Source organism: Vigna unguiculata, chromosome 1 (genome assembly GCF_004118075.2).
Source record: "Vigna unguiculata cultivar IT97K-499-35 chromosome 1, ASM411807v1, whole genome shotgun sequence".
NCBI classification, from domain to species: Eukaryota; Viridiplantae; Streptophyta; class Magnoliopsida; order Fabales; family Fabaceae; genus Vigna; species Vigna unguiculata.
The window spans coordinates 28,011,127-28,154,499 of NC_040279.1; the positions used below are offsets into that span (position 1 = coordinate 28,011,127).

Genomic DNA, 143,373 nt, shown 5'->3' on the forward strand with positions numbered 1-143,373 from the left:
ACCATCACCCCCACCACCACCACGCCGCCCTCGATCTCGAGGACCAGAAAATCCGGCGAATGAGGCGCGCCCTGGACTCCTCCGATGTCGAACTCGTAAAGCTAATGGTAATGGGGGAGGGTCTCAACCTCGACGAGGCACTGGCCTTACCCTACGCGGTGGAGAACTGCAGCAGAGAGGTGGTGAAGGCATTGCTTGAACTCGGTGCAGCGGACGTCAACTACCCCTCCGGCCCCGCCGGGAAAACGCCGCTCCACATTGCGGCAGAGATGGTGTCGCCGGACATGGTGGCGGTGCTGCTGGACCACCACGCGGACCCGAATGTGAGAACCGTTGATGGGGTGACACCTCTGGACATCCTCAGAACCCTAACCTCGGATTTCCTCTTTAAGGGTGCTGTCCCAGGATTGACCCACATCGAACCCAACAAACTGAGGCTGTGTTTGGAGCTTGTTCAATCCGCAGCTCTTGTGATGTCACGAGAAGAAGGCAATGGCAACAACAACAACGGTCCTTCCAATACCGCAGCACCCATTTACCCTCCCCCCATGAACGAGGACCATAACAGCAGCAGTAGCAGCGGCAACAACAACAATAACATTGGAAATCTCAATCTGGATTCAAGGTTGGTGTATCTGAACCTGGGTGCCACCGCTTCGATGAGTTCCCGGTTGGACGGCGGTGAGGAGGAGAGAGAAGCCATGAATACAACCATGTACCACCATCACCACTCTCATGACTATTAGTGGCTGAGAATTTGGACGCAGTGATAGATGATGGAGAATGGAGAATTTAAAGAGGATGATGAGAGGGGGAGAATTGTTGATGAATATGGAGGGACCCTATTGAAGGGATGGAGCACAAAAGAGTCTTCTTCTTTTGTGAGTTGAAATAGACTGGTATTCACTGCCCTTCTGATTTATCTGTGTTGGCTCTCTGCTATTTTGTTGGGTTTTTTTTTTCTTTTTTTTCCTTTTTAGCTTTTGGGGTTTAGACCTTTCAAATGGTCACCATTTGAAGTGCGGTTTCATGGGAGATTGGGATAAGAGACAGGAAGAATCTAATGGGTTCAATTTATTTTTTGTTTTTATTTTTCTGTGAAACGAAAGGGTGCATGGAGGAGACGCAGGTCAATCTTTTCAAATCCTCCTTCACCTGTCAACTCCTTAATTTGTATTTACTGATCCGTAGCTAATATCACGGCCTATTTATTGTGATCGCTTTACAATTTCAGATTATCTTGTCCCACCCGCACTTTCTCATAACCCACCCCTCAATTATTTCTTCACATTATGTTTTGCTTCTTCTTCCTCTTTTTCTTTATCATTTTTTTTCTCTTTTCTCAAACTTTTTCATTCACATACTTATATATTTTCTACTCAGTTAAGAGATCATATAGTATATAGTATACAATAGGGCTGTCCCTTCCCTTCTGCTCCCACCTAATATATTATGTTCTTTTCCTTCTACCATTTTCTAGTCCTTTGGAACCATCCATTGGTTAGTGTTTTGGGCTTAATTATTCTAATAAAAATCATGTGGCTCTGGACAAATTGATTTGTTGTCTTGCATGAATGCAACAATGAGTGTGACCACACATGTCAAGTTAAAAAATTGGCACTATCACCTTCCATGTAATCCTCTTCTTGTCCCCCCTTACCTTTTTTAGCTCTCTTTAGACAAAACAAAAATATAAAACTTACACCTAAAACCCTATTATATTACTAATCATTTCTTTAATTATTACTATATCTTCTGTCTAAATTCACCGGATGTTGCTTACGGAAGATTCTTCCAGATTAGGAGTATTCTATATCATTTTCTGCTTCAACGTATGCTGCTTATCCAGCCTCTTTACTGCATGCATTCTCTCAAATCAAGCTTATTCATCTTCACAAACGAATCACCACCACCTCTAATATCAATACATTTAAAATTATGTATAATTATCTAACAGATTATGCATTTGTGTATGTATATGTATGATGCATTCACATCATGTCCAAACCTTCTTCTGTGTACACATAATTTTTTCTAATGGTTAATTTTACAACCTAATAACGGTTAGATTTGACAAATTTATGTAATTCAAAATTTATCCAAATTTTGTCAGATTTCTTGATCACGATTTCTTATATATTATTTTGAATATTTGTGATGTTTTCTGGCAAATGGGTATATTTAGATAAACAGCGGAAGGTCTTGAAATCATTAAATTTCAGAAATTGGTAGCTTATTTTTTTAGAAGTTCCTGTTGAAAGTTGTTGAAAACAAGTGACTTTTTTTTTTTTCAAATAATGAATCCAAACAATGTTCGGTTTATTTTTGACTTAGAGATTGTTTGGTTAAGCAACTTAAAGTTTATTGAATGAGTAGTATTATATAAATGTTATTATTGTAAGTTGTTTTAACAATTAAAGAAGAAACATGGTTAATTTGTTTGCTTATAGGATATAAATTTCATTAGTTATGGTGGGAACAGCATTATTGAAACGTGTTATACAATTCCGTGAGATATAATATAAAATGTTTCTGTCAGCGAATCTAAATGTTTATGTATTTATTTGATAAAATATGTTAACATAAATTGTAAAATATGTTAAATAATAATGAGTACACATTAATGTTTGGCCTATATATTCAATAAAACAAAAGTCAAAATGAGTTCGAGCTTAATTTCCAGAGAGAAAAAAACTTACCAAAAAATAAAACAAGTTTATAATTTAAGCCTCACCAAAATTGTTCCAACTAAGTCCTATGTTTACAATTCTCTAAATTTTGTAAAAATCAATGTAAATAATCAGTAGGTGTATCATATTATTTAAGGTTATTGGAAATAAAAAAGCTTAGCAGTTAACATAAGATGGTGGGAATAATTCTAAAATATATGCAGCTTGTTGGGTATTCAATGTATCTACAAACACACATCTTAAATTAAAGTATGAAAATCTATTTAAGGACTAATATGTTCCAACATTTAAAATACCCATCTAATAAAATAAGTGTTGGAATAATATGAAACTATAAAGAAATCCATTAATTGTGCCGAAATTGGACTTTTTCTTGTTCTTTTCAAATTCATTCAATGATATGTTTTCTTTGTCTGATTTGAAAGAAAAAGAAGCTCCCTGAATCCTCATGTTCTTCGAAGGAAAGATAGTTGGTAAGAGTTTGTCCTCCATGTTTCTATTCTACTTATATTGAAACAAATGCCAACAAAAATGAAAAATTATTTTCTTTAATGAGAAATCAATATTAACTATGGAATTTGAAATGAGAAAGGAATTAGATTGATATTCCTGTGCAAATATAACACGTCAAACTTCAGTATTTTGTTTTGTTTATACTGTAGTGATTTGTATTTTTTATGAAACAGTATTATTGTCTAACACTCTTTCGTGATTGCACATGATGCTTTATATATGCACACTGGCTTGTCCATGGTTTGGTAACAGGAAAAAGAATCACTTTTATTGTCTAACGTCCTTTTCTCTTGATCTTATTTCTTGACTAAAGCATTTCATCTTGCTTATTAAATATAAATAACATCAAATAAATTTTATTGTTTCATATACATACGTACAAATAAATAATTTTGAGATGTACATATATATGATAAAGAAATAAAACTTAAATATGTAGAATGTGAAATACCATATACATTTATACCTTTAAATATTAAAACTTTGTACTCATTTTGCATATGAAAAGTAAGGAAGTGACAACTCGTTATTATACTGTGCTGTGTCTGAGTTTTTGCTAGTGGTGATTCAGGTGCAGAAGCCCAAATATTTTGCTAGCTGATATCCAAAAGGTAAAGAAATTAACTCCTTTGTCTAGTTCCCTTGAGTGAGGATAATTTGGAGAACTAGCCTTTGCTGATGAAGATGATGGAACTTATCAATGCTACAAAGGGATTCTACTATGCTTCCTCCTTCCAAAATGCATGTCTTTTTCACACTCTTTTTTATTTATTATTATTATGCATTATTTTCCATCCATTTCTTCTTCCACACAATATATATATATACTTGATTGGAAATTTGACCTTATTCCATGAGAGAGACTTCGTCTTATTTACAATTTCAATGAAGTTATGATTATTTCATATCCACATTACAAAGAGTACATTTTTATTTGATGATTCAGGATATACTTATTACAGATTACCAGAGATTAAGTTAATATAATTAGTATTTTGAAGTTCATTCTTTCTGCTAACCCATTATTACTACCATGACTTACTAACAGTAGCTTTCTTTTACTATTTATATGTGCTTTTCCATACGAGAGAATCTACAACAATCAGAATACTTACAATTGTACGTTGCTGTTAAGTTCTCTTCCTTTTCTTTCCTTCTATTTGAAATTCTTCCGTTACTTACTTGTTAAAAAGTATTTAACAAGATAAATATGCATAACATATTCTTTCTAACACTTATTTTTTTTGTCAGACTGAGCAACATCCACAAACCTCATAAGATACACGAAACTTTGTGATTCTTAAAAAATTTCAATCAACAACAACAATCTCCTCGTTAACATTTTCAGTTATCAGATTTTGCTGGTTAAGTAGTGAAGAAGACGATAACAATAATGACCTAAAATAAACATGGTTATGATGACTACACATATATAGAGATTTGTAGGTGTATGCTTAAGTAACATGTTGTCGTGGATGGTCACCGAAAGTTGTAACACAATTGGAAAGCATATAATCAAAATATATATATATATATATATGTTCTGTTTATATACCCAAATTTTCTAGGTTATTCTCCCTTCTTCTCCGGGGTGCCCTTTTATTCCCTGCAAAGCAAAAGATGTGGTTTTCCCACTTCCACACATCTCTTTCAATAATTCTCCACACAAAAATGTGTAACAATTTTAATTGGGTTTCATCAATGCTGATCTGTAAATGCATCATATGTCCTTGCTTCATAATTATCGTCGGTAATCTATATTATCATTTTCGTGTTAGTTTGTCTTAAATCAGTGGTGTCCACTACTTTTCTTTTCCTCCAACAACAAATCTTCAAAATTATTTATTTAATAGGTTTGTCTGCCAGACATCAAAATATGATGTATTTGTTAGTCACTAACTATATTTGACATAAAGAGGTTACTATGTTTTTATTATAATTCGATCTTGCTATACTTTTTTTAACATATCTTTAAACTTTGATTCGAAAAAGTAAAAAAAAAAAAAAAACTAACTTTTCTTGTATATAAGAAGGATAGGTTAACTTTTTGTTTTTTCTTCTTAATTAAGTCAAAGAAATTTTATATCATGAAAAACAAAAATGTCTATGTCCATATAAAGGATGTAACCAGGTTAGGAATAGTTATAATGTTTGAGCAACATATGTAACTCTGTGTAGTATATACAACAGCTTTCTGTTTCCACAGTTTTCTGATAAACACTTATCTCAGAAATGCATAAAACAATATTCTGAATCATATATTTCTTTTGCCAAACTTTTTCATTACTCCAACCCCCAGTTTCACAGTTGCAGTAAAAAAAAAAAATGTAATTAATAGTTATTTTTCAAAAACATCATGCTTTCCTTCCATTTTGTTGAAGTCTTTCTCTTCATCTTACTAGCAAGTTATTTGACCATCCTTCTCCAAGGAGATTGATGTTTTCTAAGTTTCTGAAGTTTCTGCACATTGAGATACCTTTACACACATTCTTCATCCTAATCAGATACATTTTTTGAAGCAGTAGTTGACAAATAGGTTTGAAGTGCTAATTTCACTATTTGGTTTCAGATGAAATTGAAATAGAATCAATTGTCTAGACCAGGATACTTGGAAATAGTTTGAAAATAAAACTTTTACACCACAAGAAATTGTAAAATAACCTTATAAAATAATAAAATAGGCAGTGTAAAGATGAAAATTCGAAGAAGATAAATGAAGATGTTGGAGAGAACTAAATAATTAAGATATAAAGTATAGGAACTTTTACATTTATTATTATTATTTTTATTTAGAAACCAAAAACTCATATGTATAAATTACAACAATTTTTAAAAAGCTTTAGGATCTACAAAATATATATATATATATATATATATATATATATATATATATATATATATATATTATTTATTTCTTTATTGTAGATAATATTTTTAAAAATTATTAGTATATATATGATATAATATAATATGTGTGTACATGCATGTGCAGAAACAATTCTATATATATAAGTTTTAATTTATTAATAATACATCTATAGAATATAAAGATAAATTTTATATTTATGGTAGTACATACACTAGTTCTATTGGAATCTAATATGAAAGTATAAATTATAATAATTAATTAGTTTTTTTTGTTGGGAGTTGAAATTAAAGTAAATTTAAAATAAAATAGAGTGAATTTTTATAATGTTTTTATATCTTTCCTTTCATACAAACAAGTTTTAAATTTCTTCTCATTCTTATAGTAATTTTGTCGCCTAAAAACTATTTAGCATGAGAACAGTATCACGTTGGATTTGTGGTCTTGGATAAGTTTTTCTCTTATCTTAAAGTACCCCATGCATATGGTAGGGTTTGGGATGTAGAAATATTTGATCTTCTAACTTAACCGTGAAATGTTTGTTGACTAGACTTTGAACCTTGAGATGATCAAAGAGTTTTGTTTTTCAAATATTTTCTTCTAAATCTCTCAAGAAAATTCAAGATATGAGAAACTAGTTTTTTTCAAAATTTTCAAATTAGAAAATAATTTGCAATTGGATATAATGACGAAAATATATCCGTACATGCAAACATATATAAATGGAAAAAGCTAGTACTTTTTTTAGTATTTTTTTAATTTTTAATTTTAGTTTGAGATTGTGAATGGTTTACTTAAATTAATTTATATTTTAAATCTCAGAATGAATTTTGGTTATGGTGACTTTGTGAATGATTGAATTGTTTTTATAGGAATAAATTTGGTCTAATAATTTGATTGAAATAATTTATCTTCCAAAAATTTAATTTGGTTGATTGGTATTATTATGTTAATTTATAAATAAATGAAATATAAATATAATTTGAGAGTTGGTGTAAGGTTTTTAAAATTGTTAACTAAAATAAAAAATAATAATTTGGATTAGGAGTTCTATTATTGTTGATATATGTTATTGTCAACACCCAATTTCGTCCGGGTAAATAAATTTATTTTCAAAAAAAAATTAAAAAAATGTGAAACATTATTTTCTTCAAAGATTTTCAAACTTTAATTCTAGAAAAAAAAAAGATGAAAAAAAAAGAATAAAGAGGGAAAAACCCAATTTGTTATTAATTATCGTACTCCTTCTCATGAGCCCAACAACTCAACCTGCTTTCTACCCTTGTTTCTGGGAAAGAGATTAGTCATATGATTCTAATAATTAGAAAAAATATTTCTTCAAATGGTTATAATCAATATTACTAATTGTGATTGACTGATTTGTTAATGGTTAGAATCAATCTTACTAATTTGGGATTGATGTTGTGCTCTAAATTAGTATGATTTGATTCCCATGATGTGTTGCTATCATAACCAATTCCTTCCTTATATTGTTTATTACAATTAAGGCTGAGATTGCATTGATATTGCAAGGTGCGCACTCTATCATAACCGGAAAAAAAATATTCTCTACACTTTTCTAATTCTTTTGATTTAGTTTTTCTGAATTTTGATTCTTTTTTTTAATCATAAAAAATATGTTTTCCCCTTTCTTTAGTGTCTGTTCGGCTGCTCGCGTCGCATGACATCCAATTTAACTTTCTTTATACAATTTAACTTTCATAAAAAAATATATATAGATGATCTAAGAATAAAATATAACTTTCTTTATTTACTCTTTTATATCTATTTGGTTGCTCACGTCCCAATGATATCCACAACTACTCTAAAATAAATTTAAAAAAATATTAAAAATTTATAAATGATTAAAAAAATAAAAAAATAAAAGATTAGAAAAAAAAATTATTTGAAGTGTCTATCCAGCCGCTCGCGTCGCGTCACACTAATTTTAAAATAATACTAAAATTTAAATAAAAAGATTTTCAAAATTATAAAACAAATTAAATCATTTTCAAATAATTTTCCAAATAGATTTTTCAAGAAGAACTACGTAACCCCGATTACCTATTCACATGGAGATATGTAGGAGCGAGGATTAATCTTCTCGGGCCCAACAAATCAAAAAAATAGTTTTGTTATTTTTTGTACATTCTTTTATTAATATTTTTGGGGAAAATGAAATATTTTGAAAAAATCACACGTAACCGACGTTGTAGGGTTCTAATACCTTCCCCACACGTAACCGACTCCCGAATCCAAAATCTGGTTTTTCGCAGACCTTGTTCTTTTTTATGGTTTTCCATAGTTTCCTATAATAACTATGGTAACGACTTTTTTACAAATTTTATTTTTTGGTTCCTCGTCCCGTCGCGATTTCGATTGCGACAGTTATAAAAAGAAGTTTTTTTTTTTTTTATTTCAAATTATAAATCTTTATATCCATAACTCTCATTCAAGCGAGTTAAAATTGTTCATGCATGAAAGTATTTCTACAAAGGAAAATTTTTCATTCAAACAATACCTCTTATTTCAAGTGATATGACACTTGACAAATAAAAAATATGACTAGCAGTGTGATCACATTAAACTGATATTTTCCTATTTTCTATGACATGTTTATGTTAATTATAAAGATTTAAAAATATGTTATGTTAATTACTTGTTTAGTTTGATCTCATTATTACTTGAAGGATATGATTTAATATGTGTACCTGTTATTTAAGATCGGTGTATATAATCTGTGATATCTTAGGCTTTACCACTAATGGGTGTGTGAAGGAAGGTGAAGAAAATGAACAAGAGCATGAAATTCCAAAAAGAAAAAACCATTACAAAGAAAAAAATGGTCTTACTTTTGAAAATAGTTTTTTTTTTTCGGCTTGTATTTCAAGCCCAAATAGAAAAGGATATGTGACCCAGATAAAGAGGGGTGCATTTGGAGTTTCACAGGCGCAAATAGAAGGCAAGGAAAATATGACTACAAGTAACAAAGAAAAGAGTACTTCATCCTGGACCTCCCTAATCTTTTCTTCCTGCACCTCCGTAAATATGAAAATTCCAACTTTATTCTTATGGATTACAAAATTCGAAAGTAAACATATTTTCTGAAAAGACACAGAAATTATATAATTCGGAAGTTAAAAGAAAATTCCAGAATTTATATTCCAAAGGCATGTAACGGCATGTCAATAAATGAAAAAAAAAATTGACATGACTCTAAAAATAAATTCGATAGATTATAATAAATAAACTTTAAAGAAAATTTGTCAACTAAAAAAAATCGATATATGATAACAAATAAACTTTAAAGAAAATTTGTCAAATAGTGCACTTTTTAATTAATACGTGTGGCTTTACTTATATAGATATTCGTATTTTTCTATTTGTAACACAATTCCTCCTCTCTCACGCTCATTTACTTCTTAATTTGTCACACAATTTTCTTCTTCTTCGCTTTTTCAGTGCTGTCTTCTCTTCCTCTCTAAACAAACACACCTAATAATACTTCTTCCAACTTTATATATCTACCTCTTCAACTTTTTCCACTGATTTGAGGGTTTAATTCAGTTGGATTGATTTGAGATTACTATGTTTTTATATATAATTCGATCTTACTATTTTACATATCTGTAAACTTTGATTTGAAAAATTAAAAAAAGTAAAAAACTAACTTTTCTTGTATATAAGAAGAAGGATAGATAAATTTTTTGTTTTTTCTTCATAATTAAGTCAAAAAAATTTTATATCTTGAAAAACAAAAATATCTAGGTCCATATAAAGGATGTAACCAGGTTAGGAATAGTTGTAATGTTCGAGCAACATGTAACTTTGTAGTATATACAACAGCCTTCTGTTTCTACAGTGTTCTGATAGACACTTATCTCAGAAATGCATAAAACAATATTCTGAATCATATATTTTTTTATCAAACTTTTCATACTACAATACCCCAGTTTCATAGTTTGCAGTAAAAAATATTGTAAATAATTTCATAAACATTAATGCTTTCGTTCCACTTTGTTGAAGTCTTTCTCTTCATTTTCCTAACAAGCTATTTAATTATCCTTCCCACTAGATTGATATTTTGTCAGTTTCTGAAATTTCTGCTCCACTGAGATACCTTTACACACATCATTCATCCAAATCAAATCAGATACATATGTTGAAGCAGTAGTTGACAGCTAAATAGGTTTGAAATGTTAATTAAAGTATTGCACTATTTGGTTTCAGATGAAATTGAGAAAGAATTGTCTAGACCAGGGTACTCTGAAATAACTTGGAAACAAAAGCAAAGATTAATAAACTTACACCACAAGAAATTATGAAATAACTTTATAAAATAAAATGAACAGTGTAAAGATGAAAATTCGAAAAAGATAAATGAAGATGTTGGAAAGAACCAAATAATTAAGAACTAAAATGTAGGAATTTAAACATTTATTATTATTTTTATTTAGAAACCAAAAACTCACATGTATATATTTGAACAATTTACAAACAGCTATAGATTTACAATATATATATATATATATATATATATATATATATATATATATAAATATATATAATATGTACATGCATGTGCAGATTGTGTATATAAGTTTTAATTTATTAATAATACATCTATAAAATATAAAGATTAATTTTATATTTGTTTAGTATTGGAATCTAATATGGAAATATAAATTGTAATAATCAACTAGGCTTTTAGTTGGGATTTGAAATTAAACTAAATTTAAAATAAAATAGACTGAATTTTAATATGTTGACATATTCTGTCTGCAGAAAATTTATCATGATGAAAACAAAGTAAAAGAATTCATCCCCATAGTTGTTGTAAAGAATATATTCTTCATAGAAATTTATTGCCATCTAAGTGGCTTTGATAAGCAAATAAGTATAAAATGTTTGACAAAGAAAGCATATAAAGTAGGCTTTTATGTGCCTTTATTCTTCTGTAATGTGCTCTGTAATGTTCTTTTTTTTTTCTTTGGGCTAAGTAAAGGATCAGATTCAGAATCAGAAAAGAAAAAAAAAAAAGAATAAAAGGATTATTTTGTTTCCTAATATAAATCTCATTTGTCTTTCAATCTAGACTCAGGAAGAGAAAGATGCAGTGAAAACTGGGAAGTTCGGAATTATTAATATTGAAAGTGGCATTTCAAAACATTCACTCCCAAAGGTCAAGTTCACAAAAGACCGTGTGAACGATCAGACAAAACCCACCCACATAAAGGTTCTTGAATCTACATTATAAATACAATAAATACATATAAACTGAAGTAAAGATTTAATTTAAAACAAATTTAGTGATTTTTTATAATAATTATATTAAAATTCATGAAAAAAAAGTTCTAGTCAGAACACTCAAATATGAAGATTTAGAGAATTAATGTCCATATTCGAGGTACAGACAGTTTCACTTGCAGCTATTTGACTAGTTTCCCGACATTGGAAGATATTAAAAGATTATCCATCAAATTAAAAAGGTTGATGGAAGAAAAAATTGAATTCAAATACATATCAGGAGATAAAAGTTCTTATCAAAATTCTTGCACATTTTTAATCAACCTTCCTTTTCCTCAATACTGTTGGACACTTCAAAAAACTAAATAATAAGTGATATGATACTGTCTTTTCACACAGAATTCTCTCTTCCCTATTATATATATATATATATAAACAATGTCAGTAGTGGAAGTATATAAGCATATTGAGGAGTGTAAAGATGAGCATTATACAGTTGCACTCAATATTGACACAGACAGACATTGATTCTAGTATAATCAAGTGCTTACTGAAGGTTGTTTACAAATCATCTTTTAATTCTCCAAAATGCAGAAGCCAGAGACTCAGGGAAGCCAACCTCCCCTAGGTTCCTCTACTTAATTCCTCTCTACCAAATATGCACAAACACAACCTACTTAATTTGAAGATGTTACATAACTCACTTCTCATTTTCCTGTGATTTCAGGATACCCATCTGAGAATCCCCCAGCCAAAAGAAAGTTCTTCTCTGCTTTCAAGAAGAAAGGTGAGAGGGGCTTCATCGAAGGATGGTAAGTATCTAGAGAATACAATCACCTATGCTATCCTGCATGAAAAACATGATATATAACCATATGTATTGTAATCTATAGCTGTTTAACCAAGAAATGAGTCAATAGTTATGTGCTGAAGTTTCCATAAACACCACAAACTTTCACTAGAATACTAGACTATGACTTGGAGTTGGATCAGATCAGCATAATCTATCAGAAAACTTATGAACATATTTATTTGACCGCTATCTGTTTTTTTTCTTGTTGAAAATTCATTTTTTATTTTTTTTTATTTTTTTTTATGCAGCCTCTTCGCTCTGTGTTGCTGCTGGCTTTGTGAAGAATGCTGTTGAACTACAGTTCAGGCTAGAGAGCTATATTGGCATGTTACTGTTTCTTTCCTTCTTTGTTAGTGTTTTACTGTTATTTGCTTTCATCATATATGTATTTGCTTTACCCTTTAATCAAGTTGGTGTAATATAGTTCATCTATGTATTCTTACTGATAATCTATTCTCTAAATCACAGTCCTTGGCTTTCCTTTCTGTTTAGTATTCTTCGTAACAATGGAGTTAGCATGGTATTAGAAGTATGTCATTTCTTTGTGACGTGTTTGGTGGTTTTAGATTTTATCCAGATCATGCACAACTTAACGTCTTTCGTGGCTTGGTAATCTTCCTCCTACACTCCTATACTCAAATAAGTTTAATGAAATCAATCAGAAAAAAATGGAGGTTGGTTGATTCTGCAAATTAAAAATGGATGAAAGAAAAGAAACTGCAGACAAAAAAGAATTATCAATGAAAGGAATTACACAGAGGTACCCCCAATAAATTAAGATCTTCAAGATTCCCAATATCAGTGAAGTGGTTTATAAAATGTCAAATGAACCAGAGCTCTTCTTAGGGGTGTCAAGATTTTAAGTATTAAACATAAAACATATACTCATTTGTGGTTTGTATGTCATTTGAAATTGTAAAATTTTAATTGTGAAGTTGGAGTTGAAATTGAACATATTCCTAAAAATACATCATTCATATTCCGGTGACAAAAAGAAGACAAAAATAAGACGCATCAGTCGTGTCCTGCCAAACCAGGGCCAATAATACCATATTGGGAGCAATTCATTCAAAAGTATCTCAACACAAGAACAAGGAATTATTCTGTAGATTATTCTATAGAAATACAATTCTTGTGGCATAGAAAAATGTACTTCTATTCGTACACAGCCAGGTTTAGCTCCACTACCAAAAACAAAGAAACTCAAAGATGAGCGTAAGAAATACAAACACCCCAGTCATTATGTACAAAGGTTCAGGTTCATCTCAGGAAACGAGGCAATACACATACTAAGACACATAACCCCTTCCCGCCCATCTCTCCTCGTACTTTCCAAATGAGTAGGTAGATGAAGGTATCCCAGTCAAGTGAAAGGGATCAGGTTCAATACCATAATCTGTGAGTGGTCTATGCTCAAGAATATCATCATGACTTTTCACAAAATCCGGTATTTCAATCTCTCCTTTCTTTATATCATCCCAGAGGTACTGAAGCCGGCTTACATACTTGATCTTCCAATATAATCTATACCAAGATCAAAGAGAACCAAAATAAAAAATAGGATTAGTCTAACAAGTGATAGTGGACCAACCAATGTAAATGACAAAAATCATAGATGTTGCAATACAACTATGACCCTACTTACATAAGCTAAGTAAAATAAGTTAATTTTTTCTTCAAAAGCTCAAGTGCAAAAGTTAATTTTAACTAAAGAAATTTATTCATTTTACTTTTAATTTTGTTCTCCTATAAGTTTATCCAAACGCAACCTAAATTATACTCCTAATAGAATGCCTTTGAATGTTCATTTGTGTTAAGAATCAATAGAAGATGAGTTACCCTCCACTCAAGAAGAGGCGGCCAACAGTAGCAATGACTAGCCGGGATCGAAGGCCAGGGTGGATGAAATACACAATTTGAAGCCTGTCCTTGAAATCAGAAGGAAGCTCTTCATAAATCCACCTTAAGATCGTTATACCAGGGGAATTATCCTCTTTCTGAACGCTGGTGTGCATGTAAACAATACAGAATGGCTCATCCGGCAACTCGCTGCAGATCTTGTGAAACACATATCTCTTCAGTCTCTCTGCATTTACAACAGTTGCTGCACACCATTTAAAAGCACTTCAGTACCAAATCAATGGAATAGAAGTAATACAAATTTCAAAACAGCTTCGCCAAAAGATACAATAGGAATTTACATCGCTAGAGCTTTAATTTATTTATTTTTTCTTGAAAGCAACGTATCTCCAAAGCCAGAAACCATGAAACCAGTCCCAAAGAGAGTAGAGTACACATTAAGGTGCAACTCCTCTCTTCACACGTGCTGCTCTATTCACACAGTTAGGAATCAAACCCCTCTAATATGCTTAAAGGCCTAAGCTACTACCACTTGAGCCACCCTTTGTGAGTCCAAGACCTTTAATTCAATTATTAACTTTCTTTCTCATCTCCATTTTTTTCTCATTGTTTGTGAAAGAGTTGTTTCTTATCCTCGTAGACAGAGCCAGACAACCTCACAGCAGAGCAAACGTCAGAAATACATAAATAGAAGATCAAACGAAAACAATATTGAAATTTACATGTAAAAGAAGAACAAATAAGAAGGTGGAATAACCGGGTTATTGCATAACAGACCGCGAATTCTTGACTCTATAATTCAAGTGTTGAATCCCAGTGTTTTTCGGAAAAATTACAGAAACTAGTTTGACTAGCATCTACACGTAACACGTCGAATCTTACTGGTGAAACAAACTATAACCAAAAGAGACCTAATATCCTAACACAAAACACAGCTTAACCCCCGAATAAACCCTAAAATATAAAACCACGTTAATTAATTAATTAAGTTCAGTTGATTGAGGAAACAGTAAAATACCGGGGAAGTACTTGCCGACGATGCGGAGAATGCGATTGGAATTTTTGTCGGTGCCTTGGAGGAGGAGGAATTGCAACTGATCGAGATCGGAGAAATCTTCATCGGGGAAGAGATATTGAGAACAGTCATGCCAATTCTCTTCTTCTTGTTGCTGTTGATGTTCAAGGAAGGGTCGTGCGTCGATGCCGAGGTCCGACGCCAAAACCACCACCGAGAAATCCTCCGACGATTCACCCATGGCCGCCCCTAATCCGTGAGGATTGGCTATTGGTTGTGTGTTTCTTTACTAATAGAATTTGTCTACTCTTCAATATTTGATTGGAAACAAAATTGAAAAAAATAAATATACAAAGAATTAATGGAATTACTTTTTTCTTCTGTTTGATATACACTGTGTAAACACTGATTTAGGGTTATCAGAAGAAAAATGAAGCACTGATTTACTTAATGGGTAGAGATGGATATCACAGAGTTAAGTTTTACTCAAAGTAAATTGTGTTCAAAATTTTCATGTCAATTTTTTTAAATTCGTGCCGAAAATACATTTTCTTAAACTTTTCTAAGATTACAAATTTATTTTGGTAACTAGTAAAAATACGTTTTAATGTATGTCTGTTTTTTTAAAATAATTAATTTAATTAAAACATTGAATTTAATTAAATAACAATTTAAACTAAACTATAAAATGATAAAAAAGTATTTTAATTTAAAAATAATTAAATTTAAACTAACAATTATTTAAAAAGTAAATAATTGAAAGGGATGCAATTAGGGATGACAATTGGTCGGGTCGAGTACAGATAGTGCTTACTCGCAATCCGACCCGCAAAAAAAATATTTGTTCGTTATCCGTTCCTTTACCCGTCGGGTATCCGCTTAAAAACTACCCGCAAATATTTTTAAAATCTACAGATACCCGTGGATACCCGATACCGGCAAATATTTAAAAAAATATATATATTTTATAAATTTTTTAATATAAAATTATAAAAATAAAATATAAATTAAATTAAATTTTAATTATAATTATAATTAAATTTGATATAAATAAAATATACTGTTAATTTTAATTTTAATTAAATTTAACTTAATAAAATATAAATTAAATTTTAATTTTAATTTTTTGCGGGTAACGGATACCCGCGGGTACGGATAGTAAGATACCCGCACCCGACTCGTTTATAAGCGGGTATTAAAATGCCCCCTACCCGCGGATAATAAATACTCACGGGTACTAACTTTCCGTCGCGGATTTTATCTGCGAATATCCGCAGGCACGGGTATTTTTGTCATCCCTAGATGCAACCTTATTTGAATCCTTGAGTCACTACACACTACTTTATCATCGAAAGGGATTTCTCCATAAAATTCTCACACCAAGTCCACATGTTATCTCATAATAATCATCATCTAATGTTAAACACATCAAATACAGTCCCAAAATACCTCATCATACATGCACAACATTGTACAACATACTCTTGAGAAGAAGTGAAACAACCAATCATGGAAGGAATCAAGCAATTAGTCCCTTGCACTAGTCTCCTTCAAGCTAGAAACCTTCACTTAAGTGACATAAGTTCTCTTGCTTAAGCTAGCCATTTTCGCCTAGGCGAGAGCTCGAACAGTGTGCACGATGAGGCTTTGCGAGTTCCCGCTTAAGTGAGACCTTCTCGCCTAAGCAAAATTGCTCTTTGTTCAAAATTAAAGCTCCTCGCCGCCTAAGCAATCACTCCAACTGAGACAAGGGTGAGTTTCTGTTACTCTCGCAGCGAGAGCTGCTCGCTTGGGTAAGAACAATAGGTTTCTCACCTACTCAAGCATGCAAATACATAACACAAACAACACAACACCTAACACATTTTCATACAACACGAACATCAAACAGACATTAAAAATATGATTCAGAAACCATAAAACATGCAATACTCTTAAAAAGCTTTGAACCCTAGCTTTCCTTACCTCAAAACTGAAAGCAAATTTGCAGAGAAAGAGCCTAAACGAAAGGAGCACCACAACTCCATAAACAAACTAAAGATCTGCAAAGTATGAGCACAGTGACAAGAATGAGGCTCTAAGGAAGAACTCAAGATAGAACCAACCTAACCGAACCAGAAAAGAAGGAAAAGACGAAGGTTTGATGTTCAACTTGGAGGATTGAATTGTTCAGTTTAATATGTGGAGTACGAAGTAGGATTCCAAATTCAGCTTCTATTTCACGAAAGGTTTTCAACAGAGTTAGAAGGAAGAAGAAGAATGGTATTTGAGAGAGAATAGTTGAGAGAAAAGAGAGAGTGGAAAAATGAAGAGGTTTCTGAAAGAAAACAAATGGACTGATTGGACCTCTTTAATTTTAAACTAGTCCAAAATCATAAAATAAAAGTGAGTCTTATATTTAGTAATATATAAATTAGATTTAATGTGTGATTTGAAAAAAATAATTTTTTATTTGAATAAAATTATTATTAAACATATATTGATTAATTACAATTTTATCATATTTTTTTATAAAATTAAATTAAAATTATTATTACAATTTACTGAAATTATGAATTATATTTACGATTCTTATTTTATTCCTTGTTTAAATTATTAATTAGTATTTGAAATTATTATTATTAGTATAATTAATATTTAATAATGGAAAATAGTTTTAATCTAGTTTTATTTGAATTAATATTTAGATATATAAGTTTAATCTATAAAATATTATTAATTTTAATCCAGTTTTATTTAAATAAAATTATTATTAAATACATACTTGTATCGTCCCAACCATCTGATCTAAAGATTGATAAGACGTTCAAAGCCGACATTTTTCAATTTTGTATGAAAACTAGTCCTTCTACCCGTGCAACGCACGGGTTTTTTTTATATGTAATAATTGTGGTCATAGCAATGGGTTTTTGGAGATTTAATAATCTATATGATGATAATCTAATGTTTTAAAAAGATGTTGACGTTTATCAATGGAATAGATCAATTTAGAATGTAATTAAAGTTGTATGTCTCGTTAAGATATGATTTCATTGAATATTGTCGTCAAGCAAATAAAAGGACGACTTAAAAGAGAATACGGTTGGATTATTTAAGTTAATAACGTGAAAAAATAAAAAGAAATATATATCAATAGTACAATTAAATATTTTATGAAATGACGGATGCTTAAAGCAGAAGAAATGTCGTGGAAGGTGGAAGATAAAGAAACATAATGAAGCGTGCATCACAATTTATTCAATTAATTGTGAATATAAAAATGAAAAAAAAGGACGACTTAAAAGAGAATAGGGTTGAAATAATAAAAATAATTTAAAATAAAAAAAATTACAATTACAAATTTAAAATTTGTGAACTGTTATTTTGAATACACAGAGAATACAAAGAGTTTTTAAAAATTATAAGAAGAAGTCGAAATAAATTAAAAATAATAACAAATTACAACATGAAAAAAGCTGACATCTATGTCTGGCGTTCAAAACAAAAATGATGAACATAAGAAACGTTATTTTGCGGTTTAAAAAACATGTTTGTGTTTTAATCTTCATTTCAAGAATTAAAAAAAATGAAACTTAACATGAAGCAATATCGAGATAAGAAGAACAGAAGAATATGATCTGCAGAAAGATCAGAAAAATAGATAAAGAATCGCCATACTCGATTTTTTGGTGGTTAAAAAAGATGTATGTGGTTGTACTCTTCATTTCAACCTTGTATATACCTGGAAAAGAAGATGAACAAAACAAACCATGAGATCTTTGCAAAAAACATAGGGAACCATAACAGTTGGGTTGAGAAACCAAAATAAATAAAAGGTTTCGACAAAAACAAATAAATGTGAAGAGAAGCGAGTCTTGATGTTGAACGTGTTTGTAGTGTTCATGTTGAACACAAAACCATTCAAGGAAGATGATGAAGAGAAGAAGAACAGATGAAATGTAAGAAAGATATAAATAGCCTCGCCAGACTCGAGTTTTTGCTGCTTTAAACAGAAGATTGTGCTTGTACTCTTCATTTGAAGGATTTAAACACTGAAAAATAAGATGAAGCAAAGAACCAATAGATATTTGAAAGAAACATAAAGAAAAATACCATTTAGGTTCAGAAACAAAAAAGTTAAGAGATGAACAACAGAAATGGACAGATGAACGGTAAATCTCAGATGTCTGTGGTTGTACTCTTGATTTCAACCATTTATATAACTGAAAAATAAGATGAACAAAAAAAAACATTAGATCTTTGTAAAAAAATTGAAGAAAAATACCAGTTAGGTTGACAAACAAAAAAAATAAGATATCCACAACAAAAATGGACAGATGAACGGGAAATCTCAGATGCATGTCTTTTTAACCTTGAGTTGAAGCCTGAAAACAAAACAAACATGATGAACAGAAGAAGATGAAACGATGAAATGTAAGAAAAATAGAAAAAACATCTCCATAATCTTATTTTTGGTGGAAAAAAAAGATGTCTGTGGTTGTACTCTTCATTTCAACCATTTATATACCTGAAAAATAAGATAAACAAAAAAAAACCATTAGATCTTTGTAAACAAATTCAAGAAAAATAACAGTTAGGTTGAAAAAACCAAAAAAAAAGATATCCACAACAAAAATGGACAGATGAACGGGAAATCTCAGATGCATGTCTTTTTAACCTTGAGTTGAAGCCTGAAAAAAAAACAAACATGATGAACAGAGAAGATGAAACGATGAAATGTAAGAAAAATAGAAAAAACATCTCCATAATCGGTTTTTGGGTGGTTAAAAAAGATGTCTGTGGTTGTACTCTTGATTTCAACCATTTATATACCTGAAAAATAAGATGAACAAAAGAAACCATCAGATCTTTGCAAAAAAAATCAAGAAAAATACCAGTTAGCTTGACAAACCCAAAAAATTAAACATCAAGAACAAAAATGGATAGATCAACGGGAAATCTGAGATGCATGTCTTTATAAGCGACAGTTGAAGCCTGTAAACAAACCAAACATGATCAACATAAGAAGATGAACAGATGAAATGTAAGAAAAATAAAAAGGAAGCATCTCCAGAATGGTTTTTTTGCTGGGTCGGTCAGAGAGAATGAGAAGATAGAGAAAGAAGAAAGAAGCCGCTGCCAGAGAGAATGAGAAAGATAGAGAAAGAAGAGAGAAGGCGGTCGCAGAGAAAATGAGGAAGAGAGAGAAAGCATTGGTGACATGAGAAGCTGAGAAGACTCGGAAGAGAGAGAAAGAAAATATAAACTTCAGATTTTCAGTGCTTTTAGAATTTTTTTTTAAAAAGTGAAAACGCTGAGAGAGTGACACGTAAGCTATTATACCTTTTGTAGATAAAAATTTGAATTATGAAGAAGAACAGATATATTATTCAATGTAAAAACTTGCCTTTTGTTAGTTCACAATTGTATATAGTATTAGATACATGATGAAGCGTTATGTGTAAAATGGTTGTTATTTTTGTGATTTCTAATCAGTTACATCTATAGATCTATACATTTCAAGAGCTAAATTTATTTTCAAAATGAAGACTTTGAGTCGAGAGAATTTCTCCCACATAGTCCTAATTTAGTTATTTTTTAAGTCTGCCTTAATTTAAAATTTTCTAATTATTTTAAGTATAAATCCACTTTTTTTTTTTCATAGTGTTGTAAATATACAATTTTAGTTTTTATAAAAGTTTAAATACATATTCAGTCCTTTAACTTTCGAACATTAATTTATTTCGGTTCATTATTAATATTTTTCCGAATTTTAATTGAAATTGTTGAGGTGTATATAAGCAATGACATCAGTATTTACCTAAAATATTAAAAGTAATGTTTTACAATAAATTTGTTTGTATTGTTACAGAAAGATTGCCTGATCATGACATGCACTTGGGTCACTTGGATAAGTAAAGTATTGGATTAAACTAATTACGAAATATTAAGAAACATTAATATGATAACTTATACAAATATGAAGAGCATAACTTATATAGTTGATAAAAATAATTAAATTCTCAAACATTAGGAAAAGTATTGGATTATAGTATTGTTTATGAATAATAAAATTGAGTGAAAAAATTCTGTTAAATGTGATTAAAAAGTTTGAAGGGATAGATTATATTGCATTATATAAGCGACAAACGGTACATGTGAGATGCTATTAAAATTAGGATTAGATTAAGCTATTTATTTGATTTGAAAGAACAAACCAGAAAACTAATCACAATACCACTTCCTCCAATTCCCAATTTCGCAGATAAAATCAAGAATGAAAAAAAGAAAAGAAAAGAAAACTAAAAGTAGGGTTTTCAGAAGAGTGCAAACTGTGTAATTACGACGTTGACAAGCGAACCAATTGGTTTTTGGCATGTACGGGAGTAAGGTATGGACCTAATGGTAGGTATTGGATAATCCAACACCACCGATTCCCATTTTTTTATTTTATTTTCCGTAACAAAAGAAAACACCCACTTAAAATTGTCGCAGACGAGGAGTGTCTAGTGGCCACACGAGTTTTACCATTACCAAACCGGCCAAACCATTGTCCCAAGCTGTTCTGTTTCTTCCCTTTCTGCATGTGAATTTCAATGTTTCCTTTTTTTCCATTCCTTTTCTCCAAGGTAAGCATGAATATCAAGTGCTGCTTGTTTTAATTATTACTGAAATTCCATTTTGTGCCTTCACTGTTGGCGTGACTGTGCAAAGTTCTCTTATTTAGTGCGACCCAGATGGTGTTTTGAGTATTGGTTTGGAGATTCGTTAAGTATTTTAGAGATTTATATGATTGCTATGGATACTTTGCTCAAAACACCAAACAAGCTTGAGTTTTTGCACCCACTTCACGGTTATTCAGAGAAATTAAGCGGTTCGGGCTCCTCTAGGGTGCAAAATCAAGATTTTAGGTTTGGTTCTAAGAAACCACTTGTGAGATGGGGTAAATGTGGTGGTTTGCGTGCTAGTAGCAGTGCCCTTTTGGAACTTGTTCCTGAATTCAAGAAGGAGAATCTGGATTTTGAACTTCCTTTGTATGATTCCTCAAAGGGGGCTGTGGTGGACCTTGCTGTTGTGGGAGGGGGACCTGCTGGACTTGCAGTTGCGCAGCAGGTTTCTGAGGCAGGGCTTTCAGTTTGTGCTATTGATCCAAACCCTAGGTTGATTTGGCCCAATAATTATGGGGTTTGGGTGGATGAGTTTGAAGCCATGGATTTGCTCGACTGCCTTGACACCACCTGGTCCGGAGCAGTTGTCTACATCGACGAAAAAACGAAGAAGGATCTCGATAGGCCTTATGGTAGGGTCAATAGGAAGCTGCTGAAGTCGAAGATGCTGCAGAAATGTATCTCAAATGGTGTCAAGTTTCACCAGGCCAAAGTTATCAAGATTATTCACGAGGATACCAAATCTTTGCTGATTTGTAATGATGGTGTCACTGTTCAGGCTACTGTGGTTCTTGATGCAACTGGGTTTTCAAGATGCTTGGTTCAGTATGATAAACCGTATAACCCGGGTTACCAAGTGGCTTATGGGATTCTGGCTGAGGTTGATGAACACCCGTATGATGTAGATAAAATGCTTTTTATGGATTGGAGAGATTCTCATCTGGACAATGACAAGGAGCTGAAGCAGAGAAATGGTAGAATACCTACTTTCCTGTATGCAATGCCCTTTTCATCCACTAAGATATTTCTTGAAGAAACCTCTCTTGTAGCACGGCCTGGATTACGAATGGATGATATACAGGAAAGAATGGTTGCAAGGTTGAGACATTTGGGTATCAGAGTGAAAAGTATTGAAGAAGATGAGCACTGTGTGATTCCCATGGGTGGCCCCCTCCCAGTTCTTCCCCAAAGGGTTGTTGGCATTGGTGGCACCGCTGGGATGGTGCATCCTTCAACTGGGTACATGGTTGCAAGGACCCTGGCTGCAGCTCCTATTGTTGCTAATGCTATTGTTCAGAGCCTGGGCTCTGATAGAGGTCTTTCTGGAGGAGATATATCTGCACAAGTGTGGAAAGATTTATGGCCAATCCAAAGGCGGCGACAAAGGGAGTTCTTCTGTTTTGGTATGGACATCTTACTCAAACTTGATTTACCTGCCACAAGGAGATTTTTTGATGCGTTTTTTGATCTGGAACCGCATTACTGGCATGGATTCTTGTCATCAAGACTGTTTCTTCCTGAGCTCTTATTTTTTGGACTCTCTCTATTTTCTTATGCTTCTAATACATCTAGGATAGAGATTATGGCGAAGGGAACTCTTCCTTTGGTAAACATGATCAACAACTTGGTAAAAGATACAGAATAGGATTACTTCCCTTTTAATCTGTTGTATGCTACCTATGCTTTGTGCTTCCAAATGTAGTTTCCTACTCACATTATAGATTTCCAATAATGAATAATTGTGTATATTTATTCTTTGCTCACTTTAATTCCCTTTTGTGAAAAAAGTTCCCAAACTTTCTCTATTTTAAGCTTATACTGAAACTTGCTCGGGGTAATTCGTGGTCTTTCTATCAAGTTAGTATATTCAGTTTGACTTCCACGTTGCGAAGGAAATAAGCGGTACCCTTTTTCGTTGAAACCATCGTTCTTTGATTCTAGCAGCATATTTTGTTAGTAAACTCACCTAGCAACATGCCAGCAGCGTATCGTACATGTTACAGAGCTTCACCTTATCACAGTGCACTAAACTGTTAAGTTGCACTAGATGAAAGAGAAATTTGAACAAGAACTAGGCACTAGCACTGTAACCAGAAAGCCGTGGATAGTCCAGGTAGATCGGAAATGGGTATTGGTTAGAAGAGGTTAAACATTTTAACTGATACATGATAAATTATATTTAAAGTGAAGTTGGATCTATTATACACTCGTTTGAAGGTAAGTTCACTTCAATATGTATTTGACTAAATTATGTGATTACAGAATGCAAATTTCGTTCTAGAACTTGTTTGAGAAAAAAATGTCATTGAGAAAAAAATGTCATTTTCTTGTTATGGCATACACAAACACATGTTCTTTTAGCTAGATTATCTTAAGATCAACTTGTTCTGCTAAAGTAAAGTTAATACACGAATTTATCCTATTAGCTTATCATACTTTTTCAGACCACTTGAAATTATGTTTGACCTTATAATTATTTTTCCATTTTTACCCTCTATTTTAATAGAAATGTTAATTTATGTTAAATTGTACTTGACACTATTTGAGTAATTTATTTTTAATTTATTATGAAATACTTTAAAATAAGAGTCCAAAATATGCCAAAAATAAAAACTTAACACTGATTATTATATTTTTGTATGTATATATAAACATCTTTTCATGCCCATTTTATATCTACAAGCTTATTTTAACAAACAGCTTTACCAATCACTACTAATTCAAAAAAGAAAAAAAAAACTAACAACTTTCAATTTAATGATTTAACATTTTAACTTCTGGCTAATTTATCAGGCATATTCGCCAAACATATTGTTTCATTATCAGCATTAAATAGAAGAAATTCAGAAAGATTCGAAACAAAATGCATCGAGAAGAATGCAACTCTTATCTTCGAGGCCAAGTGTTTTATTTATACTATTAACATCAAACAGACACACATACGCATACATGATGCTAGCCCGAACGAAATAACTCCTACGGCAAAGTTCAAATAAACTGAAAATTCTGCCAAAATATGATTTTAGCTTAAAAAGGTACAATACTAATCTCTACATTCAAGAAAGCTCACGGCTGCGCTTAGCAGCAGCAACAACAGCATTCATCAGTGTTCCGCGGAACCCACCGTTTTCTAACTCATGAATGCCCGTAATTGTTGTCCCACCGGGAGAAGTAACGTCATCCTTCAGTTGCCCCGGGTGCTTCCCACTCTGCGTCACCATTGATGCTGCTCCCAATACCTGCAAACAACACAAATAGACTAGTCATGCAACAACTTTAGAAACGAGATCTAAAATGTAGGTAATGTAATGTTCAGAGGATACTTGCTTCCATATTCAAACAACAGTAAGAGGATACTGTATTAACTGTATCCTTACTTATTTATCTTTTTTGTCTGGTTTGTAATACGAGCATATATGCCTATGCGCAGGCAATGTGTTGTTTAATCAAAACCAGTAAAAAAAATTGTGTGCAGGTGTAGGTATGGGTCAAGGCAATTTGGATGCACTACTGTGGGAGAAGGCTTTTCCATAAATCCGGTTGATTAATTTGCTCAACCTGTCCAGTAAGCACTTCAATATAGAGGAGGATACTTCGTAGATTGCTTGAATCTAATTTGTAAAGTAAACACTGTACAGTAAACAGCAACATAGAATGCACTTGGTATATTACTTGGATACAATTTGTGATTCTTTGTTGTTGGAGACCTTCATCAAGTATAGAACGAACATACACAGTAAAGCTAACAAAAACACAGAAAGACAACCAATCTTCAACTTGTTTAATAAGAACATGCCATAGAAAATTTAAATATTTTTTAATGATATGAAATGTAAAACTAATAATTGCAACATATTTTATGCGTCCTAAATATTACTTTATTATATTTGGATTTTATGACAAAATAGCAATATAAGACAACGCAAAAAACAAATATCACATAAATTATAAACATTGGGAGAAATGAAATACAAACTTGACTGTTAAATGGTCGAAGGATAGCATTTCAGTTCACTTACAGTTTGAGAAGCTAGACTTAATGAAAGATCACGTGGTAGACCAGCTGCTACTCCTCCATCAGCCAAAGCTTCTATTGCTAAATAAATGTACGCAGGACCACTACCACTGAACAATTTAGGAAAAATAAAACAAGTTTTTGTAAGTACATCAAAATTTAGTATGTCTGTCACAGAACTCGGGAAGCTACACGGAGACAAAATCTGAAAAATAGGAGCAAGGCTCACATATCACTTGAACAGGGGGGGATATGATTTACAATGGTAATAGGGGTTCAAAGTACAAACGTTAAGGAGAAAATGTAAATAGCTTTAATTGCATAGCATACTAACATTTTAACCCGTACTTATCCTCTACCTTGCACTAATATCATCACTTATCTCAAAAGAAACATGTTTATCAAAGACGAAATGAAATTTCTTGTTGATTTCTCGAATAATATCCAAATATCATTCAGTGATTTTAAAAATGAGATCTACATACCTCAGGCCAGTTATTCCATCAAAATATTTCTCTTCAGCTCTCCATATTTTGCCGATTGACCCAAATAATTTAGCTATAACATTTCCATCTTCCTCTGTTGCGGCTGCCCCTAAGCTCATAACTGTCATAGTTTGATTTAGTTATCTATTCATTCAAGTCTGTAATTCTCAACAATGCAAATTAATGCAGAGGAAATGCAATAAGGAATATCCACCGATTTGTAAAATAACATACAAGGTCCAGAATTACCACAATATGTAAGAGAAGGCATTCTTAACCTAGTAATTTATCCATAATTGAGATTATTTACCCATATAATTTATGCATCCAAGAAGAAAAGAAAGACATGCTGAGACTACACGATCAAACTGTGTCAAAGACAATTTTTGGGAACCTTTCAACATCAGCCTTCATAATAGGCAAAAGCCCTCACACTATTAAGATAAATCATGTGCAGCTTCCATCACATGAAAGAGCCTCATAACAAAGATGCATAAAATACAAATATTAAAGGCCAGCCAGTTCTAAATGTAGTTCCATTATAAGCTGTAGACTCCATAAAACAGGGCATTAGCATCACAAAACAAGCCTTTTATTAGACAATTCTAATACCAAAAGAGTGTTCAAAATATCCCCACCCGCTAGCCAAAACAGTCACAGACTAGAAAGAAAAATTATGTAATTTTAGTACTGATAAGTTTAAATACTAGATTATCAATAAACTGAGTTAATTCCACCACCACTTTCAAGTTGCAGACAAAAAATGAATGTTCTATCAAAACTCTTGAGCAGAGAGCAATTAAGCAGTAATTGACAATTTAGAATTCAGAGAGCCAGTTACAGAACTACGAAGTTGTACAGATAATTCATGCATCATACATTTTAAACATTCTGCATATAAAAGTAACAGAGAATCAAAACACCATGCTTTCAAAAATAGAGGGAAAATGGGATAATACCTGATGCTGCCTCGCCAACTGCAGCAGGTGTATTAGGCATCACTCTTATAAATCTGTCGCTCCCTGCCCATTCCTACATTTTATGCACAACCGTTTTCCGTAAAATTATACAACCTGATTATATTTGAGAAAGGCTACTTGCACAAGCCCATGTGTTGTATGTTTGCTTGGTCTCGGAAAGTATATTTAGTTTTCATTTCCTCATTTAACTTTTGAACACAAAAATATCACCTTATTTTTATTTTGTTTCTTATTTTCGGAACTTGTCCAAATAAAAGAGTGAAACCAATCTTTTATTCTATTACGAGTTTAATTGTGATGCAATGTAAAATGTAAAAGTCAGTAAACTTTCAGCGAGTTGATGGATTTGTGATTTGATCAGTGAAAAAAACCTTTACAGTATCAGTGAATTTAAATTAAATCATTTTCTTTTTCTTTTGTTAGTATAATCATAAAATAGAAACATGTTCAGTTCCCACTAAAACCACAGTCTACACAACAAAGTACACAAAAGCAAAAAAGAAAAAAAAAATACACTGCATTCGTAACCTGAAGATCTTTCAACTTGACGCCAGCAGCCACTGAAACCAAAAGCTTGTCCTTCGTGATTATCGGCTTCAATTTCGACACCACGTCTTTCACTGCAACAACACACACACATAAGCAAATGAAATCGCAAGTCGAATACCACCGCGGAGAGAGTGCAACAATACCTAATTGAGGTTTGACCGATAGAACGACGACGTTGCTTTGGCGAACGACCTGCGAGTGTGAAGAAAAAAAGGATGAAAACGGCGTGACGTTTGTTTAAGAGACAAAAGAAAAGGAGAGGGAACGGTAATACTTCGTCGTTCGATGAGAGAACGGTGACGCCGAATGATTCGAACGCTGTGCGGCGCGCGGGATTGGAGTGTACGGCGGTGCGAATGCGAGAAGGCGGCAGGACACCGGAGCGAACGGCACCGCGGGCAATGGACTCGGCCATTTTTCCGGCGCCGATGAAACCGAGGGTGTAGGTGTCGACGGGAATGGGAGCGATTTCCATTTTGGGTTACTTTGCAGAGAAATCAGTTTGGATATGAGACTGAATTAGGGAAACAGAGAAAGAAGAGAAGTGACGCAGTCACACAGATTGGTTTGGCCACTCTTCCACTTCCAGTTGTTTGTTTGTTTGTTGTTACACTTATATATACAATTTGGGAAATTTTTTCTGCTGTGACCCCCATTTTACATCAGGACCCACTAACACTTTATTTATCTAAATAGATTCGATTCTTTTAGTGTTCATGTTATAAAACCGGATTCCACGCAAATGAGATCCTGAGTTGGTTTTTAAGCAGGTTTACTTTTTGAAAGAGAAAAAAAATATAATTTTTATTTAAAAAATACAAAAAAAATAAAATAATAGAAATATAGAAATTTTGTTTAGAAAAAAAATTTATTTAAAAAATATAAAAATAAAAATTCTAAAATATAACAATACCAAATTTTTTAATTAAAATTTATAAATGTTTTAACAGAGAAAAAAAGTAGAAACCTTGAATAAAGAAGTTTAATTTAAAAAGTATATAAAGATAGAAATTTAAAAATGTAGTAAAATATAGAATTTCTTAATTAAGATTTATAAAAATTCTCAAATGAAAAAAGTATAAAAGTTTGTTTGAAAAGTTTTATTTTAGAAGAAATATAAAAATACAACAATATTTTAAATAAATTTGATTTATTTTATTTTATTTAAATTTATAAATATAAATAATTTTTTAAGAATTTAGTGTTAATGTATTTAATTATTTAAAATGTGATTTTTTTTTTCTTGCAAGGCAATGATCTCAATAAAAAATACATCTTTACACAATGTTCCCTTTATTTATCTGGGCAGCATGATTTTAAGAAGTTCGGAATTGGATTTTCGAGAACCCAACTTTTGAACTTGGATTTGGAAAATTGCACCTGAAAACCAAACAAATTTTTTTTTATTGGAGTTATTTAAAAATAGTAGATTGTATAAATAAATTAAAAAAGTAAGGAAATTGGAGATAAAATCTCTACCTTCACTTTATTTTTTTCATAAGATATAATCATGTTATAATTATCGACGACAATTATTGACAATAATGAGAAAATATCCATGATCATGGATGGAGGCCTCTTTATAGGTCCTATATGTCTGTGTGAAAACACTTTTAAAACAAAAAACACTCTTAGAAAATTTTAGTTGTTATTATTTACCAACATAACATTATTCATAAGTATCATTATTGTTATGAGGAATATTATCACAATTTTTACTAATTTTGTATAAAACTTTATCTGATGGATGTCCAAGCCTTTGATGCCCAACATTTTATCCTTGCCTAGTAAAGCTTCCAAGTTACTCACTTGTTTATGAATAATCTTGCTTGGGTCAATATGTTGTTTTATACGATATAGACCTTCCTACAAATCAGCATGACCAATCATCATCCTCAAACTCAATGATCTCTTGTCCTATATCTAAAAAGAAGAACAAGAGAAAACATGTTTCTAAATTGACATGGCTATAAATCTGATATGGGCCAAGGGCAAGAGGAGGAAATTGAAATGGGCTCTAACCCAAATGAGGAATTGGCAGACCAATACAGCCAACATGTGAAGCCCACAAGGAAAGGGGAGCAGCCAAAGTGGATGAAAGATTATGTGGTCAACAATCATTTCGAAGATTCAAGTTCATTGCAAAATTGATCTAGAATTACTCAAGTTGTTAGAGGCACTAAAAAATAACACTGATGATTACTCTAATTATACTTTCACTCAAGGAATTTTATTGTATCGAGGCAAAATTTATGTGCCACCACATTCTGACTCGAAACTGTTGTTGATTGAATAGTTTCACGCAACACCCAATGGGGGACACACTGGTATATTAAAAACATTTGGTAGATTGTTTGAAAATTTTATTGTCGGGAATGAAGAAAGACATGACTGAATTTGTGTGTAAATGTTTGTCTTGCCAACAAACCAAGGTTCCCACTCATTCTCCATATGGCTTGTTACAGCCATTACCGATTCCCATTGGCATATGGGAAGATGTATCCACATATTTCATTGTAGGTCTCCCTTCATTTCAAAATTATATTATCATTTTAGTAGTGGTTGATAGACTATCCAAGGCAACACATTTTGGGATGTTGATATCTTCTTTTAATGCATCTCAAGTGGCCCAATTATTTGTCGAGATGATGTGTAAGTTACACAACATGCCTATGAGCATCTTATTTGATCGTGATCCTATTTTTATAAGTCAATTTTGGAGGGAGTTATTCAAGCTTAGTGGCACTAAATTACATATGACAACTACTTATCACCCACAAGGAGATGAACAAACTGAGGTGGTAAATCACATCTTGCAACAATATCTGCGAGCTTTTGTACACCACCAACCTTCAAGATGGGGAAAGTTTATTCACTGGGCTGAATGACACTACAATTCAGCTTACCAAACTGCTGCAGGGATGAGCCCTTATCAAGTTGTGTATAGGAAGCCACCCCCTTCATTACGACAATGTGTTACTGGATCCAGTAACCTTGAAGCTGTGGAACATGAATTAAGTGAGCGGAAAAATATTATGGACAAACTAAAAGGCAATCTACTCAAGGCTCAATCAACTATGAAGAAAATTGTTGATCTGCGTCAGATTCCTCATCCGTTCAAGTTGGGGGACCAAGTTTTGGTGAGACTAAGATCATATAGGCAAGGGCAGCGAGTGCAGAAGCTATCTTAACGTTTTTATGGCCATTTTCCCTATTAAGAATTGCATTGGAGAAGTAGCTTTTGAGCTTGAACTACCTAAAGAATCCAAGATACATCCAATTTTTCTTGCTTATAAACTTAAACCCTTTCATGGTGATATAGACAACAAGGAATTGGCTTTACCTTATGCTTTTGTTGAAAATCAACCAAAAATTAAGCCATTGGCTATTGTTGCATCTAAGGTTGAAGGTGACCCTCCGCAAGAATTGGTATTAGTTCAATGGGATGGGTTATTTTTGGAAGATTGTTAGGTGAAAAACAACAAGCGCATCGGTCACACGTAGCAAGTAATAATATATCGTTTTCTCCACAGGGACTTGTGCAACACATGACAAATCTCACAATTCATAACTCAAATAGACAACAAAGCTCACAAAAATAGAAAGAAACTCTTTTTGGTATTTTATCAAACAGTTAGTGTGCAACGGAAATTTAACATAGATTATATACAATTGTTAAGACTAGATTTCATTCACTTTATTCTCATGCATTCACAAACATCTCAATTCCAATTTCATGTCAAAATCAACTCACGAGAATACTCAAATCCTATTCCTAGCGACTTTGAGTCTATGATAACTCATCAAGCTCCAATTCCTTGAATCCTCAACAAGTGAAATCATGCATTAAGTTCAAGAGTCTTAAGATTACTAATGAATCATGTTCTATCCCTAGATACAAGCTCCATTAGACATTCAATTTCAGTTCTAGGTCCAAAAGAGATTTTCCAACACCTCAAGAACACAAATCATGCATGGGTGGCCAAACCAAAGCAAGCATTAAGCATGGAAATCAAATACTAACATAGAAATGAAAAAACATATGGATTAACATCACATAATACACAAGAATTCAGTTCATTACATCTAATCTCAACAAATAGGTTTAGCTCTCCATGATGGAGAATCTAGGTTTTACAAATTGAAGAGATAGGAAAGAAATGGAAACCAAAGAGAAGATGCAAGTCCTCTCCCAAGGTTCTTGGCAATTAATCCATACTCCAATTGTGCCTCCCATTCACGTCTCTATCTCCAATTTGCAACTCATCTTCGTCTCTAACCCCAAAAGGGGGAAAACCAAAATGAATGGATGAGAAGACCCAAGGAGGAGTGAAAGAGTTTCCCAACACCCCTAGCAACCTCCAAGAGGCTCTCCAAGCACCCAAAAGTATTTCTCTATCGTGCAAAATGAGGAATGGTCCAAAAACTCACGAGAAACAAGTTTAAAAACCCATTTTTTGACATGTCAGCGACGTCACCGCTCAGTCTTGTCTCAGCAGCGCTCAACGTCAAGTTTTACGAATTGAATGGCGCTCAACCCCACTTTTTGTCGCTTAGCCTTGTGGCGCTCGACCCTAATTTTTCACCGCTCAGTCTTGTGCAATTTGACAACATTATGTATTTAAAGTACTCGAGTGATTCCAGTGGTGTCCTACGTGGGTATTTGCTTCAAAATCAATCTTTTTTTGCCCAATCATGCTCCCTTGAGTTCTTGCTTTTTTTCCTCCACCACAAATGCTTCGTATTAACTTATTTAACACGCTTAGAAGAAGGATTATAGGCAAAACAAACATAAAACAACTAAAGCACAAAACAATACAAAACACACTAAACTTGAGGATATAACAAGATAAAAGCTAGAAAAGATTATATTTATCCATGACAATAAACACATATAAAGTGATAAAAAGGGACACTATCAAAGATTCAACTTGGGAATCACTAGACTAGTTGCTTGCAGATTTTCCTGAATTACACCTTGTGGACAAGGTGTTTTTCCATCGGGATGGGAATGATATGGGCCAAGGGCAAGATGAGGAAATTGAAATGGGCTCTAACCCAAAGGAGGAATTAGCATACCAATATAGTCAGCATGTGAAGCCTAAAAGAAAAAGGGGAGCAGCCAAAGTGGATGAAAGATTATGTGTTCAACAATCCTAAGAGCAATAATAACAAATCCGGAAGAAAATAGATTCTACTAGATTTTGTAGTAACCATATTCAATATTATGCTTTTGTATTTTCTTTTGAGTTGTGCAAGTTAGTTTTCCACAACAGACTTTATATGCCTTGATTTTGATCGAGAAAGACAATGAAAATAATTCCTCCATCATCTTCTCTCTGTTTTTCTCTCTTGACCTTCTCTCTTTTCTAGTTGCTATCAAATTCTTTTTGTAGAGTTGATATTTAGCGTGAACTCAGGGACATATAAAACATTGTAGAGAATGAGCTTATCAATTAATATGACATTTCCAACAAAGTTTGCAGTGACATTATATTTGTTAGGCAAAGAGGCATGCAAGGGTTTAATCTTGTAAAAACTAATATATGAAAATCTTGAGTAGGTTACGTGATCAGTAGCCCTGGTGCCTAGGATCCAATTACCTTCTCCAATTTTGGAGCAAGAAGACTCACTTGAATGAAGTTTGATCTGATTGATCTTACTTTGTGCATTAACATATTGTATAAGTTTGGTAAATTATTCTATCTGATAAGGGAGAAAATGTATGTTGCATCAACTATTGATTTTTTCTACCATTATTTTGAGAAGTATCTTGACCTTGGCATATATCACTTTCTGTTTCGACGTTAGCAGAGAAAGAGTTGGCAAAATGCTTGTTTTTTCCTTCATCTAAGACGGATATCCATGTTTTGGATAACACTCTTCAGTGGTGTGGTTCATCTTGTGGCAACAAGAGCATTTCTTGTCATAGTTTCTTCCTATTCCCTTGTTAGGTTTCCTTTCATCATGCCTTGTTCATTACCACTTTGTTGTCTAACATTGTTGAGAATAACTCTTTCTTCATTTTTTGTCGATGCACTCAGGTTAAATTCTTATTGCAAAACCAAAGAAAATCTGATTGATGTTGGGTAAGGTATCCATCATGAAAATTTGTGTTCTAATAGTTCTAAAGATCTCACCTAATCCTTTCAAGAAACATATTACATTCTCATAATCCATGTACCGTGTGAAGGTGATCATAAGGTCGTAAGTGCATTTAAGTTTGCAATTGCAAGAAGGGATGGGTCTTAGAGAGTCCAATTTGTCCCAGAGAATCTTGAGGTTCATGTAGTATTCGATCACACTTCTTTCTCCTTGATTGATGGAGTGGATATCTTACAAGAGGTTAGAGACATTGAAATGGTTACCTTTGGAAAAACACTCCTTTAGCTTTTCCCAAAGATATCTCTTATTGTCAATATATATAGTGCTTTATGTTATTTAAGGAGAAAACATACGCGTTATCCAAGAGATGACATCATTCCCATGCATCAAAGGTCGCATCGTCCTTCTCAGGTGGCTATATTCTTACGCCAACGAAGTTTAGTTTGTTCTTTGAAAGGAGAGCACGCTTCATCCTTCTACACCAGGAGTGGTAGTTTCCTTTGTCAAGAGGAGGAGGTGTAGGTGCAAGTAGTAAGGACTTGATGGATTTTGTGAAGCATCTTATGAACCCTTGATTTTGTTTGTGGCCATGAAGAACCAAGAAGAAAGGAACACAAAAAGGGAAGAAAGAACAAGAAAAATAGAAAGGAAATAAGAGAAATATAGAGATGACACAGAAGAGAGAGATTGACCCACTTTGATACCATATTAGATTTTATGGTCTTTCATATTTGAAGAAAAAAGTTTAAATCTACATAATAATTTCAAGAAGAAAATGCAAAAGAGATATAGAAAAGACCATAAAACTCATGAAAAGCTCGTTGTGGCACAGGCTCTCATAGATCTTATGATGATCCAGTTTAGAGCCCTCAAATAAGACCTAGACGACAAAGAACCTCCTTGTTGCACAAGCTCTCATAGATAACTTTCACGCCTTAGTATAAGGAACAAAATTATCATGAAATTTTTAACTACTTTTATGCTTTATTATTTAACTAATTAATATCACTAAAAAATATTTAATTTTTATTCAGCCAAACTGAAGTCGTATGAATATGGTACGCCTTCTTCATTATCAATATAATACTAAAGTCTCTCTCATATGGTATGACTTTTTCATTAACGATTTAATATCGAAGTCTTTCCATATTGGCACGATTTTACTTAGAAAGTTAATTAAAGTCGTATCGATTTGACACGACTTCCAAACAACAAAGAAGTATTTCCATGTTGGCACGACTTCAACTCATTTTAATAAAAGTCGTCTTATATTGGCACGACTTCTTTATTTTGAAATCGTGTCATTTTAGCACGACTTACCCTTTGGTGAAATTTTTAAAATTTTTGCACCACTTTGGTAATTACAAAAGTAAATTACACTATTGTGGGGAAAAACATCCTATACCAAATAATTAAAAACACTACAAGACTATAAAATTAAAAGATCATTAAATAAAAATAAAAAAAATTATAACCATAAAATTATGTACTTTTTATATACGTTGTACATGTACCCTTTATTATTTTATTATCTTATATTTGTTTGTTAGGTAGTGATATATGTAGTGATAAAATTAGTACTATAATATATGTTAAATTAAGGTCCTTTTCACAAATGCGCAACAAGAATAACAAATTGATCCATAATTTTGGAATGTAAATTTTGCAATCTTTTTTTACTATTAATGTCTAAATCAAGATAATTAAGTATAATTAATTTATTTTTTTATGACACACACACATATATATATATATATATATATATATATATAATATTTAAATTATGTATTCTGAACTATCTATATTGAATTTAATTGATTAAATATTTTTACGCATATAATTCATAAAAAAAAGTATAGAGTTGTTAGATCATACGCAAACTCAACGTGACACGTACCTATGTGCGTTTGGTTTATGTACATTCCGAAGCACCTTTAAACCAATCAATAAGTGTGATGTCTTTGTATTAAACGTCTGTTTCTTTTGAACAAAAATCCAATTTGACCCAACAAACATATACAAGTGGTGATTCCCAAGTTAGAATTATGCCATTTAATAAAATTGGACTGAAAAAAATTAAATCACACTTGAACTCGTATTTTCATAAAAAGAATCCATCAATCGATTTAACACTAGATAATTTTCTTTTAACATGTACAAGGAACTATTTCTAAGATTGCTTAGAAAATAAACTTTCAAATAGAAATAAGGATTTTTGTGTGTAAGTGAAGAAATAAAATCATTTCTACTAGAACAATTTAAGAAGTCAGGTTTATTTTTTATCATTCGAATATAAATTAATTAATGTTTTTTAATCTTATGTAAAAGAATTCACTAAAACAGATTAAAAAAAATCCAAATTAAGTCCTTGGAGATGCTTTAATGACCGAAAACACAATTTTTTAACTATGGAGTTTCTAGCAAGTTAATTGTACCGGGACAAATTTATGTTCACACTTATGGGCTAGCCGCCTGGCACTACCTATCTTTTCTTTTCTTTTTTTTATAATTTTTTTTACCATCTTAAATATGTATGATAAGTTTATCTCGGATAATTGTATTATTTTGTATGATTCACTTTTTATCGCTATGAAAGAATGATCGGTTATTAATTTGATATAGATAATGATATGATTGATTGACTTTGTTATTATAATTATTTTACTCTATATAATGTTTAAATATTTAAATATTTGTATTAATTGTTCAATTTGTATCTTTTATAAGTTATATTATATATTTATAAATAATTTTTCTTATCAATAATACGATAAGGAAACGTTGATATCTATTATCTCTCATTCGTTTTAATATTAGTTATTATTAGCTCTATTTTATAACAATATTTCAATCTACACCAGAAAAGTTGTTTTGTATTATCTCTTCTTTCTCTTATTCTCTTTATTATTAGTTCTATTTTATAACGATGTTTCAATCAATCAAGTGTTAGTGAGAGTGTTTTCTCTACAAGGATGGTGCTTTGTGTGTCTCATGGCTCTTTCCAATCTTTTATTCATTTATAATTTTATCTTATATTCTTATTTTTTGTGATAAAAATTGTTTGACTTTATCAATTCTAATTATTATTTATATTTTATATGTTAGTTCTAAAAATGTCAAATCTTGTAAAATTTGAAATTGTGACGAGGAAGAATTACGTATCTTGGATATTTGGTGCTAAAATATATTTAGATGCAATGGGTCTTGGTGTTGCCATTAAAGAAATCAATAAAACTTTGAGCAACTAATTTACTCCTGCAATGGATTTTATAAATATTCTGAATTTATTTCATGTCTTGTGTGCTTGAACAAAACAATGAAGTTTTTGATGAAAATTCATCACACCGCCTAATTGATTTTGTTTCATTTTCAATAATGAATGCAACAATATCTCTTATTTTTTTTCATGGTCATAGTTGTGACCTTGGTCATGGTTGTGGTCGTGCTAGTGATCATGATTGTGGACATGGTTATAAAGAAAATTTCAAAGAGACATTTTATCACCAGAAATGGAATAATAATGTAACAATGTGAAAAAAGGGAAAAGCAAAATGTGAAAATAATGGCAAATAACATGAAAATATAAGTTATCATTGCGGTGGCAAATAACATGAAGTCAACATTGACGAGACTTTTGCATATAATATCTATGAATGTTATGAGTGACAATGATGATTAAGAACCAATGACCATTGAAGATTGCCGACAAAGAAATGATTAACCAAAATGAAAATATGTAATATAAGCATAATTAGATTCACTTGCTAAACGAAAGATTTTTAGACCTGTAGCTTGCACACCTGAGGGTGTAAAACCCGTTGGGTACAAATGAATTTTTGTGCAAAAGAAAAATAGTAATTATGAAATTGTTAGATACAAAGCATTGTTATTTGTTCATGGTTTTTCACAAAAACTTGGTATTATTTGTGAAGAGACATATTCACTAGTTTTGGATGCAACAACCTTTCGGTATTTGACTATGCTAGTTGAACAAGAAGGTTTGCATTTACATCTAATGAATGATGTTACAACCTATTTGTATGATTCTCTTGATAATGATATCTATATGAAATTTTTTGAAGGATTTAATTTGCCCAACAAGGCAAATTCTAAAGAGGTTTATTCAATAAAATTGAACAAGTCCTTTTATTAATTAAAGCAGTCAAGACGTATGTGGTATGACCGTCTTAGTGAGTACCTGCTAAAAAAATGGTATAGAAATGATCCTATTTGTCCTTGTATTTATGTGAAAATATTAAAAAATGAATTTGCCATAATTATTATTTATGTAGATGAAACAAATATCATGAGAACTCTTATTGAGTTCACAAAGACAATTGATTGGTTAAAGAAAAAATTTGAGATGAAGGATCTTTGAATGATAAAATTTTGTTTGAGATTAGAAATTGAGTATTTAAACAAAGGTGTTTTTATACATCAAGAGGCTTTTATAATTAAGGTGCTTAAAAGGTTCTTAATGGACAAGTCACATCCGTTATGCACTCCAATGGTTGAGGTTGTTAGATGTTGATAAAGACTCTTCTTAGACCTCAATAAAATGATGAAGATCTTCTTGGTTCAGAAATACCATATATTAGTGTTATAAGAACACTAATGTATCTTGCTAATTATACTTGACCATGATATAGTTCTTCACGTACAAGAAGACATTAGTTTGGAGTAAAACATATACTTCAATACCTTAAAGGTACTACGAATATGAGCTTATTTTATCCAAATAATTCAAAATCATACTTAATAGGTTATGCAAATGCATGCTATTTATCATATCCTCACGATGTCACAATGGTTTATCACAAATAGGACATTTATTCGCATGTGGTAGCACAGTGATTTCATAACGGTATATGAAACAAACCATAACAACAATATCATCAAATCATGCAGAACTTTTAGCATTATATGAGGTAAGTCGTGAATGTGTTTGATTAAGGTCTATAATTCAACATGTGCGACAAACTTGTGGTTTATCCTTGACAAAGATGGAACAAACAATCATATATGAAGACAACAATGTATTATTCAATTGAAAAAATGATATACATATCCAAAAGATCCGTTTATGTGAAAATCTAGCTGATCAATTTATAAACTTTTTGCCAAGGAGAACTTTTTAGACAAATGGTTCACAAGTTTGGACTCCATCGTCTTAATGATGTGAGTTTATATGAAGGAGAGAAATAAAATATGTGATAAATAATGTTATTAAAGAATACAAAATGTTCCTACTTTTATTCTTTTACTAAGTTCTCCTTGAAAATTTTAAAGAGATATATTCTATAAGAAGATTTCAAATATTTTTATTAACTATTTTATTTATATTTTTTATAAATTAAATTTCATCTAATTTTTTTCCCTGTCGGTAGGAGACATGGAAAAGTTGCTCTCCTCCGCTCTCTCTCTTCTTTTCTATTTTTTTTTCTCTTCTTTTCTCTATTATTTTTATTATTAACTTTACTTTATAACAAAAATGTATTTAAGTGTTATTTATATCATGTTTTACCAAATATTTATTTTCCTTTATACTTTTCAGTGTGAAAATTATGATTTTTTTTTTCATTCTATACAAATTTGTATTTCTCTTTAAGAGATTTCTTCCAAGGGATAATGTCTTAAAAAACAAAATATCACGGTATTTATTTTTACTTTTAGTAGTCTTTTCTTTTTTTCATGTGCCACTGCTTTTTAATTTCTTTTTTGTTTTCCATGTTTCATTCTCAGAGGAAATTTTGTTCTAAACTTGAATCACGGTCTCACGACTTTTAAGTTCGATCAAACGAAAGTATGAATAGGTGGTGGTCCCCAATTAAGGGAAACTTCATGGTTCGTGCACATTAATAAAAGAGTGGTGGCAGTTGCTCTAAAAAGAATAAATACATTGATTTTGACAGTCTAGGATAACATATTTTAATTATATTCATATTATTTTTTAATTTTAAATTATAATATATATTATTATATTATTAAAAAAATGTTAATATTTTTTTAGGAGAGTTTCAAACCAACTTATTTCTTAAGAAAATGAGAATAATTTACGATAAGATCTTGAAAGAAACCTGCACTGTCACAGAAATTTCTATCCTCCACGTTCACCGTTCTATGGCCAATCAACATTATGCAGAAGAATCGAAATCGAAATCGAAATTGTTTTTGTTTATTATTCATCAGTCAATGGAATCAGTGACATCATGATCTTATATACTTTATCTTTATATACAACACGCAAACACCATTATTCACAAATAAATTGGAAAGCTAAGGTAAAAGAGAAAATGGCAGATCTATTTGTGAAGCAGGCAAAAGAATATGCAGATGCAAGACCAAGTTACCCTCCACAGCTCTTCCAATTCATTTCTTCAAAGACTCCCTCTCACAACCTTGTTTGGGATGTTGGCACTGGAAGTGGCCAGGCTGCAAAATCTGTATAAATATTCACTTTCTTCTCTAGATCTTTAAATTTCTTCACTTTCTGCATAAATTGTTTCGTCAATTTTCAGAAATCTAGATTTGTTTTTCGTTTTAACCTTAGTTTGTGTTTTTCAGTTAGCTGTGATATACGACAATGTGATAGCCACTGATGCTAGTGCGAAGCAACTTGAATTTGCAGCCAAGGTTTCCAATGTGCGATACCAACACACTCCTTCAATCATGTCAATGGCTGAACTCGAAAATCTGGTGGCATCTGAGGGAACCGTGGACCTTGTGACCATAGCCCAATCCCTGCACTGGTTTGACTTGGCAACCTTCTACCAACAAGTGAAATGGGTCCTGAAGAAGCCTCATGGAGTGATTGCTGCATGGTGCTACTATTTACCTAGAGTTTGTGATGAAGTAGACACTGTTCTTGATGAATTCTATTCCAGTAAAGTAGGCCCTTATTGGGACCCTGCACGTAAATTGGTTGATAAGCTCTATGGAACCATTGATTTTCCATTTGAAGCTGTGGAGGGTGCTGATCACACCGGACCCTTTGAGTTCGTCACAGAGACTTTGATGAATCTGGATGCTTTGTTGACTTACATAAAATCATGGTCAGCGTATCAGACGGCTCAGGAGAAAGGAGTGGAGCTTCTTGCGGAGGATGTAGTTCAAAAATTCAAGCTTGCTTGGGGAGAAGATGGTAAAAAAGTTGCAAGGTTTCCGATTTATTTGAGAATCGGAAAAGTTGGGGATGCCTAGAACTATGCATATGGTTACTTTTACTGGGTTGGGGCGTGTCTTGTTTCGTAAAATAGAATAATTTAATATAATGAATTATCTCCCTTAAATTATTTTATTAGTCTCAAGAGATATAGGAACGTGAATGTATTTAAGTTAATTGAATGAGTTTCTAATTGAGAATGTATTGATGAGTGTGATAGTTGTGTGTTTGGTTATACAAATTGTTTATTAACTTTAATTTTGTTTTAAGCAATTATTTAAAGATTTATATGATTTTTATTATTGAGAATTTCTAAAGATTATGTTAGTCAATTATTTATTATAACTTTAGTCAATATAAAAAATAAATATTCACCCTATCTAATCTAATTCACACAATTAATCCTAAAATTTTATATATACATAAAAGTTATTGAGTAAATTATGGGTTAGATCAATTTACTGACGTATAAGAATAAGTTTGTATATATGTTTTTCTCATCAACAATTGCTTCTGCATCTATATATATGTATATATATTTTGTTTTTTCATATTATCACGTTAAAACATATTTATACTGTGTTAGAGATATTGTTCCAAAAAGACTTTAAGACATTCAAAATGTCTATTTTAAATAAAAAATTAGAATAAATTTTTAAATACATTTTTTTCAAGAATTATTTTTAAATGAGAATATTCTTCTTAAAAAAATTCAACAGAGTATTTTTAGATATTTTTTTTTACAATTTCTTACTGTTGTCTTTACTTTAAAATGTATTTCAATATTTTTAAATATAAAAATTAGGTATAAATACTGATTTGGTACCCAAACTTTTTCGGAATGTTCATTTTGGTATCCGAACTTTCGGAATGTTCAATTTAGTACCCAAACTTTTTAAACGGGTTAATTTTAGTACCTTCCATTAAATACCATTTAACGCCGTTTGGGACCTGTTGAGCTGGCACAGTGGAACAGATACATGGCAGAATCAGTGGGTGTGCACGTGGATTAAGATGTAAAAAAAAGGAATTAAGTAATAATTGTGTAAGTAAAAATTTTTGGTTCGTGTTTACTGAGTGAATTGGGGAAAATATTACGTTGAGAGAGAATTAGGGCACAACACATTAGAGAGAATTAGGGCACAACACATGAAATTGGGTGGAGAAGGAAAAATCAGGGCAGAAAGCGGAAAGCGGAAATTGGGATTGTGGTTCGACGATCGGCGAAGAAGCAGGGAGATTGTGGTTCCGTTCGTTGGAGAGGGCGAAGTTGGGAAGAAGAAGGTTCGGCAGTGGAAGACGACGAAGGAGAATCTTTGGCAGTCGTGGAAGGTGAGTTTTCTTTTGTGCTTTTTGTCTTCGTGCTGATGAATGTGTGTTGATGAATGCGTGGTGTTGTTTTATATTTTCGAAGCTGTACTCGTTTTGGGGTTTGTATTATATTGCATAAATGTTGTGGGGGGGGTGGGTTCTGTTGTGGGGGGTTGTGCTGTGGGGGTCCTTGTGTGTTTGGAATTAGTGATTTATTTGATAAATTGTGTGAGTTTCTGTGAAGTGTAAAGTAAAGTATGCGGTGGGTGGGTGGCTTGTGGTCCCCTTTATGACTTTATACTGTTTTTTTTGTGGTATGGTTGTAATTTGTGGCGTTTTTTTGGGTATTCTTATTTGATAGGGTAAGTGGTTTTACTATATTGGTTGTGATGTCTGATGATTGTTTTGAAGTTGTACTCCACCATGGTGGCCATTTTATACAAACTGGTAGGTTAACTTATAGTGATGGGTTAACAGCTACATGGGTATGTGACCCGGATTGGTGGAGTTTTTTTGAGATTAAAGGGAAACTGAAAGAGATGAGTTATCATGCTGTGAAGGAATTGTGGTATAAAGTTGGAAAAGGGTCAGTGTTACAAAATAAGTTGAAGTTGTTGTGTGATGATAAGGGAGCATTGCACATGGCAGATATTGCTCGAAGAAATGGGAATGTGCACTTGTTTGTAGTACACACAGTTTCTGAGGCTGAAGTAGTTGATAACTTTTTGGAATACTACCCCTTAGGTGATGACAATGTAGAAACTGGTCATGGAAATGTTGAGGTACAGGGGCAGATGGATTGTGATAGTGCTTGTGTAGGTGGCAATAATGGGGAGGCTGAATTGCAGGATGGTGGTAATAATGACAAAGAAGTTCAGTCTGAACAACCCGATGGAGGTGATAAGGTTGTGGATCCTGAATTACAGGATGATGCTAATAATGAGACATGCAAAGATGGGATGGAGGATGATGGTAATAACCCGGATGAAGTTGGCTATGATAAGGTGGATGGAGGTGATAAAGATAGAATGGATGATGATGTGCAGGGTGATATGGAGGGACGTCATGATGAGGGAGTTGATGATGTTGAAGTCCACAGTTGGACTGAATCAGAACCTGATATTGCTGATGCTACAGGGGATCAGGAATTAGAAGGTTTAGTTGATGTCAATGTTGCTTATGATGGAGATGCTACACATGACCATAACTTGTGTGAGGGCAGTGTTGAAGTAGATCTGTATTTCAGTGAGGGAAGTCAGGAAAGTGAAATGGGATTATCTGATAACGAATGGGTGTCAGACCACTTGGACAGTGGTGAAGAAAGTGAGGACACAGTGGGGAAAGAAGAAAACACTAAGTCAAGCTTCATGAACTTTCGGATGCCAATAAACATGGAAGATTATCAGTGGGAAATTGGTACATATTTCATAGATAAGGCCCAATTTGTAGATGCAATTAGGACGTATGGTGTGCATTCTGGTTTGAAATTGAAAATTCAAAGAAATGATAACCGCAGACTTAGAGTTATTTGTTTAGGAGCTAAGGGAAAATGTAAATGGTTTGCATATTGTGGATATGTTCCTGCTAAAAACATTTGGCAACTAAGGAAAGTAGTTGACAAACACACATGTAGTAGATAGTTCAATGTGAATTTAATAAATGCAAAGTGGCTAAGTGGGCAGATGAAAAACACAATTAGAGATAATCCAAGGACTAGGGCTGTGGATATTCGTAAGAAGATATCAAGAAAGTGGAACGTGAATGTGAGTAAGTCAGTGTCACGTAGGGCAAGGGCATTGGCCAATGAGGAAGTTGAAGGTTCTTTTAAAGAACAATTTAAAAGAATATATGATTATGCCCATGAAATTCTGAGATCTAATCCGGGATCAACTGCAAAGGTTAAAGTGGATACAATTGAAGGGAAAACATACTTTATGAGATTTTATATGTGTCTTAAAGCCTGCAAGGATAGTTTTTTTTGTTGTCGACCTATTATTGGTTTGGATGGGTGTTTTCTCAAAGGGAGATATGGAGGTGAATTGTTGACAGCTATTGGGAGGGATGCAAATGATCAAATGCTGCCAATTGCATGGGCTGTGGTGGAAGTAGAAAATAAAGATACATGAAGTTGGTTCTTGGAATTGTTAGTTGATGATCTTGGTGGTCCCAATATATGTTCTTCCATCACTTTCATGTCAGACCAGCAAAAGGTATCAACCATATCGATTAAACACTTATTTGTTTTTCATTTATCAACCATATGGATTAAACACTTATGAAGTGAATTGTTGAACAGGGTTTGTTGCCTGCTATACAAGACATTTTGCCAGGAGCTGATCAGAGATTTTGCATGCGTCACTTATATGCAAACTTTAGGAAAAAATTCCCAGGAAAAAATCTGAAAAATCTGATGTGGCAGGCTGCAGTCAGTACTTATCCACAACAATGGGAAACAACTATGCGGATGATTAAAGAAGTTAACTTGGACGCATTCAAGCATCTAATAGCCATACCCCCTAGGTAACTGAACTTATACAATATTGCTGTCACTTTAACATTGTCGATACATTCTTATACATTGTTCTCATTTTTGTGCATAAATAGGTATTGGTCTAGGTCCAGGTTCAACCCAAGACCTATGTCTGATACATTAGTGAATAATATGAGTGAGGCTTTCAACAGTGTAATTGTAGAGGCGAGGAGCAAGCCTATCATAAGTATGATGGAACAAATTAGAGGTTACTTGATGGATAGATGGGCCACAAACAGATCAAAGGTGACTGCTGCAGAAGGGCCAATCTGCCCGAAAATTAAATCAAGAATGAAACAGGAATCTAAAGAAACCAAAAACTGGTTACCAAGGTATTTGCTATTTGCTATTTGCTATTTGCTATTTGGTATTGTATATATACATTTTAAGTGGTCAACTTTGTATCAACAACTTTGCTTTTATCATGGCAGGTGGTCTGCAGAAAATTTTTTTGAGGTTAGGCACACATTCAATGGGGAAAAATATGTTGTCAACCTAGATACCAGGGACTGCAGCTGTAGGAAATGGAGTATCACAGGGCTCCCTTGCTGTCACTCATTGGCTGCAATGAAATTCCTGAATTTGGATGAAGAAGACTTCATACCTTTATGCTTCAAGATGTCAACATATAAGGAGACTTACCAGCCAATAATATACCCAACCAATGGACAACACCAGTGGGATGTCACAGAATATCCAGATGTTTTACCTCCACCAAAAAGAATCCTACCAGGCAGGCCAAAGAAGAAAAGACGTCTAGAAGCTTGGGAGTTAAAGAAGAAAGATAAAAAGGTTATATCTGTGAATAGATCAGGTGTAAGAAAAAAATGTGGCATATGTATGCAAATTGGCCACTTCAGAAAAACTTGCCCCCTACGGCCTAAAGAATATGGACCTGAACCTGCACCACATTCTGCACCAAAATCTGCTACTGCACCTACACCAGATTCTGCACCAGAATCTGCTACTGCACCTACACCAGCTTCTGTACCTACACCAGCTTCTGTACCAGACTCTGCACCTGCAACTACACCAGAATTTGTAACACACCCTGCATCTGCATCTGAATTACCTGCACCTGCATCTGCAACACAGCCTGCACCTGCAACCGCATCACAGTCTGCAACACAGAATGGACCTCCACCACCTTCTACAACACATGAACAAGCAACACAGATAACTCATGGAACAGAATCATCCCAACCAGTCCACCAAAATCTCATTCCTCAACCAACACGTGGTAGACCTTTTTCAAGGCAAAAACTCCAGCATAGGAGAGGCGTTGTATGGAAACCATGACTTTAGGATTAGTTTTAAGAATTCAGGCCGCACTTTTTGTAATGACTTTAAGTCTGCAACTTCACTTGAAGTATTTCATATGTATTATGTTATTTTGGATTGGTATTGTGTTACCAATACTTTTGTCGGATGTTTGTTATCCATACCTATGAACAATGTCCTTTTGTTATATCATATTTGATATTCAATGAATTTGTGGCAACTTATCCTGCTTTTGTTCAAATTTAAATTTCTTTCTTATTATTTCAGCCCATGTAACATTTCAAATACCAGAAAAATAAATGCAGAACTTTAAAATATGGTTCACATTTTTCATAACTCCGAACTTTAATTCATTTCATTAAATTTCATATTACAAAATAACCTTCCACACACCTAAAGTCAAACAACTTTAAACAGCTAATCTTTCACTACACAATTTTAAACAGCTAATCTTTCACTACAATATCAATCTACATCAACATCATGGATACTAAAATCAGATTCACTACAACCAATAGACACACCAATCCAATTAACAAGTTCACCCACTTTCTCCATCCCTTAACTTCTTTCTCTAGAATATAAATCTTTCGCCTTTGCCTCAGAATAATTGCATCTTTTTCGTCATCACCATCTTCAATGCACCATTTAAAGAAATTGCACCCATAACAACCTTCACTTCCACCCTGTTCTTCAAAAAAAAACACAACAAAGAATTACTTTACTATGCAACTATCTCCAAACACAAACATAAACTTACCCAAAAAAATAACACCATATGACTGACCTTGAAATTAGGGCATCCCCAAAACTGTCTCCCACCATTCTTGATTGTTCTAGCTGTTCTCAGCACAGCTGCCACTCCACAATTGCATGTGGGTGCTTCACCCAAGCCTCTACAGCCACCACTACTACAGCATGAGCTTTGATTTCGCATCACCCGTGAATTGTGAGTGCAAGAAGAAGAGGATTGAACCCTTGACATCTCTTCACCCTTTCAGAAAAACCAGAAGACGAGAAAACTAAAATTAGGTCAATCTCCACAACAAAAGGGGCACTTTAATTTGATCACAAATAAATACAATCCAAGTCATTTTATGTGAACCCTTATTTCTGCCACGTATCTGTTGCACACTGCCAGCTCAACAGGTCCCAAACGACGTCAAAGTGTATTTAACGGAAGGTACTAAAATAATCCTCTTTAAAAAGTTTGGGTACTAAATTGAACATTCAGAAAGTTCGGGTACCAAAATGAACATTCCGAAAAAGTTTGGGTACCAAATCAGTATTTATACCTAAAAATTAATAGTTAACAATAACCTTGTAACGTCCCATTTAATTTAAAACAGCAATTAAAGGAAACGCCACACATAAGATAGTACAACAACGCAATCCTGGGGTTCTTAACACCACCCCTACAAAACTAGGCACACCACAATGCCAACCGAAACAGGATAACGATTTGACTAAAAAGTTACAAATCCAAGAACAGCGAAATACAGGGGCCATAGCCCAAAGAAGAGTCCAAAGGAAGCCATAGTCCAATCCACGTGGACTAGGCAGCGAAATCTCCATTTCCTTGCTGGCCACGAGAATCTCGTCCATCTGCTCCCATCAATCAAATTGATGATCATCGCAAAAGAAAAGCCACACCACAGAACATACAACAAACAACAGAAAGGGTAAGCCAGAGCCAATAACATATTCATCATACAGTCAATTATATTTTCACCATCCCATACTCATACAACAACCAAACATATCATGACCCTTCATTCAATACATTACGACTCGACTCGACTCATCTGGATACATATAACTTAGTCGGATTCAGCGGATGCTTGCAATTGTGGTGGATACCTCTGCTCGACCCTGTGCTGCTCACCCCCGAGCTATGTGTTACAAGTGTTATGATGAATCAAATCTCCCTCACTACAAGGTTAGCCCTTGATGAATTTCAGGCCTCCTGCTACTCTCACCACAGGAGTCAGTCTGCTCTAAGTGAGACTAACTGGCTCCTTAGAGCGTCAGGATGCAACCTTAACTTGAATCCTTACCTAGTTATACAGATAGGGCACCACCATGGATACCCACTAACAGGGCCATGGAATTACGTCCCGACCACTGAAGCGCGACCCCAAAAGTCTCACCTAGAGACCCCAAGGAATTATGCATTGACACATACAAAACATAACCACACAGCCAAAATGATATTCACCATGCATGTATACGTTAATTGTACCAACCTTTAAGCCAACGCCTTTCATGTTCTAGGCCCAACTCATTTCCTCTCATCACAAACCATCCATGTACCAAGGACTTCCGAAATCATATCGTTATCATGCCTCTTTCATACCAACCATTTCATTACAATCTCATGCGAAACTCATGTCAACTCATTAAACATAATTCATGACTTGCATTACTTTATCATACTCATTCATATCAAACCTTTAGCACAATACTCAAAGCCAAGCAAGCATTATCCATACAAAACCAAGAAAACCATCCCACATTGCACTGTCTCGCCCAGTACCTCGCTCAGGTTGGAGGGTCTCGCTCAGGCGAGATGGTCTCGCCCAGGCGAGTCCCCTTCGCCTAGGCGAGGGCTCGAAAAAGACAGCAGGAGCATACACGGGATCTCGCCTAGGCGAGATGCTCGCTCGCTCAAAAAGCCGAGCTGGTTGCCTGGGCGACCTTTCGCGCAAAAGTCCTAGGCGAGCTCCCTGTTCATCTCGCCTAGGCGAGACTGGCTCGCTTGGGCGAGATTAACAGGTCTCGCCACTGTTCTTCACTGTCCTCAACACAGTTCATGCCCAAACAACAACACAAATCATGCCATACACTCACAGTCACATATAAACACGAAAATCACAGGACATCATCAAAACTAACAACATTGCACCAGACAATAGGGTTCTAGCTTACCCTTACTTGGAACGAGCTAGCAAAACAACCCGACACGAGCTTGACCCTAAACAGCGGAACGCAATCCTTAATAGGCGACTCCAAGAGCTGGAAACCATGGCCAACAGCGGAAACATTAGTTGTTTAGGGTAACAGTGGGGGAAAAAACAGACACAAACGGAAGAAGCACTTACGTAGGAAGGGAAACGGGTTCGAACCGGCGTGCTCACGATGGTCCCCAAACCCTAGCAGAGGTAGAAGACGACTGCGGCTCTAATGCAAGGATAACAATTTTCTGAAATGCCAAGAAGTGAAGTGTTTAGGGCAGACCTAAAGACTTTATCTGTTGAGTCGGGCTTAGGCCCACTTATAAGGGCAGTCCACTAACTTTTAGGGCAGAAAAATAAAAAGGGGGCCTTACAAACTTGTATCATAATTGAATTAAAAACAAACTGTAATAATTTTTTATAATTTATAGTTATTTAATCACAAATTCCCAGCCCATGTACATAGTGCTTTAATTAATTTATTTATTTAAGCATACGGTTTTTTTTAGAAAAATATACTTTTCTAATTCAAAGTAAAGTTTAACTCATATATTAAAATTTAATGTAAGATTGATCTAATTGTTAAAATATTTAATTAAAATAACCCAAAAAATTTTAAGACACTATACTTAAAACGTGTCGTTCTTTACAGCATTGAAATTAATTCAAAATTTAAAAATCTTTTATGATCAATTATTTAATATTAATCCTTTTTTGAACCTACTCCAAAAATATAGAAGATTTATTTTTTTCACTTAATCATCATTTAAATCTTAAATCAGACAATCGTATTTAAACTCTATTATTCAATGTGAAAAACGCAATAAATATAAAAATATATTTGTCATTTTGTAAGATTTGTTTGTACTAAAAAGATAGTGCGAAATTCCAAAAAATCCCAAACCTATAAATACCATTGGGTGTTGAGTTACCGTTTGTGCGGTGTGCATGAACGCCAATATGGGAAGCCTATTCGAGTCCATCGGAAATTTTTTCACCGGCGGCGATCAGATCCCGTGGTGCGACGGTGACGTCATTGCTGTAATCTACCTTCATTTTGATTTCCTTTCTTCCACCAATCTCAAATCCAACATTACCTTCTTCTTCTTCTTTTTTTTCAGTTCTTGGTTTCTTCATTTTAAAACCCTAGTTTTGCAACCAGAAATTCGAATGTGTAAGGATTGATGGTTTTTCTAGAATCTTGATAGGGAATCGCAATGCTGTTGGGCTTTGAGACGATAATTGGTTTCATTTTACTGTATGTTAATTCGTGGCTGATTTGTTTTGAATGAATATCTTATTGGATGGGTTGAATAGATGTTTTTTCAGAGACATTTCCTTGAATTGATCTTGGATCTGTTTTTTTTTTTTTTCTTTCTGAAGTGCTTAACCTTTGGTAATTAGATTTTAAAAGGATTTAAATTGTGTAGAAGTGGAGGAAATTTTATTGGTTATTCTCCGGTTAATCAGTTATGGCGGTGGTGATTGCAGTGGGGATTATGAATACATTGTTTGACTTGTTCCTGTTGGTTTGTGGTGAATTGGCTTGAATTTGGTGTAGGAGCGTAGCCTCTGGTGTTATTTGCTTTCCTATTCTCAGTATTGACTATCGTACATGTTTTGAAGGGCTGTGAGAGAGAAGTTGCAGAGGCTGCTCGTGGTGACTCGGAGGACCGGAAGAATGAGAGCATAATGAGGTTGTCATGGGCTCTTGTTCACTCAAGGCAAAAGGAAGATGTTCAGCGCGGGATAGCCATGCTTGAAAGTACTGTAAATTACAGAATTATACCTTGATATGCTTTTAAAATGGTTTTATTTAGTTAATACTTTTTACTTATTCTTTGGCACTAACCATTTATAAACTTATGATAGAAGTTATATTTTCTGCTTTTACGATGCTTTCAAAATCAGTTGCATGTTTTCAGTTTATATTCAGAAGGCTCTGTAAAGTGCAGCAGTTTAAAAGACATCTTATTAATTTCATGTTTTTCACTGGTTGAGCTTAATCATCTTATCTGAGTGCCCCATCTCCTTTATCCCTGGCATTTCATCAGTCATGACATCTCAAAACTGTAGTGCATAATTAATTTAAAAGTCTTGTTTATTTGTTCGGATTCCTCAGCTCATTATGGCAAAATTAATGAAATGTTACTCAGAGCATAAAGCAACCCAATTGTGAGTTATGTGATTATTCTACCAGCCTGATGGATAATTCAAAATAAGCCAAAATATCACATGCAATGCAATTTTTGACTGGTCTCCAGAATCTCTCTGGTGTTGGCACTGGGTCGTTGTGGCGTTGTGGCTTTCTATAGTTATTGTGCAAACTTTAATGTAATATGGTGAACTTCATAAACTATCATTTTAAAGGCAGCTTTATAAACAAGGCCTTTAAGATATCTCAATTTTCCCATAGCTATTTATGTTCACTCCATATAAAATCATTGGAAACATCATTGTGGTTTCTTTATTAAAGGACTATGGATTTGGCCTTTTAAATTGCCATTTCTTTTCAATGAAAATGGATAGCCTTTACCTGCTAATGCTGCTGTGTTCTGGAAATTGCCACCATGGCCACATCCTATTCTACTTTTTCAATTGCTTTTCTAATATATTATTCAGATGTTGATATTGAAGTATTCTGAGCTTGACCTTTATATCCATGGATAAGCTTTTACATCCTTAATTATGATTTGCAGCTTCTTTGGGCAATGATAAAAGCCCTTTGCATCAAAGAGAGAAGTTATATCTTCTCGCTGTTGGTTACTATAGAAGTAATGACTATGGAAGGAGCAGGCAGCTTGTGGAGCAATGTTTGCAGGTTTCTGTTTCTCACTTGTAGTCAGTAGTCAGAAATTGATCATCGTACTTTGCCACTTCTGGATTGCCATTTTATGGATAATGGATAGAACTTGTCATACTTATTTTTTATAATACCTTCTACAAGTGATTGATGTTAATTCTGTTCGTTGCATATAATGGATCATTGTGTTGGTCTGGGGGATCCTAGGAATGTCAATACCCATTGTTATCCTTTATGAGATATCCAGTACCCACTGTTTTGATTCTATGCTGGGAGTTTTTTTTTTTTTTTTTTCATTTCATTTAGCTGATATTTAGGGTGTGTTTGGATTTCAGTTGGAACACTCATATCAACTTTCTGTTTATATTGAAACCGCCAACATATTTGACACTTTCTTTTTCAGATTCTGTTAGCAGCAAAATCCACCTCAAACTCTAGTTGAATTAAAAACTTTGATGGGTTTGTCTTTTCCAGTTTGAGTTGGATTCAACTAAACTTAATGTTATAATTGAAATCCTGACGCACTTAATCTACTTATAACTTTCGTTTTAAAGTTTTCCAACATAGGGAGGCTCTTTTTTTTTCTTGATAATATGTTATTTGCAAATTAATGGGTTATGTTAGAAGTGATATCGGGCTGCTGTTGGAAATACATCGACTAGAGATAAGGTCAATTTACAATATATAAGTGGGTGCAATCCTCACCTTACAAGCCGATTTTGTGGCTTTGAGTTGGGCTTAAAGCTCACTCTCTAACATGGTATCAGAGCTGGTTAGAGTCTATCCTAACGAACTTTCTTGGACATTCTGTTCCACTCGATATCGGGTTGCTAACGGACCACTTACTAATTTCTTGTCCCACGCACGAGATGAATATACCTCGGCGTGAGGGGGTGTGTTGGAAGTTCCACATCGACTAGAGATAAGGCCAATTCACAATAATAAGTAGGTGCAATCCTCACCTTATAAGCCAGTTTTGTGGGGTTGAGTTAGGTTTAAAGCCCACTTCTAATATGGTCTCAGAGCAAGGTTAGAGTCTATCCTAGCGAACTTTCTTGGACATTCTGTTCCACCCGATATCGGGCCGCTACTGGACCACCCACTAATTTCTTTTCCCATGCACGAGATGAATATACTTCGATGTGACAGGGTGTGTTGGAAGTCTCACATCGACTAGAGATAAGGTCAATTCATAATATATAAATGGGTGCAATCCTCACCTTACAAGCCGGTTTTGTGGGGTTGAGTTAGGCTTAAAACTCACTTTCTAACAGGTTATATGTCACACGTTGCATACATTTACATAAAGTTGTCAATTTGGCCAATCTCACGAGGTTGGAGCTAAAAATACTCACTGGGCCAAAAAGTCCACATAAGAAAAAGCATATAAGGCAAAAATTACAATAAGAAGCTCCACGGGCTAGGGCTAGGGCTAGGGCCAACCCATGGGCCGGTTTATGCGAGTTGGTCTTAGGTTAAGATAGATAGGATTGGGTCAGGACCAAGTCAAGTAGTCATTCAGGTTTGGTTTTGGTCATGTTGTGTCTAGGTCAATTAAGGTTGATAGAGTTTGAGCTGAGTCAGATACACTTCATTCTAAGATTAGTCAATTTGAAGCTCAAAACAAGTCGACTCGGGTCGAAGGTTGACCCAAGTCGGCGCGTCAAAGATTGAGTCTAGTTGTCTCGGGTGGAAGAATTCAATTGAGCCAGCCCAAGCCAAAGAATCAAGGTAGCCTAGGCCGAAAGGGTCAAATGTCGAGTCAAGCTAGCTCGAGCCAAATGCTAAGTCAAGCTAGTACCAAATGAATGACGAGTAGGGTCGGCTCGGGTCAATGGTCGAGCAAAGTTTGTCGGGGTCAAAGGTCGAATCGAGCCGGCCAAGGTCAAAGGTCGAGTGTAGTCGGCCTAGGCTGAGTAACCAAAGTTAATGGTTAAGGTCCAGGTGACAAGTCAGCTGGAGTCGAAGGTTGACCAGAGTGTCTTAGGCCAAAGTCCAAGTTGAGTCGATCAGGGCCAAAGAATCGAAAGTCAAGTCAAGTCGGCTCTGACTGAAGGTCAAATTTCAACGTGGGCTGAACGGCCAAGTCAAAGGTTGATCCGAGCTTGTTAGCCCCATGGTTGAGACGAGTCAATTTGTGGTGTAGGTTGTGTCAAGTCAACTTGAGTCGAAGGTTGAGGTGAATCGACTTGGGCGATGGTCATGTCGTGCCAGTTAGAGTCAAAGGTTGAGGCATGTTGGTCCGGGCCAAAGGTTGACTTAAGTCGGCCTATGTTGATGGTTAAGTCTAGTCAGTTGCATCAAAAGTTGAGCCTAGTTGGTCATGCTAAATAATCGAGTTGAGTTAGCTTCGATTGATGTTCGAGCATAGTCATCCGAGGTGAAGTGGCCAAGGTTAAAGGTTGATCTAAACTTGTTAGAGCTAAAGGTTGAGGCTAGTCAACCTGGGCTTGAAGTTGAGCCAAATGAGCATGGATCTCGACCTGGGTCGTCTGACCTAGGGTATGGTCAAGGCGAGCAAATTAGGGTCAAAGGTCAAGGGAGGTTGACCCGAGTAGAAGTTTGAGGTGAGTTCGCATGGACCGAGTCGACCTAAGTTGGCCTAAGTGATGTTCGACAAAAGTTGACTAGTGTCGACGATTGACCTAAGTTGACCTGTGTCGAAGGTTGACCAAATTCAGCCTAGGCCAAAGGTTGTCCAAGTCAACCTACGCAAAGAATCAAGTCAAGTTTGTCCGAGTCGAAGTTCAAGTGGCCCAAGTCGGTCGGGCCAAAGAATCAAGACGAGTTGGCCCAGGTCAAGCGACCTAGACCATAGGTTGATCCTCGTCGTTTAAGACCGAAGGAAGTCAAAGGTTGATTTGAATCGGCCCAGACTAAAGGGTAGAGTTGACTCACGTCGGGTTGAAGGCTTGACCTTTCGGCTCACGTTGACCTGACTCTACCTTCAGCTTGAACAAACTCGATTTGACCTTCGGCATAAATTGACTTAGTTCAGGGCCTGAGTCGAAGGTTTTGTATTAAGGAGTTATAAATTCCTTTAGGTGGGCCAAAACTCACTTTGGCCCTAACCCACTCTAAGAGAAGACTTTAGGTGCTGGGTTTTTTTAGGTCCCTCATTTAGTGGGCCAATGAAATGGGGCTCTTTTAGGGGTAGGTTGGGCAATGGACTATAAGTCAAATGAACACCTCTATTATATATTATTTTAGTATTCATCATTAGATTAAATTTTGATCCATGGTATACTTTTCGTAAAAAATCATAGTCTTTAAAATGATGTGGTAGTACTTTATTGAATATTGAAAGCTGGGAAAGTCTTTATACTTACAATGGTTCAAATTTAAGTTCTATAGTTGGATCCCTAAGGCATATATGAGATTGATGGGTCTTTCGAAAAAGGATCACTGAATATATGTGAGTTCAGCTTACATAAGGGAATTGACATAATCCAATAAAAAACCTTAAGACAATGAGAGTTTATGAATCTTTGTTCTTATACGATACTCAACTTTTCTTTTTTATTTAATGTGAGACTTAAACTCATTTGAATTTTCTAACAAGGATGCAATACATATATCATGGAGATTCTCTTTCAGCTTTTCTTCTTTAATACCTCTTAATTTTATGCTGCACTCATATTCTTGCAGATTGCACCTGATTGGAGGCAGGCACTAGCCCTCAAGAGAATAGTTGAAGATCGAATTGCTAAAGGTAATGGACTGACTTGTTTCTTGAGTTTTTACCCCGTAATTTTATCATTAACTAAAGAATTGCAAATGTTTGTTGTATCGATGCAGATGGTGTAATAGGAATTGGCATCACTGCAACAGCTCTGGGACTTATAGTTGGTGGCATTGCCACCGCATTGGCGCGGAGGGGTTGAGAATTTTGAGGAAATAATCTCAACCGAACATGAAGCTTCTTTTTTTATTTGTTTTTCTTCTGGAAATATGTTAAAAGTCAATGGGAAACAATGGCCCGTTGAGAAGTACTGTTTCAACTTTTTTTGTTTGTCAAAGGGACTTAGTGGGTACCTAATTCCAAATTACTCTGTTCAAATGAATTCTTTTTCTACACTGGCTGGATTACACATGCCGTACGTGGTAATAACTTTAAGCCACTGGATCCGTAATAATTTATTAGTAGATTTACATCTTGTTTGGATTAAATTGTATGATTGAATGATGGAAAATGATGGAGTTCAAAAAGAAGAGAAAGAGGTGAGAAATAAATGAAAATGAAAGTTGATTTAGATTACAACAAATGAAAAAAAAAATGAGAAAAAAATATTTTTTTTATAATGTTATTTGTTTGAGTTTATAATATTTATTTAGGGTTTTTTTTCCGTTATGTGTCTTTCATAGTTGGTTATGTAGTATCATAATCGGTTATAAGGTCTTTTAATGTTGAAAAAAAATAAAAATATTCAAAAATAATTAATTATGCAGTGTATATGATAGATTTATATTTTACTTCTGCGCTTTCCTTGGTGCAGTCTAGATTTGAGGCATGCACTCATGTCCACAAAATTTACAGTAAATAGAAATTTTTCTTTAAAATATTAAACAACCTATATTTCTATTCGTAAGACAATAGTAACTAACATAGATTTAAAGAAAAAAAAAACATCACAATTAGTGAGAACACTTTTGAAGTTTAAATAACCAAATTTGGTAATTCGTATATTGATTTGCCAACAAAGACAAGTTATTTATATATATATATATATATATATATATATATATATATATATATATATATATATATATATATATATATATATATATATATATATATATATGTGTGTGTGTGTAACGTAAAATAGTATCATCGATCCTAGAGCAGGATGATAAAAACGAAAGACATCATTATTGCCGCATATTCATTGTTAACGTGAACATAGTGAACTCTTGTGCTTTTTTATATATTTCGCAAACATACAGGGCTCCTTCTTCCTGCACCTCCTTGTTTTCTTCCTGCACCTCCATAAAATTTTAAATTCCTCTCTTACCCTTAAACTAAAATACCCTAAAACCCAAAATCTTCACCCTCCTGTATCGCCGCACCTCCTCCTTTCCCCATCCTCTTTCCACTTTGCTGGTTTCTCATGTGCACATTTTCTTTAATGGACATGGAGTTGAACAACACAAGCCAATTCCGGATTGGATCTTCCGGGAAAGAATTTTCGGATCCGGACTGGGTGTGGAGATCAAAAAGAGTTTAACAATAGGTATCAGTTTAGTCAGGACGATGGTTACCAACAAGGAGTTAAAAAGAAGAGTAAACTCTTTGGAAAAAATGGTGGCAGAGTTCTAAGAAGCTACTTAAAAATGTTTGCGTGGACGCAACAAGCTGTTAAGGGATTGATTTCTTCAATGGCAGCCATGAATACTACCAAGCAAATTGAACTTCCGCCTATGGTACATCAATAATCTTTTTCTTCTACTTTTGCTGTTCTTGACAGAATCTAGTTACACTCTCCAACCTTTGATGGCCCCAGCTCCAGAGATTGACACTCTCAATGGAAAAGTCTTTGCTTAGCAGAGACGTTATGTTAAAACATTTGATTTCAACATCAATATTGGACAAAAATTCTGCAGGATGTGCGGTTTGACGAAGGTGTTTTTGATGATATAGTGTTTGAATTGGCTTCTTTAAAACAGGATGCTTCTTTAACTAAATATTCCTAAAAGATGAGATCAGAAACATCATTTGCAAACACCATTTCACAAAAATGTAAATAAATAAAATAAACGTTTGTGAATGAAGTTGTTGAAAGGTTGTTCTTCAAGTTAAGAGAGAGAAATGTCACCACCAAATTTACAGAGTACAGATTCAGAGCGTTAGGATTGATCAACTTATGCAATCATAACCTTAAGCATGATACAACAGTTAAATACTAGGAATTAAACCTGCAAAACTACAAGAGAGCACAAGAAACTATCACCACACACATCGATACGTGACATGCATCTGGGTGATTTCACCACTATAGGTAACTTTAACTACTTGGCCCCTCTCAAGTCCATAATATCGTGCAACTGCATCACTCTGTAGCATGCGGGGAAGCTGAAAACACCAAAACTTAATATAAGAGTGCTTGTGTTGGAATATGAAACTTAACATTCATGCAAAAGTTACACTATAATATGTTCTCAACTATTATTATCAAGCACTTTCATCAAAGAAGCTAAGAACAAGAAAACTCAACTTTTATATTCGAATACGAAAATAACTCAGAATTTAAGATTCATAGGATATAATACATTTGTATATGTGAATAGAAGAATGAATACAAATATCAGTATTCCATATGGCTAAGCACATTTAATCATAATAAACATGTTTCCATCATTCCAAGAATAAAACTTATATACTATTTTCTTACCATTGGTTCATTAAATTCATTTTATTTGTTTTTATCATTTATTTTGGCAACGAACTTCTTCAGATCTTTTGACTCTAGATGCAGAGGCCCTTTTCTCTTATCAGACACACCTCAGCTTTCTCTCCTCTCTCTCTAAAAGCTCTCTCTTCCTGGGTTTATATTGTACTAGTTCTGTAGCCTCAGCCCTGTCTAAAATGTTCCGCGGATATCTTGGATAAGTCATTAAGGTTGAGCAGATCTTAGCACAACACCCTTTCTAAATACAATGGAGTTTACAACTCAAGGTCATGCATTGGTTTTCACAGTTACCGTGACAGGAAGTGTCTATGTTTATCTATATTTGTATTTACTACAACATGATTAAGTACAACATTATAGCCAGCCACTACTTGAGAAACCACAGTAAAGTAAGACATATCTAGGCAACAACTGAGTCCATTATCAAAGCGTAAAAGTTTAGTTACATATTTCAATGTGAAACCAATGTGATCTCCAACAGAAATTGGTTTCATTGGGTAATGTCAAAATGAAACTTCGTTTTATCTACACGTGACTCAACCTAAAGTGCACAAGTTCAGTGAAGATGCACCATATTAATGACTTAAAGAGAAGGGTCCATAACCAGGGCATAGACAATTGAGAATGACGAGGTTCGTGTCTGAGATAGGCTTTTCCAAATTGTAAACTGACCTGCTTTTCTTCTATATTGAACTTCTTCAGGAGATTTTTCTTCTGCCTATCAGTCAGCACCTGATGCTTTGGCTTCAACACATGCTTTGTAATATTAACAAGCAAGTCTGTGATCTGAACAGCAAGGAAAAAATATTTACATGGGTTTTGGGCAAGAAACTAAGTTTTTGCCAGCACACATAAGAAAATCAGTCAATAGGTTTCATATTAGAGGAAAATGAAATTAAAGAGACATCTTTCATGATATAGGTATTATTAAAAAAATAACTGAAAATTACAAGTGCTTGGTGGATCATAACTGAAGCAATTATGGGTACAAACTGAAGCAAAAAATTGTATGCCAAAGGTAGACAAACTCCCAGTGTATCCATGACAGAATATCAGATATACTTGAAGATTGACCAAACAGGGACTTCAGTACATATATATATATTCAGGCTCGAGACACATGAGTTAAATGATCATAACAGTTTAAACAGCAGAGTTTTCTATGACACGAAGAAACTTTTAAAAGGAGAAGATTGTCTCGCTACATATGCCATGTAATGATTGGATCTGTCCTACTAATGAACTAAGAAACAGAATCCTAAAGTTTCCAAGCTTCTAATCTGTCTTCAATTAGCCAAGTAATTATAACTTGTTCTCCAACATACTAACCACTTTTAAAACATTTTCTAACTTCAAAGAGTAGAAGGAATTATTTTCACTTTTTTCATCTTTCCCTTTCACAAAGGAACAATTTCCAGCTGAATCCTTATTCTTCACCACTTACATTGTACAGGCCATTTTTAAGTTGCATCTTCATGAAACTATAGACGTGTACTTCAATACAGCATGAACATAGAAATGCAGAAAACAATGAGACAGTGAAAAATTATGACAACATATGAAGTTAGTGAAACAGTATCACGTGAGCAGAATTTTTAATTATGAGATAGAATCAATGATTTAAAATTCATAAAAGAAAAAGAATGTAGTTGAAAGAGTTCAGCTTTCAGTCCGAATTAGATGATAGAAAAGCATAGGTGAGTTATGATATGAGAGAAAGCCATGGTTTCTGGTTAAAGGAAAATCTCTTGCTTTTAATAAATCAACAAGCAGCGAGAAACCTATAGAAATCAAGAAAAAGCAGTGAAAACGGAGAGAGAATCAAAGAAACCTCCTGCTGTGAAACCATTAACTAAATGAACTTACTGAAATGTGATGATTCAGCAACACTTAGTAGTTAAGACTTATTCACAAAACTCAAATTCCAATCAACTTAACGTTTTATGGTTTTATGGGTGTTCACAATGCAATTGCAGCCACAACTGTGCTACGGTGGCTGCAATTTAAAACCTTGTCCAGAGATGTTAGACTGATAGCTGAGCATAACTGAAGTGAATATTAGTATTACTCAAACACCATGAAATATCTGACATACGTTTGTTCAACATGGTAACCACAACTATTATAAGTGCACACAGGTCAATAATGAAAATCCGTCTCAACCAATCCCGTTAGAAATACAAAATGCAATTTTATATTATCCACCAAAAGCTAGAAACAAATAAAAGAAAACCAATCTGTAGAACATTTATGAGAAATGTTTGAGATAGAATCACAAACCTGGAAAATTTCAACCTTGAAGGAAAAAAGAGCAACGGCTTTCAAGGCCTGGCTAGTAACATGATTCTCCACTATCAAAATAAGACCACTCAAAGTGTCTCTATTAACAATCTGCCCCGCAATGTTCCGAATGGCAGTAACTTTCACAGAACCTGGCCCGCAGAAAATGACTAAAATCTGCAATCAACAAGGAACTGATTTTACTACAAATACAAATGTTCAGTCATTTTCAGGTGTTATTGAGTTAGTCCCTAAACTTCGTTTTGACACAGTCATAAAAAGATAACTTTTTCACTCTGTACGTCAAACATAATTTAAGAGTGGTAAAAATCACCAAGACAAACTCAATTTACAAAAAAAAATGGTAAGAAACATGTACTCACTTTCAGACATAAACATCAAAACATAAATAACTTCATTAAATTAATAAGACCAACTTAACAAAATGAATTTCATCCAAAATCAATTTTTCTTCAAAATTCCGGTCAGACAGGGTAAATCAAATGTGTCTTGCAGATGAAAAAAAAGTTATCGAAAAGAAAGAACCCAGGAGAGATGACCATTCAGTAAACATCAGCAGATTCTTTACACCTATAAAGTAGTAAAAAACACATTGCCACTATATAAAAATTGAATTTTTTCCTTAGATTTCAGGGAAAGACATTGAAATTGAGGGAGAAAGACAAGAGGGGACATGTTGGGTGGAAAAGAGATGAAGAAAAGGATACCCTTTTGGAAGGGTTGGTGGCGTGAGTGAGGGAGAGGCGGAGACGGTCAGGGTCGGGGGAATGGCCGTGCATGTTGCGGAATTGGGAGAGAGAAAGGTCGATTTCGGTGGAGGGAATGGAGTAACCTCTGTCTCTGAGCATTTCCAGAGTGGTTCTGCGAGACAAGTAGTATCTGTGAGTTTCAACGGTGCCATCATCGATGAACTTGCTCAAACAACCTTTGACTTCTTCTGCTTCTTCTTGTTCTTCTCCTTCTCCTCCCACTCTCTCCAACTCCAACCCGTTCTCAGCTGCCATCTCTCTCTCACTGTGAATCAGAGCCACTTCTGTTCAAATTTTTCTTTTTAATTCACTGCTGATTGCGAGCATTAAATTAAAACTGACATATTAATTCATTTTCATATTTCAACTTTTTTATGAATGTATTGATTAAATAATGAAAATATGAAAATTATAAGAAAAAAACTTTATACCAGTACCAATATAACTTTTAAATGAGTAAATATATGAAGGTTAAATATCTTTTATTTTCTGAATTAGAATTTATTTTTATTTAAAATTTTAATATATTTTGAACTTTAAATTTAAAAAATAAATAAATATTTTTTTTTAATTTACTTTTTGTTAATTTTTCTTTTTATGTGTTAATATATTAATGTTAGTGTAACATCCCAATTTCAGCAGCTTAAAACTAATAAAAATAGGGAGTTTCATCATAGTTCCAAAACAAATAATCCAGTGTACCCAATATATTAATACAGTCTTACAAAAAGGTATGACTATAAAAATATATCACTTATACACTTAAACTAAACTAATAAACTCTGTACTACCGACCACTGCTAAAGCTCCCCCTGGAAACCTCTTCTTCAACACTAAAACGATGGCTCTTCATCCTCCATAAGTGCCTTTGACACTGCAACCATATATGCTCCCACCGAATAGGTGATCATCGCAAAAGGAAACATGCAACACAAGACAGGAACACAAAAAGCAAGGGTAAGCTAATCTGATTAAGGAATCATGCAGTTCAATTATAAAAAGAAACCATGCAATCTTTCTCATTATCACCAGAATCATATAAACCACCACAACACATATACATGACTCTAAACTCAATATCCGGATTACGTAAGCAACATCGGATCTCTTGGTGGCTTGCACCTGCGACGGTTCCCAAACTCTGCAGAGTTTGGACACAAGGGGTTATCACCCAACCACTCCCAGGGTAAGTCCCATCACCTCTATGGCGGATCGGGTCCATAGACCAGGACCTCCTGCTACTCCCCCCGACGTAATCCATCATACTCTACATGAGTCTTAATGGTTACTAGGAGCGTCAGGATACCGATCAAAACTGAGTCCTTATGTCCTTACATACATTAAAACATTCCTCTTAGAATTTCCCTTGAAATCCTAGTTCAACCACTTCTTCTCATATTCCAACTTCATGCAATTTCACCACACATATTACCAGTCATAACAATTCATGCATATCATAACTAAGTTCATATTTTAACATTTAAACATAGCTTCATCCATTAGAAACAGAGAAATAACACTCAACTGCAGAGGTTCTCGCCCAGGCTGAAAGGTCTCGCCCAGGCAAAAGGGCTCTCTCGCTTAGGCGAGTCATTCTCGCCTGAGTGAGGCTCGAAACGGAGAACAACCCAAACTCTGGGCGAATTCTCGCTCAGGCTAAGCTGTCTCGCTTAGACGAGAGTGACTCTCGCTCAAGCACAATCCCAACATCACATGCAACAGAAATCTAGCACAATCCCAGCATACACTCAATTACACAGTTCAAGCACTCATACAACAATCAATCATGCAATTCAAAGTCATCATAATGATTTCTATACGAAATTCAAGTAAAACAGTTAGCTTCCCTTACCTGTTATCCTGTTTAGACAGCTTTATAAACGTCAACGCCTTAAAAACGTCAACACCTCTAACTCCACAGGATGCTTTATCTACACATAGAAACATCACAAGAACGATCAGGACATACCGTTATGATCACTGATCAGCAGAGACTCATACTGATGATTAAAACGTCGCATGCAAGCGGAAGAAGGCTCGCATGCAACAGAAAACAGAAAAAGACTAAAAAAGAGAGCGGAAACTCAACTTACACGAACGAAGAAACTGATCGGTCCAATTTGAAGAGCTCGCCGAGAGGATCAATCCTACGGTCTCGGTTCTTCAATCAGACGACCAGAGAGACAGAACCTCTAGAGAGAAGTCAGAGAACTCTAGAAAAGTGGTTTCTAGAGAGATGGTGTGTTTTAAAATAATGAAACTCGTTTATAACAATTCTATTTATACTAAAACCTTTTAATATTAAAATAATCGAGTCTCACTATTTTTAAACCACTATCACTTTTAAAACGTCATTTTCTAGGGTCTTACGGCTAGCATTTGAATTATTTATATTTTTGACAATTGTTTACTTTAATATTAATTGAAAAATATTTATTATTAATATTAAAAATTAACCTAATTAGATTAAAATTATTATATTTATTTATTTATTTTTAAGATTTGTAAAAATATATTAAAATTTTGGAAAAAACAAATTTTAAATTTAAATTATTTAAAAACAACTTTGTTAACTGTTCACTTTTATTTCATGTAAGAGAAAATGCAACAATTTCTCTTAAACAAATTGTTCAATAACAACTTTAATATAAAAAATTATTAAATTTATTTGCTATATTGGTGCAAAATTTTAGTATTCATGTATTTTAGAAAGATACATATCATAAATGCAGTGTAATGGTTACAATAATAATAAATATTATTATTATATCTTCTTTTTTAATATATTGTGATTTGATCATAGATAAATTTATACACAAAAATGTGAGAATGTCAATCCACTGAATAATTGATGAGAATAATAGTATAATTAATTAAATAATATTTTTATAAGATTAATATGGAGGTAATACATTAGATACAATAGTGGGATATCAAAAAAGAAAAGATCTTGAAGTTGTGAATACTTTATAGAAAAAAACCCGGAAAAAAGACATAAATTTCTAAGAAGTTATTTATCAATAATATTCTCATAAAGGTATTAATTAATTAATTAATTTAATGATGAATGAGATATTATGTAAGTACGCGAAGCAGTTGAAAGTGGTAATATTAGATATTGGACATGTGATTCCGTAAAAGACTATAAATGGACCATTATAAGATAGTATAGCTTTTAGTAAAACCCAAGATAATGGTATAATTACTTTAGATTATATCTATATACGGAATTCAATATTTGTTATTTTAGGGGACAACAATAATTTTGTACTGATACTCTAAAATGGTCAAAGTGGAAATGATAATAAGAAAGTAAACAATAATATGGTTGATGTCAAACTTTATGATTTATTTTACAAGTTTTTTTCCTATCTTTTTTATAATGATTTTTTTCATTTATTTATTTTCTATTTTGATTTACATTTTCAAATGATTGGAATTGTTCCTTCAATAACTTTTACAAATATTTACATAGAATAATATGCTAAATTGAAAGAAAAGAAATCAGTGATAGAAATTTCTCTATGTTTTAAAGTCACTATGAAAATTAAAAAACAAAATTGAAAGATCGTTAAAAAAGTCATATTTATTGGGATGATCAAGTAAGTTGGATGAGTTTCTAGAATACATTTTAATTGTATCAACCTCAATGATTAATACAGTGAATCTGCCATTAAAGATAAAAAGTATAATTTTATAAATTAAATATTTACATATTATTTCTAATAATTGTAATAAATTTATATTACTTTGTTTTCTCTCTAATATATGACATGTATCATAGAATATTACTTACTATTATCAATTTGTTTTGTTGATTTAATATTTCAAATTGACAGGTATTCTTAGTTAGACATTATTTTAGTTTTAAGTTTATATTAATCATTACTAATACATATTAATCTATTTATTTATTTTCAATTTTAAATTTTTTTAATTTTCTATGTTTATTAATTCGAATTATTTAAATTTTTTTATAATTTACTATTGTTCTTATTAATATATTTTCATATATTTTTTAAACTAATATGAATAATGTATTTAAAAATTTAATAATTTAAATTCAATTATGTTAAATTTATTATTTTAATATCACATTTTGATTTATTATTTCTATAAATTCACATAATATATTAAGTTTAATTCTATTATTTAAATTACTTTTATTTTTTTCATTATTTTAAAAGAAATCAAATATGGTCATATTCTTTGTTATTTATTTTAATTTTATTAATAATTTAAATATTTTTTAATAAGAAATAATAAGTTAGAATTCAATTTTCTGAAATCAATTTTTTCAACATAGTGTACTTCTGTAACTGGTTTAATAATTTATTGATTTCATTGAGAGGAGTATCTCAATTTACTTCTGTATATAAGAACAATAAATGTCCTAACAAAATATATTTTTATACTTTTAATAATTTATTTTAAATACTAAAATCGTATTTTTAAAATTTAAAGCACTAGAGTTATATATTTTATATGTAAAAGCTAAAACTGAATTGATCTCGAATTTTCAGATTAAAAACATAACTAAAGTTAAATTATTTTTTTCTTTTGGTTATTAATTAAATTTAACTCACTATTTATAAATTATAAAAATAAAATTCTTGATATGAAGTCTAGTGATTAAAAAATTTTAAAAAATATTTTTATAAAGAAATCATAAAAAATATATTCTAAGAGATCTATAACATATGAGATTTCTATTTAAGTTGTATTTCACTTTAACTTTAATAATTTCTTTAAATAAAAATATAAAATATATATTAAAGAGACAAATAAAAAATAAAGAAAACTAACTAATTCTTGTTCGTCGAAGTTAACAAAAAACTATGTTTTTATACACAATTAATTCATATATACTAAGAAGGTTTAACTCCATCATTAATTTTTTATTATTATAACATCATTTTAATACAATTATAATAAATAATATATTAATTATCTTATTTTTATATATTAAATAAAAAATAAAAAATATCTAAAAAGAAAATATGGCATAACAATAAAATTTTGAAAATGTGGCACTCGTATTTCCATATTCTTAATTATTTTATTTTACTTTTTTGATAATTTGTAGTACTTCACATATGCTTTTTAATAAAACCCTAAGCCCAAAATATCATTGTCCAACCACATATGCTTCAATGCTTGCACAACTTTGAAAGGTAAGAGTAAGAACTTCTAACCTACAAGATCTTCTAGAGATTAGTAAGTGCAAAAAGTTCTCCAAATTTGAAACTGTTTCACTTCATAACAGAGAGACTATTAGAGTCACCCGGCTGTTACCATTTCTTAATTATAATTGAGAATCACCTGCTCCATTGAACTTTTAATTTAAAGAAAAATACGAGTGAGATTAACAAAATTACCATCAAGTATCTAGTTACCGACAACATATAACATGCGGACAGTAAATAGTTGTCATTCACATCTTGGGTCTCGCAAAGACACGCTGGCTTTGAATTCCTCTGCACCTCATCGGGACCACCACTTCATAATTTCTGGCCCAGTCCATACGTCCAAGCCCAGTAAAAAACACTCATTTTTTTAATTCTAAAAGTAAAACTCCTTTGATTAAAAAAAAGTTAAATATGTTTTTAGTTTCTAAGTTTTAATATAATTTGAAATTAGTCTTTTTTTTTTTAATTTTAACTAATTTAATCATTCATCTTTAAAAATATTAAGTTTATCTGACATTTCAAGCGCATTTTATGATAATATTTGAATTGTTTACATTGTTTGACACATTTTCGATTCATTGTTAACTCAAATATTATCATAAAAACGACTAAATTCACGTATTTCTAAAAATAAAAGACTAAATTAGTATAAAATTTCAAAGAGAAACTAATTCAAAAATTCATTAAAACTTGAGAAAAAAAAACATATTTAATCAAAAAGAAAAACTCTTCAAAGCTTTGGAGTAATAAAAATTTTCACCTTTTATGTTCACTTCTTGATAGGTAATTAGAATTTTCAATGGTTAATTCAATGAACAAACTCTTGTTGTTATCTTCTATCAACATCTTTTTTATTTGCATTCATATTAATTTAATGTAATAATTTGCGTTGTTGGAAAGTTTGTTTTTTTCTTTTAAGAAAAGAGTGAGTAACAAGTTAAGTTTCTTTTACCAATAGGGTGAGAGTAAAGAGTGACAATACAGTAATCAACCAGAGGAATCCAACAAGTGTGACACAGTAGAAGAAAATATATTCAGAAGAGTCCTCAACCTAATTCTAGGTCATGTTATCAAAGTGATCTGGAGGAATATTTCAAAAGATGAATCCAAAATCTTTACTTTTCAATTAACAGTTAAAATTGTATTAAATAAATTATTATAACTTTATATTTTATTTTCTAAAATATTTTGTTTAACTTTCATCAATCCTTGTGATTGTGTCATTATTGTCTTCTCATTTCTTACTCCAATATAAGCTGACAAGAGTGATTTCTACTTCTAATGAAACATTTTTAAAATATTTTTCTTTAATCTTTTTATCTCCGTTTCCAAGTTAAATTTTAATGTTTTAAGAAAGTCATATATATGGTTTAAAATAATTTTGCATCAAAATATGATTTTTTATCACAGTACAAGTTGCATTTGAGAAATATTTATTTATTGCAAAATTTATTATAAATATAATTTATATGCTTAAATTCTTATAAAGTTCAACTTGCCTCCTTCACAAGGAATCTTTTCTTCTGAACACTTTTTACCAATAGCTGGTGTTTCTCTTTTTAGAACGTGACAGATGACAGACTTATACTTATGCCAGTGCATTTTCTTTACTCTAGGAAAAACATACTTACCTTTTGATCATCAAATCATATGTAGGTGAATTTTCACCAACATTCGTTAATCTTAATGTCAGTCTCACAGGTGAACATGATCTTGTAAAAAACGTCATGCACATTCATATGTGAAAAGGTGAATGTTTCATACTATTGAAGATACAAGTAAACATTGATTCAACGTAACACTGTTGTGAAAGGGTGAATGTCACACTATTGAAGTGAAAATGTCTAGTTATAGTTTCAAACAAGATATTTCAACAAGCTAACCTAACATGCAGTAAATTATTTTCTCAGATTTATCAAAGACAGAAGATAGAGTTCCAAGCACAAACAATGCCGTGAACGTGAAGATTGTACTATTGCAGCAAGATGGGTCAGTCTTATGAAATCAACCCTGTGGTAAAATAGCCTATTTTAGCTGAAACTGACAAAGCACAAACACTGAGAGACAACTCCAAAACCAGTAACCCCCACAAATTGCACCTTCTGTTTGTATGTGCTGAAAACCATGGTGCACAATGTGGTTGTTCAAGACCTTGTAGTTTGTTCTGCCATTTTCACTGTTGAGAAACAGTGACCTTCTACTTACTGGCTTCCTTGATAATTGCATATTATGCCATAAAAAAACAAAAACTAGCAACACAGCTTCATAGATCAGACACTTCAAATTAGAAATTAAGCATGTACACATAACCTTGTCAGTTTTATTTTCTTCTGTTCAGAGGGTAATGAACACTAATAAAGCAAAAGTCTGACATAAAACAAATAACAACTGAGAGTACTGACTAAAAACAAAAGACGAAACTGAAAGGTGCATTCTTGGTGGTTGTCAATTCTACCCCAATGAATGAACAAACACAGCACCAACATGATCAACTAGGGTAAGCTTGTGATCAAGAATTGCTCTTCTGTGTAGAACATATGCTGAGAGAGATCAACATCTTAAAATGGATTTTGATACAAAAATAGTCTCGGTGAATCTGGTATACCTGATTCAGAGGACTAATTTCCATGAATCATGTACAGCAACCCGGGCATCTTATCAAGCCATTCTCATTGCAATCAGGGCACCTTCTCAACCCTCCGTCTTGATGTTCAAACACCTTCCTGCTACCACTGCAATTGGGGCATGGCACAAACCTTGCATCACCACAGTTGTCACAGACAAAGCCAGGCTCCTGAGTGGGGAAGCCTTCTAACAGCCTTACTAATTCTCCAGACTCATTCATATGCTTCATCTCTTCAGCATTTCCCACATACTTCCCTCTGATAAAGACCTGTGGCAAGGTCACTGCCTTGCCACCAAGAGCATCCTGCAACTCCTTCCTATAAGATGAATCCATTGAGATGTCCCTCTCATCAACCGCAACTCTGAATCCCCTCAGAATCATCCTAACTGAACAACAATCCTCGTAGGTCTTCCGGATCCCTCTCAAACTAGTACAATAAAGCACTATTCTGTCCTCAGTGCCAGGCAAACGGCACAAATGATTCTTACACAATGAAAAAGAAGGAGAAAATACCAAAGGGCTAGACCCCATTGACCTGATATCCCTAGGTAGAGTGTTCCTACCAAGTTGCCTCGATGATAATGCTCTCCTGTAACTCCAAGCCACACTTGGATCCAACTTAGCAAGCAATGCTTCCTCAGACAAGTGCTGCCAAAGTGGCTTCTTGGTTGATGCTGGAGAGCAAGAGTTTTCCGTTACTGTTTGTGAAGTTTTCAGAGACTCAAAGGAATCAAGCAGTTTCTTCCTTGCAGACCCATCAAAAGCTGTGTACCTGCATGAACTTGGCTTGTCTAAAGTAGAAGTGTAAGGAGGCTTCGCAATTCCTTCCTGTCGCTCTTGTTGTTCTTCTTCTTCATCCAAGCCATCCATGAGTTCCCAAGTGTTGATGACGGAGTCTGGGGAGAGCGAGTGTTCTAGCTCAGTTTGGTTTGAGGTTTTGGTGAGGTGGGGTTGGTCTTTTGGGGTAAAGTTGGGGTCTTTTTGGTCAATGAGAAGAAGGGAGCCATAGGTGGTGGAGGTGAGGGAGACAAGGTGGTGTGTGTCGCCCTTTTTGATGGGAGGGTGATGGACAAGAGGCATTGGGAGAGAAAGGGCTCTTCTTCTAACCGGGGGTGAAGAACTGTTGGAGTTAATGTGTGAAGCAGAAGCAGAAGAAGAAGAGAAAGAAGAAGAAGCAAGAGAAGCAGAAGGAGAGGGATCCTGATCTGGATAACTGTTGGCCACAATGGTGATGGTTCTTGAGGCTGAGCAACCCATGATTTCACAATGAACAAGGAGATGTGCCTTCCTTGCCTTTGCTTAATTGCTTTGCTTCCTCTCTCAAACAAAAAGGACACTTTCTATTTTTTCCTTCCCTCCTCACTCCAAACTTTTTGGCTTTGTAAAAGTCTTCTTTGGAAGACCTTTGTGAAATAATGATTGTCCTACAGTAGAGATAGAGAGAGAGTTAGTTTTGGAGGCTTAGATTAGATGCAAAGGAAGAAGTACACAAGGGAGGTATACTGTGGTGAGAGGTGGTAGAACGGTGCTTTCAAGTGGGTTAGAGGGGGAAGTTGATGAGCATCAATGCTGTGTACAATTGGGAGCATCCAGTAGCAGTTAGGACCATTGTTTTTAAATTACTGATAAAAAAATGGTGAGGGACCATTTGTTTTTAGGGCATAACAAAGTGGTAAAAAAAGGGGACACTGATCATTGGAAGATTCCTGTGTAAATTTGTAGGGTATACATTTTCGTATCAAAGTACTAAAGTTAAACTCTTTTAAGTATTGTAATCTATTTTCACATGTAAAAACAGAGTATTTGACATTCCAGAACATGGTTAAATTGGATCTGCCAACCTCCCTCCTCCCAGCTCCTGTTTTTCAAATGTAACATAAATCTAGCAACATCTTTTTGTTCAGTTTGAAAGTTTTAATAATGTGCATCGTTATTTGCAACTACCCAGCATTTAAATTCCTTTGAATTGTTGCCAGAAAAAAAAAAGGGAAAAGAGAAACCGACAAATGAATGGAACTTGAACCATTGGATTTTAGTAGAGATTTGTTTCGCCTTGTTAATAATTAAAAAAAGAAAAAGCTGGTTGTTGCTAAAGTTGTATGTTTCTTAGGAGGAAATAGACAAAAATAATAAATAACATGTGATGTAGTCTAAAAGAAAGAAAAATTACATTACTGTTAAGTGTAATCATAAATGTCTTGCACCTTTTGATATTGGGTATACTTCGCTTGTTTCAACATATGAATATAGTAAAATCATGCTCAGGTCCCATGTGAAGTGTTAAATTTTTCTTAATTTAATGCATGAACGAGTCAATATCAAGTGAAGGGAATAATAAAATATTCATCGGTGCTTAAATGTAGAAGCTGTGTATCATATTCATCAGCAGTGATTTTCATAGGTTGAGAAGATTGATTTGGTTGGACATATCCAAACTCTGCTGCTGAAAACAAAGAGAAAAACATCAAATTATAGAACTGATGATAGTGGTGGCAGTTAGAAGAAGCTTCACCTTCAAAGCCAATACATGATCACCAAGTCAATACAAGCAATCCAAAGGTTGGCCCATTTGAAAGCTTACGACCAAGGATTTCATAATCAGTCTTTTCCTTTTCAACTTGAAGTTAATTTTTAATGAATTTCAAGTTTTAAAACCAAACCTTTTCAATTTTTAATGTTAAATTTAGATAAAATAAAAAAAAGAGTTTTTAATCTGAACACATTTTTTTTTATCATATGTGATATTAAGATTGACCAAGTATGTCTATATGATAGGAAGGTTGGTGATGTTTGATGACATTGCTAAAGTGGAAGATGGACTAAAATAAACCCATTTAATGAATGAGAAGGGGATCATACATATATGAAAATGCATCACCAAAAAGAGAAGGGAGATGAAACAATGACGTTGATTTCTTCAGTAGGTAGAAGGGGGAGAAAATAGTTGAATGGTGATTGATACAGAATCAGAAGATGCATGTCACTTATTTTCTGATACAAAAAAGGGTGTGAAGGGAATGATGAGAAAAAAAGAAGAAATATTTTCTACTTAGATGTCATAATTAGTCATAACTACCAGTCAAAGTCCTTCTGTTTAAACTTCTCATCCAATTAAATAGTGAATGATATTAACATGCAGGTTCCTTACCATAATCATCAACCATTAACATCATCAAAGCATATTGCTGGTTAAATCACATGCCATGTCAAAGGATTATTGGCTAGTTAATATCTAAATTGATGTTGTTATAAGTATTAACTGATAGAAAATAGTTGCTTAAAAAATATATGTTGCTACCCTTTTAACTTGATACTAGAATACAATGTTTGAAGTAACAGGACATCCTTTGAACAAAGCAAATGCTATTAGGCTAATGACAAAGTTGGTATGTGGCGTGGTAAGAAATGATGGAAGCAAACTGAAAAGAATTTGAAGGAAATTGGCATGATTTCAACCTCAAAATAGATTGAAACAGACATTTCATAATTAAGGACCACATGGTAGCCAACCGGGGCAGGTGACACCGAGACCACAGGCCACAACTCCATTGTTCCCATGCGGCTCTTAGTTGCTAAAGTAGCTGTCTCATCTACTTTGTTGCTTTACTCATAACCCTTTTCAAATTTCGAAAGAAAGGTTCTAAAGTTTCTACCTTCTTTGTATGGTCTAGAAAATGTTCAGCATGTGTTATTTGTCATCTCTAGTATCTTTCAGTAAACTTGAAAAACAGAAGGGGGGACAGAGAAAATGTCTTTAGAATAGTATCTATCTATCTATGTATCCATTGCATTTCATCTCATAGACAATAATACTAACCTTGCTGAAATTGAAGATTGATGTTTATGGTACAGTAGCAGAACTTCTGTAAGCTAAAATAAAGTAGTGTTATTCTGCAAAATAAAATGCTGATACTCATATGAGCTATTTTGGGAAATTTGCAAACCTCAATAGCATTCCTATTCCATAGTGACACAACTAAATCCGTTAGGCATTCAGGATATGTCATGACACTGATGAACCTGAACAGACATGGCAGAGTTCCTTCATAGATTCCAACCAATCTGGTAAAATTATTAACTTTGACAGAGCATGAGGTTTCAATGAGCCCTTAAATTGATGTTTGGACAACTACTAAAGATTGTAAAGGTATTCTGCTAAAAGTTAAATTTGGTACAGTTCTTGACATGCAGTCTTTAAACTGAAAAGGGGTCTTAATTGGTGCTGCTGTCAGATTGAAGGACGAGATTATTACAATACAATACACAATTAGCAAAATATCGAAATGAATTTCCTACTCCTAAATACACATTTTAGAGGAGTTTAGCTTGATAACAAATTTAAGTGGATAATTTACTGACATTTCTAATGCTCCAATCTTCACAAGTAATTTTATCTCGCATTCCATTTGAATATGGAAAAGGGTAGTAATCTTTTGAAATCCTAATACATTGCACCCCTTTTACTTTTTTACCTTTTGTCCTTAGTTTTTTCTGCTTTATTGCAGTTTGCTTTATGATACAGCAAAATTGCTTGTCGTCTTAGAGATTATACTCCCTTTGTACACAATGTCAAAAAACTGACTATTGCGTCCTATATCCTTTCCCCTCTTAACACGTCATAGACATATTAGGAGATTTGGGAGCGGTTAAGGAAACATAATTGCAGCCACTGTAGGAGCAAAAAAACAAAATTCTTTGAAATAATTAGTTACCTTCAACTTTGGTCCTTTTTTGCTGTATTTAATATATTATCTAGGGTATACAAACATGGCCTAATTAATGAGATGTGTATCAAATTACCAACAACAGAGTCAGCAGGATGAACCTCTTCATACATTTTGGTGACAAGCACATCACATGGTAAAGTGGGCTGAACCACACCAAAGAAACAGAAAGAGCAATGAGAAAGGTTCATGCTACGTTTGATCTCATGTGGGCTCATATGCCTGAAAAGTTGAACCTCCTTTTCCTCCCTAATTTTTCAAAATACCTTGACCACATTCATTAGTTTCAATATCAGAAAAATTACGATTGGTTCTTACACGTCTCATCAGAACTCTTGATCAAGGATGTCAAACAAATTTGTATCATCGAGTATCCACGGATAAAACTCGCAAGAATAATTTTTATACCTGTATATTAATGGGACGGGTACGAGTATCTCGTACCTGCTAAACTCTAATGTAAATAAAAGAAAATGAAAAAATATTATTAAAATATTAATATATTAATTTTAAATGAATTATTTTTTATTAATTAGTTTTAAAAAAATATTTTTTTATAAATTGTTATTCAATACTATTTAAATGTGTTATTTGGACTTTATTTGAAATTTATGAATGTTATGTATTATTTTATTTGAATTTACGATTAAAATATATTGTTAAATATATACCCGTGGATATTAAAATTATGTGTATAAAAGATACTTAACGGATATAAGTACAGGTACGACATAAATATTTATCCAGCAAGTAAAATACGGAGAAGCTACTATCTATACCATACTCGTCCCATTGACATCCTACTCTTCTATTTTACGTGACAATGTTTGAATTCTACGAGACAATGTTTGAGGATTTGTTCTGCTTTCTAAAAAAGTACAAAGCCGGAAGAGATTATTATTATTATTATTATTATTATTATTATTATTATTATTATTATTATTATTATTATTATTATTATTGAAGAACATCCGGTCTATAACATTTTTCTTCATTTTCTTCATGCAGTGTAATGTGGAACACTCCACACAAATAACCAATGAAAGCAGTTCGAGCAAATTCAATTTCATGCAACAATGAATGTAATGCAATTTTTTCTGATTTTCTTATCCGAAGAATGAAATCCTACAAACTGCCTCGTTAAGTGGACCACCAGTTAAGCTTTAAAAACGAAAGACAGGAAACAGAAAATACCTTAAAGAGCGCTTATATTAGATGAACTACTTTATTGGATACTTTAAGAACAGCCTTCAATGTATCTATACATTGTGTGACTTAGTTTTGAAATTTCATGAAAAATATCAAATCTACCTCCCTGAATAAATTTCTTTTACTTTACAAGAACTAAATCTTTTGAGCAACATACATTTAGGAAAACTCAAAGAGCAAATGTCATGTTGAATTTTTTTGGATAATATGACAGTTATTACACAAAAATGTATATCAACATATATTGTGCCGAGCCAATGCTCCAACCTAGAGAGCAGATTATTCAGATAAACTTGTAGTCATATCTCTTAAAATCTGAAAGTGTTATATATCTCCTATCTCTTAAGAAGATGCATCAGTCGTGTCCTGCCAAACCAGAGCCACTAATACCATATGGGGAGCAATTCATTCAAAAGTATCGCAACATATGAACAAGGAATTATTCTGTAGATTAATCTACAAAAATACATTTCTTGTGGCATAGAAAACATGTAATTCTATTCGTACATAGCCAGGTTTAATTCCACTACCAAAAACAAAGAAACTCAAAGATGAGTGTAAGAAATACAAATACCCCAGTCATTATGTACAAAGGTTCAGGTTCATCTCATGAAACGAGGCAATACACATACTAAGACACATAATCCCTTCCCGCCCATCTCTCCTCGTACTTTCCAAATGAGTAGGTAGATGAAGGTATCCCAGTCAAGTGAAAGGGATCAGGTTCAATACCATAATCTGTGAGTGGTCTATGCTCAAGAATATCATCATGATTTTTCACAAAAGCCGGTATTTCAATCTCTCCTTTCTTTATATCATCCCAGAGGTACTGAAGCCGGCTTACATACTTGATCTTCCAATATAATCTATACCAAAAACAAAGGGAACCAAAATCAAAAATAGGATTAGTGTAAAAAGTGATAGTGGATCAACCAATGTAACTGACGAAAATCACAGATATTGCAATACAACTATGACCCTACTTGCATAAGCTAAGTAAAATAAGTTAATTTTTTCTTCAAAAGCTCAAGTGCAAAAGTTAATTTTAACTAAAGAAATTTATTCATTTTACTTTTCATTTTGTTCTCCTATAAGTTTATCCAAACACAACCTAAATTATACCCCTATATAGAATGCTTTTGATGTTCATTTGTGTTAAGAATCAAATGAAGATGAGTTACCCTCCACTCAAGAAGAGGCGGCCAACAGTAGCAATGACTAGCCAGGACCAAAGGCCAGGGTGGATGAAATACACAATTTGAAGCCTGTCCTTGAAATTAGAAGGAAGCTCTTCATAAATCCACCTTAAGATCGTTATACCAGGGGAATTATCCTCTTTCTGAACGGTGGTGTGCATGTAAACAATACAGAATGGCTCATCCGGCAACTCGCTGCAGATCTTGTGAAACACATATCTCTTCAGTCTCTCTGCGCTTACAACAGTTGCTGCACACCATTTACAAGCACTTCAGTACCAACTCAATGGAATAGAAGTAATGCAAATTTCAAAACAGCTTCGCCAAAAGATACAATAGGAATTTACATCGCTAGAGCTTTAATTTAATTTTTTTTTCTTGAAAGCAACGTATCTCCATAGCCAGAAACCATGAAACCAGTCCCAAAGAGAGTAGAGTACACATTAAGGTGCAACTCCTCTCTTCACACGTGCTGCTCTATTCACACAGTTAGGAATCAAACCCCTCTAACATGCTTAAAGGCCTAAGCTACTAGCACTTGAGCCACCCTTTGTGAGTCCTAGAGCTTTAATTCAATTATTAACTTACTTTCTCATCTCCATTTTTTCACATTGTTTGAGACAGAGTTGTGTTCTTATCCTCGTAGACAGACCCAGACAACCTCACAGCGAAGCAAACGTCAGAAATACATAAATAGAAGATCAAACGAAAACAATATTGAAATTTACATGTAAAAGAAGAACGCATAAGAAGGTGGAATAACAGGGTTATTGCATAACAGACCACGAATTCGTGACTCTATAATTCAAGTGTTGAATCCCAGTGTTTTTCCGAAAAATTACAGAAACTAGTTTGACTAGCATCTACATGTAACACATCAAATCTCACTAGTGAAACAAACTACTATAACCAAAAGAGACCTGATATTCTAACATAAACACATCTCCTAACCCCCGAAGAAACCCTAAAATATGAAACCACGTTAATTAATTAACTAATTAAGTTGAGTTGACTGAGAAAACAGTAAAATACCCGGGAAGTACTTGCCGACGATGCGGAGAATGCGATTGGAATTTTTGTCGGTGCCTTGGAAGAGGAGGAATTGCAACTGATCGAGATCAGAGAAATCTTCATCAGGGAAGAGATACTGAGAACAGTCATGCCAATTCTCTTCTTCTTGCTGCTGTTGATGTTCAAGGAAGGGTCGCGCGTCGACGCCGAGGTCCGACGCCAAAACCACCACTGAGAAATCCTCCGATGACTCACCCATCGCCGCCCCTTATCCGTGTTGATTGGTTATTGGTTGCGTTTCTTTACTGATAGATTGAAAATATAGTTGGAAAATATAATTTAATTCTAGAAATAACATAGTTTAATATCATAAATAACATAATTTAATAAAATAAACTCCATGAAATATTATAACTACGATCAAATACTATAATAAAATAAGATAAAAGATTAACGTCGATCACAAATATTTTGATAAATTTGATTACTTTTTGTAAATTCTTCGCAGGCCTCACGAAATGTCTCCTTAGTCATATTCCATTGCGATAGTGCTCCCACTAATATCTCGACGATCAACCATCTTATAACATGCCTTCGTACCGACCACTTAATGACTATGTTCTTCTGAGTACCTATTCATCATCTGGGATGTCACGACAACATTAAATACATGTGAACCAATACGACTCCTTATACATGTCGTAAGATCCCTGAATAACAATAGGTACTCTTGTTCTAAAAATTTGTGCTTACAATAAAATGCAACAAGTAAACGACATTCTCCCACTCCTCAGTCTTGCAACAATCTCCATACATAGTGTAATTATGTAATTATCGATATGTATTTTCATTAAATAATAAAATTAATTTTTTTTAATAAAAATAAAATAAGTTAATACAAAACGTCAAAATAACGATCATGAGAAAATACATATCTCTTTATATATGGTTGTATTGTATGGTACTGAATTATTGAATTTTTTGGATATGACAGTTATTACACAAAAATACGAATCAACATATATTGGGCGGAGCCAATGCTCCAACCTAGAGAGCAGAGTATGCAGATAAACGTGTACTCCTATCTCTTAAATTCTGAAAGTGTTATTATATATCTCCGTGGTGATGATGGAGTCATGCATATTCAGAGTCATTCAAAGGCCTGTATCCAATATTTCTTTTTCTGGAAAAGATCGAGATTTGGGATAGATGCTGTTGATGACATGCTTGCATTTTAAAATTTACATGGCAAACTAAAAACAATAGATCAAAGATGACAAATTTGTACTAGGCTCTTTGAATCTTCATAGGACAATACTTTCACTAATCTTTAAAAACTTGAATGACCCCATATCAGTGGAGGCGAGGACAGTAATCACGGAAAATGTTGATTTAGTTTACATGCATATAAGAAGAAACACTTAAAATTTCCACCCTCGAGCATCCAAACACAGGATAACAATGCTCCCAAATCCTCAACATCTTCAGGATGAATATTATAGAAAAAAAATTAAAGAGGCCCTGTTCTTAGTGCATTGTCTAGATCAGAAATGAGATCATTGACATCCTCAATCCCCACAGATATACGTATAAGATCTTCAGTCAACCCCCTGGCCTCACGAACTGCAGAAGGTATGCTTGCATGTGACATAAAGCATGGCATGCTGATAAGGGACTTAACACTCCCTGACAACAACAAAAATAACAAGCATAATCAGCCTCTCTCCATGCACAAGCACACATCAAAATTCCGTATTGCTTTCTCATTTAACATCTTACACTTAATTATCGAACTATATGAACACAAAATTGAACTAAAAGGCCCGTTTAGAGAACTGTTGAACTTCATACAAACTGATTTTTCATTAAAGAACTGGTATCCTGAAGAACCTACCATATATAGTTATGTTATTTTAGTATTACTAAGTGAAAATTCATTTACCAAAGCTGACGGTTATGCTGAAGTATTTGGTGGTTTCAACAATATGCCTTGAAAGTGGCAGTGAACCAGTCAAGAAGCTAAGCACAGATCCTGCACCCTTTGCCTGCAATGAATATATATAATAAATTGTGGCCACATAGGAACACCAATCTTAATTTTAAATTATACCATACCATACCTGAGAATAGTGTAAATCACGACCGGGATGACCAGGTAAGCCAGCATAATTCACTTTCTTAACTCGAGGATGGGAAGCAAGGAACTCAGCAATCTTTTGTGCATTATCCTACACAAGATTTTCATTCAAAATTGACAGCCATAAAAACATGCATATACAATCATCATAAAAGACATTGATAAACCAATTGAATCTGGACCCCAAAAATGAAATATCTCATTCTGCACAAATCAAATTGAGACCATTAAAATTTAACAGCCAGTCTCCAAAAACAAATTAACATTCTGGAGCAGAAGAATTAATTTCCTAAGATCTACAGTTTTAAGGCAGATTAGAAATCCAATTCTGAACTCTAAATCAGAGAAACTATGATAATTTAACAGATAAGTGAGAAAAATATGGGAATCATTAGACTGTTGATCAAAATTATGATTAGTTTCATGCATGTCTCATTATAACTCCATTCAAGCATGTAACTATACTGTAGGATAAAGAAAGTTTGACTGACTATGAAATTGTTAAAGGAGCAGATTGGCTTCAAAATCAGAAGTAAAAGCCAATCAAAGAAATTATAGAAATATATTCAGGAATGAGAATATGTGAATAATGTACAGCAGAACCGCAAATCACCAAGCACGCAAGCAATTTCTGAAAAATCTTTGAACATTCAAGCAAATGACTACTGAGTTGGAAAGAGAGAGATCTATCCCTCCACAAATCTGATTCCAAAAAATAAGGGAATATCAGGATGAGAAATAGACTGCGACAGCAACTTTCATTTTGAGAAAAACAAAAAGGGTAAACTTCCCAACTGATAAAATTCACAAGGATACAACTATTCAATGCCTACAATATCCTTATCCCACTAGGTGAAGTGGACTACATGGATCACACAACACCATTCGCCAGTTAAAAATCAAATTACCAAGGATAGCATTAACCATTAGATCCTTTTCAATAAATTCCTCATTGTCCTTTTTAGTTCCCCTCTATCTCTTTTTTTCATAGGACCCAAAACCATGTGAACTTCTCTCCTCATTTGTGCTTCCAGTGGCCTTCATTGTACATACCTTAACCATTTCTTTATCTTTCTTCTCAATAGGTGTCACACCAATATCTACTTGCATACCATCAAATCAAACTCTGATGAATGATTAAAATAACCCTCATTCTGTGTCACTGTCAATCTGAGATCTTTTTATGTATCATCTTCATTCTTAGCAACTTATCACAAAGATTGAACTGAAGGTACTTGGAAAGATTCATGTGTATTCCGCTCAGAATATATTTCAGCCAGTTGTATTCTTGTTCACTAGACTAATCATTAAAATATATTTAACTATTCTAAAATATAATAGAGACAAACAATACATGCCCTAATATGATTATACAAATAGTAGAAAGTTGCACCTGTTGCTTTTCTACTCTCAGGGCCATTGTCTTGATTCCTCGCATACAAAGCCAACAGTCAAATGGGGCTAAGCCTGAACCCTCCGCATTCTGCAAGAAATACAATTCCTTTCCCAACCTTAAGATTGACAAAAGTAGATAACCAACCATCAGGGAGGAGATGCAAAGTGAGTGCTGAGTACCGATCCAGAGTAATTTAAAAGAATAATTATAAAAATAAAAACTCTATTACAAGAATAATTGCAAGTAGATTATGCAAGAACAAAAGGCTTTGATTCAACTTTCGCTTAATGAAGCTTATAAAAAAAACAAAGGGATCGAAAGAAATAGCTGACAAGAGTACCATTACCAAATTTTGAAGGAGCACTCAGAACTTAACAAAGCAAAGGGATTAACTCCTTCTTCCTTTGGTTTGAAATAATAAAGGAATTTTCTAATAAAGATTCAAAACATAATGTATCCTCTGATTTAAACAAAGCTCGTGGAATTTTTTACTACATATCATACAAAAATAATTTACTCAAGCATTTCAAAATGCATCAAATCAAATCCATCTTGTAGAAAAGCTTGCCAATATTTACCGATCCACTTAAGATATTAACAGACAAAAACATTTACTCAAAATATAAATAAAAAGATGCTATTCAATTAAATTTAAATCACAGCATTAGTGAAAATGAAATATAGACCGACAAGTTTAAATGACAAAAACAATAAATTAATATCTTTAATATCTGAAAATTTGAGATACATTAAAAGAGTAATTACTTTTCACCCTTCACAGCAAGCACACCAGCCATAATGTCACTATGTCCACCAATAAATTTTGTAGCTGAGTGCATGACAATATCTGCAGTGCAAAAGTACCCGTCTGAGTATACTATGGGTATAACTAGCCTTGTTGAGATTATCTTAATAAATTCCTTTATGCACTAAAAAATAAAAGAGTGAAAAATGGAGTTTGTATCACATCATACTCGTCACAAATATTTCTATTTAAAATGACAACGGAGTAAACATTACAGTGAATATATAGTGCTAAGTAACTAATCAAAATGGATATGTAATTTTGTCATTCGTATATTTTGGTATGAAACACAAATGCAGAAAAACCAGTACATTGCATATTTTTCACTCTTGGTCTTTGAGGAATTGGAAATGGTTTTCAATATTCACTCATCACATTCCACCCTCAATTTTCTTCTGTCTGTGTTAGCAAGCATGTTTTAAAGAAGCGAGTGGATCTATTTATACTCATTAGCTTATGTAATTGCTAATACCTGCTCCAAGTTCTAATGGCCACGACAATACAGGTGACATGATACTGTTGTCCACTAACACAAGAGCCCCATGTGAATGAGCCATCTCTGCTATTTTCTGGACATGAATTAAGAAAGGAGAAAGAAAAAGAAATTTCATATTATTGAGAGTAAAACCATTTAATGTTTCAGATCAAAAGTTCATATCATACATACAAGAAGAGGACTTGAATTTTAAAATATGTTTGATATCAGATACTGCAACAAAGTACTGAAGCTAATAGTAATTCAGGGATAAAAAAAGTCCTATAAACAATGAAGAACAAATGTCTAAACTTAACAGAAATTGTAAGTTATTTTTAACATAGAAAACATGATTTACAATTAAAAAGTAAAATATACAGCCATACCATTAGAGTAAGAAAACTACTATTGGCAGGTCTGCAAGTTTCAACATTGCAGTGACCTATTATCTAGGTAGGAAAAAATGATGGAAAATATACTTATTGCTGGCAGTCACAATTAGATATACAGCCAGATAGATATTAAAGTCAGGGTATTATTTATGGATTATTATTATTCATAATTGTAACACTGTAAACATAAAAGAACAAATTATCATGTTTCCTGACGTCACTATATATCCCTTTTTTTTTCATATTTTTGGAAAAGGGAGAGTAAGACGAATCAGAGTGAGATGCCTTACTAAAAAACATCAATTCCACAGCATTTCCTGAATACTAAGAAATAATATTCCTTGGAAGTTGACAGTTCAAATTACAGAAACTTCCTCACAGTTTCTTAGCTTAGGTGTAACACTTAGTGAGGTAACGAAGAGGACACCATCAACCACCATAGAAAAACTTAATCAATACCATTGACAATCTGAAAGTCAGAACTACAAAATATGACACCTTACTCGAATATCAGAAATTTGTAGCCGAGGATTGGTTGGACTCTCAAGCCACACAAGCTTAGTCCTGGGTCCAATGGCAGATGCAACCTCATTCAGATCACTTGTATTTACCCGTCTGCAAAAACAAGAATTAACCTCACATCATTAAAAATTTGTACTCCATGGAACCAACGAAGTTGGCTGATATTTTGTATAATTAATTAGTCAATCTATAGTAAATAACTAAGCATAACCAACAAATCAGACTAACTTCACCACAATTCCAGTCCTTGGAACTACTTGAGACAGCAACCTATCTGAGCCCCCATATACATCATCTCCAGCAACAATTTCCTCACCTATATGTACATTGCCAGGAGTAAATAACAATTAACTATCATGTCTTATTAAAAAACGAAAATCTATGTTTGCAACCCCACAGTTCATGAGGAAGTTTTCTATGTAGTCTGTTCTAGTTTTGTTATGAATCTGACACAGGACCAATCGAGGAAAAAAGAGTGATAAGAAGAAACTGACAGAGGCCCCAAAATAAAAAAGTGTAACACTACATTACATTGTGCACCTCTTTGATATTTTATTACTAAACTTATAATTTAACCACACATATATAATAAAAATAACCTTAGACCCTGTAGCTACTCAGTAATTAAGCCAAGCTAAACTCAAATAACTAACAACGAAGATGGATCAGATTTTATCACACTGAAGAAAGAAAAAGCACCAGTTCCAACGAGATGAACAACAGCAGTCAAAGCGGCCATTCCGCTGGTGAAGCACAAGGCTCTATCTGCTTTATCAAGTTTTGCCAGTAAACTAAGAACATAAAACATGCAAATTAAAAGAGGAAGGACAAAGAAACATAATATGAAACATCCATAGATGCAACCCGAAACAAAACCAATCACATCGTTATCAAACCTTTCTAAAGCATCCCGGGTAGGATTTCCACTTCTAGTATAGTCATAGGGACCGTTTTCTATTGCAGAAGGCTGCATAAAAGTTGGATATGAAATAAGACACGGAATGATATGAAATAAGCTGACGCATGATAGCTAGAGTTAGTTGTGAGAGTTAGCTAATTCTGTTAATAAAAGTTGGATATAAATGGCTAATGGATTGCCATTGGACAGTTAGTTTCTTCATAATCATAATCCAGTCTTGAAATTCTTGATCATTATCCAATATACTTCACGGAACTTTTCTTCTCTTGGGTTCCATGTTTCTGATTTTAGTTCTTCCAGTAAAATAGATTCCTAGAACTAGCAATTATCACATCACAGAGATGTTAAAAGAAAGATATTTAATAGGGCATTTTAACATACTAAATACTCACGCGAGCATCATGCATTGATCCAAGATACCAAAGTTACGTAAAAAAAAAAAAAAAAAAAAAACAGCTATAGGATCTTCTGTCACAAGATAGTATACAAAATCAAAGCTTCACCTGCTTAAAAGTAGCAGTTTGGTAAAGTGGGGTGCTAATTGCTCCAAAAGGATCAAACTTGTTCTCAAAATTCATCACTATTGTAGAGATACTAGGCTCCCCTAAATCCTCTTCTGCAAACAGAAAGAATTAGCATTTATACGCAAACATATAAACCCTATATATGGTGTGAGCTCAGGAAATACAGAACATACCACTTAAGCTCACGACAGCATCGTCCACAAAAGATGATGATGACGACTCCACCTCCATCTCTCTGTTATCAACCAAGCAACTCAGCTTGAACCCTTCAGTAGACAACACTCTCTTGGTACTGAAATTTTCTGACTTGTTAAATCCCAAACACTCCCACCTGGTTGCAGCAGTCGAGCTCTGAAACACACCATGCCAAGGAGAGAATACGAACCATTATACAAAAGAAACTGGATCATCATCGTCATTGAGTGAAAAATATGATTTTGAAACATGCTTTGAGCTCTTGAAAGAAAATGGGTCATCATGGGGGAAGTCCACAATTATCATATCTACCAGACTTCGATTTTTTGTCTTTCATTTTTGCATTTTACCCCAAAAATCAAAATTGTATTTTCTTGCACTCTCTCAAAAAAAAAAAAACTAAAACCGTAAGGGGATTTTTTTATTTTCTTTTACCTGAGCATAACGATCAATGACGAGTGACTGAAGGAAGGGCTTCAAAGAAATTGCAGAGGAAAGCATTATTGAAGTTGATATGTTTGGAGCTGTATGATGTTGTCTGCGCTTGTGTTAGCGTTGGATTGTTCGACTTCGATGTCTATGCATTTGGCCGCCATTTCGGTTTGTGGGGGGACTTTATAACAATTTCATTTCGTGAAAATTTGTTTCATAATTCCCAATTTTGTTTTGTGCAAATACTGTACTAATTTAGAAAATTTTAATTTAAAATTAAAATTAGATAACTAATTTTGGCTGTTTTAATTTTTGCTCTTCTTTTCCCTGCTGAGGAGAGAATAAAATGTGATAGTGGAAGAATGGTTTTTGCCGTTAATGGAGTTATTGAATATTTAAAATAGTAGGGATATGATATGAGATCCAAGATAGACCTATAAGGGAAATACATGTAGAAAGAGTGCTCTCAAAAGTTTTGGTGAGAGGCAAGTTGAAACAGGCAACCGGGCGGGACGGATTTCACTATCCGATACTCATTTTTGTAAAAAAAATTTATCACTATCCTCATATCCAAATACAACCGGTATTAAACTTTTGTCTCGTTCACAATTCCAACGGGTAACGAGTATAATCTCGTACCCATATCTGTACCCGTTTTCTTACTACTTTAATATTAATTTTAATTAATTTTTATAAAATAATAAAAAATTACGATAAAGGAAACATAATATTATCAAATATTCAATATTAGGAAGATAATTTGTTTATTCGATATCAAATACTTTTAAATAAATTATAATTGTTTACATTTTAGATTAGCATACAAAATAAAATCTCATGAGAACCAAATCATTTATTAAATTTGCAAACATTAATGAAACCTAGTTGATAAATTGTAAAAATATTTTTAAAAAAATATAAAAGGAAAAAAATATTCAAATTAAAATATATTTTAAATGTTTGTTTACTTCAATTTTTTAAACTATAATGAATATATTTTTATACACTAATAAAAGTTATAATACATTACTTGATCAAAATGACGCAAAGAACAAATAATAAACATAATAATAAAATTTTAACATAGATCTTGTATCTTTTGAACTCCAATATATGTTGGATGGTGGTAAAAAAATATTCATGGCAATTACATTACATTTTTATATTGTAGTAAATAAAAATTATTTATACATTTATAGTGAAAAAAATTAAAGTATGACTGTAATGAGTTAGAAAATAAAAAATAATTAGATAAAATTTATCGAAATAATATTCTACATGATGAAAATAAAAAAAATAAAAAATAAAAAAATTAACAGATATGTGTCTTATAAACAATTTGGAGACTATTGAAAGAAATCACACAAAGAAAAACAAATATATATTTAAGGGTACGATAAGATGAAAAATATCTAAGAGATCTAAGAAAACTTTTCAAATATCAACATATACACTCAATGGTTGAGGAATAACAAAAATTGTTTTAGCGAAACAAAAGAGTTCTTCAAATGAAACAAAAATTAATAATAATAAGTAAAGAACTTTTTATTTTATTTTATATTACCTAGTAAATGAAAGGTTTATGCTATTAAACACTTAAATTGAGAGTATTAAATATTCTCATGTGAAAGGAAAATATACAATAAATATAAATATTAAAAAATAATATAAATATTCAAATGTTAGACATAAAAGTTTTTTAATTGACATACATAATTTTAATATAATTACATAAGGTTGTGATAAGATAAAAAATATATTAGAGATGCGAATGAGTTTCATAATAAACCAAATAATTAGAAGAAATAAAAAATAGAAAGAAAAAAAAAATATATATATAGGGTTACTTAATTAATTATGAATATTTTAATAATTTAAACGAGTATGGAGATATGGCGGGGACGTGTATTATACATTTTATTCTTTTCACATATTTAATTCAAGTTATCATCTTCGGATGAGCGTCGTAGAGTAGGATGTTAATACTTTCCTTACACATAACCGACTCATAGACCCATAATTTGATTTTGTAGACCATGCTATTATCTTTATGATTTTTTGATAGTTTTCGAGAATAAACTATGGTGGTGAATCTCAAACTTTATTTTTTAAAAAATTAATTTTCATTCGTCGTTCTATTGTGATTTCGGTTGTGACATACCAAAAGCCTATAAATATAGATTCATCCCTTAGGGAGTACCGATTCAATTCTCATACTTTTATACTCATAAGTTTTCTTGTGCTCTTACTAACTTGAGTGTCAAATAATCTTTTGCGGATAGATCTCTCATCAACCTCCTCATTAAGAACTCTACAACAAACCATTGAAGTTATTAACTCGTCTCTTAAGAATCCCACTCTTTTCAACTCCCAAGCACTACGTCCAAATTCGATAAGAACATTTGGACCCCTATGAGACCTAATAAATTTGATCCTACATCTTTTCTCATATGTCAGTTGGTAAGAGAAGAAGTTGAAGTAACTAACAAGGTTTTCTCCAAATTGGGTCAGACCATATTGTATCTATGAAGTTGTTGGAAAGGGAAGATATCAACCTGAAAGGTTAGATGGAGGGAAAATACTAAGGACATAGAATGTTGATAGTTTGTGATTTATTAGAGTTGAACCAAAGTAATATTTTATGATTTATCTTGAACTTTTCACCTTTTATTTTCTTTTAGTTAACAATGTTGTTTTTCTCAAGGCTTTTTAGTTTCAATAAAAATCATATTATGATGTTCCTATTATGATCTTCAGGAAAGGCTTGTCAGCTTGATGCTTATCAATTCGATAAATGAAAGGCTTGTCAACCTAAATCTACAAATAAAAGACTTGTGAGCTTGAGGCTTGTGGGTCCAAGGCTTGTCAGCCCAATATACAAAGGGCTTGTTAGCCTAAATCTACTTAAGGCTTTTTAGGTTGAGGCTTATCAATCTAATATTCAAAAGGCCTTTCAACTTAATACCATGAAAGGTTTGTCAGCTTAACTCCATGAAAGGTTTGTTAACCTAAATATATAAAAGGATTGTCAGTATAAGGCTCATCAACTTAACATACGAAAGGCTGGCTAGTTTGAGGCTTATCAACTTGGTATATGAAAGTCTTGTTAGCCTAAATCTACAAAAAAGTTTGTTAGCCAAAGGGTTTATCATCTCAATAGAGTATGTCTTAAACATGACATACTTTTTTAACTTGAAACATAAACATCAAAAAGGCAATTGAACGACTATAGTGGTAAAAGTCACAAAAGTCTACAAGTTACAAAGGTCTCCACTTAACAAAGGGGAAAAGTACATATTAAAAGTTTAAAATAGAAGATTCATTATTCCTTATAGCACCATTAACAACAACTTTTCAAGGATCAACACTCGAGTAGTCAACAAATGGTGTGATTATGTGCACTTGCTCTAAGACCACTTGGAATCCCGCTTTAAAGTTTTGCACTACCTCAATTTTCAAAGCTAATTCCAAGGTTTTCTTCTCAAAAGTAAAATGTTGCCACTCACCCTAAGGACAATGTTATTCTCCTAAACTGTGCATTCAACTAGCACTTGAGTTTGGGGGCTACTTTTGAGACATTCGGAGATATATTTATACATTATCCAAATAACTTGGATATATACATACATACATACATATATATATATATGTATATATATATATAAGAGATATTGGTTATAATTGAATGATGATATCTTTTCTAGGTACTCGATAACCAACTATATCTCATATTTATTTTTATTAACTTTTCAACCTTTATCAAAAGGCTTAAAAGCTTATAAATGTATATTTATCATATAGAAGTACTTATTCAATTATCATACTCATCTTATACTCATAAGTTTTCTTGGGCTCTTACTGACTTGATCCTTGGAGAATCCTCTACAGATAGATCTCTCACCGACCTCCTCACCAAGAACATGACAACAAACCATTAAAGCCATTAATTCATCTCTTAAGAGCCTCACTCTTTTCACCTCAGAACCATTTCATTCAAACTCAGTAATAATAAAGAGGTTGGTACTTCCAAAACATTTACAATCAAATTAATATAACTCGTTATTTTATCCCAATTAATTAGATAGACCTATATTATCCCATTAATGGTTATAAATCATGAATCTATTAACTGTAACATTGTTTACACAAAAATAAGGATATTTACTTATTTAAAATGTTTATCCATGTTTTTATTCCACATTTAAGTCCAATGCAAATCTCAAACCTCAATATATAAGAGAAGATAACAAAGACAAACGGAAGAAGCTAAAATATATCAATAGGCCCCCTCAAGTTTTGCCATAAATGTCAAGGACATCGAGCTTGGTTATAATATGGTCAAAATCTTTTGGCTTAACATATTTGGTAAAAACATATGCAAGTTGTTGATTTGAGGAAATAGGAAAAATATAAAGCAAATTGGCTTGAAGTTTCTCACAAAATACATGATAGTCAATCTTTAAACGTTTTATGCATTTAAGAAAAGTGGGATTTGGAGCAATATGCCTAGCAGGTTGATTATCACAGTATAGTTCAGCAAGTGCAATAACACGAATACTTAGATCCTTCAACAAATATTAGCCATTGTATTTCATATGTTATTATGGCTAAAGCGCGATACTCTGACTTAAATGAAGAACACGATACGACGCTTTGTTTCTTTGATTTCCATCTTAGGAGAAAAGAACCAAGAAAAATTCAATAACCCATGGTAAATTATTATGTGTTATGACAAGCTGCCAAATCAAAATCGTTGAACCCCTTGAGTTGAAACTTAGGGTTTTTGAAAGAATAAACCTTGCGTAAGAGCACCCTTGATGAATCGCATAACATGTTGGGTGGCATTGTAAATATGTATTGTAGGACCTTTCATAAACTAGCTTAAAGTTTGAATCACATAGCAAATGTCTGGTCTTGTATTTGTTAGATAAAAAAGTCTTTTAATGATCTTTTGATAAGAAATAGAATCGTAAAGTGAAGCATCACTATTAAAAAAAAATTCCATTTTTTTATTATAGTAGTGAATGCAAGTTTGACAATAAGTAAAATAGTACACTAAGAATATTTAGAGCATATTTTCTATGGCATATGTGAATCTATTTTTGAGATCTAACAACTTCAAGACCTAAGAAATATTTCAAATTTCCTTAATCATTGACTTTGAACATTTGATAAAGACTTAAAGTCATTTTCTGAATCTCATTTAAAGAGTTTCCTACAAGAATGATGTCATAAATAAATAAAGTTGTGATGAATGTGTATTGCCTTTTGTAAATAGAGAATGATCAACACATGACTAAACAAAACCAATATTACATAAAGGTTGAAAGTTTGGCAAACCACTTATGGCTAGCCTGCTTCAAACCATAAAGGAATTTCTTAGGTTTACAAACTTGATTGTTTTTGTATGTATTCATTTCAGATGGAATCTTCATATAAACTTTTTATTTCATGTCTCCATTAAGAAAGGAATTGTCAACGTCTAATTGTTTTAAAAACCAATTGTGTGTTGCAACATCAGTAAGGAAGCTCCTAAATATGGTTAATTTGGAAATACGAGAGAAGGTATCAACATAATCAACTCCTTCAAGTTGGTTATAGACTTTTGCTACTAAGTGGTTGCGTACTGTTGAATGCTTCCATCAGCCTTATATTTTATTTTGTATATCCACTTGCATCCAACATTTTTCTTCTTACAAGGTTACCTCCCAAGTATTATTTTTCTGGAGGGCTTCAATTTCCTTCTTCATAGCTTCTTGTCATTTAGAAGTTTCATCATTTTCATTCATTGGCATGAGCCTGTATGTTAGATATCTCACATCAACTGAAAAATGACAAATTATAATAGTATATATAATTGAGATACAAACATCATTTTATAAGATGATTTTATGATATTAAATTAGATATAAATTTACTTCTTAGGATACACATGTAAAATGGATTTTTTTATTTATATTTATATCATTTATTCTTAGGTGAACGAGACAATAAGGATGAACTTTGTTTTGGATCAAGCTTTTAACTCATATATAACACCACAGTATATGCATTGGACAAGAAAATCTTGGGAAAAACCTACTAATATATTTGTACTATAGGTGTGCTTCTTTTCACTCTTTTCTTAATCTTAACGTTTTAATTAATAATTTGTTATGTATAATTTTTAATTAACTATAGTACTTATCTAACATGAAATTGAAAAAAAAAAGCATAAAATAATTAAAAAAGAATAGTCTTAGAAGAAAAGAAAACGAGAAATAAAACGAAGGCTAAGAAATCCTAAGTGTAACACTGGAAGGTAAAAAGTGGTGCTTCAGTGGAAGCTCTCACCATGGTTTTCAAGCAGTTCTTCATATTAAATTTTACTGCTTTTCATTACAATGCAAATGTCATTTTTTTAAAAGTAGTAGACACCAAGAAAAGTGTGAGACATTCTTAACCAACCATGACCATGATGTACAACACTCTATGACAAGATTTTAGTCCTCCGCCCTTAATAATCAAAGAATGGTTTAATTAGTGGAATGATTCGGTAGGAATGTGTCAATTTGGTATCCGTCTCTAAAAAATTGTCAATTGCGTCACAACTCTTGAAAAGTGTCTCAATTATATTCCTTTGAGGAAAAAGAAATTTAATGGAATTAACTGCGCGTCACGTGTCAACCTATGATTTTTTTTTATTTTGATTTTGATTTATTTTTGCAAAAAATTTTTATTGCCATGTGTCAAGTCCATGGTATCAACCTCTTTTTTTTTTTTGCAAAATTTTGTTGTTGTCACGTGTCAAGTCCCTGGTGTGACACATGGCAGGACAATTATATTCATTTCAATTTAGTCTCGTATATGTCTCTTTGATTTAATTTAGTCCTCATTTTTGTGTTCTTGGTTAAATTTTGTCCCAATTTTTTTAATAATTGAAATATATTTTTATAATCCATTTTTATAAGATTAAAGCTAATTAAGTTAAATATTTTTACAAAATGAAGTAATGATATTTATAATAAAATTTAGTGATAAAATAAATGATTAAAAAAATATGGGTTAATAATATACAATAATCTAATATGTAAAAATTCATTTTTAATGACTCATATTTTGTTAATCATTTTTTACCACTATATTTTAATATAACTATCAAAGTACTTAATCTTGTAAAAATATTTATACTTAATTAGTTTTAATTTGATAAAAAAATGAATTTAAAATATATATTTCAATTATTAAAGAAAATTGGGGCAAAATTGAACCAAGAACAAGTGAGATTAAATTGAATCAATGAGACATATATGAGGAATAATCTGAAATCAAGACAATTTTTCCTACCACGTATCACACTAGGGGCTTGACACGTGGCAACACAATTGTTTTGTAAAAAAAATTAAAATTAAAAAAACTAGAGGTTGACATGTGTCACACCAAGAACTTTGACACGTGACAACAAAATGTTTTTGCAAAAAATTAAAAGTAAAAAAAAAAACCCGATGTTAAAACATGATGTCGTTAAACGCGTTAATAATTTTTTTTTTCTAAAAAAAATCTAATTGAGACACTTTTTAAAAATTTGGATGCAATTGACAATTTTTTAAAAACAAATACCAAATCAAAACATACCATAATTTAATAGATTATTTTAGAAAATATTATATTATAAATTTTTAATGTGATACAAACTCCAAATCCTTCTATTATCAATCACTAACATTAAACTCAACTTCCACTTTAGGTAAAAATTAAACTAGGTTTCAGCTAGAACAACAACAAACACATATTTAAAATCTAACATATAAAGACAAACTTAAAATCCTCCAAAAATGTCTATAAATATTAAACTCAATGTTAGATACATGCAATAACAAACTCATAGATACGAGAAATACCTAAAACAGAGAAATAAAATGAAAATGAATGAGAATAGTTAATTGTTCAATTATTGAAATAAGGTTAATTAAAGCCGATGTTGATAAATTTGGAAAATTTTAAATTTTGGAAAAAATTAGAATTAATGTTATTATTTCTGCAAGAGTTATAACAATTGTATCTGTAAAATTTCTAGTTTTAGAGTTTAAATTTAAAATTTGCACATTTAACATGGATTCATAAAAATGCAAGAATAAAAGGAAAAAAAAAATACCATACATAAATGAAATTTGTATAACATGAGGAACAGGAGCATGTGACATAAATGAAGGGTACCACATGAGAAGAATGCGAAAATATGTTGTGGCCAACATTTCTCAAAGAAAACTCCTTGATTTGGGTTAAGGAGGCGAGGAAGTAACCACGTAGTTTTCGAGGTTGTTGAGTTCAGTAGACATAACATAAATATATAAATAGGTTATAATAATACACAACAACCTTTAGTCAGGGTTCCCAGAAGCTTAAATGGGTTTCCGATTACCACTTCATCTTCTTCCTTGAAACCACGCATCTCATGGCAATGGCGCTCGACGCTGCAGTTTGGATCGCAAAGATGACATGGATTGCTCTCAGTGGCTGGATTAGTTCTTGTTTAACTGTTGCTGATGAATTTGCCTCTTCTCTACGTTCTGGCGATATTGGCCCTTTTCATGTGGGTTGACTCAATTATGTCTTTTTCTTCCAACGGTAATGGCTACACAGCATCACTTTTTTGTACTTTTCGATTGCCCTTCAAACTAGGCTTGATTTGATGTACTGGGTATGTGTCAAAACCTGTTCTTTTAGTCTTGCTTGTGCGTTTTGAGCTGGAGTCTAGTGGGTGGTTCTTGTTTGTATTTTTGGGTTAGAGAAAAGGGTGTGTTTGTGTTGTGAGATTGGGTTTCCTTGATTTGGGAAATTGCGATTTCTTGTTTAAGGGTGTTTGTTGCAGGTTGTTGATTGCTTTGTTTCGGGATGAATTCGAATGCTAACACGATAGGTTGGTTCTCTGTTCTTCTTTGATTAGGTGATAATGCACCTGTGGCAGTCAATTTCGCTATTAAGATCCATTCATAGTTGCTATTAGTGATTCGATTTGCTTAGTTTTTGTTCAATTTTTATGGCAGGGCTTTGCTTTAAGTAGTTTGTAGTATATGATAACCATTGAGCATCTGGTTAGGGATCTGCGGTTCTTCTTTATCCAAAGAAACACTATATTAGAGCATAGCATACTTTCTCTTTATTATTTGCCAGGATTGTTAAAATGAGTCCAATCCAATCAATAAGCTTGTGACCTTTTCATAGTCTGTAATCCTACTTTAACATTACCCGTTTATGGTGGAATTTCTTGACCAATTAGATAATGTGATGAATATTGTGGTGTGTTGTCATCTGTATCAAGTTAAGCCTTAAGATGTCATAAAAGCTTTATGGAGATTATTATGTTGAGCTGAGTCTAATTGGTCTGTATGTTATGTTAATTCACAATATATAGCGAAAAGTTCAGGTTGGATATAAATTGACTTGAGACTGAGACTTTAAAATATGAGTAGTGGACAACAGTACCACTCTCTTCCTCTTCTATTTATAATGAAGCAAGCACGTACATATGAAAAGATATGAAAAAACTACTCTAAGATACTAGGCATGATTACATGCAACAGTAGATATGGAGTAGGTAGTTTCCCACACTCAACACCCTACACATAGGGTTAATGATACAATAGGTATAGGTAATAATTCTAACACTCCCCCTCAAGCTGGAGCATACAAATTGTATGAACCAAGCTTGGAACAAATGAACTCAACCCGAGGTCCCCTTAATGACTTGGTCAACACATCTGCAAGTTGGTCATTTGACCCAACGAACTCAGTACAAATTTCCTTGGTCATCAATTTTTCTCGAACAAAGTGGCAGTCAATTTCTATGTGTTTAGTTCTCTCATGAAACACTGGATTTGATGCAATGTGGAGAGCAGCCTGGTTGTCACAATACATCTTCATGGTCTGAATTTCACAGAAGTTAAGCTCTCGAAGAAATTGCTTTACCCATATGAGTTCACACGTGAGAGACGCCATTGCCCGATATTCAGCTTCAGCGGTGGATCGAGCCACTACATTTTGCTTCTTACTTTTCCAAGAGATAACATTTCCTCCAAGGAGGACACAATATCCCGTAGTAGAGCGTCTGTCAATAGGAGAGCCTGCCCAATCAGCATCACAGTACCCAGAGATTTGAACATTTCCTTTATCTTCATATAGCAACCCTTGTCCTGGAGCCTTCTTGAGGTACCTTAAAATACGGATGATGGCATTCCAATGTCCAAGACATGGAGTCTGCATAAATTGGCTAACAATTCCAACTGCGAAAGATAGATCAGGCCTCGTAATAGTGAGATAAATTAACTTTCCAACGAGCCTCCTATATCTCTCTGGATCGGAGAATAATTCGCCTTCTACTGTTGTTAACTTCTGATTCGGGTCCATAGGACTCTCAACTGGTCTGCAGTCAATCATACCTGTTTCTTGTAATATATCAAGAGCATATTTCCTTTGAGAGATTACAACTCCATCTTTTGACTGAGCTACTTCAATGCCCAAGAAGTATTTGAGGCTTCCGAGATCCTTGGTTTGAAAATGTTTACACAAGTGCTCCTTCAGTTGAGATATTCCAGTAGTATCATTTCCTGTAATAACAATATCATCAACATATACTATTAGGTAGACACATTTCCCAGGAGAGTTATGTTTGTAAAAGACTGAGTGATCTGCCTCACTGCGTCTTAACCCAAATTTCTGAACAATGGAGCTGAATTTTCCAAACCAAGCTCGTGGTGATTGTTTGAGGCCATATAAAGATCGATGCAATTTGCATACCATGCCAGACTCCCCCTGAGCAACAAACCCAGGAGGTTGCTCCATGTACACTTCCTCCTCAAGATCACCATGAAGGAAGGCATTTTTGATATCCAATTGATGAAGAGGCCAGTGACGAATTGCTGCCATTGCAAAGAAGAGGCGAATAGTAGTCATCTTGGCCACGGGAGAGAAGGTGTCACAATAGTCAAGGCCATAAACCTGAGTGTACCCTTTTGCAACCAATCGGGCTTTGAGTCGATCAACCTGACCATCAGGGCCAACTTTAATTGCATACACCCATCGACAACCAACAACCTTCTTACCCAAAGGGAGGGGCACGAGCTCCCAAGTATGATTGCTTTCAAGAGCCTGCATCTCTGCAATCATGGCTTGTCGCCATCCAGGATGATCAAGTGCTTCATTCACATTTTTGGGAATAACAACAGAAGACACTGAGGATAAAAGTGAACAATAGGAAGGCGATAATCGGTGATAGCTAAGAAAATTATAAATGGGATGTGGATTTCGAGAGGAACGAGTACCTTTTCTGAGAGCAATGGGCCAACCTGAATCACCTTCACCAGGAGTCGTGGGATCAAGAGACGAGGGAGAAGAATCTGAAGTAGGGGATTCACCATGTTCTGGAACAACTGGACTATTCGTCGGCGTCCTGTGTTGGAGAGAGTCAATAGGTGGAGATGATGGCTCAGGAGGACTTTGGTCGAGACTTGGAGGGACAGGGACATTGGAAATATTGTACTCAACCACGGGAATAGGAAGGACCTGCTGGATGACATGGACATCTTGAACAGATGGAGAGAAGTAAGGGGTCTGTTCAAAAAATGTAACATTGGCAGACATGTAATATTTCTTGGTTTCAGGAGAGTAACATCGATACCCTTTTTGAAGTCGTGAATAGCCCAAGAAAACACATTTGAGAGAGCGAGCAGAAAGCTTGTCTAACCCGGGAGACATGTCATGAACAAAACATACACAACCAAAAACTCTAGGAGAAGTGTGAAAGAGAGGATTGTCTGGAAACAGAATGGAGAAAGGGACCTTATGATTGAGAGAGGAAGATGGCATCCGATTAATAAGAAAACCTGCAGTTAAGATGGCATCTCCCCAGTGATGGACAGGAACGTTGGCACTAAGCAAAAGGGTACGAGCAGTTTCAACTAAGTGTCGATTTTTTCTTTCTGCTATACCATTTTGTTGTGGCGTATGAGGACAAGTAGACTGGTGCAGGATACCATGGGAACTCAAAACATTAGAAAGAGCAGACGAAAAATACTCTTTGGCATTGTCACTTCTTAAGATTTTAATTACTTGACCAAATTGATTCTTGATTTCATTCAAAAAGGATGTGAAGAGGGATAATAATTCAGAACGATCTTTCATAAGATAAACCCAAGTACATCTCGAATATTCATCAATGAAAGTAACAAAATACCTAAAGCCAAAAGATGAGACACGACTAGGTCCCCAGATATCGGAATGGATGACAGAAAAACTAGAAGTACACTTTGATTGAGATCTTTTAGGAAAGGTAGATCTAACATGTTTTCCTAGTTGACATGACTCACATTCTAAAGTCTGGAGACGACTAAGTTCAGGAAACATTTTCTTTAACTTGGACAGGTGAGGGTGACCAAACCGATCATGTAACATTTTAGGATTGGGGGCTGCAACACATGACACACGTGGACGAGATCCAAAATGGTATAATCCGCCCGCTTCATATCCTTCTCCAATCCTTCTCCCCGAGCCACGCTCCTGTATAACAAAAGATTTGTCATCGAAGGTTACAGAGCAATTCAATGTTTTGGTTAACTGACTTAAGGAAATTAAATTGAAAGGACAATTAGGGACAAAAAGGACAGATTTTAGATTTAAGGACGGAGATAAGATGGCTTGACCGACTCCCTTTGAGGATGTTTTAGAACCATTTGCGAGGGTTATAAAATGAGATTTTTCTTGGAATGAAATGGTTGAGAACAAGGAGGTATTACCAGAAATGTGATCAGAAGCACCAGAGTCAATTACCCATGAATTGTGACCTTCCATGGATTGAGAGATGCAAACAGTTGATGTACTTGGAGCTTGAGATGACTGTGCCAAGCTGTTGGTTTTGAGGCGTAGGTACTCTTGATACTCGTCCTCAGTGAACTTGGAGTCAGTAGTCTCTGCCTGGGAGACATTGGCTGTTTTGGCAGGAAATCCATGTAAAGTGTAGCAGTTTTCTTGGGTATGACCCATCCTTTTACAATACGTACACTGAGGACGCCCACGACCTCCACGTCCACCTCCTCTAGTTCCACGACCTCCTCTTCCTCGGGTGGCAACCATGACAGATGGTTCCATTACAGCAAGAGTTTCTGGAGTTTGAAGAGTTGGAACACGTATCATGCGGGAGATCAAAGTTTCCATGGAAGGAACCTCATGAGAGGTCAAAAGCTGATCTCGGATATGATTAAAGTCTGGGTGTATAGCGCGGAGGATCATTACCATATAGTACTTGTCAAGCTTTTTCTTCATTTCATCTAGAGAGTCGACTTCCAAGAACATTCGAAGTTCTTCCACAGCAGCTTGAGCGTCATTCATGAATGACATCATATCATGGTTAGTCATTTTCATAGATGCCAACTTGTTCGCCGAATCATAGAGGCGTTGAATATCATTTGCATAGATATTCTGAGTTCGCTTCCAAAACGAGTGGCAAGTTTTGAAGGCCCGTAGGGACATCAAAAGTCGTGGTTCCACCGATTGCCACAATAGAGCACATAGTTGGAAATCCGCTTGTTTCCACTGTTCAACTTTTTCAGAAGGTATGTGGCTGTCATCTTTCTCAAGGTGTTCGTGGTGTCCTTGACCGAGAAACCACATCTCGACGGCAGCGGACCAAGATAAGTAATTTTGGCCATTTAGTTTCTCGGACGTAATGCAGGGGCTTCCGGAGAATGAAATAGCACTCCCGGTAGGACCTCCAGTGGCCATGATAAAGAGAGGATCTCGGAAAACAGTAAAACAGTGACGAAAACAGTGAAACAGTGATGATTTTCGACTTCGAAAGGGACGATTTCCACAAGAGGTGCTACTGAACTTCACCGGAACAGAGATTTGATGGTCAAAACGGGTAGAGGAGGCTCCGGCGACGGCGACGGAGGTGGCGCGACGACGAACTGGCGACGGGAAGGCGGCGCGTGAGCGGCACGCGCCTGACTGCAGCGAACGGACAAGACGCGCGTGGAGGCGCGTGGCGACGGCGCTGCCTGCGACACCGGCGGGGTTGGCTGTCGCGCGGAGAGGCGGTTCAGATCCGGTGGTTTCCGGACGGAACTGCGTCGGTGGACGGCGGCGGACGGCGGCGGACGGTGGCGGACAGCGGCGGAGGACGCAGACAGTGGCGGACAGTGTTGAGAAGTTGTTTGACAGTGTTGGGTAGTTCAGAAACGAGGTTAACCGAACTTAGACAGCCGCGGACAGCGGCGGTGACTAACGGCGAACAACCGCGGACAGCAGTGACGGACCAACTGAGACAGAAACCAGAGCGGGATCGACCCGCTCTGATACCAACTTGAGACTGAGACTTTAAAATATGAGTAGTGGACAACAGTACCACTCTCTTCCTCTTCTATTTATAATGAAGCAAGCACGTACATATGAAAAGATATGAAAAAACTACTCTAAGATACTAGGCATGATTACATGCAACAGTAGATATGGAGTAGGTAGTTTCCCACACTCAACACCCTACACATAGGGTTAATGATACAATAGGTATAGGTAATAATTCTAACAAATTGAAACTTTAATGGTGCTACTTTTGATACTCTTATGGGAAAGTCGAGGTTTAGAAGATTCTAGGCGTATATTGAAGTTACATATTAGGGTTAAATATGTTGTTAAACGTGCAATTAGAATTTGTCCTTGTTCCAAACTTGTACAGTTTGATCCTTAAACTTTGAAAATGAATGAATATAGTCCTTCTAACCCAACTATATTAATATTTATTTTTCGAGTCAAACACATGTTAGGATGAAGTTTGAGTTGTTTACATTATTTGATACATGATCTTTGAGTTGTTTATACTATTTGAGACGTTCAAGCTCATAAAACACCACTTAACAAACCAAAAAAATGAATGTTGTTGGTTTAAAAGGATTATATCCATTTACTTTTAAAATTTGAACACCAAAATGTATCAAAGTTTGAAATAAGGACAAGATGTATCAAAGTTTAAAACAAGGACAAAAGCCATTTCTGGCCTTAGTAAAATATGATTTTTTACTGGTTGCCGAATTTGTTTTAGCTGGCCATTATATACCCTTTTCTGGAATTTGGTTATAGATCATCAATTTTGCCTTCATATATTGCAGGGGTAAGTCTGGAGGATCACATTTGGTTTGGCATTTTTTTGCTCTGTTAAGTAGAAAATATTAGGTTGGCTTATTATATATGGTCCATTCTCTGTCTGTGGTGTTCAATGTAAGAAGAGTTAATGCGTTAATAGAATGAGAACATCTAAGAGTAAGTTGGCCCATCTGTTGTTGTGATGTTCTTTTCATCTTGTTGTCATGTTTGATGAGAATTACTGCTTGGGATTGAATATTCAACTTATGAAAACAATCTCTGAATCTGTTTTCGTTGCTCTGATCATGTCGTCCATGTTGTTAAATCAATTCATGAATTACCTTCAAACTAATAGGATCTGTAGTTTTGCTTTGGTTTTTGTTTCATTTATTCTCTAGTCTCTACTATCTTACACTAATTTAAGAGAACATGTATTAACTTGTTTAGACTGTTGTCAATCACCAGGTGAGTTTAAGTGTACATAACCTCGTTTACGTATCATGAAGTAGAAACAACAGTGTATTTAAATGGATGATTGAAAAGAACAGTCTGGAGAGGGAAAAATTATTTTATTTTACTTAAAAGTTATCTATAGAAATTTTTACTTGTATGTTTAATCCTTTTGAAAAGAATACAAGTTAAAACAACTTTTCCATAGTAGTTTATCAAAATAAGTTGGTAGTAGAAGCTAATTATGAGACACAAAAGATGGTTTCATAATTGTTTTTAAGGTTTAATTAGTAGTTTAGCCCTTTAATTTGTTATTGTGGTTATTTTGATTCTCTTATTATACTTAGGTTTAATTTAGTTCTTCGATTTTTTAGAAAAGTTCAATTTATTCGTCCAGTTGTTTAGAAAGGTTTATTTTTTTAAAATTTTTTTAGTTTAACCCTTTATTTAAAATTTTGATTTAATTAAATCCTTATATCTCAAAAAATTATCAAATTTTATCTTTCTAATTTTAGACGAAATTAATAATTAAATTTAATTATAATTTATATATACATGTCAAAATATTTTTTTATAATTTAAAAAACTTTAGTATTTGATATATATAAATTATAAAAAGTTATTTTATTATATATTTATAAAAGTTGTAATTAATTTTAACTATTAATTTAATTTTAAATTAGAGAAAATAAAATTAGATTATCTAATAAAATAAAAAGACTAAATTAAATCAAATTTTAAATAGAGATTAAATTGAAAATTTTTAAAAGTTAAATCTTTTTAAATAAGGAGATTATATTGAACTTTTTTAAAAAAAAAATGACTAAATTAAATTAAAAATAATAAGAGGGTAAAAATAAATTAAACTAAAAAAGTAAATCAGTAATTAATTTTTTTTATATTAAAATTTCTCATCCTTTTCGTAGTAGTGTTTCTCGTGCAACTGTTTTTTGTGCATTACACACGTTTATATCAGTCCTTTATGTAAGGATCCCCAATGGATCTCTTCTTCACTTTACGTGTTCCTTCGTGCTTACGATCTCTTTCTGTCTCTTTTTTTTTTTTTTTTTCTTTCTTTGGGGGCTGATTTTGAGTAAAAAAAATTGGATTTAGATAAAAAAGACAAAAATCTCTAATTGTGTGCTTTTACACCTTGAAGTTTTTTTTTCATTTAAATCATGAGTTTTTTTTTACAATATTTTAACACTTATTTTACTATAATGAATATTCTTGTATTGATTCGACACCGTAATTTTAAATTTCAAAACCAAATTTTATTGAAGATGATAATGATTTAATTCATCATGGTGAATGATAAGAACTTTTTGTTGTAGTTTAATTTTGAAATAACTTTAATGTTTTATTGTTTTCTTGTAATTAAATCTAAAAAAAATATAGTAATTATTTTTATTTGAAAATATATTTTTTCTAAACAATTGTAAGCGCTTATAAACTTTAGTATATAACTTTAAAATAAATAAACATATTTGTAATATCATATACTCAAACAAGTTAATAATCACTTTTAATTAGGAAAAGAACTATTTATAACTATAATCAAACATTAATTTTAAGCTGTTTTTATAAAATCACTTATAAATTCAATGCTTATTTCTTTTTAGTCCGAACAACCTTATTCATACGCTCTTGATTGCCAATCAAGTTTTCCTCTTTCTAATTTCTTATTTATTTGCCATACATAATTGTTGAATATAGTTTTTTGGCAAACGTAACATCTAATTAAATTCGAGTTTTCCCCTACAATTTTAACATAATTAGAATTGATCGAGTATCGTGTATTTAACATTTGTGTTTAAAATGGCATTGGTAAGAATAATAGCACCTATATAAGGTTTGGTAAGAATAATAGCACCTATAATGTTTGCATCTGGATAAGAAAAAAATACATCAATAAACTAAAAATCATAGTAGGTATACATTTTAAAAGTTATAATAAGAGCTAATATATATACACACACATACACCATACGTGATATATTTGATATCAGTGTATCTAAAGTTAGTGCAATATTTGGTGAATATTGCAAATTAGTCCTATACTTAAATATAGATGTTGCTACATTTGTCAAAATATTTCATAACTAAAGAATAGTACAGGAGAATGGCAATAGGTGGTGGCATGATAGGCCGCAAAGGAGGATGAAGGGCGTAAATTTGTTTAACTTTAAAAATAAAATTAGAGCGCAACGGGAAATTGGGTTAACATTGGAATCTACTTTACCATGAAGCACTCAATCTAGGAAGAAGTCTGCCTTCTATCTTTCTTTTTTCCAAGTTGAAGTAGTCATGAAACCTTTGATTTAAGTTTCTGGGTTTGTTTAATCTCCACAGCATTTGTAAGAGTTTAACAATTTTTTTAATCCAAGACTCTGGATGAATCGAAGACCTTCGCAGGAGTCTTTCTTCTGCCTTTTCAACATTTGAAACAAGTTCTAATTATGTTTCAGCATTATTTCTAACAATGAAACATCTTCATTCTAAATGAAAGTGGCCAAAGCAGAGATGCAGATGGGAAGAGCTGGGAATTTTATTACAAAACCAAACGCCGGTTTTTAAAACCTGAAAGCGTATTTAATAAAATACTAGAGGAGGGCTAAAATGAATATTCAACATTGGGAAAACTGTAATAGCAAAGCATGCAGGAGATGGTCCATTCACAACAAAGTCCTGGTTAAAATTTGAGCTTCCCTCGACTACATAGTATTGGAGAGTCAATCAAGTCAAGTATAATGTTTACTACTTTTCTTAGAAAACAATTTTATGCAGTCTTATATCAGGAAAATCAACAAAACACAATATAATTCTAGTATCAACACAATGTAGAATAAGCATATAGTACAAAAGGCCAAACACACAAGGGGAAAAAAGATTATTATTTATTTGCACCGAGTCTTTCCCTTCCATGCAAGCATCCAACTTTCATTTCACCATCACCAATAATGAGGTGAGTGCACTTTCTACACACCAATTGCATATGTTCATCCAACAGTTAAATTTCAAAACCTCTAAAGTTTTATGTACAATATTTTAAGCATTTTGTTCAACCTGCAGGCAATACAAACAATTATCAGCTCTGTAGCTAAAACGGTTATAGTTGTCACTTCGCATGAATCTAATACAATTTAAAAAAAAAAAAAAAAACATAGCATGATTTAATTTGAAATTTTACACACTGGTATTTTCCACATAACCTGATCCTTAATAATAGAAGTAAAGAACACACCTGAAAGTTCGACAACCAAATGGTATCAACTATTCACTTCCAAAGTCCTCATAACTTAAACCTTCTGATATGGAGTCTAGCCTATTATTGTCTATTTAAAACCAAGATAACAACGGTATTAGCATTGAGGAACAAAACAAACAGAATACAGGTGAGTGAAAATGATTCTTACCTTGTTCTCCTCTGTCGAGGAAGTTTTCATTATCCGTAGCTAGGAAGGGTGACCTAGAATAGGTCTCCAGTATATCTGTCAAATGAGAACCTAAACTATTAGGCTGATTATTTATCCAATACTAGCTGTTTGTTACTTGACACACTAGTATGTAATATAGCATAGAAAAAGGCTGGAAACTTGGGAAAAAAAAATGAAGACTGGCATTTTACTGAACACCATCAGCAAAGATGCACTTTCTCTGACATTAGGAAAAGAATGCAATGCGTGAACAATACACAAGGATCCCACACAAGCTAGAGAGCAGACATACCAGAACTCTGAGAAAAATCGGCAGTCAGATCTGAAAGGCTAAAATTTCTGGGAATCTGCCCCAGAAATCCAAATGAAGAAGTGTCTGGATCTAGGACTGCGTCGTTCAAAGAATGTGAGTTGGACTCAACATTAGCGAATGACGTAACTGAACTGCCACCAATAGCTGGGCGTGGCTCCAGGACATTTCCATCAGTACCAAACATGTAAGGAGAACAACCAGAATATCCAGGCTCAGATTTAATCATCCCACCATTGATTCCTTGAATCAGACCCATGTTTGCACTTTGAGCAGAAAGCATGCTCGGGGGACCATTGATCCTATTGCCATGAGCTGACATATCAACTGCAGCATGCATATTTGTATGTAGTGAGGACCCACCATTATTAAACACATTAGATAGTCTGGAATCAACAGAATGTTGCATATTTTCAGGCTTCAAACTTGTTTGGGTTCGGTCTGCAGTGTAGCATGCTGCATTCTCCGGCACTGTAAAGTGAGATTTGATACAAAATTTATCAGAATCAAACATGTTATAACAAGAGTAGAATCACAGAAGTTACTTTACTCCCTTTATCAGTTTATTTGCTCATTTACAATAGAAGAGTAGAATATGCAATTTGAATACTTAGAAGGCTACAAAGAATATAGCAGAAACAGTCATAAGATTAGTATATGATAGTATTTTTCATGTTCCAGGAAATTCATTTTCTTCTTTGAGAAGTGAGAGTGTCAGAAAATTTTTTCTTCAAACAAAGTCCTCCCATTTTATTTTAAAAAATATTGCAGCCAAATAATAAGACAATTAAAACAAAAACATATTTTAGACTTCAATCTACTCCATCAAATCTAAATATAAAGCAACCACATTTTTTTCTTTGGCCAGTCAGAAATCACATACCAAACAGCTTTACTCTCCGTATAGATGTAAGAAGATTCTTGAAGTTGCAATATTTTATTCTATACTTATCCAACATCAAATTATATTCCCTTCAAAAAAGATATCAAATTATATTGTCACTTTGGCTGTTATTTTTTACAAGCTAGAAATTTTGCTTGCCAATATTGTACTTGTTTCTCTTTTATATAGGCAAGGAAATAAGAATTTTGACTTTTTATTTTATTTATTAGGGACCTTGTTTCAGAGCCTTATGGAGTAACATTCTTATCATTACTCCGTTATTTCTGAGCAGGATTTTAGGCAAGACATATGGTATGGTTTATCATTAGTTATTATTAGCAGGGATTCACATATTTGGATTAGTTATCAATGAAAATCCAATGTCTGAGATATCCGCCTAGGAATTGTGTTTTGAGGTCATTTGATGGTTGCTCTGGTATTCGTGACTTGGGCCAGTCTATGGTTTGCCCTGGTTATATAGACCCCACCCCAAGTTCAACTGGTGATAATATGTTTGATCTTCAAATACTCCTTTTCATTTCTATCTATATTGTGAAGAACTCCACTCTACGTTTAATCCTACTGGGGGAAGAAGAATGACGCTCAATGGAGAAACAAGTTGATTTTGGATGACTATATTATTTAAAGATTATTATATTATTTTTATTAGTTCAAGAATGAAGTATGTTATAGGTTATTACTCTATTAACTTTCATAAGAACAAATTTTTAAGAAAATATCCTTGTGCTTTCCTAATCTACTTAAATGACAATGTCAAATATAGTAATTAGGAGCCACTAAAAGTCTCAACAATTATTAAACTCATTAAATTTCTCTTAATAAATATCAATTACATTAATCTGTTGTTCTTTCATTAAAAATTTTAAGAAATTAAATATTTTAAAAATTATTGTGACAACTCATTATTTTTTAATATAAAAAAGTACACAATCATTTTGGTTCCTAAAATATCGAAATGATCCTCCGATTAAGAAACCTCCAACAAAGTCCCACTTCACATTATGTGATTTTGTGGCACACTTCATCTCTCAAATGACCTTCTCTCTTTGAGGTTTGAACCAGTGCCTCTAAGCTCTGTAATAACAGACACCCACTCTACTTCTTACACACCAAACATCTAACCATCAAACTCATACAAACTTCCCTATAAGCCTATAGCTCTCTTAACCTAAATTTCGCCTACTTTTGAACCTCCAAGAACCACAATCCCCAAACAATCAATATCATTAACAAACCACCACCACTAACCAGTTCCAGCACCTGAACGCATCATCCACCTTCAGTTTTTATAGCCTAAACTACAGAGAACTCAATTCATGTACTTCACTTGCAACAAAAAATTTCCCGCTAAATTTCCGAAACTAACAACAAACTTGGAATTGGTGATTCTTTCTAAGTCAGTTCTAAAATCAGGTCAAATCTACCTTTCATAGCGTTTTATATTCTTGGTACCTAGAAATAAAAATTGATACCATTAAACCAATAACTCAACTAGCAATAGAAATGAAAGGAAATGCTAACAAGACCAAACAAAGTAGAATATATTTTACCAGAGAACTAGCTTTAAAACATTCAACTTTTACTTCTTCAAGTTTGAAACAATTAGTAAATGATGAAATCCAATGAATTTTTTCCTAGTCAACCCCCTATTTATCAAGCCTTAAAAGAAACCAGGACATTACACGTTGGGAAAATAATGGGGGTTGCATATAAGTGTGAGAAAGAGACAATATAAGCCCCATGAAATGCCCAGAGTGAGAAAAAAAGACTTCGAACTACACAATCCATTGAGAATGAAAAGGTGTCAACAGCATTCAGAGAGGTATTGAACTTACTTGCAGGGATATGTGATCCATTAGAGTTAGGCAGTGATGAAACTGCAGGGATATGTGACCCATTAGTTGTAGGTAGTGAGGCAACAGCAGTTGAGTGTAACTGCATTAATTGGACTTGCTGGTCGAGCAATTTGTTGAATTGCAATATTTGCTGCTTCAAAACCAATCTCGCATAATAAGCCTTGAAGAACTCTTCATTTTCTTCTTCAAGCTTTTGCCAAACTGAAAAATGAGGGGAAAAAAAGAAAAGAAACTTAAGATAGAGTACACTAAATGATGGATGCAAGGTGACAACCATTCTTTCACAGCAATTTCAATCGCAACTATCAATTACCAAACCTTATTTATATCCCCAAGTCCAGCACTATGTCAAGTATCAAAACTATCATGGCTTTTACAAGAAAAGAAATGGGAAAAACCAGTACATTGGATTAACATAGGCAAGGGTAAAATGAAACTACTAATTCAGGAAGCTGCAACAGCAAATAAGCAATCACATGAAGTTAGATATCACAACATTCCAAGTTTTGCCTTATTTTATTAAAAATTTAATTCCCTTACAAGGAAAGTCCAAAATATTACACCATGTTGAAATTGCAATCTAGATATCTGTAAAACACCATTTTAGAGCCCTGCTTCCTCGTCTCAATCTGAATAATGACTACGTAGGATCATATATCAAGGCACAACCCAGTTCAACCTTGATGTTTAACCCATTTTTCTGCCCCAAATGCGACTCTTCCAATCTAAAACAGAACCCAACTCCCATTCAAGCCTCTGCAGCCGTCACCTTTGCAAGTCACATAAGACTCATTTTCATATACCGCATCTTTTTTTTTGTTGGAGATTACACATCAATTAGAGACATGACGAAATTATCTTTTACGTAGACTTCAACATGGTATCAGAGCCAATCCTAATGAGGTGTTGGGCCAATAGTGCTACCCACAATTGGATTCCATTCCTCCTATTTCCACACTTGAGATATTCAGTACTTAGCATAAGGAGCTGTGATAGAGATCCCACAACGACTAAAGGCAATAATTGTTGTTATAAATAAGAAAACGTGAATTGAAAATTTATTTGATTGTCCAGGAATAAAAACTCTAGACATCTCTTGTAAAGGCATGCTTCTTCTAGCTTGTTGATTTGATTCACTAGATAAAGCAAGCTAGCTAATCTCCATCATAATTTTCAGCAGCGCCGAGTAGCAGCACTGCTGCAGAATAATTGTCAAGAATTGAAAAAAAGATCATCAAATTTCCCTATGTTAGCATTACCCAATCCTATTGGACACTTTGTGATATTTTGTGATACCTTCAAAATTAGATTAGGGCGTATTCTTATGCAACATAGAAGGGTAGTAGCAAATGCTTCTAGGCAACTTTGTGCTAGCATTACCCAAACCTACCGGACACTATGTAATATTTTGTGATGTCTCCAATCTTATGCAAGATAGAAGGGTAGTAGCATATGCTTCTAGGCAACTAAGAGCACAAGAGAAAAATTACTCAAACCATGATTTAGAACTAGCTACCATTGTTTTTGTACTCAAAATATGAGGACATTATGTGTATAGCAGTAGGTTCAAGATTTGTAGAGATTACAAGAGCCTCAAATACTTATTTGGGTCATAAGGAATTAAACGAAAGACAAAGAAAATGGATGACGTAGCAGCACTGATGCAAAATCATGTAGAAGAGCAGTTGGAACAAGCTACAATAATTGAATAACATCATAGTTTGAAGTATCAGCTGTCACAGCTGCAACAGAGGAAAAAATTGCGAATGATCAAGGCTGAAATGGGCACTATGAGAAGCAAAATACCTATTTTATCCATGAAAAAAGTGTTGTTTAGAACCATGTTAGGGGATTAATTGAGGATTCTGCCCCCTCCTTTGAATCAGAAACTGAGACCTCTACTTTCTGTCACCTATGCACACTGTATTATGAAATAGTACCCATTATTCTTCTTTCCAATGAACACCAACATTTTCTGGCATTTCTGAGTATTTTCTTACCAGCTGTGACAGTTTTTGGCCATCCCCCACTGCTGCCTCTGCTCTGCTCTCCATAGTTTCCTATCATTCCTGAGACTTCGCAGTCCTTTTCTGTCAAACATGTCACCAGCCAACCAAGACTACAGCCACCTCGCTTTGTTCTGCTCCACATTGTTCAGTTTTTCCACTACCTGTTGTAGCATTTCAGGATCATGCCATTTCACACTGCTATTAGGATTGCCAAATTTGATTTCAACTTTCTACCACAATTGGCTTTCAGGAGTTCAACATTTTTTTCCAACCAATTAAAACTGCCAGCAATTTGTACAGGCTTCTCCAAATTTCTTCATTTGAAGAAATAGAAAACTTTTACTAGATCAGTTCTAAACAAGATAATCAGATAATAGATAGAATACAAATAACCTATAAATTCCCAAATGAGGGGGCTGGCAACTTCAGGGTGATAAAAGAAATATAGAAAGTATAAAAGTCAGTTGAGAGTGGCCTAAGCCTCCATTTAGCTCAATCATAGTTAACAATCTTGGATTGGTGGATGGGGTAACTGGCCCCAAAAACACCTACAGTGGGATGGTGACAGCAGGGTGGCTGCTAGACTGAAGTGTTTAGCATACAATGCTCCCATCCAAAATTTCAAATACCAAATCACGAGACTTCACGGAATTTTACCATTCCTCACTATCCTTTTAGCAGAAATCTAAATAACATAAATAAAATAGGAATACTGAGCAAATTATCTCGAATAAAAGTGATACCCTAAGCTTTAAAATTCAAACAGTCCAGTCTTTAAACATGTATTGCACAGTACAATCCCATAAATAATCGGCTAACTGTTGACATGAAAGGTCAAAATAGAACAAAGGATGATCCAAGTATCTAAGAACTCCCAAATGAACCAGAACCACATCATCACCATCAATGCACCACAGTCCTAAAAGTATGTCCTAAAAGTATGTTATAAGGGGAACATTTTAGTTGTTTCTTACACTTCATGCCATCAACCCACCACCATTTCTTCATGTTTTAAAAGAAGTAAGCAAAATATTTCAATAGAGAAAAATAGAAAAAATTCAACAGGGTTTGACAATCATGATCATAAAAGTGCAACACTCTTCAATGAAATGAAAAATACTACAGAAGTGAATCAATTACAACTTTTAATCATGAACACTGTAGAACGCCTTAAAAGAATCTCACCAAGTGAAGATGGAGTAAAACACAAATGAAGAAAAAAACCACCATTCCAGTGGCAGGGAAAAAAATCTACCTAGTTCGGTGAAACCAGGCTCTATTTTTGCTTGAGCTAGTAGTGTTTCCACGACTTCTTTCTGGCTCATATATAGTTGCAGACATCGTTCTATGAGATTTTGCACCTGTAATGAGACAGTTACACCAAAAAGAAATTACAGTCCGCAACCTCCGGTAGATGTAAGATGAACTGAACTGTGTAGAGAATAGTGAAGAGATTTGGACGAAGGAGATGGGGAAGATTTTAAGATATGGTAAACAGAACAAATCAAAAGTGACGAATTCAATTTGAAAATACTCAAAACTAGTAGTCTGGCCATAATAAATACCCAATCCACACAAGCCAATGACATACTTCAAAACCCTACACTAACAATAATACCTTAATAACAACACCCAATTAATGAATGTAACAATAAAGCATTAAAAGAAACTTGACTCTCCGTTCTCACGATCAACAAAATATTACATGCTAAAGCAAAAGTGAACAACGAACATGAACACAAATTTTATGGCATATCCACACAGGTTTTAAAAAAATAGTCCATAACTGCAATGTCGCCGCAAAGTTTACGTGCTTGGAGTGTCGGCAAAAGCAGTTATTTACAATTTTCCACAATATCAACACGACAAAAAGGCAACCGTGTCTGCAATTAATACCTTGTTTGTACGAAAAATAAGTGACCAAACGTTTATAATCGCTAAACAAGCTTGCCCTAGATAACAAGTTATTTATGCAAACCTCGTTTCATCCTCAGAATACAGAGCACATAGTGAAGTTCGAGCTTACCAGCTGGATATCTTGACGGGAAACCCGTCTCACTGATCCACTTGACATGTCGAAAGTTCCTAAAAATACTCTGTTAACAACTATCTGAAAACACAACAACACAGAGAAAAGGATTAGGGAAATGGATAAGTAATAACTGCTGAGTGCTTCAGTTTCACTACAAAACTACCAAAACAAAAACAATTGAAATTTGGCACAAAACTTCGCCCACGGAACCATAACAATTTGAAAAACAAAACGTGAAAACAGTACACAGGGGACATGAGAAAACCGAATATTCCAAATTCTCAAACGAAACGACACAAAAAATGTAAAAGAAAAATAAAAAGATAGAAAAAATGAAAATAATAATCGAAAGCGCAGTGGGAAAGGTGGGATCAATGAAAGGAAAGACAGAAGCGTGAGAAGGAAGTTGGAGGATGAGGAACCCTGAGATGAAAATCGGAAAACGCGAGAAAAGATGAAAATCGATGAATCGGTGCATGTGTGGTGAAGCGAAATTGGAGGGAAAAGTAGTTGCAGTTGTAATTGAGAGAGATTAGGGATTTGAAGTTGACCTTCAATGGAGAAAAAGTGACGAGGAGAGAGAGAGAGGTGTTAACGAAGAGAGAATTGGGTGTGCGTGGATTAATTTTACGCTACAAACACTTGTTACAGTGGTGCAGGCATCCATTCCACCACGTCGATCTAAAATATAAGGATTTTCAAATTTACTGTTATGTCCCTTCCTTTGAAACAAATTCCTGGTTCTAATTATTCGCCACGTTGGCCCCACTTGTACATTATGGTCTTTCTCCCTATTGTATACTGTTTACTGTTAACGCTATCTTTGGTAAGAAAAAGTTAATAAGAAATATGAAAGATGGAAATACAAAAGAAAAAATAAACAAATAATAAGTGAAAGAATAAAGCAAATTTAGAGATATTTGATTAAGATAAAAACGATAGAACCTCGAATGTGCTAGATGGATATACATGTTTTCATGAAAATTGTGGATTTATCCAGCTATGCCGTGAGATTCAGAAATATGGGGTGTGCGAAGTTATTTTTCCTAATAATGTTATTATATATAAATTATAGATAAAATAAATTGTCTAATGTTGATAAAGTGTTACATAACAATAATCGTAGACAATACAGACACACAAGAAGACCAAAACTTAATGTCAACTAAGGGAAATTTAGATAAATATAAAAAATAGAAAATAAATCAAATGACGAAGAATGATAAAATAACCCAATAAACACTGTAAATGTAATTAGACTTGGGGTTCCACCTTAATTATCTCTTTCTTTACTATTTTATATATAAATATTGAAAAGAAAGGCCCAATACGTTTAAAGGCTCTTTTGGGCTGTTTTTATATCCATTATAACTTATATGTGTGTGTGTGTGTGAAATATCCATTAAAAACTTATTTTTCTTTCTTTATTACTTCAAAATGTAAAAATGAAAAAATACAATAAAATAAATTTAATTATAGTTTATAAATCCATTTAGTTGAAGACAATACGAGTTAAAATTAAAATAAAGGCCTCAAAAGTTTATGAATATGATAGAAAGGTTAAATAATTTTATGTGAATTGTTATCAACTAAAACTAATTATAAATTTATGGGTATATAATATGATTGAGTAAGTTTCTCTCAGTTAAGTAGTCAATTTTAGTAGGTTTTTTTCAACGCTTAGTCATATTTATATTCTCATTATTTTTGAAGCTAAATTCGCTCTAATTATTCATGAAAGAAAAAAAAATCAGCTAAGTTATTTGATGTTTAATATAACTATTTTTTTATGTAGCTAACTTATTAAAAAATTACCAAATAAATAATAACACTTTTAATCTATACATAATATAAAATGTGGTTAATGTATAGCTATTTTAATTTAATACCGTTAATATATATATTGCTTAAGTTCAAGAGTCATATTGTTTTGTTTTTCAAATTAAAAAAAGTTGATTATATAATGTCTTTTCTTTTTGTTAGTTGAAGTTCAATAATTTTTTTCTGAAGGAATCAAATGTAAAGAAATAATAAAATTGAAAAGGTAATTAAACTTTTCTTTAGTGACCCCGGTTTCTTTAACTAATTTTTTTTTTTTAAATTAAGGTCAAGCCCGGTTATTATAAAATAAAGGAAGGAAAAAATAATACCTAAATTTTTAGTAGATATTTTTCAGATTGATAATATTTTAGAAATAAAAATAATAATTCAATATATACGTATCTGAATTAAAAAGTAAGTAACGATGGACTTTCTTTCATGACAAGTTGTCCACTATATTTGTATTCTTATTGCACATCTTTCAAGATAAAAGTTATGACATGTTAAATAAACATAAATTTTGGTCTTTTTAGACAAATAATGGTGTTAGTCTATAATCTATAGACTTTTTGCTAGGTAATTGAACAAGGACCTTCACCAACAACATTCTTTTGTAAGACATCATTAGATAATGACATTTGAGATCTATGTAATAAAAATGCTACAACCACTCAAATTATTTAAAAATTTAGGATTATTGGATCTCCAGAAAATTTAGGTTCCATCATTTAATTTTTTTATTTATTCAAAACATGGCATAATCCATTATCACACACACATAAATTAAATTAATAGAAATAAATAATTTTCATAAAATGATATACAATTATATCAAAATTTCTAAAATTTCATTCAAGTGCATGTAAGAACAGTTCTCACACTTTCAATTGTTCAACCATTCATAAATTAGTGATTAAAAATCGTAAACATCCAAGTTAAAAACTACCCTAGCTTGCCCCTACCTAAGTTTCTCTATGGTTTAAGAAATTAGAAATTGAAAAGGAGAGGAAGCCAGAAACATTGAAGTGACTCCTTGATCACTTAAAAAATGGAAATCCTTGAAATTAAACATCCCAAAAATAAGTTCCAAAAAGCTTTCTACTTTCCCCAAAAACTCAGCATGCATGCTTAGTTCTATGAAGAGAAAGATGAAGATTCAATAGAGAACATTAAAGATGAACTTACTTGGAGAGTGCTGAAGATGGAGACTCTGATTTATCCCTTTGCTACCTTAAAATGTGAAAAAGATGAAAAGAAAGATGAAAGATGATCTTACCTAAGACAACACTCAAGAAATAGCGACTCTGGTTTTTCCCTTTACTACCTTGAAATGTGTAAAATACAAGGGAAGACACAGAAGATAAGATTCTCTGTGGAGAGAAGAATGTAAGATGAAAGAATAGTAAAGGAGTGAATAAATGATGAAGGTGGTAAGTGATATTTAAAAGAATTAATAAAAATTTAAAGTTTCTGTTTATAACCCCTTAACATTAAGCTCACCCACATTTTTTAAGTTATATATATATATCACATTTAAAGTTCAAAAGTTAGTTCAAATTATGTTTACTAACTTCATCACTTATAATGAATTTTTTTAATTGTTACTTGTGGTGTCGAAATATATAATATGTTTTTAATCCTTCAACTTTTATTAAAAATTGAAATTAGTATTTTTTAAAACTTTGAACTAATTTAGTCTTTTATCTTTAGAAATGTGTAGATTTATTATTTCAAACCAAATTTTGTTACGTTTATTTGACGTATTCCTCATTTATTATAGTGAAATGTTTGAAACGTCAAATAAATATAATAAAATTTGATTAAAATGATTAAATTCACGTATTTACATAGTTGAAAGACCAAATTGATTAAAAATTTTGAATAAAAACTAATTTCAATTTTCACTAAAATTAAAAAAACATATTTAACCCTATAATAATATATGAACATATGTGTATTTGTAATGGACTAATACAAAAGAAATCGGCAGAAAATAAAGCTGCATAACATATTAATTAAACATATAATTGAATAATTTGAAGCTTAAAATATTAAACTTAATTACCACTTGTTAATTAATTTCACTCACTTATAGTATCACCTAAAACTAGGTAATTACATCATCAACATGTAAAATTACTTTTAATATACCCAACTAAAAACATGAACGTATTATAATTCAAACTATGAGTTATACATTTAAAATTTACTTTATGCGTTTAAATATATTTATTAAGAATTTGTATTGTAAGAAAAAAAAAACATTTATATCGTCCACACACATACTAAAACATTGGTTTTTTTTAAAAACAATAGAAAAAAATGTAAAAAAGTGTAAATATAATAAATTAAAATTTGTAAACTTTTTCTACTATTAATTAAATGAAAAATAAAGAAAAAAATTTATAAGAAATTATAGAACTTGTACGGTGCGTGGATGTGATCCATAACAAGCCCATAAACCGTTTGAAAGAACTTACACTTGACTTTGATTCTATAAAATTAGTTTATAAATCTTATAAGTTCCAGTCTATTTAAATAGTATTTTTAATTAAATTTTATCAAAATAAAATTTTTTAAATCGTTGGAATTAATTTCATGATCAAAACTTTCACATGAAAACTTATTAATAAATACTGAATCAATATCCATATCAACTTATAATTTGATTTCCGCTGATTTCGAAAACAGCTTAAACAGAATGGCAAAAGTGTAAATTAAGGCTATGGACTTTAAATAAAAGTAATAATTCTTGGTTTGAAGTGAGTTTTGTCTACCTTAATTTCTCTTTCATCTTTCATAAGTTCCAAACTAGGAATATCTTCAAATTAGATGTGGACTTTAAACTTGAAAAAACTTCATTTACGTCCTAATATTTTTTTATTAATTATTAGTTTTTATTTATGGAAAATTTGAACTTACAACTTTCTCATCGACTTTTCTAAACTTTCACTAAATTAATCTTACTTTTCTAAATTATTAATAGGATAAATCAAATTAATGACATTTTCTTCTTTTTAATCACTAGACCATCTTATCACTTTTCATCCTAATATCTCTTTGAACGTGAAGTCACTCTTTATTATCATCTTTCTTTTTTAAATTATAATATTGATGTTTCAATAAAGCTTATAATTATGATAAAATAATAATAGAATTATTTCACAAAAATTGATGTTTCAATAGAGCTTATAATTATGACAAAATAATAGTATAATTATTTCACAAAAGGATATATGATGTTACTTTAATATATATCAAATACGATAAATAATAATAGATGTGTTTCACAACAACTAGAAATGTTTAGTCTAAAAATAATCATACATGCGAAACAGAAAAAGTAATAAATAAAGAATCTGCTACTAACAAAACCTTAACCATGAATATGACAAAAAACAAGATAATTTAATAAAATGAAATAATTTTTAATCATCATAACTTGCTAGGACTTCTAACACAAGTACATATCATAACAAAATATACAAACATTTTAAAGAACACGTGTTTTACTAAATTTTTTAAGGTTAAATATGTTTTTTGTCCCTTGGCTTTTGGTGAATTTTGAAATTAGTTCATTTTGAAACTTTTGATCAATTTAGTCTTTCATCTCTCGAAATACGTGGATTTAGTTCTTTATCAAATTCTGTTAGATTTATTTGATGTTTCGTACGTATTTCAGGATTGTATTTGAGTTGTTTTTACTGTTTGAAACATTTTTGCATAAATTTTACAAAATTTGATTAAAATGACTAGATTCATGTATTTCGAAAGATATAACTAAATTAGTCCAAAGTTTCAAAATGGACAAATTCTAAAATTCATTAAAAGTTAAGGAATCAAAAACATATTTAAACCAATTTTATAAAAATAGTATATGTCTTTTTAGAATATTTTACATCTTTTTAGTAGAATCTATTTAATTGAATAAACATTTATTTCAAATCTTTGTGTAAACAAATACACCTACAATTATATTACCACGAATTTCTGAAACAGGTTTATACTAAAGACAAAAAGAAAATCATAATATTTTGATACACTCTTTATACGACCAAATATTAACTTAAATTTGAAAGTAAATAATAGCATGAAATTCACGTTAAGATCGTGTAGTTAAAAAAACCATATTCATATTTTTAAGTTTGAGTGTATAATCAAATATATTATTATTTCATTTCAAAAATATATTTACATTTATTTTATAATTTAAATGTAATATTTATTATTAAAAACTGCTGTTAGATAGTTGTTTGAAAAAATAAAAAATGATTACAAAATATTTTTGAAAAGACAAAATTTGATAAACAGAATTTTCCCACGATTAAATTTAAAATCTTGAAGTAAGCCTGAAATCAACAGTGACCAAAATATCAGTAACAACAACCTTTCGTTTATCATAAACTATTTTCGTTGTTACCTGAGTGGAGTTTTGTAGATAAAGTTGATGTTTTTTTTCTACAGTGTATTAACTTAGTTAACTAATACTTTTCATTCATACCATTTGCATATACACTACACAGACTTGTGCCACGGATTACAATTTGGTAAAGAAATGCAACATTGTAGCACAAAGAAAACTTTTTCTGTTCATACATTTGTCTCTTGCTTTATCAGAATCAGTTGTCTTTGTGGGTTTGTTAAGAGATTCAAATCAAAGAATAATTCAAGTATGTTGGTTGTTACCAGGGAAGTAATCATAATCCATTCAGACTTGAAGTTTGGTATCCTATTTCTTACTCAATTCAATAATTTTTTTTTTCATTTTCATTAATATCGGTGAAGCAAAATTGGAAGGAAATATTTCCAGGAATATGTGTACAGGAAACAACTCTACTAGGGTTCTATAGAGCCTATATTAACCACGAGTGAAGTTAATTTTTTTAAAAAGAAAAAAAAGTTATATGGGAATTACATTTTGAAATGGAAGAAAAGTATTTGGCAGTGATTTTTTCTCTTTTTTTTATCATACCACAGTGGCTATGCCACTGTATCTTGGTCTTGTTCTGTCAGTCTCAGGTGAAAGCCCCTGTTCCATGGTCTTCCTCTTGTTATTGTTGGGTTGTTGTAGTGATTGTTGCTGTTGTTCTATAGTTGGTTGTGGATGTGACTCTGACTCTGGCTGAGGATCTTGGGGTTTTGGTGCTTCTTGTTGCTGATCTTGTTGCTGTAGAACTTCTGAGTTTTCAATCTCTTGTGCTGTTCCTTGCCTTTCATCTTTCAACTTAGTTTTCTTCATGTGGGGTTTAAGCTTGTTCAAATCTGACAGCCTCACAGGCTTCAAGAAAAATTCTTCTGCTCCTTCCTCCAAGCATCTACTTGTGTCAGTTTCAGATATTTCATCAGAACTTCACTTCAAAAATATATGTTCATAGGAAAAAAAAATGAAATATTTCATCTTCTCACCTGCTGATCCTTGAAGGCACATTCTCAGATGACATAATCACCACTGGTATGTTTCTCAAAGATGAAGATTCCTGAAATATCAGAGAGAAATTTTTGAGTCTGTTGGTTCCAGGTGGAATAAGCGAAGGAAACACAGTTTTCACAGATTCTCTTTCACTAAAATCAAATACAAAGTAGGAGCTTTAGGAAAAGAAAAATCTTCGGATCAGATATTGAACCTGATTTGTTTTGGGTGGAAAACTGAAAAGCTGATGGCAGAATTATTCCAGGAGATTATGCTTGATATTTTTATTTTTTTTTTGCGGTGTAAAATGAAACTAGTTCAACTATCAAATCGGAATGAATGCACACTTTCAAAATGGAAAGTCCTTTGCAAAAAGGAAAAAAAAAAATCATGGCCACAAAAACTGAGAAGAAAAGTGGGGAATATAATGGATAAAAGAGGAATAGAAACCAGAGCAAGAGCAAACAAACATACCTTGATTTTCTTAAGCAAGTCATAGCCTGTCATGCCAGGCATACAGTAATCTGTTATCACAAGATTCACCTCCACCTCCTACACACATAAAATTCCAAAACAATTTCAGAGACCGATCTATGGCTAAAATAATTCAAGTTGATTAAATTAAAATTAAAATTAAAATTAAAACATTCTAACCAAAAAAGAAAATAACAACATACCTGATGGCGGTTGTAGTTGGGAGAAACAGATGGCGTACTTGGGTTGGTGTTTTGATTTTCACGCAACCCCAGAAACTCCAAAGCCTTGCTACCAGAATCAACTGTAGTAACTGCCATTGAGAAAAAAAGGGTGGTTCTTATGAGACAACATGGGAAACAAGAGCCGAGGAAAAAAATATGAATTTTGCCATGGCCTGAAAGAAAGCACCTTGGTAGGAAGAGGTTCTGAGGAGCCTCTCGATGAGTTTCCTGTCTATGATGCTGTCATCAACGGCCAACACATGAAACTGCGACTCTGCTGCGGCCATCCCCATTGGAGGAAAGTGGGTTGAAGACGGTGGGGTGAGGAAGAAGCCAAAAGAATAAAAAAGGGTGGTTGAAAGAATGGTTTTTGCTTGTGTTATGGGAGGAAGATGAGAAAGGAAGAAGATGGGGATGGAGAGGAATAGGTTTGTATTGAAATAAGACCCACCAAAATCCCCATCCCAGAAAGCAAGATCCGACCAGATTTCATCCGAAATCTTGGAAATTTTCCAAGTTGATCTTGAATTACCGAGGAAGCAATGGGAAATTATAAGATAAAGAGTAGGAAGAAACAATGAAGGAATAAAAAAAAGAAATAAATCTTAGTGAATATTTTTGGGTTGTTGAGGGTTGAGACATGGGGTGAGTGAGGTTTATTTATATATATGTATTATAGAAGGAAGAGAGAGAGAAAGAGGAAATGGTGGTGAAAGTAGAAAGTAGGATGAAGGCAAAAGAGGAAAGAGAAGTAGAGAGAGAGAAAGGTGTGTTGGTGGGAGCCACAAAAATCCCTTGAAGAGATACAGTGAGGTCAGCAATGGTGCCTTTTATTTTCCCCTGGGTGTGAAATCATGTGGCGCTTACCATATCTTGGGCAGGTGGGGGAGACTGGTGCCAAAGAGAGGCCAATTTCTTTTGATTCCCTTTTAAGATTTGCTTCCCATGCCCATGCCCATCCCCATCCCCATCCCATTCATGCATCCTACCCCATGCACATCCATCATAACCATCCTCATCCACTCATATTTTCTTTTCTACAAATATCAAAACCTTAATCTCTATTTAATTAATTAATTCCTAATTTATTTATTTACATGCGTTTCAACGCATGCAATAGGATAAATATGTCTCTTAATGTCCTTCAACAAACATACTTTCTAAACACTCTTCTAATCTACTAAAAAGACAAACATATAAAAACGTGAACGCCGATTCCATTATAATATAATATTCCCACTCTCAAAAATATTCACATATTACTTTCCTTCCTTTCTTTCAGTTATATCGAAAATCCACATTTTTCTGTGTTTAAATAGATATTCCACCATTTCTTCAAACATTCATGATGAGAATTGAAAACGCGGAATGAGAAATTATGTAAAAGTTGTATTGACTATCTAGAAGTGAAAAAAAAAAAAAAAAACTATTTCGTTTGTGACATGATTAGATTAGATTCAATTAAACATTGTTATAAGTCTAGTTTAAGTTTAACTCAATTCTACAAAATTGACTTGTAAAGTAAGGATTGTATTCTCTTATATATTGTAAATTGGCTTTATTTCTAGCTGACGTGGGACTTCCAACATACCCCATCATGCCGAGGTATATTCATTTCAAGCATGAGACTAGAAATTGGTAGGTAATTCATTAACGGTCCGATAGCGGGTGGAACAAAATGTTCAAAAAATCTTATTAGGATAGACTCTAATATGGTTTTAATATCATGTTAGAAGTGGACTTTAAGTCTAACTCAACTCCAAAAATTGGCTTGTAAGGAGGGGAGGTTTGCACTCCATCTATATACTATGAAATTGTCTTATCTCTAGTCGACATAGAACATAATATCCAAGAAATCTCACTAGGATAGGTTTTTTTTTTTTTAAACAATGACTCTGATATTATAATAAAAGTAAAGTTTAAGCCTAACTCAATCCCACAAAACCGTAAGGTAAGGATTGTATCCACCTATGTATTATAAATTAACTTTATTTCTAAGTAACATAAAACTTACAACATATAATATTGTGTTTTTTTTTCATGGTATGAGATAGATGGCATTGAAGGTAGAAAAAACGGGGCACATGCAAGAAAACGATAAAGTGAAAAGGCACTAACTAGTGGGCCAATTCACCTAAATCTTCTAATGTCTTCTCCCTCTTTTCTCCCCTTCATCATGGCCACGCTTCACGACCAAGACCAAGACTATGAATGAATACATGTATGAATGAATGAAAATTTGTTTTTCTTTTACCCATTTTTTCAACTCCATAGTCAAATGTTCATACCAATTTATAAAGATTTTTACATGGAAGAATGGTGGAATGTTCATCATTCATCATCATCCATGCTATTGTTACTTTGTTGAAAGATCCAAGAAAGTTAGATGCATATTAGGGACGGAAATGATTTACCCACAAGAATATAAATTTGTCGCAAATCAGCTACGTGGAAAACATAAATCTTTATTCACTACATCGATCAAGAATATTCTAAAAAAAGAACCAAGATTGACTTTATCTTTTTATTTTTCTTGTCACCATCTTATAGGTATTTTCCCTTAGAGATAATATATTCAACTTTCATCCATTTATCTCGTGATGAACTTGTTTATTTTCTTAGTGCTCTTATTTTTCATGTATATCAAACTCAAATCTAATTATAAGATGTTGTTTAAAGCAAATCAGACATGTATCACCTAAACTCATCCTTTTTATTTATGAATTGTCTTATCACATAACTAAATCTTATCCACAAGCTTTTTTTTTTTATATCAATTTAGTCTAAGCATATATAGATTAATTTGATTCTTTTTTCATATTGTTTAGTCTGGTATTTAAATTCTCAAATTTCATATTTGACGAAATCAACCCAAACTAGATACGTTTCACAAGTGGCATGTGTGGTGAAATCATGATAATCACTGCATGTCGTCATATTTAGTCCTCAATTCAAAATGTCATGTGAAAACGTACAAGAAAATAAGAATAAAAAACTCATTGTTTCTTTAATTGTTTATCGATTTATGGCCTAAACAATTCACTGGCGGTGATCATTTTTATAATTAAATTGTGATTATTTGAGTTTTTTGGAGTTTATTCTCTACTTGTTTATTTGAGTTTTAATTTAAATTATGATTCCAGCATTTTTAAACAATATATTACATGTGGTAAAACTTTAAAGATTAATCATGTCTAAGTATAAATTAATGTTATATTTTATTATTTCTCATATTTCATAAACCATTATCGTTTGTCTATTATTATGACAATTTCTTGATGACATCTAATCATTTTGCTTTTTTTTTTTTTTAACTTGGCCTTCTATTTATTTTTTTTAATTTAAACCATGATTGTACTTAATATGACATAATTGAAACTAAAACCATACTTCGTAAATAATTGTATTATTCAAGCTCAATTTAAAAATCTCATAATTTGAATGCAAAGATATTACTACTTTTACCTTGAGAGTTTTTCTTTTATTTTGATGATATCATTACTTGACTATAATACATACTTTTAACTCACCTAGTATCCATGACCGAATATTTCGAACATTAAATTCACAATAAAAATTGAACATCGCGATAATTACGAAAAATCTTAATATTTATTTCATAATTTAAACACATCTAACTCAATTGTATAAAACACGATTCCAAGTTGTATATTTTGTTTTGGTTATGATTAATTAAGACAATAGATTAAACCTCATAAGTAAATAAATATTTTAATATGTTTAAATAATCATATCATTTTTCATTTTTCGAAAACAAAAATATAACAAGTAAAACTTTTTTTTTCACATATCCTCCTTCAAACACAATTATACTTAAGACAGAGTGAAATATTGATAGTAATTAAATCGTTGTCTTAATTAAGAATGATTGATTTAGGACGTTAGGAAGAGTAATCCTTTGACTAAAGACAGTGTTATTGATAATTAAGTTTTGATTATTAAGAATTAATGATGAGTTATAGACAATGAAGACTAAAGGTCAACGGTTATAAAAGGTATTATTATTATTATTATTATTATTAGGTTAAACGTAGGCATACGCAAGCTTAGATCAGCAAAACCCTAGTGAGAAAAAGAGGAGAAAAGAGGGGTCCTCCTTTCCCTTGAAGGCAGAGGCATATAAGCATCTTCACATGCACACTTCCATGGAATGGGGGACCAAAACTTTTAGGTTTTCCTCAGCATTTGCTGCCATTGATGTTCAAAAAGCATCAACATACATTCATTAAAGTCATCGAAACCACTTGATGGATGATTTATGAACAGTGTTTTTTGTTACACTAATTAATGGGAAGATTTAGTGCAGGAGACCGAATCCTATATCATTATTGATATTGAAAGCAATAGTATATATATGGTACTGGATTTAGAATCCTATATTTAGTTCCACATTTTTCTTTCCTCATCCTTCACTTCACCTTCACCAACCCTATTCAATCTTTTCGTGTGAAATATATATGATGCTGTATTTGCTATGGTGAAAACCTAAAACTTCATAATTTAATGCTAATGTACGTAGGAAAATATATAGTAATTGAATTTAAGATTAGTTAGTAATTTAATTTCTAATTTGTTGATTTGATTTTTTTTTTTGAATTCAATTAGTTTATTAAAAAAAATTCAGAATGAAACAACATAATAAATTAAATTATTAATTAAGCCTGAAATCTATTTACATCTTCTCTAATAGTTTGTTTGTTTGTGCTGATTTAGTACACATATAGATTTAAAAGCGCAGATTTGCAAAGATGAAGGTCGTTTATTTGTAAGGATTTGTAAGCGAGTGAAGGAAATGATATGCAGAATCACAATCTCACCAAAATAAAAGGATTTGTATAGACAAATTGATGTTTTACCATAATGTCCTATCTCATGCCACGTTCTCGGTTATCTTTACATATATTCATCTCATGTGATTAAATAATAGTAATAATATAATATAATAATAATGTTAAATAATAAAAAATAATAATATTTAATAATAGTAATAATAATATTAAATAAAAATAATATGTTAATTTTAATTATGAGGGTAAAATAGTAATTTTATATTTTAATCCATTAAAATATTTTTTATTTATTTATCATATCATTCACAAACTTTCATAAACTTCATCCTTAAATTCACTCACTTTACTCTCAAATCTCTTAAAAGAAACAACTAAATTTCATTCACTCAAATTCATCCAAATCCACTCAAATACATTTATTCACTCTCCCTCTAATTCATTTTCTCAAAAGAACACACCCTAAGTCTGTTACAAATTTAAAAGAGTAGTTACAATTTTGATCCCTTTAATTTTTAATCTATGAATTTTAAATTTGCTTATATTTTGGAGTCGTTAAATATATGTTTTATTTATTTTATTGCACTTTAAATCTAAAATATTCAATAATCCTTCCAATTTTATTTTTTTTTGAAATATTGTATAGAATAAGGAACATCTAGATATTTAGGGGAACTTTGTAAGATTAGTTAGTAATTTAGTTTCTAATTTGTTGATTTGATTTTTTTTATTTTTGAATTCAATTAGTTTATTAAAAAAAATCAAAATGGAACAAAATAATAAATTAAATTATTAATTAAGCCTGAAATCTATTTACATCCTCTCTAGTAGTTTGTTCGTTTCTATAAATTTAGTACGTATAAGAATGTAGATTTGCATAGATGAATGTCGTTTATCTGTAAAGATTTGTAAGCGAGTGGGGGAGATGATATGCGGGATCACAATCTCACCAAAATAAAAGAATTTGTAGAGACGAATTGATATTTTACCATAATGTTCTATCTCACACCATGTTCTCGGTTATCTTTACATATATTTATCTGATGTGATTAAATAATAGTAATAATATAATATAATAATAATGTTAAATAATAAAAAATAATAATATTTAATAATAGTAATAATAATATTAAATAAAAATAATATATTAATTTTAACTGTGAGGGTAAAATAGTAATTTTATATTTTAATCCATTAAAATATTTTTTATTTATTTATCATATCATTCACAAACTTTCATAAACTTCATCCTTAAATTTCTTAAAAGAAACAACTCAATTTCATTTACTCAAATTCATCCAAATCCACTCAAATACATTCATTCATTCTCCCTCAAATTTATACTCCCAAACGAGCACACCCTAAGTCTTGTTACAAATTTAAAAGAGTAGTTACAATTTTGATCCCCTTTAATTTTTAATCTATGAATTTTAAATTTGCTTCTATTTTGGAGTCGTTAAATATATGTTTTATTTATTTTATTGCACTTTAAATCTAAAATATTCAATAATCCTACCAATTTTATTTTTTTTGAAATATTGTATAGAATAAGGAACATCTAGATATTTAGGGGAACTTTGTAAGAGAATTTCCTGTGGCAATAACATTAGATTTTTGTGCTTATTATGAAATATTAAAAAAAAATTACCTGTAAGAATTTAGTTTCAGGAATATATTGTTTTCATATTTTTCACAAAGTTTGTTTATAAAATAATATCATTGTTGTAGGAGTAATTAAGTTATTCTTTCTAATTAATAAAAAAATGTACCACTACAGATTTTTTTTTTCAGTTAATTTTAGTTGACACCATATCTAACTACAAGTTGCATTTTCTAATTTTGGGCATGATGGAACAAGTCTTAGGTCAAATGTTTGCCATAACCTTGACAATAAGGTATTTCTAGAAAGTTTCAAATCTTACTGTTTGATTTAAGAGAAAATTAAACAACACAAGTTGTATAATTCTTTTGTCACTTGATTGCGAATAGAAAAATAGGGAGAGAGGTAAAATAATATGATGAAACACACATAATTTTTCCTCTCTTCTCACCATGACAGAAAGGAGAAGATGTTTGAAATGATAAATCTATGAATATATTTTACTTACTTACTATTAATTATATTAAAATGGTCATTTAACACATACATTTATTTTTTTCTTACTATTATTTGAAATAATCGAATAATCATTCAGAATATTTTTTTATCTGTTTTTTATATATACATACAAACAATAACATATTTAGTTTTTTTTTTTTAAGTAAACAGTCATATTAGTCTAATTTTTTAAAAACCTTTTATACTAATTTTTGAATAAAAAAAGTGTCAAATATCACGGTCAAACACTTCTTCTACATATTTTTTTCATTTTTCATAATTTATACATATATGAGAAAAGTCTTCGTCTTGCTTTAAGTAACTAAAATTTGAGAATTTTAAAATATATTGCCGGAATTTGTTAATTTTAAAAATTAAAGATAAATATCAATTGTAGAAAAAACGAGACACTAAAAATACTATAAGCTCTTCTAATATTTATGTAGTTTAAATCTATATATAGTGTGAATGAACTTGGTATAAAATTAAAATGTAAAAAATTTACGAATTTTTTTATCTCCTAGTTAAAAATTAATTTCATCTGCGATATGGTAATTAATTTGACATAAATGAATTTAGATATCGAGAATCTAACATAAATTAAATACTTTATAAAAAACAATTTAATCAATTTAACTATAAGATTAAAAACATTAAATGAACCATAAATTCAAGATTTAGTTAGAAAATTAAGATATCCTTTTGTTATATTCAACGCAATTATATGGTTGATTTTGGTAAGGCCATGCATGAAACTACAGCTTAAGATATTGTCTATAGATAGGAATGAAGACTATTTGTTAATCTTAGGAAGAAATTACTGATTTGAGATAAGCAAACATAAACATGTGCATTTACCAAATTTAAACCTCTAAGATAAAATAAAATAATAGGTTATGATTGTATTGAAAATGTGAATATATGTATGAATGGATGAAGATTTTGAAAAGAAAGGCAGAGAAAATTAACAACACATATTGCAAAGATCATTTATGGTCCCCTCTCCCACTTTCTTCCCTATTGTAAGGCTTTTTATTGCCTCATGGACCCTTTTTTAATTCAATTATATCTTCCTCCCTTAAGTGCCCAATCTTATCATTTATTCTTCAAATTTGGTTAACCTAACTTATTCATTGCTGTCCAAGATTAACACTATTATCAACTTTATTTAATAATCGGTTGGATTTTTGTAGATATATTTTTCAAGATTATCACTCGCTATAAATAATTAAGGGTTAAATATGTTTTTGGTTTTTCACTTTTACTGAATTTTGGAAATTTTGGACCAATTTAGTACTTCATCTTTCGAAATATGTGAATTTAGTCCTTTTAATTAAATTTTGTTAAGTTTATTTGACATTTCAAACATGTTTCATAGTAGTATTTGACTTAACATTAAAGCAAAAATGTGTCAAACAGTATAAACAACTCAAATACACTCCTAAAATGTGTATGAAACATCAAATAAACCTAACAAAATTTAATTAAAATGACTAAATCCACTTGTTTTGAAAAATGAAGGACTAAATTGGTCCAAATTTTTAAAATGAACTAATTTCAAAATTCACTAAAAGTGAAGAGACCAGAAACATACTCAATCTAATAATTAATGTTTTTCCGTTGAGAAGAAGGTGTACAATGCAAAAAACTAAACTTAATAAATGGAATCCAAATCATATGGAATAGATAATTAGTATTTGAATCATGAGATGAGATGTATCAGTTTCTATATGATATTAAAAATTAAATTTTAAGTCTAATTTAATTTTATAAAATTAATTCATAAAATAAAATCTAAAAATTCATTTATATATTACAAGTTTGTCTTATTTAATTAATGTAAGATTTAAGAAAAAAACTAAAATTAAGACTTATTTACGATTTTATTTGTTTTTTAAAATTTACAATTAGTAGATATTTTGTATTTTAAAAGAGAGTTACTTAGATATATGAGTAGAGATATCTAGAGTTAGATTATGAAAACCAGGTACCATAAACTTAAAAAAAAAAGGTTTGCTATTATGTATTTAAATTTATTAGGATATGTATTCCGTAGTTTTAAGGCTAGAATTCAAAGAAAGATGTGATAGGTTTGGTTTGCCATATGTACAGTGACATAATTAATTATATAATTTTTTGACTTTGGAAAAAATATATCAAATGTTACTTGAATATTAAGGGTTGATTAGACTCATTAAATTAAAATAAAATATTGATACAATTATATATGTGTCTAAACATTTTTTTCCATTTTATTAATTATGCATAAATAGTTCGCTTAATTGCATTCTTTTAAGTGTTGGTGGTAAATAGTAAAACACTTTTAAAATGACTTCTCAATTCACCCATTTTTGAGTTACTATTGATCAAACCCTTCATTCTACAAACACATGATTAGACTTTTTGTTTAACATCGAGGAAGTTCATATCATAATTATTTATATACTTTAATATTTAATTAAAGTCATTCGGCTAAACATGTTAGAAATAATTATCGAATTTTTTAAGTATCGTCTGTGGTGGAGTATAAAATTTCGTTACAGTTTTATTATTAAAAGACATATCTAAAAGTGAAGAAAAAAAATATTTAAAATATATTTTATCTCGACTCTTAAACAATATAAAATTTATTGAACATACCCAAATACTCAAACAATCGTAATATTTTTTAACTCAAATCCCTCAATCTCTCGAATAACTCCGAATATTAACCAAAATTGCAACTAAAATCCTGAAAACTTCTACAGTACACTTGTGAGCAATAAAACATACTATACTTCAAAATCAGTGATAAAAAACCGTGAACTAATTTATTTCTAATAACATTATATTATTAAAAACGAAAATTCTAAAACTATTTTCATTGACACAAGGGAAATTTAATGAAAAAGATATTAGCCTTGTACGTAACCCTATTTGACTAAAAATCACAATACCCAACAACATTTTTTTAACAATCATGAACCCTAATGTATCCGTATATCATATTTTATCAATTGACTTGCAACGCAAAATATAACTTTTCGAGTGAAGTACGACAACGAAATACTTCCAAGTTAATTTTTGCGACGTGCTCAAGAACTTGAATTGACGTGACAATACATGGTGGTCCAATGACACGTCACATAAACACATACATGATGCATCCATGGAATATGAAAAGAAAAGTAAAACAAGTAATTATAATAAGATGTTTCATCTCAATTAACTATAAGACCTAACTTAACAAACAAATACACGCATATAAATATTTATTATTTATATACACGTAATTAATATTAGTCATGCTCGTGTTTGCGATATCATTTTCAATTTGTCACGATGTTACGTTACAAGACAAACGGTGTCAAGAAAACATGTACGCCACCTAGTTTTAAACTTTAGGTCGGAAAATTTTGTTTGAGACTCGTATTTTGAGGTTTTAATAATTTTTATGTGGAACATTGCGCCGTGGGGGGTTGGTTTTATATGAGCAATATAAAAACAATATTAAGGATCTGAAGAGATTAAAAATTTGAATAAAAGATTTATGCTCAGTAATGATATTTGAGCAGGTGTAACCAATTATAGTGTGATTGAGTTAACGATTTTAATGGAATACTTAATTTTGATTAAAGTCGGATTCATTGAATGGTCCAGCCAATTAATTGAATAGTTTAAGAGATCCGTTTGTACTTTGAGATCTCTTTTACACAAACTATAAAAATAATCAATCCAAACATTGGAACACATGAATTCGATATTAAATTATGTATATTATTGTAGCACATAAAATTAGGTCTAAAGTATATATCATGGACATATCATCATGCACACACCCTTCCAAAACTAAGGTATACCTAAAATATATTATACCCAAATGTCCATTAATTAGATATAGTTAATTATATAATTAAATATATTTTTAGTTTCAAAATTTCGTTAGGATAGGTTATACCATGTTAGAAGTGGGTTTTAAGTCTAACTCAACCCCACAAAACTGGCTTGTAAGGTGAGATTTGCACCTTACTTATATATTATGAATTGTCTTTAGTTGATGTGAGACTTCCAACAACACGTAAAGAAATTTCACACAGTTAAATTAAAAAAATTATATCTATTTATTTTTAAAATTTGAAAATTAACCTATATGTTGATCATAAATGAATTTTAATTTTGTGTTCATGGAAAAGAAAATAATATTTAATTCTTAATTATACATATATCCATATTAGTATACAAGAGTGGTTCAATTAGCCTTTGGATGCTACTAACCAAATTTTGGACCACGATGCAAGAGTATAAAGTATTATTATAAGCTATGTCAAGGTGGGAGAGATGAGAATAAAAGTGTTTTCTTCTTTTTCTCTTTGTTTCTGGCTTAAAGTTCTTTTCTGTTTTAAGTACCCTTTTCTTTATTTTGATTTTTCTTTTCTACTTGTCTTCTTCTGGCGTGTGATTGAGAGATTCAATAAAATTATTCACACAATTATTCTAAAAAAGTTGTTAGAACCAAAATGAATATAGTTGTTGTGATAGTACAATATAATTTAATTGAAAAGAAATAGGAAATCGTAAATTTACATAAAGATTAGTACAAAATTAAACTTCTTAATGATTTTCTATATAAATTTATAACTAAATATGAAAAATTTAAGCGGTGAATACTATGTATGATTTAAAAATGGTGTTTGGTGATTACGAATTTGGTGTTTAGTGACTAAAAATTTGGTTATTCTTCACATAGAATATTCTTTATGAAACAAAATTAGTTAGTTATAGCATATACATAGTAGTTAATGACCTAGTCAGTTAAGGTCTAAATAAATTTATTATAATGTTGACTATGGAGCGGTCATATGAAAAGATTTGATTTATAAGTACATAATATAAAAATCGAAAAGAAATAGAAATTAACATTTGCCAAGAAAATGTCACGATTTGATTAATAATTGTATTAATTATTTGATTAAAAAAATTAAGCCTTTCAGGATGGTGGGGACTGGGGATTTATTGAAAACGAGAAAGCCCAACTAGAAAGTCAATTAAAAATTAAATTTTGTTGACTATAAAAAAGACTTCAACACTGTCAGAATTTTACAAAATTAACAAAAATCGTTTTACTATAAATACTGAAAGAAAAATTACTTACATTTTGATTAATTAAATATTTTTTTTAAACAGTACTCTTATTATCAACTCTTTAAAGGCATTTTTTATTTATATTCTTATTTTTTGAAAGGAAAGTGTACTATTATACTAAGAAACATAACTACTATAAAAAAAACTCATATTGTATATTTTATTTTTACTTTTTTAGGAAATAGTTATAAATTTTGTTATGAAAAAAATTTATGTTAAAAATCCAAGTGTGAGTCTAGATCTCACATTGGTTAAAAATGAGAAAGTAGAACACTATATAAGAATAAAAACCCATAAACTTATTGCCTTAAGGTTTTCGGAGGTTGAGAGTAGTGTCAATGTTTTATGTGGTTGGGCTGAGGTCTCATTGGTGTTTTATCTCCCAAGTGAAACAAACAAGTGGTATCAGATGGTTAAAACCGGCTCAGACGAGTGCAGTATGGTCCTAGTATCGAAAGTCTTCCTGGCAAAGCTTCCAGGTAAGCGTGTTCCGTTAAGAAGAACGACGGTACAGAAAATGACAGAAAAGGAGTGCTCGTGGTTGGGAATGCTTCCGCGAGAGGGGGAGTGTACCAATGTGGTTGAAGAGACTCACCCTTGAAGGGGAGATTGTGGTCTCATTGGTGTTGTATCTCCAAAGTGATACTCCTTCTTAAAAACCTAACAATTTACAATTTATTTGTAAAATATTTTATATAAAACAATTTTTGTAAAAATATTTATAAAAAATATTTACAAATTTTATAATTTTGTAAGAAATAATTATCTAGAAAGAAATTATCTGCGAATTAAAAGTTTTAAAAAAGTTGATAAGAGAAATAAATTTTCTTGTAAATTCTTTTAACAAATTCGTGAGAAAAATTCCATGTAATATAAAAATTTATAATAGTATAACCAATAAGATAATTAAGGTTGATAAAATGGGTTTGACATGATATATGACTTACATAATTTATTATTTTATTTCAGACTTCAAAAATAAAGTTCAAATTTGTTAATGTTATTCTTCGTTAAACATTAAAAATACATTACGTTAATATATTTAAATAATCAATTACTATCACAGTATTATTTTAAATGTACAATAGAAAAACAGCGCAAAAAAAACTTATCATCAGAAAATCCAAATTAGAATGTTATTTTAATTCAATTGCTATAATTTTTTACGTGTTCAAGTTAGATCGACCCATAATCAATGATAGTGGTAGTAGAGCTTCAATGAAATGGGTATATAAAAGAGTAAAACCAAGACTATTGTTATTAGTTGTTAAGAAAATGCATTTATTCTGTATATTTGTTCACAATAAGGTGATGCAATATGTGTATGAGGAAAAAATATTTTCATGTTACTTGCGACCTATGAAAAATGAATTTTAATAGTTTTACATGGACAATGAACATTAAAACTACGCTTAGTTTAATATATTATTTTCACCCTTTCAAATTTATTAGTTGAGATTTGTCACGATCCGCACTTAATAGTATAGTTAGTTTGTTTTTGTATAGTAAATTTTTGTTCTTAATTTTTATATTGTAAATGATGTGACAAATTGTAATGTACATGTGAAAGTAAGATAAAAATTTAAAGAGGTTAATATTAGAGATTTGATACATTTTTATTTGTATATATTACTTAGACATTTTAATCAGTGTGAATAAAATGTCAAGGTAATGTAAAATGTTATATTTTGGGTGACTATATGGCCATTTCAATAAGTGAAACCGTTGTGTGCCTAAATTAAAGATAATATATTAAGTAAAAAGTTCAAAATTATATGCAGAGATTCTTTTAAAAGAGAAAATTATTATTAATACATTCTTTTAAAATAAAAAATTATTATTAATATGTAATATATTAAGTATTAATAAAGAATTGTAAAATAAATAAAAAAATTCAAATTAGACTTTTTTTTGACAGCAAGATTTCTTTTGTATTAAAGTAGGAGTATTTGATTTAGAGATTTCACATGCATCTTTTCCAGATGTTTCTTTAATTAGTGTTTACGAAAGTTATACTTTTACGTTTATTAAACATTTATTTATTTTTTAAATATTTGACTCTACTTTTTCTTTTCAATATCCTTTCCTATTAAATAAAAGTCTAAAAGAGGTTGAATTGAATGCTATTTAAAATAAAATTTGTGTAGTATTTTGGGTTTTCTTCTCTTTGAAGTTAAAAAAAGTCCTCTAATTAGCTTTTACGCAAGTCTTATCTTTGAAAATTCACTTTTACCTTTAACAAGGGTTTTCGAACTGAGAATGTATTTTTAAAAGTGTTCAAGAAGTTGATTTGGTTGGAATATTTATGGAATTATAATTTTTACTTACATTTTTTTTTAAATTGAGTTGTAGTTTTAAGATATGTAGAAATTACTTTTAAGGTACTTAGAAATTACATTTAAGAATTATACTTTTTTTCACGTTTAAATAACACGCAAATTTTAAAATATATTTCAAAATAAAAATACTTTTAATAATAAATCGAAATAAATGGATCCAGTTAATATATTAAAAATATAGTAAAGAATACTGGCTCAATTTCTATTTGATTATAATTACTTTTTTTTCTGGTTTTAAACAACTAGCCTTTTAGCTCGTATGGGAAATGATTTAAATAAAATATGTTTATTTTAGAATTTTTAAAAATACTTTTGTTTGAGTGAAGCAATGTCTTTTGTAATTATTTATATTAAGAAAATGTTTCATTAACAACCAATTTCAGTGATCAAAATTGGTTATTAGTAACTAAAATTATCATTTATGAATAAAAAATTAAAATTGGAGTTTTTAAAATTTAGTTACCAGATTTTAGCTACCAAAAGAAATTGGCCATTAAACATTAGTTATCAAGGTTTTTGCTATCAAAGGAATTAGACCAAATTAATCTCTAATTAATTAGTAATCAATTTAGCGACGAATTATAATTTTTTATTCATAATAATATAATAATAACTATTTTTGTAAACACTCGGTTGCTGCTTATTACTCTATTTCTCACTAGATGACCTAATTAGGTAAAAGAAATCTTAAATATAAATCTAAACATATTACTATATCATAGAGCAACAGAGTCGTGTCAAATGGGCACGACTCATCCATATTCATATTCTTTAAAAAAAATTGTTGATAACTTTAAAAAAATACTCTAACTTGGTAAAAAAAATGCATTAAATTGCATATATTTTCATAAAAAAAAGGAGTACAAATGAAAAAAATACACTTTTCTTACAAAAGATAGTAAAATCGTGTCTTACAACGAATGTAAAAGAAATCATGTTTTGTATAAAAAAAAAAGGAACACTTGAGAAAAAAAAGTATTACTTGAAGTTTTATTTTGAAAAAGACTATTTAAAGTAACATAATTGATACACATAACTAGGGGCGGAACTACGTCGCGACATCGGAGCCATGCTCCTCTATTTTTATTTTTTTTTTGAATTTTTTTATATATTTTTTTATATATTTTTTAAAATTTTATTTATATTAAATTTATATTATGAAAAATTATAATAAAAAATAAAATAAAATAAAATTAATGGAGACATTGATTTATAAAAGAGATTAGGGTCTTTTTTTTTATCTATAGGATCTTCCACCATGTAAATTATCATGAAGAGAAATAAATACATAGAGATAGATTGGGAAATAGAGGTTGGAAACACATAAATTGAAATTGAAGTATACATTATTGCATGATCTCTCACAGTTCAAGGTATAATATTTTAGTATAATTTATGTATGTTAGATTTATGATTCTTTTTAGAATGTTTCTCCCAAATTAAGTTTATCCCAAATTAATATAAACCCTAATTATGATTTTAGGAATTCTTTTATGAAATTGGTATGAACCCTAATTATAATATATTATAACCCTTAATTATGAAATTTAGGGATTTTGTGTTTTTCGCTGGTTATGGTAAATTTTGTTTTAAAGTTTTGAATTTATACAGTGTTGTTTATTTAATTAAAGTGGTATAAATTTTGTTATGTTTTGCATTGTGATAATTGTGATTTGTGAATATAATTTTTTTTTCTAAATAGGCGAGAGATGATTAATTTATATTAGAAAGATTATGATAAAAAGTAAAAAAAAAATGATTCATTTTTTTAAAGAAAAAGGTTTGTGATAAAAAATGAAAAAAAAAATACACTTACATTAACTAAACTTGAGAAATTTTAGGAGAATTTTGATCAGAACCAAGAATTCAAGATAATAAAAAACAAATATCTAAAGTTCTTAGAGTTACTTATAATGAATTTAAAAATTCATTAGAACGCGATATGGGAAAAACGACCTTAAATTTGATAATACCACCAAATCAATTGATGAGGTACGAAGGACTTATCTAAAATGGTATTCATGATTTGGTATCATGATAGAATAGCATGATATAATAGCGAATGATAGTATTTTTTTTTAATTCTACTATTATGTGTATTTATTTTAAGCAGAGAAAATAAAGAGAAAAGATGAATTTTTTTTTCTAACTAAAACAAAATTATATATAACAAATATAATTTGATACCCCTATATTTTTTGTCCAAGTTTCGCCACTACATATAACATAGACTACTAAAACATCTAATTATGAAAAAATACAAATAAAGAAAAACAAACTCGAGACTGATCGTAAATCATATAAGAATCAGTGTTATAAAATCAAATAAAATATTTTAATTTTTAATTTATTGTACCTTTTAATTATGTCTTGATAAAATTTTTTATTTAATTAAATATTTAAATATCTTTTACTTCTTTTTTTATTTAAGTATTGTATTATTTAATTGTTTTCATTAACAATATGATATATTTATTATTTTTATGTTTTAATTTTCAATTTATTAATCAACTTGAAAATTTATTAATCAGCTCACTTGATATTATGTAGAAAATAAATAAATATATAAAGGAGAAGATGAATAATTATTGACTGCGTAAGAAATGTTATAAAAAGATTGCTATAAACACATAAAGATAATCCTAAGAGTAACGAGTAGACGAAGGTCTAACAAATAAATGTATCTATGCTAACATTTGCTACCAATGTTAACTTGTCATTAACTCCATTCATAAGTTAAGAAAAATAAAAAAGAAAATCAAATTAACTAATGAATTACTTATAAAAATATGATAATAACAATTATATTATTTTGTTGACGGATTTAATTAAAGAAAACACCGAACAGAACAATAATATTTTAAAAAATAATAATTAAAACATTTAAATTTTAAACATCTTAAAATCTGAATTAAGTTATGAAAGAAATAATAATACATAAAAGTTTGGGAGTTGAAATCACTTAATGTGGCCCGTGATGAGCACATTCCTTGGTTCCAGCCTAGAGCAATTATAAAATTGAGCACCCAACAAACTATGCAAATTTTGTTATACGTGTTATGGTTCATTGAACCGTATCTACTTTATCTTTAAAATTATAGATTTTGGGAGTACTTTAAGGATTCCATGTGTGTGATTAATTAGTTTAATCATAAATTTAGGTGTAAAACAAATAATTAACCAAAACAAAACCCTGTCCTCAAGGATACGTGTTGGGACAACCTGGCTCCTTTCCCTTGTCCCTCTGTAAGGTCACAGGGACATTCTTTGTTTCACTCTTCCAACCATTTCTATTTACTTTCCAAATGCCAACACAACTTTTACCTATTCATTTATTTTTTCATTTTTTATTTAATAGCTAACATTTTATGTTAATGTTAAAAGTAATACAAAACTTTATCATGAAAAGGATGAAATTTTATTCTCTTTTATGCTTTTTACTGTTTCATGGTATACATGAATGAAGATTACAAAAGTTTAATGTATATTACATACTCTATTCTATTATAGATCATTTTTGTAGCACATGAAGTGTCATGTATTTTAATAAATCATCAATATAATTAATTATCAAATAAAATTTTAAGGCTTAAATTTTTTTATAATTTTTAACTAAACTTTATTAAATACTTAAAATTTGTGTACATTTTTAATATTATATCCTTACTATTAAATTTTGTTCATATGTCTTCATGTAAAAAAAGTAATATAATTAAGTTTTAATTTTTCTTTAATTTGGTTATTTTTAATTAGGTTTTTATTATGAATTTTTATATAAGTGTCAAGAGTAGATAATTGATTTAGACTGATTTTCAAAGAGAGTGAATTAAAAAAATGAAATAATGGAAAAATTGTGGATTTGAGTAGAAAATTTATTGGTATATGTGATTGATTTAATGCAGATTGGTAGGAAGTTTCTTTTATTGTGGCATCAAAGTCATTCTTAAGTGTATTTTTTAAAATATAAACTAATTTTCTATTAAAAAATTAAAATAAAGTATTGCTTAAAAAATATTAATCATTTAAAATATTGTCTGTTAGTAGCAAACAAATATAAAAAATTAAAGAAAAACTCAATAAATTAAAAAATCGCCACTTTTCTTTATCATTTCAAACTTTTTTTTTTCAAATCTTTTCTTACTTTTTCTTATTACTTTCTTGTGTATTATTGAAAGTCACCTGCACCAAATGCACACAATTTTACAAATACTCTTAAATTTATCCACAAAAATACCTATAAATAATAAACTATATATACCACATTAAAGAGGAACACATTGACTATGTAATATAATCTGCATTTTAACTATCTTTGGACACTCTGAGAACTGAAAAGGTGACAGAGCTAAAATAATCTCAAAATATGTTCGGAGTATTTGGATGAGGAGAAAGGTTGAATAATTAATAAATAATATTTAAAATGAAATATTATAATACAGTCTTTAAACAATTTTCATTTATTTTATCATCTACCAAAGAAAACAGTTATTTATTTTTATAATATATAGATTATTTATCTAAAAATAACATATTATACACATGCGAAATGTTTTACTATTGAAATTATGAATCGCACTATATTACAAGTTATAACAAGCTTTTCTTGAGGTCAAACATAAAAAAAGTGATGTCAATGACTCATCCATTTTTTACAAAGCAAAACATAAAAAGAAAGAAACCACAAACAATTCATTCAATTCACAACACTAGCTCAAAATTTAATTTACAGGAGTTTGAAAACAAAAATAAGAATAAAAAATGTAACACTCCATAATTATTTATAAAGAAATCCAAGTAGTTCAGATTGGTATTAATATTAACGATTAATTTTGAAAAAAAAAATACACATTTTTAAAACAAATTAAATTTATAATAAAATGAATATTTCTCCAATAGTCGACTAATACTTTATGGGTTGCGACCTGAAAGATGGGTTCCAATGGGCCAAAGATGTGGGCCCTTAGTTACTAAATTTCACATTGGCACTAGGATGAGCAGCAAACATCTGGGCTTGGGTTTGTATGTAGAATGTCATGGTAATTAACAATCTTGGGTATTGCTTCATGCACTCTGTCTCTTTTCTTCCTGCACCCTACCAAAGATGTGAAATATCTTAGATAACCTTTTTAAGTTTTTACTTTAACCCTAAATTTTAAATTGTTTAATCTTCATTCCTTCATCCCCAAACCTTCCACAAGCAACACAAACCAACTTTATATCGGTTCAACCAAAGTCACATGTTACTTCCATCTTTTTCTTGAACAAATTGCTTACACTATTAGAAATTCTCATATTATATGAAATTTTTCTTGTAAATTTGTTAAAAAAATTTGCAAAAAAATATTTTTTTCTTTCATTTTTCTAAGAATTTTAATTGACAAATAATTCCTTCGTGGGTAATCATTTCCTACAAAATTATAAAATTTGCAAGTATTTCCTACAAAATTTGTTGCAAAAAGTGTTTTATACAAAATATTTTGCAAAAAAATTGGCAGCAATTTCCTACAATTTTTTTTTCATAACAAAATTTATAAATTATTTTCTACCAAACAAATTTTAAAACAAAATTGGTAAGAAATATGAGTCTTTTTAGTAGTGTTAAAAGATTTCACTAACCAAATAAATTGACTACAACAAGTGCACCAATCACTTTTGGTTATGTTGTCTTAACCTTTACCTTGAGATCATGACTTCACAAAATGGTATAGGAACAAACTCTACAAAGAGGACAATTTAAACTCAATGTGGTAATTTCAATACTTGAAGAATTACAAGGTTTTATCATATCCACTAAGAACACTTAGTATCTATTAAGCATTAGAAGATTGAAATAATTATATTTAATTGTTGTGTTTTTTTCTTCGTCATTGATTCTTTTATATAAATATTGAGATGACCATGGTTGATTCTCCATTAATATATGATTTTTGCTTGACCTATGTCATCAATGTGGAATATTTTGTGCATCCATTGATGTATGTTTGACTAAAAAATCGTTTGTTGTTACGACGTACTTGCATAAAATTAAATTTAAACACATTGGACAATTTTTTAACAAGCACACATTCACATATTCAAATATATATATATATATATATATATATATAATTTAAATATTTTATTGTTATCAAAACTCTTCTAAAAAAAATATAGTTGGAATGATTTATTATATATACTTAACAAAATAAAATATAGGAATTTCTTTAATTTTTTTTAATCTAGATGATTGGGTCATTAACAAAATTGTAATATTTGTTTTCACTAAAATATTCCAATTCTAGCATAACAAAACATTACAAAATTAAAATATCATCCAAAAATATACGCTCTTTTCCATCTAAGTCAATAGCCACGTAATTAATAACACTCATTTATTATATTTACGTCTTTATCACAAACATTATCACATCATTCATATATTTAAAACTAATATATATAAGCTTTTAAAATATAGAGAATATTTGCTTTGAATAACACGTCCTTGCATGAACAATTTTTTTACTAGATAATAATAATCTACGTGGTCCTACTCCTCTCTTCCCATTTAATGAACTTTGAAAATAAAAGGAAATCAATGGTACTATAAAGAGTGAACGATTACGATGTTGATTATATCACTCTTTTCACTTATTTCTTTAATTTATATATATATATATATATATATATATATATATATATATATATATATATATATATATATATATATATAATCGCATGAAATAAAAAAATTAAATAGAAAAATTAGCAGTTATTTTATTACAGTAAAAAATAAAAGAGTAAGGGACTAGTGCATTGTTTTCTATTTTTTTTAAATATTGATTTTATTTAGGAAAAGTAATGCTATAAAATTTTGAACTCTTTTTTATTTGTGTTATGTACTTTTTAATTAACATATTTTTTTTGTATAATTTATTTATTCAATTTCACCATCTTGTTTTACACATTGAAATAAAGATATTTCTTAATTTATGATTTGCATTAATCTAAACCACACATTTTCCATTCTTATTATCGCTAATTTAAAATCCGACCAAATCAAAATAGTCGACAATGGCAAGAAAGCAAATGTCACATTCCATAAGTAAGCAAGCACGGAAATCCGTGCAACTACTCACTAGTTCACCTTTATTCTGAACAAACACCAGTACTTATATTTTTTGTTTTTGTAATTAATTAATTAATTATTATTTAGTGTTTTTGTTTTTGAGAAAAAAAGAATCCTTTGCCACACGTTAGTCTGAGACACTACACATGTTGACAAAAGAGTTTGGGTGTTTCAAAATTCAAAGCACTCCACGTTAAAGTGTGGAGGGACAAAGAAACAGAGCGCAACACACTCTCCTTCGTTCCTTCTTCCTCCCATTCTTCCACTGTTCAACTTTTGCGATTGGGAATGAACCCAGGGCTCCTTGCAGCTGCAACCTTGCTTGCACTCTTAGCCATCACCTTCTCCTTCTTCAACCCTCAAGCCCTGTTTTCTCCGCCCCATCTTCCGGGATCCAAGGATCACCTCCACGCAGCGCGGATACTCCATGTCGCCGGCGCCGTCGGCCCTGAAAGTCTGGTTTTTGACGCTCACGGCGGAGGGCCCTACACCGGCGTCGCCGACGGCCGGATTTTGAAGTGGGAAGGCGAGCAGCAGGGGTGGACTGATTTTGCTTTCACCAGTTCCAATAGGTATACTGTTTTTATAATTATTTATGGTTGTTGTTACTATCACTGCTCCTGCTACTATTTATTTCCCTTTTATCACGCCTTTTGTTTTCTCAGGCCACATGTTAGTGTTTTGTTGGTGAGAGTTTAATTGGGTCACTGGGGGATTCCTGATTTTTGAGAATGAAGGTTTTATTTTTACTCTACACTGTGAATCGTTACCTTGAAGAAAGGTCCTTTCTCAGTAGTGGAACAGTGTAGATTTGCTCTAACACACTGGTTATATATCATGTCTGGCTTTTATATGCTTTAAGGGGAATTCTGCATATATGCTGATTTTTATGTTTATATGTGAGGACAAGAATTATAATTAGGATATCTTTAACTTTGTTATGAATTTATAACAAGTTTAGTTGGGTTATTTTGAAGGTCGAATTGTGTTCGTCCATTTGCACCAGAGTTGGAGCATGTTTGTGGGAGGCCTTTAGGACTAAAATTTGATAAGAAAACTGGAGATCTGTACATTGCTGATGCGTACCTAGGCCTAAAAGTGGTGGGATCTGAAGGGGGTTTGGCCTCTGAAGTGGTAACAGAAGTTGAAGGCCAGCCCTTGCATTTCACTAATGACATGGATATCAGTGAAGATGAAGATGTGATTTACTTCACTGACTCAAGCACAATCTTCCGGAGAAGGTAAATTCAGCTCAAACACATGTTCCTTCAATGGAGGAACACTTTTCTTAATTGATACTCCTTATTATAGTTTTTGTATTATTGTTTGCAGGCAATTTATGCTTGTACTCCTTAGTGGAGACAGGAGCGGTAGGTTAATGAAATATGACAAGTCAACAAAGGAAGTGAAGGTTTTATTACGTGACATTGCTTTTCCTAATGGTGTTGCTTTAAGCAAAGATGGATCATTTGTTCTGGTGGCAGAAACCACTACTTGCAAGATCCTGCAACTATGGCTTCGTGGACCCAAAGCTGGTGAAGTGGATACTTTTGTGGAACTACCCGGTTTTCCAGACAATATCAGAAGAAATTCAGAAGGGCATTTCTGGGTAGCTCTGCATGCAAAGGGAAGCCCTTTTGCGAAGTGGGTTTCCTCCAATCCATGGGCGGGAAAAGCGATGCTGAAGATTGGGTTTAACTTCAAACAGTTGCACTCATCAGTTGCAGGGTGGAAGCCTCATGCTGCTGCTGTAAAACTAAGTGACAGAGGAGAGATACTGGAAGTGTTGGAAGATTGTGAGGGGAAGACCTTAAAGTTCATCAGTGAAGTTGAAGAGAAAGATGGGAAGCTTTGGATTGCGTCTGTGTTGATGCCTTTCATTGGAGTTTATAGTTTGTGAGAGTGCATCATGGATAGTCGCATGGTCATTCAGATCATCTTCTCTCAATAAGGTTTAGTTGTGTATGCACATTATGTAGAATTCAGAATTACTTGAGTGGTTATTGAGACAGGTTTTTTTACTTTTGTTCGCTATAATAAAACACTGCATTCTACTTCATGAACAAATGCACAAAAAACATTTTATGTTTTAACTGTTTAAACAAATCAACATGTTAACTAGTTATAAAGTCTAATTCAAGAATAGTTATTCCTTCATTTTTATATTTAATTTTCATCATTCCTCTTTAATTCACTTTTTAATGTTGAATTGAAAGACAAGGCATATCTTTTCTACTTAATATATTTAAATATAATAACTATTTTAAAGTAGACTGTTTGTAAGAGTTGTTCTTTTACGGTAGTATTTTTAAGATATTGTCTTTTAATATTGTAAGGAACTGTTCTCAACCTCTTCTATTTTTGTTTTTTCGTGTTTATTTTGAAAATTAATAAAAAAATATAGATAACATAGTGATATAGTATTATTGGAATTTTTTATATATTTCATGAATTATAGATATTGTAAGATTATAGTTTTTTATATATTACATTGGTCTTATAGATATAAAATATTTGATTTGACACCATTTTTGTCCAAAAAACATGAGGTAAGGTAATAGTGTTATGAGCTTTTATTCTTATATAGTATTTAATTTTATCTTATGTATTATCTATTCTATCCTACGTGAGACTTTTAACTCATATTTGGACAATTCTCAACAAATATAACTTCTGAATTAAATTACTAACTAAAATAAAAAAATGTATGACTGTGTTGGCCTAACTTATTGGTGAGAATGAAACCTTTTGGTTGAGATGGCAAAGATATAAAATTAAGGATATTCTGT

The 143,373-nt window shown here is 32.0% G+C and overlaps 16 protein-coding genes across 24 annotated transcripts in view; 8 read left to right on the forward strand and 8 right to left on the reverse strand.

Annotated features, from left to right (window-relative positions):
- Positions 1–1,233, forward strand: part of LOC114181313 (BTB/POZ domain and ankyrin repeat-containing protein COCH-like) — a 3,322-nt gene extending 2,089 nt beyond the window's left edge. Inside the window, exon 2 of the mRNA XM_028067768.1 lies at positions 1–1,233. This exon is cut by the window's left edge and continues 235 nt beyond it. Coding sequence (XP_027923569.1) covers positions 1–746 — 746 coding nt within the window. The 3' untranslated portion in view covers positions 747–1,233.
- An 11,957-nt stretch (positions 1,234–13,190) lies between these two features.
- Positions 13,191–15,404, reverse strand: LOC114194787 (ganglioside-induced differentiation-associated protein 2-like). Its single transcript, XM_028085203.1, has 3 exons — positions 15,048–15,404; positions 14,009–14,273; positions 13,191–13,693 (listed from the first exon to the last, which is right to left on the reverse strand). Exons 1-3 carry the CDS (start codon positions 15,283–15,285, stop codon positions 13,459–13,461), a joined length of 738 nt encoding a protein of 245 aa, XP_027941004.1. The 5' UTR covers positions 15,286–15,404; the 3' UTR covers positions 13,191–13,458.
- Positions 15,405–21,470: 6,066 nt separating this feature from the next.
- LOC114191752 (lycopene beta cyclase, chloroplastic) lies at positions 21,471–23,460 on the forward strand. Its single transcript, XM_028081130.1, has 2 exons — positions 21,471–21,652; positions 21,751–23,460. Exon 2 carries the CDS (start codon positions 21,813–21,815, stop codon positions 23,334–23,336), a length of 1,524 nt encoding a protein of 507 aa, XP_027936931.1. The 5' UTR covers positions 21,471–21,652; positions 21,751–21,812; the 3' UTR covers positions 23,337–23,460.
- A 1,095-nt stretch (positions 23,461–24,555) lies between these two features.
- On the reverse strand, positions 24,556–28,439 carry LOC114173456 (pyrroline-5-carboxylate reductase). The gene is made up of 7 exons (XM_028057881.1): positions 27,995–28,439; positions 27,864–27,912; positions 27,700–27,791; positions 27,151–27,223; positions 26,192–26,312; positions 25,711–25,816; positions 24,556–24,930 (listed from the first exon to the last, which is right to left on the reverse strand). The coding sequence occupies exons 1-7, from the start codon at positions 28,193–28,195 to the stop codon at positions 24,748–24,750; spliced, it is 825 nt and encodes a 274-aa protein (XP_027913682.1). The 5' UTR covers positions 28,196–28,439; the 3' UTR covers positions 24,556–24,747.
- Positions 28,440–40,002: 11,563 nt separating this feature from the next.
- LOC114175872 (putative methyltransferase DDB_G0268948) lies at positions 40,003–41,239 on the forward strand. The gene is made up of 2 exons (XM_028060712.1): positions 40,003–40,268; positions 40,390–41,239. Exons 1-2 carry the CDS (start codon positions 40,035–40,037, stop codon positions 41,023–41,025), a joined length of 870 nt encoding a protein of 289 aa, XP_027916513.1. The 5' UTR covers positions 40,003–40,034; the 3' UTR covers positions 41,026–41,239.
- Positions 41,240–42,515: 1,276 nt separating this feature from the next.
- On the forward strand, positions 42,516–45,644 carry LOC114165301. Its single transcript, XM_028049954.1, has 2 exons — positions 42,516–45,160; positions 45,260–45,644. The coding sequence occupies exon 1, from the start codon at positions 42,688–42,690 to the stop codon at positions 43,936–43,938; it is 1,251 nt and encodes a 416-aa protein (XP_027905755.1). The 5' UTR covers positions 42,516–42,687; the 3' UTR covers positions 43,939–45,160; positions 45,260–45,644.
- On the forward strand, positions 43,981–46,127 carry LOC114190525. The gene is made up of 5 exons (XM_028079452.1): positions 43,981–44,332; positions 44,447–44,508; positions 44,595–44,818; positions 44,903–45,160; positions 45,260–46,127. Exons 1-5 carry the CDS (start codon positions 43,981–43,983, stop codon positions 46,125–46,127), a joined length of 1,764 nt encoding a protein of 587 aa, XP_027935253.1.
- A 3,820-nt stretch (positions 46,128–49,947) lies between these two features.
- On the forward strand, positions 49,948–56,059 carry LOC114177079 (mitochondrial fission 1 protein A). The gene is made up of 5 exons (XM_028062316.1): positions 49,948–50,104; positions 50,690–50,828; positions 51,763–51,884; positions 55,515–55,578; positions 55,665–56,059. Exons 1-5 carry the CDS (start codon positions 50,012–50,014, stop codon positions 55,748–55,750), a joined length of 504 nt encoding a protein of 167 aa, XP_027918117.1. The 5' UTR covers positions 49,948–50,011; the 3' UTR covers positions 55,751–56,059.
- A 1,572-nt stretch (positions 56,060–57,631) lies between these two features.
- On the reverse strand, positions 57,632–61,636 carry LOC114177274 (DNA-directed RNA polymerase V subunit 5A-like). Its single transcript, XM_028062552.1, has 4 exons — positions 61,282–61,636; positions 60,554–60,730; positions 58,946–59,059; positions 57,632–57,936 (listed from the first exon to the last, which is right to left on the reverse strand). Exons 1-4 carry the CDS (start codon positions 61,576–61,578, stop codon positions 57,811–57,813), a joined length of 714 nt encoding a protein of 237 aa, XP_027918353.1. The 5' UTR covers positions 61,579–61,636; the 3' UTR covers positions 57,632–57,810.
- A 7,142-nt stretch (positions 61,637–68,778) lies between these two features.
- On the reverse strand, positions 68,779–70,818 carry LOC114176595 (uncharacterized protein At5g39865-like). Its single transcript, XM_028061681.1, has one exon. It carries the CDS (start codon positions 70,393–70,395, stop codon positions 69,145–69,147), a length of 1,251 nt encoding a protein of 416 aa, XP_027917482.1. The 5' UTR covers positions 70,396–70,818; the 3' UTR covers positions 68,779–69,144.
- Positions 70,819–75,455: 4,637 nt separating this feature from the next.
- Positions 75,456–78,059, reverse strand: LOC114182339 (protein GDAP2 homolog). Its single transcript, XM_028069201.1, has 4 exons — positions 77,767–78,059; positions 77,300–77,583; positions 76,253–76,517; positions 75,456–75,937 (listed from the first exon to the last, which is right to left on the reverse strand). Exons 2-4 carry the CDS (start codon positions 77,535–77,537, stop codon positions 75,703–75,705), a joined length of 738 nt encoding a protein of 245 aa, XP_027925002.1. The 5' UTR covers positions 77,538–77,583; positions 77,767–78,059; the 3' UTR covers positions 75,456–75,702.
- A 493-nt stretch (positions 78,060–78,552) lies between these two features.
- Positions 78,553–85,290, reverse strand: LOC114182329 (cystathionine beta-lyase, chloroplastic). Its single transcript, XM_028069190.1, has 13 exons — positions 85,079–85,290; positions 84,622–84,799; positions 84,428–84,540; positions 83,902–83,972; positions 83,705–83,796; positions 83,234–83,321; positions 82,987–83,098; positions 82,089–82,185; positions 81,577–81,658; positions 80,809–80,926; positions 79,399–79,506; positions 79,221–79,323; positions 78,553–78,964 (listed from the first exon to the last, which is right to left on the reverse strand). Exons 1-13 carry the CDS (start codon positions 85,142–85,144, stop codon positions 78,789–78,791), a joined length of 1,404 nt encoding a protein of 467 aa, XP_027924991.1. The 5' UTR covers positions 85,145–85,290; the 3' UTR covers positions 78,553–78,788.
- An 8,005-nt stretch (positions 85,291–93,295) lies between these two features.
- On the forward strand, positions 93,296–100,576 carry LOC114178548. 3 transcript variants are annotated; one of them, XR_003603341.1, is made up of 3 exons: positions 93,296–93,682; positions 93,927–93,974; positions 100,213–100,576. XR_003603341.1 is itself a non-coding variant. In XM_028064535.1 (2 exons), the coding sequence occupies exon 1, from the start codon at positions 93,510–93,512 to the stop codon at positions 93,654–93,656; it is 147 nt and encodes a 48-aa protein (XP_027920336.1). In that variant the 5' UTR covers positions 93,306–93,509; the 3' UTR covers positions 93,657–93,682; positions 100,213–100,488. The 3 variants fall into 3 exon arrangements, 1 of the variants encoding a protein (XP_027920336.1); XR_003603340.1 differs by having other exon boundaries at positions 93,302–93,974; positions 100,213–100,488; XM_028064535.1 differs by lacking the exon at positions 93,927–93,974 and having other exon boundaries at positions 93,306–93,682; positions 100,213–100,488.
- A 1,953-nt stretch (positions 100,577–102,529) lies between these two features.
- LOC114191375 lies at positions 102,530–114,209 on the reverse strand. 7 transcript variants are annotated; one of them, XM_028080583.1, is made up of 9 exons: positions 111,179–111,600; positions 110,408–110,513; positions 109,144–109,313; positions 108,950–109,064; positions 107,123–107,344; positions 104,366–104,854; positions 104,053–104,142; positions 103,881–103,971; positions 103,311–103,702 (listed from the first exon to the last, which is right to left on the reverse strand). In XM_028080583.1, exons 4-8 carry the CDS (start codon positions 108,984–108,986, stop codon positions 103,910–103,912), a joined length of 900 nt encoding a protein of 299 aa, XP_027936384.1. In that variant the 5' UTR covers positions 108,987–109,064; positions 109,144–109,313; positions 110,408–110,513; positions 111,179–111,600; the 3' UTR covers positions 103,311–103,702; positions 103,881–103,909. The 7 variants fall into 7 exon arrangements, with proteins under 7 accessions (XP_027936367.1, XP_027936378.1, XP_027936384.1 ...); XM_028080566.1 differs by lacking the exons at positions 103,311–103,702; positions 108,950–109,064; positions 109,144–109,313 and adding exons at positions 102,530–103,066; positions 111,736–111,862 and having other exon boundaries at positions 111,179–111,262; XM_028080577.1 differs by lacking the exons at positions 103,311–103,702; positions 108,950–109,064; positions 109,144–109,313 and adding exons at positions 102,530–103,066; positions 111,736–111,861 and having other exon boundaries at positions 104,053–104,127; positions 111,179–111,262.
- A 3,528-nt stretch (positions 114,210–117,737) lies between these two features.
- Positions 117,738–119,762, reverse strand: LOC114175208 (two-component response regulator ARR9). Its single transcript, XM_028059998.1, has 5 exons — positions 119,301–119,762; positions 119,093–119,202; positions 118,890–118,967; positions 118,412–118,482; positions 117,738–118,320 (listed from the first exon to the last, which is right to left on the reverse strand). The coding sequence occupies exons 1-5, from the start codon at positions 119,404–119,406 to the stop codon at positions 117,972–117,974; spliced, it is 714 nt and encodes a 237-aa protein (XP_027915799.1). The 5' UTR covers positions 119,407–119,762; the 3' UTR covers positions 117,738–117,971.
- A 20,976-nt stretch (positions 119,763–140,738) lies between these two features.
- LOC114165214 (protein STRICTOSIDINE SYNTHASE-LIKE 10) lies at positions 140,739–142,651 on the forward strand. The gene is made up of 3 exons (XM_028049876.1): positions 140,739–141,156; positions 141,562–141,825; positions 141,917–142,651. Exons 1-3 carry the CDS (start codon positions 140,873–140,875, stop codon positions 142,482–142,484), a joined length of 1,116 nt encoding a protein of 371 aa, XP_027905677.1. The 5' UTR covers positions 140,739–140,872; the 3' UTR covers positions 142,485–142,651.
- The last annotated feature ends 722 nt before the right edge of the window (positions 142,652–143,373 follow it).

Excerpts from the sequence above, each read along its gene's own strand:
- LOC114194787 (XM_028085203.1), bottom strand. The coding sequence starts at position 15,285 with ATGGGTGAATCGTCGGAGGATTTCTCGGTGGTGGTTTTGGCGTCGGAC. Across the intron at positions 14,274-15,047 it reads CGTCGGCAAGTACTTCCCCG|CAACTGTTGTAAATGCAGAG; the intron begins GTATTTTACTGT and ends AATGGTGTGCAG. Across the intron at positions 13,694-14,008 it reads CGCCTCTTCTTGAGTGGAGG|ATTATATTGGAAGATCAAGT; the intron begins GTAACTCATCTT and ends ATCTTGGTATAG.
- LOC114165301 (XM_028049954.1), top strand. The coding sequence starts at position 42,688 with ATGTCTGATGATTGTTTTGAAGTTGTACTCCACCATGGTGGCCATTTT.
- LOC114191375 (XM_028080566.1), bottom strand. The coding sequence starts at position 111,226 with ATGTCAAGTGGATCAGTGAGACGGGTTTCCCGTCAAGATATCCAGCTG. Across the intron at positions 110,514-111,178 it reads CCCGTCAAGATATCCAGCTG|GTGCAAAATCTCATAGAACG; the intron begins GTAAGCTCGAAC and ends GTCTCATTACAG. Across the intron at positions 103,972-104,052 it reads CCTCGACAGAGGAGAACAAG|ACAATAATAGGCTAGACTCC; the intron begins GTAAGAATCATT and ends GGTTTTAAATAG.
- LOC114165214 (XM_028049876.1), top strand. The coding sequence starts at position 140,873 with ATGAACCCAGGGCTCCTTGCAGCTGCAACCTTGCTTGCACTCTTAGCC. Across the intron at positions 141,157-141,561 it reads GCTTTCACCAGTTCCAATAG|GTCGAATTGTGTTCGTCCAT; the intron begins GTATACTGTTTT and ends GTTATTTTGAAG. Across the intron at positions 141,826-141,916 it reads AGCACAATCTTCCGGAGAAG|GCAATTTATGCTTGTACTCC; the intron begins GTAAATTCAGCT and ends TATTGTTTGCAG.
- LOC114175872 (XM_028060712.1), top strand. The coding sequence starts at position 40,035 with ATGATCTTATATACTTTATCTTTATATACAACACGCAAACACCATTAT. Across the intron at positions 40,269-40,389 it reads GTGGCCAGGCTGCAAAATCT|TTAGCTGTGATATACGACAA; the intron begins GTATAAATATTC and ends TGTGTTTTTCAG.
- LOC114182329 (XM_028069190.1), bottom strand. The coding sequence starts at position 85,144 with ATGCTTTCCTCTGCAATTTCTTTGAAGCCCTTCCTTCAGTCACTCGTC. Across the intron at positions 81,659-82,088 it reads GCCATTAGAACTTGGAGCAG|ATATTGTCATGCACTCAGCT; the intron begins GTATTAGCAATT and ends TTTGCACTGCAG. Across the intron at positions 79,324-79,398 it reads GTGATTTACACTATTCTCAG|GCAAAGGGTGCAGGATCTGT; the intron begins GTATGGTATGGT and ends TATTCATTGCAG.
- LOC114175208 (XM_028059998.1), bottom strand. The coding sequence starts at position 119,406 with ATGGGGATGGCCGCAGCAGAGTCGCAGTTTCATGTGTTGGCCGTTGAT. Across the intron at positions 118,968-119,092 it reads CCAACTACAACCGCCATCAG|GAGGTGGAGGTGAATCTTGT; the intron begins GTATGTTGTTAT and ends TTATGTGTGTAG. Across the intron at positions 118,321-118,411 it reads GTGCCTTCAAGGATCAGCAG|ATGCTTGGAGGAAGGAGCAG; the intron begins GTGAGAAGATGA and ends TGACACAAGTAG.
- LOC114173456 (XM_028057881.1), bottom strand. The coding sequence starts at position 28,195 with ATGGAAATCGCTCCCATTCCCGTCGACACCTACACCCTCGGTTTCATC. Across the intron at positions 27,913-27,994 it reads TTCTCTCATCGAACGACGAA|GTCGTTCGCCAAAGCAACGT; the intron begins GTATTACCGTTC and ends TCACACTCGCAG. Across the intron at positions 24,931-25,710 it reads TAAGTCTAGCTTCTCAAACT|GTATTGGGAGCAGCATCAAT; the intron begins GTAAGTGAACTG and ends TGTTGTTTGCAG.
- LOC114182339 (XM_028069201.1), bottom strand. The coding sequence starts at position 77,537 with ATGGGTGAGTCATCGGAGGATTTCTCAGTGGTGGTTTTGGCGTCGGAC. Across the intron at positions 76,518-77,299 it reads CGTCGGCAAGTACTTCCCGG|CAACTGTTGTAAGCGCAGAG; the intron begins GTATTTTACTGT and ends AATGGTGTGCAG. Across the intron at positions 75,938-76,252 it reads CGCCTCTTCTTGAGTGGAGG|ATTATATTGGAAGATCAAGT; the intron begins GTAACTCATCTT and ends TTTTTGGTATAG.
- LOC114176595 (XM_028061681.1), bottom strand. The coding sequence starts at position 70,395 with ATGGGTTGCTCAGCCTCAAGAACCATCACCATTGTGGCCAACAGTTAT.
- LOC114177274 (XM_028062552.1), bottom strand. The coding sequence starts at position 61,578 with ATGGCAGCTGAGAACGGGTTGGAGTTGGAGAGAGTGGGAGGAGAAGGA. Across the intron at positions 60,731-61,281 it reads CCACCAACCCTTCCAAAAGG|ATTTTAGTCATTTTCTGCGG; the intron begins GTATCCTTTTCT and ends TGTTGATTGCAG. Across the intron at positions 59,060-60,553 it reads TCAAGGTTGAAATTTTCCAG|ATCACAGACTTGCTTGTTAA; the intron begins GTTTGTGATTCT and ends CTTGCTGTTCAG.
- LOC114191752 (XM_028081130.1), top strand. The coding sequence starts at position 21,813 with ATGATTGCTATGGATACTTTGCTCAAAACACCAAACAAGCTTGAGTTT.
- LOC114190525 (XM_028079452.1), top strand. The coding sequence starts at position 43,981 with ATGAAAAACACAATTAGAGATAATCCAAGGACTAGGGCTGTGGATATT. Across the intron at positions 44,333-44,446 it reads TCTCAAAGGGAGATATGGAG|TTGATGATCTTGGTGGTCCC; the intron begins GTGAATTGTTGA and ends TGGAATTGTTAG. Across the intron at positions 44,509-44,594 it reads TCATGTCAGACCAGCAAAAG|GGTTTGTTGCCTGCTATACA; the intron begins GTATCAACCATA and ends ATTGTTGAACAG.
- LOC114178548 (XM_028064535.1), top strand. The coding sequence starts at position 93,510 with ATGGCAATGGCGCTCGACGCTGCAGTTTGGATCGCAAAGATGACATGG.
- LOC114177079 (XM_028062316.1), top strand. The coding sequence starts at position 50,012 with ATGAACGCCAATATGGGAAGCCTATTCGAGTCCATCGGAAATTTTTTC. Across the intron at positions 51,885-55,514 it reads TTGTGGAGCAATGTTTGCAG|ATTGCACCTGATTGGAGGCA; the intron begins GTTTCTGTTTCT and ends ATATTCTTGCAG. Across the intron at positions 55,579-55,664 it reads TGAAGATCGAATTGCTAAAG|ATGGTGTAATAGGAATTGGC; the intron begins GTAATGGACTGA and ends GTATCGATGCAG.